Genomic DNA, 128,331 nt, shown 5'->3' on the forward strand with positions numbered 1-128,331 from the left:
GTGTTTTCTACCCCTACCATCTTTTTTAAGATTCTTTTTTAACTATGGAGGCATGCAAGTTAAAACAAAGTGTTCTTCACATATTCTGTGTAACATGGGGGGAGTATTTGATATACAAAAAGGTATTTGGAGGATGAAGTATTCATTTAAATCCCCCTATTTAATGTTTTTAAGCAGTAGGTAAACATTAAACAAATGGTTTACAGCACACCATAATGAGTTGGAAAGTTGGAAACAGCCGTTTTACTTGATTGTCATTCATTATCTGTTTACCAGCCTGTATCTGGGTGTCCACAAGAGGAATTGTGGTTGTTGACAAAGACTTTGATAAAAATGTATAACTTTTATCTACTTTGAAGCATTTCATCAGCTATTTATTCCATTTTCATATTCTGCTTATGAATGCTAAACAGGGCTACTTAGCTATTAATATTTAAGTGCATGTCGAATGGATAGTGTAAGGCCCATGTTAGACCCAATTTGCATACTGACTGCACATGTAATGAGTTCAGACAGGTTTACATTTGATGTCAGAGCATATGATGGCACAGTCAACAAAATGAGATTCCACATGAGGGTAAACAACACCAAATCTGCACTCTGTGTGGCAGTAACATATGCCAGGGAGGCTCTAATGCAGAAACATCATTCTCTTTGTTGGATAATGTTGTCTCAGTCCACAACAGCAGTCCATCACTGCATGTCAGCGGTGAAAGCTTTCACACCAAAGCTATTTTCAGTGTGTCTTTCTTTGTTTGCTGCTCGGTGTGCGCTGTGTTCCAAACAGCACAGCCTGAGAGGCGATTACTGAATTACGCAATTATTCTGCTATCATAGCTGCAGCCCTGCATGGTTTAATAGATGGAACATTTCACTCAGTTTGCCACACTTAAGTGTTCATTCACTGCTGAGACCACACATGCATAAAACTGTACCCTCAGCTGTTGGAGCATAAAAGAGCTAGAGTAAGCACTGGTTTTGCACAATGCTATTTTAGCATCATGTTGTCAATATCTGGAGAAGTCATTAAGAGCATGTTTCTGTGTGTTCTCCTTTGGGAAAAGGCTTTCTTATATTCAGTCGGATATCTTCACACTTGAATTGGTCAGAAGAGGACATCACACTGGCCAGTTATCTCAGAACAGTTGGTAGTAAAGCCTTTAGAATCAGAAAGGTCACATTTACAATGGCAAGTAATGTCAACGCTGCCTGCTTTACAGAAAAAAGGTTGATCCATTTTTTCCACCAGTAAATGTCAGCTCTCTTGTTAATCTAAATTTTGACTCTAAAGTTCTGGTTTGTAACTGTCTTTAAAAGATCAAATAGCACAGTTAAATAATTTGATCATCTTGACACTTCACAACTTTATGCAATTCTTGGAAAATTGCTAACAAACATGATTTTGATTAATGACATTTCAGTGGGAAGGATTTCCACATACTGTAGATCTGTGAATGGTGCAGTCAGTGGTGGAAGAAGTATTTCTTTGGTAAAAGTACTAAAACAACAACGTGAAAATACACCATTACAAGTTAAAGTCCTGCATTCAGATTGTAAGGTAAAAATACAAGGTTTACATAGGGTTTTTAGCAAAATGCTAATCCAAATAAAAAATACTGGCTCTGAATGAAACTGTTCCCTGTGACTGATATATTATCATATAGGACATTAAGATAGTTATTACTGATAATAAGTTTACTGCTGTTGCTAGTCAGAACTATTTGTTTATGAATATTCCATTAACCCTTGGAAATCTGAGTAAACTGGCTTTCAAAAACATTGAACGGAGGCAAATAAGAGGTTAAAGAAGAAATTACCCAAAAATTAGCAAGAATATTACCTGAAAATGACTAAAATATAAAATAAATAAGGTAAAACAACAACAAACAAACAATGGAATTAGCTGAGAACAGTGATTTAAGATAATAAAAATTCTGAAAAATATTTCTAAATATGCAATTATTGTTATTATAATATAGTTCCCCCCGTTTTTTATTAAAAGTATATATATATATATATATATATATATATATATATATATATAATTTACATAATTCTCAAAATTTGTGGAGCATCTCTTATCAAGCTGCTCATTACATTTTCCCCCATGGTTTTGAAAGAAATCGCACCACTTTGCTCAGGGTTTAAAGGTTTAAATACTTGTGAAAGGCATCTGAAAGCAGCACAAAAAATGATGTCGTTTCAAGGGTTAAACTTGTCAATTTTCCCATTTTAGTGTAATAATGATGCTTTATGGTCATTATTTTTCTCAACACGTCGCCACATACTGGACTGAATGAGGTCAGAAGAAAAGATAATCAGTTTTGACGTCAAAATCGGTTGCTTTTGCAATCATTATTATTATTACACATACAGCAGTGGGATCTGTAGGGCCTCAAACAATAAGGAAGTAAAGCCAAAGTCAACAAAATAGGAGTTAAATAAAACAGGTCATGATCAGAAGTTTCACATTTTATATATGGAAATAACACATGTAGATTTGCACACACACACACACACACACACACACACACAAACACTGAATGCCAAACTATCCACTGTTTAACGTCCAAATTTGAGAAACGTGTTAACTAGACGCCTCTGAAGCCTTGATGTAAATCACAGTCAAGCAGCAGATGGTGCCTGAGATAAAAACGGACATCTCCTGCATTATGTCTCGGTAATCCAATCCTACTAGATGCAACTTTTTGAGAGACTGCAGGGGGAAAAAGTGGTTTGGCAAAGGCCCTGCGATCTGTTGAATGTAGAGTTTGTTTGAGGGGTGAGAAAATATGTCATTTCGGAGTCGTGGTTTATTCCAACGTAAGAGAGTGCGCACCAATGAGAAGCTGTTACGCTCCACCCTACCTGCCTCCTTTCCGCCCCCCCTTTTCCATCCACATACTCACTACTGAACACGACCTGCCGCCTGCCACATCTGGAGACGCTTCCCAACACGAGAAACTTCAACTTTTTGCGTTTTTACTCTGCGCAGAAACACTCAGGCGTTTGCGAAGTGTCAATCCGTCAGGGTGAATTTGGCTTTCTCGTGATAGTAAGTAGAGATTCTTGAAGCCAAGTTGGCGTTTCTCTCGTTCTCTCAGCTTCTTTTTTTTTACATCAGCATTGGTAAACAGAGCCCGTTTGGGAGTTTCATACATTCAGTTGCCGTGTAACTGCCACGCTAGATTGTGTTGAACTCGGTTTCCATGTTTTGCGTTCATGAGTTACAAAGCAGGAAAAGGAAAGCGCAGCTGTGACTCGCGCATAATCAAGCAAACAAATCTAAAGAAAAAGTTTCTTATTTCACGCTCTGCTCTGTCACAATGTTATTGTGTTAAATGCTGAAAGTCTGCTGCTTCACTGCACGATATACATGACTGCAGTTGATGGTGACATGAGTCAGAGGGAATCATATTGTGAAATTCAACAGCGACTGGTGATGGAGTGACACATTTCGGGGCTTATTTGTGCCCAACGCTGATCTAACATTTGGAAGAGACGACTGGAATAAGCCATAAGGCGCACAGCTCCATACTGAAGTGTTTAAGTTAGTCTGAGGGGAAATTTAAAAGACCTAAAAATACAGCGTTGGTTTCTTCCCTACAAAGAATCATTTGAACTTCCCACCGCAGAGCGAGAGCGACATAAATAGTTCTGACATGTGGATGTAATTTCAGAAGAGGAAAAAAGACAGATGCGGAGAAATAAAGAGAGCGGGCTGAGCCTGAGCATATAGTAGATTATAGGAAATTAAATCGAGGGCTGAGCAAGGCGATTACAGAGTTATGATTTCACAAGCCGCCGTGAGCACCGAGAGGCCAGATGGAGTGAAAAAACACCACTCGGTCCACTTTGAAGAGAGTTAAGTAGATTAAATCATTTCATCGGAGCATCATCAGCGTCTGTTTGAGCCCCACAAGGACTCTTGGAGGTAGAGTTGCCTCAAGTCAGGGATGGGATCCGCTCTGCTGCTCCACAATCTGGACTTTCTTCTCATCTCACTACTCAGCAGTTTATGTCTGGTAAGTCATTTTTTTTTTCATATATGCATGCATGTACAACGAAAATGTGTTTTTTTTCTGCATTTGGGAACAGTAGAGGTCCAGTGGTGTCTCCTCTATGCACAAATCACTGACAGCTTGTTAGAGAGTGGGTAAAACAGCAGCTGCCATTGCAAGTGTTCACATATAAGTGTGTGTGTGTAAAATGTAATGCTGCTTACATTTCTAATCAGTGCGTTTTGATCATATCTGCAAAATTGACCCTCAGCTTCTGGTCTCTACAAATTCTGTTCATTGTATCTCTTGCAAATCATGACTAACTAGAGTTTAAAGGGAAACTAAGACCAATGTCAAAATTCATCCATTCCTATCTTCTAAGACAGTCCAAAAAATGTAAGTAAAACACCTGTTTTCCAAATCCAAAAGCTAGAGTACTAAAACACAAATTTGTGAAGTAACGGGTGTAAAGACTGGAGCTGCTTCACAGACAATGATATGGGAAATATGCTATACGTAGATGACACTGAGAGCACTCATGGGACTGTTCTGAGTAGTACATTTTCACATGACAATAAAATAACGCTATCCTGATGTCAGACAGAATAATCAACTTGTTACACTACGTTTCCGTCTTCAGTCTGACAGTGCATCTACTGCAACTGATTTCCATGGGGGAGAGAGATTCAGTTTCACCTTACCAATCACTAGAGACCAACATATCGACCCGAATCCAACATCATTTTAAGTCTACATTGATGTGTAGCCATACCAACATACCTGTTTTGGTGGGTTTTAAGAGTGGAGTGGAGTTGTTTTGTTTATGTTGACCTTTGGTTAATGTAACATTACATGTTGTCTGCGTGAGTTATAGAAAAAAGTTACGAGAGATGACCTGTTTCGCACTAATTTTGTTTCAGGGGCACATTGGTGAGGAGTTGGTTTCAATTTTGATTTTTGGTTAATTTTGGATGGTGGTTAGAAATAGCAGGATCCATTTATATGTTGTGGAATTGCTGAAATTATGTGCATTATTTTTTTCTATCTTTTTGTTGTCTCTGTGTCAGTAAAAAAATAGAAAAAAAAGAGTCGAGCAAAGCAAATTAAAACAAACTGTTATGTTGGGTGATATTGAGAAGACATATCGATTTAGAACAGCTTCAAAAGCATTGTCTAGCTTATCTACACTGCTCGCCATTGTTCTATATTGTTTTGTGTATATTGTCTCTTCTCAGTTACGCATTCCATATTTTTCTGGGAATGATCCCACATAGATGTAAAGGATGTAACGGAGTGGAGAGATTGTGTCTCCACTTAGAGAACCAAGGTAACAAAGTAACCACATGTAATTACTCCTTATTGGTTCTGGGACACCGCTTGACAACGTTTGACAACAGCTTGACTATGGCATGAGCCTGCCTGTGGCACTGATTGACTAATAGAGTCCCCCCGGCAATGCTTATGGATTTTTTTTTTTATTTTAATCGACAAACCGTTTGTTTCATGACATGCTGTCAGACAAATCAGACAACTCGGTACAGTGGGTGGATTGAAAAGGTCCAGACCCAGGCAAGAATTAAGCTCATTTCAGTATAAAAAAGAAAACAATCATTCTGTGGGTCCTCAAAATCAGTCTCCCAGTCTCATTATTTTAAAGATCCATGCTTCCGATAATGGTTTGGTTTTTTTTTTAACATATGGTTTCTTTGCCACTGGTTGAAGTTTGTTTCTGTACCATCCTCTTTTCTTTCAAGCATAAAGCAAGCAATAGGCTACAGCGAGTAACACTGGCATTGTCAGTAGGCTTGGGCTGTATCTAATATTTAATACATTTAATACATACATTACACAAATTTCACCTGGGTATATAATATACAATGATACAAGTGTGTGGCACTGTCAAGCCCCCAAAATGGCTACTTACTCTCAGCTTTTTACACAAAAAAGTACACAATAGAAACCTTTTAAATTCAACTTTCTCATTAACTCATCATAAAACACTTAATTCAAAATTGTCAGAAACAAAATAAAACTCACCCAAAGTATCTGTATTACTCTTGCTAGTAATCTTGTTAGTAAGTCCACGGTTCCAAAATTTACCAACTCTGGTTTGGTCGAAATGAATCCTTAATTCACCAAGTCAGATGTAAAAAACGTGCCGTTATTCCTCACAGTCTCTTTCTGCCCACTGGCTGCCAGCTGTTTACAGTCCTTTAACTTATCCCTTCACCAGTAGGTTTTGCAGCTACCTGTTCCACTGGTAGAGATTGGAGACTGAGCTCTGGTGGTGCATGCTGTGCACTAAATTTACAATGAGATTAATTAATAGAAAGAGAAGCACCTGTAGTCAAGAAATTATTGAAAAACATGCCTGTGGGATTTCTAAACACACAGCTGTACTGTGATACCATGATACTGCCCAAGCCTAATTGACAGCTACTGTCGGTAATGCCAGAATTGACAGATCTGGAGGCTAATTTTGGTCCGTTTGAGGTGTCACAATATAGTGGTCTGCCAGGGAATGGACTGTGCAGTGATGTTGTTTACCAAGCTCTTTTGCCTATGTAGCAGCCACAGACTTAAAAGTAGATGACATCTCAAATTTGATAGATTGTAGCTCATGTTTACAAATATTGATTGAACTGGAAATAACATTGTAATTTCGGTTGTATCCTCTCACCTCCGCACTGTTAATTGTCTCTGCACTACATGTCACACTTCTCCTGGAATTGTTGCCAGTGAACAGAGGCTAAATTGTATGTGGGCTGAAATTGCTACAGACACCCTTGTGTATTGACAAACATATCATCATATTGACTGGGCTGAAGGGGTTGACAGGGCTCCTAACAACAAGCTGCTGTGATTAGTGATTACATCCTTGTTCCATTAAATGCATCGTCTCACAGTTACAATACAACAACACAGTGTCTGTGTTAAAGCAGCGCCTGGTAACCTAGTTCCTGTAATAGGCAGGGCATTGTGCTTACTACAGAGTGTGTCATTGCTTTGCAGAGCTCTCACCTGCCTGAACCGAAGCGATTGTTGCAGTTAGAATGGGAGTAAATATTTCATTCATAATTTTAGCGGCACCTGAACATTTTCACCCCTCTGATTCACAGCTGTAATGATTTACTTCTCTCTGACATTGTGATTTATAATTGCGCTCTCAAAGATTGCCATAGCTGTATCCAGAGGGCCTGCTGCACACACTCACACTCACACACACTGTGCAGGCAGAGCAGCGTACCAAGTTGGTTCTGTGTGTTTTGGCTGAGGCTGTTGTGCATTCAACAGGCAGTTCGCCCAGGCTCTGAGGTACAGTGCATTTTCCCAGTGATGTGGTCCATCACTGTACCGCAGTGGACCTCTAGGCTCATTGGTTTAGATGGCAGAGGAAAACAATTATAACTTTGCTGTGTATTTATAGCTGATTCAACATTCGGTCGTTAAAAGGCTCTGTCTGTGTATGATGTTTACCCATTTTTGAGTTTGGTGTTTGCTTAGTCTTCCTCGCCACAAAAAAGTATATTTTTTCCAAACTGTGACCAAACGGTACGATTTCCCTGAAAGCCAAAGCTGAGAGTGGAAAGTGTGTGTCTCTGTTTAAAAAAAGAATGCATTTTAAGTTGAGACATACAGTTGTCAAACTACAAGACTGTGCCACTTTCCAGATGCTTAGCATTTAAATGATGACATCCTTCACCGCGCACCAGGTCAACACTATGAATTTATAATCCACCATTTTTATCTGGTGAATTGGCTGATACAAGAACAGATAAGGAATCTCTCCATTGTGCTTTACACCTCAGCAGGCACGCTGCTGTGACAGCTCACAGACAAACCTCACAGAGCCTTTGTTCAGTGTGACTGGCTGCCTCACTTACTCAGTTATTACATTTATTAAGCGGAAGCACTGCTTTCAGGAACCTTAGTGAGCATTTAATTTCTCCCTCATGACTGTGTTTTCCTCCGTGATGACTTGCATGTGTCTGGATCCTCACTGGAAGGACTAGAGCTGTATCTGTATCTGCCTGCCATAGCCAAGCATTATGTCAGCACTGTGAATCCTGTCATGTTTTGTAGCGCACAAGGCAGTATTGACTAGTTTGACTAGATGTGGAAAATATCTGTTGTTGTGTTGGACCTGAATACTTAAAACCACAGGATCGCGGGATTATAGTCTACCATTTTGTCAACAAGTAACAGGAGAGAAAGGTGCCATAAAATGTAAAAAGATAGCTTTTTGTAGTAAATCATTTTGCCTGTAGGTTAGCGTTTAAAAGCCTTTAGAGCTGATGGTCCCAAAAGGCACAAACTGCCCCTTGGAATAACGTTTTAGAGTAGTTCATCCATCTCAAATTTCCCTCAGTGGAAGTTCATACCACTGATTAGAGTGCATGATAATCTCAACTCAATCTGTCTGTGGTAATTAGGTGCAGCAGATTACTTCTCACTAATTCATATGAACTGCCTGTGCATTTGTGAAACAGGCTTTGATATTGAAATTTTCTTTGTTCACCTCTTAAAATGATATTTAGTTTAAGGTATGTTTTTTCTCTCAAATTCTTTCTGAGTTTGTATGTGTCTTGAAATGAAGAATCTCTTTAAATGCATTTATTTATTATCTTTAGTAGTCTTTTTTGTCTCTCTATGGAAATATATTGCGGCAAAAGTTGTTATAATATACAGTATGGGTAGGGCTGACCCAAATGCTTGTTGCCATAATAAACAACTCCAAAATCTGATTTGGTTTTTGAACTACAGTTCAGTATATCAGTTATTATATAATAAAAATAAATACATCTTGAATGGCCCATAAATTAAGGAATAGAAATCCATCATTATTCAGTATGACCTAACATTACTAATTATTTTTTATTCTTAGATAAAGAAATTTAACATCAGTCACCACAAAATCCAGCACTACTGAAAGTTGGATTGTAATAGGCTAGCAAGGTGTCAAAAAGGTCAGCCGTCTGTAATAGTTTAAAACTTTGCAAAGACAACCCGAAAAAAGTCACGTCCAGTATGTTTAGGGAAATTATCACATCACAAATCTAAAACCAGCTTGGCAGATCACCTTCTAGCTAGTATGTCTAATGTTGCTGCATGGTAACAAATCAGTAAATGTCACATTGTTTTAGGCACTTTAACTGAAACTGATTTTTCAAAATAAGATCTGTCTTCCTGAAGCTATTATTAATTATGGACATTTCACATTAAAGCTTCTATGCCCTCTAAGCCTTCCATGAAATCTGAGTGTCATTTATCAGTGTCATTCAGTAATTTATGTTGTGCTGCATGTGTAGTTGTATGTAGACAGTAGTAGTTTTTTATTGCATATTCATAAAGGTGCACTTGCTTATGATAAATAATATGAGACATTAGGACATGAATTTTTCAAATTGGGAAATTTTACCCAGGGGTTGGTGGGAGGCGAGGGGTTGGCTCCCTTCAGTGTCAACACAGCAAAATGCAATTTGAGTCTGCAAAATTATACATGTAATAGACTCAAATACACAGGGGATTGTGTAGTTTTTTTAAAAATATAGCGTTTTGTAAAAATCATTTGACTCAGTTAGACACGTGATGTGAATTATTCATTTTTTTGTGTTTATTTTTAATACCAGAAATTATAGAATTAGTGTTAGACAGTGTTGAAATAATTATCTTATGATACATTTTGTCCACATTGTCAACCCACAATAATACTGTCTCATTATCTTTCAAGCAGATGAACAAAGGAGGAGTTGTTTCACAACCTAATGTGCAACACTGATTCATGATCATTTGAAAAACAATTGGTACCACTTCACGTAATTACAGGTGATATAAAAGTAAAACTCTTCTTGCAGTTGCCTGTTTAGTTGCAGGATATGTCACCTCTGACCAATTAAACAGGGTGATATGTATGATTAGGCTTTCTCTTCATCAAATATGGCTTGTTTTTTTCCTCACACGGTTCCTCACTACTTTTTTGTATGTTTTTTCTTGTAAAACCATGCCAGACACCAATTATTTGACCATACACTTTTGATGTTATCATTCATTACCATCCACAGAAACCAGTATTTCATGCTGCATTAACACAGGGAGTTCAAACAGTTCAGACGTGGCCAGGATTTTGATTCCCTTTCTAAACAGAGAGAGATAACAAAGCCCTGCTGGGACCAATTTGCTCATCTCAGTGTACAATTCTGTCAACTGGTTGTGATTTCTTATTTCTTTAAACAAAGAAAAAAACCCCAGCCAGATGTACTTATACAATAGGTAACATCAATTTGGTGCTTCTGCATTCTGAGAGTGTGCGTGTGTGGGATGCATGGCCAGACTTTATATGGTGACCTTTACTGCTCCCAAGTGGGAGAGGAGAAACAGTAGGAGGTGTGTCAGCAATGATTAGGTAGCAAAGTACAATTTTGGTGTCACGAATTACCAGGCTTGCTTTTAGACCTCTCCAAAAGCATGTAATACAAATATCAATCTTTCTATGTCTTTCTCTTTTTATCCCACACGATGAATAGATTTTACCAGAAGCAAAGGCTTCTTTGAAAACAAAAAGTCCATTAGTGGGGTGCTTTTATGCTTGGCTTAACCAATTTCCCCTGTGATCTTTGAGCATCAAGAAGGCTTTTACCATATTGACACTGGTCACCTCTGAAGCAAGTTGCCTGTTAAATTACCAGTCAGAGCCCACTGCCTAGCTACTAACACAAACAATGAAACAATTGTCAGGAAGCTCCTAACCTTAAAACGCATATTTTCTTGCTTTAACCAGTCAGTTTGACTTGTCTGAAATTGTTGTTTAGTTTGAGCAAATTGAGCCTCTTGCATGGCGGGACACTATCAGGCCAAGGAAGGAAGGGCCATCCAGCCATGTGAATCCACCATAATCTACACCAGAAAAAGCAAACAAACAGACAAAATTAATAGCATGTGGGCTCACAATAATAATGACATATTTTGGAAAGGTTGTATCAACATCCGAAAAAGAAAAAAAAAAAGCTTCTCACTGGTTTTAACATACAACATCACATCACTCCAATCCAGGCTTTTCTCCACTGGCCCCCTGTTGGTTTTAGAATTGATTCTGAGATTTTATTGATCACTTTTAAAGCTCGTCTGGCCCCAAGCTACATAGCAGAAAGGATGACCCCATAGAGCCAGTTTGCAGCCTTAGATCCTCAGGTGGGCCCCTTCTGGCCATTCAAAAAGTCAAGGCTTAAATCTAAAGGTGACCATGTCTTTGATATCAGGGCTTCTCTTGGCTTTGGAAGAGCTGCCTGAGGAGATAAGGCTGGCAGTGTCAGTGACTTTCTTTAAATCACTTCTTAAAACCCATTTTTAGAAGACTTGCTCTCATGTAATGTCGTCTATTTTATTTATTTTAATTATTTTATATATGTTTCATTATATCCTTTTATTTTGTGGTGTCATTGCTTTGATTGTTGTTGTGCTTGATATTTTTATTTGTATTATATTATATTGACAGGTTGTGTCCTCCATCTTGCATTTTTTGTTCTCTTGTTTTAATTTAATTTAAACTGTACCCTAGTATTAGCCAGTGTTTCAATTCCTGCCTAACATGAACTTATTTTAGCTGTCACTCTGCTTAGCATCATGGACAAAACAGGCAGTGAGCTTGAAATCAGCCCCAAGGTAGTTGTGACATATTTGTATGTTGGCTAATTTGACTTTGATGCTGATCTTTAGCTTTAATTAGGCGTAGTGTTTATGATTTCCATCCAGCAGGGAACTCCACCGTGCTTCCAAAGTGAAGGGGAACTGATACTAAGGATGATTGTATATGATTGTTTAGAGAATTTGAATAATGTTTATAGTGTGTGCTGACTTCAAACTGTCTCATAATTGTTAGTCTGGCTAAATAAAGGTGAAATAAAAGAAAAGTTAAGGGTCAGGGTTGGTCTCCATTAAACTATGTGTCAGGTAAAGGGTGCTGGATTTTAGAAAAAGTCAGCCCCTTTCCATATAGCTTCTTCATTTTATAGTGATTTTGTATGTTTTTGTCAGGTATGTATTATGCCCATATCATATCAATATCAATATCTACAGCTTATTGTTGCTTTTTTAAAAAACATATTTCTTGAAACATTTCCCGTTTTTGTTACTGCACTACGTGCCTTTGCAAATATTGAATTTGTCATTGTTGGATCCACTTCATATATTCTCTTCAATCACAAATAACAGGACTTCTGTTTTTCAGAAGACGATTGCATTTGAAGGAAAGATTAAGAGGCATTGCCATCACTTTTGCAGCCCCTACTTATTTTTTTGTATTTTTCAAGATTCACCCTGTTTTTTAACTGTGCAACAAGTGTGTTGCATGCCCCCAGCCATGAAATCATCAAACATGAGTCACCCTGTGTGCCCACACCTCCCTGATTGCTGGAAACAGAGCCTCAAGTGCAATAAACAACCAGTTTGCTATGCTTGCATTGCTACTTCTACTTCAGTTTCACACATTTCACACTGTTTTTTTTGACAGTACAACTATGAAATGACTACTTTTAGCCTGTAGCTGTACAATGATATAATATAATATAGCTAGTAGTGCTTGGCAATAATTTCATGTTACTGTTTATTGATGTTTAGCTGAATCATACAGTGTTTTGATGATATCATCTTTTTATGTTATAATTTTGCAAATTTCTGTTAACTGTAACTGAGGGTTTTCAAAGTTGGTACAGCAATGAGACTTTAAAAAACAAACAAACAAACAAAAAAAAGTGATGTAATGTGTGCCATTAAACCAAAACAACGAGCTGGAAGATGCAAAAACACCCACCAATGGCTAAAAATTAAAAAGTGAGTAAGTTAGTCATCATAAATCTGTGTTGCCACTCAGAACAGTATCATTTGATGCCAGTTCTCATTTCACTCTCAATCTACAGCAGAGAGCATGCCAGTTTTTTGTGCTAAATCCAGTTTGGATAGTGGGTTATTGCATTGCTGAACTAGATGAGACAAATGTATGATGACACTCCTTGGCATTTTTTATGACCTGTTCTCATTATGTTGAATGTAGAAAAAGACTACAACACATTGTTGTATCAGTCAGTGGCAATGCGCCATTTACTCAGCTGTCCTATTGCTAAGCCCCACCCTCGAATGCCAAGAGCCAATCCCATTTTCGTGCAGCTACACAATGAACTCTGACATCCTGTTTGTAGTCCTCTATAGAAAAGCATCAGAAATTTAGATTTTTCTATGGTTTTATTTGAATTTATGCAGTTATAACTTTAAAAAAATTGTCAAACAATGTGTATGAGGTACATGCAACTGATACAAGGTATCCTGAGAGGCTAGAAAATGGAGTGTATTTTACACCTTACATAAACAGAGCAAAGTGTCTCCTTTTGATTAAGAGTTTAGAAGAAGATAAACAAGGATGTCTACATTTGTTCTAAGGTAAGGCAACACAGTGTTAGCAAAATTTGCTGCAAAGTGACAAGTATAATATTCCTATATTATATAACCTCATCATACATTATGTTAGCAACATCATGTAAAACGTCAGTACACATGTATAACGAAGAAGTTTTGTTAGGTTTCACTTTAACTTATTGTATTAGGTGCCAATACTATGTGGGTAGGTTTAGAAAAAGAAATATCATGGTGTGACATAAAATAAGTACCCTTGGTAATAATGTAACATAATGCGAAATATGTCATGTGATATAGTATGTTACATAATTAAAATAAATCATGTTGACTTCACAGTGGAAAAAACCCTGGTATCCTGGGTAAAAGTATTGACTGTATATAAAGATGGACGATGTGTCTCCACTTACCAACGTTATAAAAAAATTAAGCTAATTTTTCTTTATTTAGAGCCAAAATCTGTGCAATAAATACCTCTGCTGTGTCAAGTTCCCGCCCATTCACCAGTCCGACCAATTGCAAGTATAATGCCATTTATCGTGAGCATGATGACTGGCACACACAGCTGTCAATCATGACTTCAAGCCCACTTTTTTAGCATCAAATAACTAATTAAAACCAAACTTATTAAAAAATTAAACTCTTGAACACCAGGACGATGTTAATTATCTAAATTGACGGAAAACAGCCTTTGGAAAAGGTATGTATACTCCATCGTTATATACAATCTCTAGGTGAAAGTCCTGTATTTGTTTGACCCAACTACCACCTCGACTTCTTTTCTTTCCTCATTTTCTTTTTTTATATTAATGTTAGGTCACCTGACTTCCTAGTTTGCTCCTGTCGTAATTACTTCAACCACTGGAGGCTGCCGCCTAACAGTAAGCACAACCATTTAATGGGCCGATTATGGGGTTATGAACCTACTAGTACAGTAGATGTAGCTGGCCCCCTTCAAATTCATATTTATCTTTTACAAGGAAAACACTCAAATGGTCAATTTAATGATTGTAGGGTGTTATGAGTGGTTCACACCATGTTGCTAGAATGAGGATTAGGTATTGGAAATAGTATCATGTCAACCAAACTAAATCACAGCCCTCTTGGAAATGCTGACAGTCATCACATAACTTCTTATAAGCCACTGTGCGTGTTTGACCTCTTTAAAAGCACTACTTGTGATGAAATGATTTATCCCGCTGCTCTTGAGTTTGTGGTCTTGATATATTAATAGCTTTTTTTCCTGTATTGTTATACCCAGAGTGGAAAATTACCCAAACACAATACTCATCAACTCCACAGGCTAGATGTGAATTAAGAACTATGAGGGATGACAACAGGTCTGGGATGCTTTTAAAGTTGTGTTTGAGATGTAGGTGTGGATAGTGCTTAAAGCCACAGGAAGCTTGCAGCTCTGTGTAGATGGTCCACTGATATTTGCAGTCCTTTTTCGAGTGAAATGTCATATCACTGAGTCAATGAATGCATCAAAAATAACATACAGAAATGGAAATCAGGAGTGTGTAAAGCTAAAGGATTTTAGAGGGTATATTTTCATGCATAGATGGAATTTATACCCACCGAGGTTAAAGTGTAATTTCTCCATCCAAATGAGATTATGTGGTTGGCAGATTTGAGACATCCTGTTTTGCAATTTAGTTTTACAGCTCGTGATGTGGACTTAAGCAGCATGGGGGTGTAAACTCTGTATCAGCTGCTGTACATGGCTTGTCGCTGTAGATTGTGACTCACTCGCTGTCGTCACCCGGTCAGTTAACATGTTTGCCTGAATTTTCCTGGGATCAGCATGGGATTCAGCTCACAGAGGCAACTTGTAGTGGGAAAATACCACTCACACACATGTCATTATGCTCTGTATTTCACTGCAGAGCTTTACAGTGACTGAGAGGAATTCCCAAATAACTGCAGAATAATCTGATGTCTTGAACTTTCTTTTAGATACCTCTTGTGCCACAGTTATCTTTTTTCTCTGTATTGACTGACACATTGCTCAGTTTTTAGAGGGCCTGTGAGTCAAGCTCATAACGTGCGTGTTAATAGGAGAGTCTTCAGTTTCACCAGCATGGTAAGGTTATACCATGGCTGTGTTTGACTCAGGAAAGGGCTTGTTTTCTTGACTTACCATGACCTTTGCTTTTTTTTCTCTTTAGCTTTTCCACTTGAAAAATGGTAGAGTATGTGTAACTCAATGCCACTTTTACACCTCACTGAAAAAGTAACACTTCTAACAGATATTTTAATGATGTGCCTCTTCCCTATGAACCTCCACATTCATAAAGATCGGCTGTTTGGCTGTGCACTCCATGGGTTTGAGTCGGTGGCCCTTTTCCTTTTTTTTGCCTGTATTTTTTTTTAACCTTGACGACTTAATGATGCATATAAATAAGCTTCTTAGCACTCGGTGATCCTGTGAAATATGCATCTCCAAAAGCTAATGAGTCGCAGTTTGAGAAAGATCAGTGAAGGCAGAGAAGGTAATGTTTAATGAGGCCAAAGATGCTTTAGTAAACTTCATTTGACATTTTTCCTTGCAAACTCACAATTCTTTCTGTTCCCCTTTCTTACTGTGGACAAGCCATGAATGAAATGACTTTTTTTCTGCAGATAGGCAGTTTCCAAGTTTTAGCTGAATAGGTGGTGATGCTTATCTGTGAGAAGTTAAAGTCATATTCATGTGTCAGACATTTGACACATTTCTGCCTTTCCTATCTTTGATAAGGTGGTCTGGCTTTTATCAGTGTTGAACATGTCCAATATCAAAATTCAGTACATGTATTGCACTAAGAAACTGTTGGAATAGCAGTGTATTGATTGATTGCCAGAGCTAGGATGATATTGCATCCCATGTGGTCCTTTTTCATCAGTTACCTGCTGTATCAATATTGTGGTGCAGACTTCCTTGCGGGCAATATGCTTGGAATCCCAGAGTACCTCAGTTGAGTTGACATGAGAAAATTCTCAGTTATGTAGATGCCTCTGCCGTTTGACCGACAGTTCTGCTCAGCCCTACCCCCACTGTTGCTGAAGGGATTGAGTTTCAGATCTCCAGAAGCTCCCAGACTCATTCTTCTCTCCTAAATGCAACAAAAATTGAGTTTGTAGACAATTCCTAGTCAATTCCCCAAATTATCAAGGGCAGGAAGAGTCGGATTTCACACATCTGATCCAGTTGTTTACGTGATTTGGTAGCAGCTCAGATCTTGGGCAGGAATACTCCCCGGGCACATGGCATATGGCTGAGAGGAGGCAGGATTTCTTAAAAGGACCTTTATTAGTTTCATTGCAAAACTCTGGGGCTTATGGGTTTGTAAGTATGCAGTTCATGGCTCCGAATTTTCCAGCAATAAGTAAGAAATCCTCACACTGCAGTGCAGGGGAAATCTCAGCCAATCTAATTTCAGATAATAGTGTGAAGTTTGGCTAGACTGTCCTGTGTTCGTTCCATGGCACTTAACACATGAACCAATGAGAGCACAAACCCTGAATGTGGTTGCATTTTTAGAGATCAGATTCTTTGTCGATCTGAAATTAAAGTGCTCCATAGTAATAAACTTGTTTAGACCTGGAGGAATTCAATTAATCCTTTAGACTGACATTTATGATGTTAATTGTGTATTGAAGGTCAGATAGATGATTAATTCCAAGTGTTATCACAAATGGTTTTGCATGAGTTCTTCCTCCAACATAAGAAGATAATGCTCATTGGTCGAAGTTCACTGGAAGACTGGTGACGTGTGTATTTGGACAGACTCCAGCCAAGCCTTTGGCACTATATGCTCAGTAGATAGTAAGAATTAGATTAATGAGTGGGTGGGTGAACAAGTTAATTAAAAAATTTTAAAATTTTTTTTTGTTATATTTAAGCTATGCACATTTTGTAGAAGTTCTTGTTGTTTGCTATCAATTCATATCAGTGTTTTAAAGGCAAACAACAGAAATATTCTAAATATACAAGTTTATTACACCAATCATACATTGCATGGTGTAAGTCACTCAATTATAGTTTGACTCACACTATGTTTGCATTCATGTGCACTTCATAGATGTGTTGCTTGAAATGTACTATAGCCCATGAATTTGCTGCTGTATGTACTATGTGGTAACCTTGCAGTGTTTTGGTGTTGAGTTTCATAATTTATCAAATTTACCATGTGACGCTCAAGCTGGAACATTTGTTAAAGCTTGTGGCCTCTTTCTGCTGTCATTTTTATTTGTGATGCAATGTGGCATGATAGTTTTTAGAGGAACCAGACCTTGGAATAAATTTTTTTCATGTGTTATTATTGAGATTTTTTTTCAAGGATAATCTGCTTCATAAGGGCTCCAGTAAAGAACTTTAAAAACCAATCATAACCTACATTTAGCATGTACTGTAATAAATATCTGAGGCTACGACATTGGTTTGGAAGATTTCTACTCTTTTTGTTCCCATAGATTCATAATTCAACAAAAAAAAATGTACATGCTGTACATGATTATTTCTTGTGTGCATGAACTCCTTAAAAACCTAAAGCCCCTCTCCAAGCAAAACTTGGTTTTCCCACACAGAAAGTACATTTTAAAAAACTCTTAAAAGGGGCCAAAGCATCTACTCATTATCCCTCATAGAGAAAATCTTGATTGGGCCTCAGCCCGACCACTGATGTCACAGCCAGAGAAGAAGTGTGGAGAAAGGTTGTGTGATGGCAAACTAGCACTAGGTGCAGTGAAAGAGCAGTGTGCATCAAGATAGCTAGCATTAAGATTAGAGGAAACATTTGAGAGATTCAGACAAACATATTTGAGACTCAGTCAGACTAAAATGAGGAGTCTGTTTTTAATCAAAATTGGCAACTAGCCGACTTATTAGAGTGGTAAGTGTAGTTAGCATCTTTTATTTGTTTATGTTTGCTAGCTTTTAGGCTAACTGGCAGTGGCTGACATAGTGTTAGTGGTTGCGAAACAGATAATAATATCTGCTACAGCGTTACTGTGTGTTCACATTGGTTTGTTTTACATCCCAAAAACATACATACTACCATGTGTGCTTTCAAAGCTTTTGCTGCTAATGCAGACTCGAAGCGGGGGGTTGCAGGTTTCTTTAGGTTTTGTGCTAGAGTCTGTTCCCTGTTGTGTTTTCCTTATGTGTTGTGTTTCCTGTATTGGACAGTGATTGGCCCTCATATTAACAAACCTAATCTAGCTTGTCCGCCGAATGTTTGAATCTCAGATTTTAGGGAGGTGCACAGACATCCCCATCTTCAGTAGAGGAATGTGAAAACACCTCTATAGTGACAGACTGCACAGTTACAAGTCAGTCAAGGTCAGACATTTTAGGGGACATAGACATAGGTAAACCACATTGTGCGTGACAGAGGACTTAAAAGGGACACTCTACCAATTTCACACCAAATTCTTCTTATAAGTTTTGCTGGGATTAATTTGGGAAAAAAAGTTGTATAAAGCCCTTTGTGCATCCATGAAATCTAAAAACTTGCCTCAAATGATGTCACCTAAGGGTGCCTCAAGTGATGTCAGCATCGGCTGGCGCTGATGACTTAAAGTTTGAAAAAGAAATAAAATCTGTATGTTCAGTTGGAAAGATCAGACCTCTCTAGCCTGGTTCTCATCTCTTTTTGAGGCCAGCAGCTGTTAACATAAAAAACCTGAATCTGAACCAAACTTTGACCAGTTGTGTTGCATTGTGGCCAATGCAGGTGCCAGTTCTTGACAAGGAAGAAGAATGTAGGGAATAAAAAAGGAGGATATCTCTTGTTTTGCTGCAATGATTTTTTTAATGAATTTTAATATATCTAATATATTAATATCTTGGTCTGCAGGGTACAGTAGTTCAGTTTCAGTCAGGCAGATGTGTTCTCTGGGATAAATTTGAAAGGGATTGTTAGCAATTATGCAAATAAGGAAAATATTAGAAAGCGTGGTACTTCATTATCGTCTCATGTGCCAAGGATTACTTCCACTTTAGTTCACCAGCGCTTTCACCATGAATTAACAGTATTTTATCTAGATTTAAACACAGGAACTTCTTATTATTAGGCATGAGGCAACAGTGCAAGCCAGCAGCTTCATACAGGCTAAAAACACACATATTTTATAAATGTAATTCCACAAAGTCATTGACAGTGACCTTTTTATTGGCTAATGTGCAAAGCAAAGTTACTTCAACCATATTACTGTTGTGTTTACAGTGAGCTAAATGCGTGCTATCGACCTGCACTGTTCTCATCACTGTTTGCCTTTTGCTACAGACTCTGCCTTTTACCCAGTTCAAGCCATTTTCAGTCAAATAAAAACACGGTTCAAAGACCTCAGCACCAGTGACCCTGTAGTAAGTGGAAAGTGGAAAGCTCATGCTGACAGGCCAGTTACAGGCCTCTCAGTTGGAGCACACCGTGAACAGTGTAGCCCATGTGTGCTTATATTTTCTTCACTCACCAGACAGTCTGAGCATCCTTATCCTCAGAAGTGCACATTAACGTTAGTGTCTCGGGCATGTATTAAATCTTGTAAATGCAGCCATAATGTAGTGTACATGTGTCACTCTGTAGTCGATCCATTAATGGCTCAACACATCATTTAATGGCTTTGTAGAGGCTTTTTATCTCTTTCTATGATTTTAACATTAATTGTAGAGTGCACAACGATGTCTACAATCATTTTTTTTCTATAGCTTGTGTTTGAATGGAATTCCTTTATGTCGTGTGAATGCTTTTTCCTGGAAGTCAGACTGGAAATTATGGTGCGTGTTATTTATGTTAACCCTTAAAGCACTGCTTTAGGGAAGGACGCAACATATGTAAATTTTAAATATCATTTTGAAGGTCATAATGTTACCATCATGTTTTATTAATTTCTATGCTTCAAGAAAGTTGTTTGCTCTGTAAAAATATTCATCTTGTGATTAATCTTGTACTAAAAATAAATTGGAATAGATTTAATTTATTGGATTAATAATTCATTTGATAATAATGATTGTCAGTTCATTAACTGGAGTGTGATTCCTATTCTGTGCTTTTTTTATATTTAATTGTCTTTTGGCAAGAATGGCTATTCTGAAAAGCACTTCAATCAGCAGCCACTTCAATAAGCAAATCCGAGGGTTGGAATATTAGTAGGCAATGGGGGGCACCTTGGGGTGATTAAACAATGCCGAATTTGTCTACAATTTAGAGGCTTTGTGGGAAAGGCAGTCACAATTAGCGGTTTTCTACAAACAGCATTCTTAGCAGATAGCGGGGTGCTTGCTGCCCTGGTGGATGATGGTCTGATTCCTTTGAGTGTTGCCCTCTACATGTGTCACCTTTTTGTTCTCCCGCACTCATGTTCAATCACGTCCACAGCACTGATGGCAATGTTGTGCTCTGCTCTCACTGGTAATGACACAACGTACTTGACGCAGAAATTATTTTCATCAGGTCCCAAAGCTCAAATGGACTGGCGTTGTCACATTTGGTTGGTTTCTGGCTTCAAGGTGTGTTTCATTGTGCTCAGCTCTACTGGTCAATTTCTTTGCACATGATGAGCTCCCGTTGTGTAACTGATTTTCTTGGTATGTTTTGTTGACTCTTGGATGGGCATTTCCACATAGTTTTCTGGTTCATTGATTTTAGTTTTTTGTGTGGTCAAAATCACTAGTTGAGCTTCCCACTTAAAAGCAGAAGATCTATCAGAATGACTGAGTGATTATTTCATTATTATTGTTTTTCATTATTGTTATTTATTATCATCATTATTGATGAATTTGCAGATTAATTTTTCAACTAAAAAGTTAATCATTTATTGTAATAAATGTAAAAATAGTGAAAAATGTTTTTTCCAAATCCCAAGGGAAATATCTTAAAATGTCTTGTTCAGTCATATTTGCTGTAACACAACTTTAAATATAAAATTATTGTAGTTATAAATATAATTTCTGGGACAATTTTCCATGTGTAAAAATAATAATTTTCTAATATCTCCCCTTATTAAGCCTTTAAGCCTTATTATGTAGGTAATTTCCTTGTCATTTTGTGTCACTAATTTCTTGCAATTTGTAGGACATTTCTTGCCCAGCCAGTCATTGCCTTTTTCCCATGAAAGAAATCAAACCAAAAGGTTTCAAACAGATGAACAGTTTGTAAAAGGCATCTCAATATAGCACAAGGAAATGAATATCGATCCAGATTTCAAGGGGTTAAAACAAACAGTGTATTTCCATTTCAAGCAGACCTAAACTGTTTGTGAACTGCTGTGTGTAAACCATCAGTTAATAAAATAAAGTGCCCAAGAACAGTGAAACTTACAGTAATAAGTTCACTATGTTCAATTGGTAATTTTGCTCCTCTGTGTAAACTTTCACATGGGTGTAAAATATTCCCATTGTTGACAGTATGTCTGTAGTTCACATGCTGTGAATACTGATGGTGGCTTGATGGTAGTAAACACTTGTGAAAGTATTTATCTGCATTGACAATTCCACTTTGTGATGTGAAAAAAAGTGGAATATGAATTGAAAAACTCTCTGCAGGCAAATAATTACAACACTGACAGTGAATTTAAGGGCCCCAATACTGGAATAGGGTTCTGCAAATTATGTGAATTAGAGGCAGAGAAACATTTGTGGCAGCTGCAAAGACGCCAGTGTGAATAGACAGACATAAACCTTTGCACAGTAGATATGCCACCTGAACCACAAAGCCCATCATTGATTTATGAAGCTTTTGTGTAAATAGAAATTACCTGTGGAAAGCTTTCAGACATTTCAAGGCTTTTCTGTTTTTTTTTCTTTTTCTTGCAGCAGTATGAATTTTTGTAAGTCACAATTAAATATGGATGAGTCCATTAGAAAGTAGCTGCTGTCAATCCTAATAAATATTGTAGAGGCCTACTTTCTGCGGCCTCACCTGTTTCATTTTCAGGACAGTAGGTCACAGCAGTGTGTTGGTATCTAATTAGATTAACCCACAAACTTGACACTTCATTTATTATTGCAGGTAATACTAAGAAATGTGTCTATTTCTCCACATATAATGGGTGATGTCAAGTTTTTCTCACTAATGAAAATGAACAAATGATGCATTTTGAATGCTAATATGAGTACTGATATCATCTCATGTTTTAACCTCAGCTGTGATTGAGAGGATTACTGTGGCGGTTACAGGCTGTGACTGAGAGGGTATCATATGCTATTAATGCAGTGTGTGTAGTAAAAGTACACAATCTGTTACATTTAGAGAAAAAAGCTCTTAGGATTAAAAATCCACTTTAGAATCTATATTTTTAACTCCAAATCCTAATAATCTATATATAAAAATGACGTGTATTGTAACCCATTTTCCTGCTGCCACAAGTATTATTAGTTGACACTTTTGTGACATCCATTAAGATATTATGAAATGTCCAGTGCATGCCATTGCCGCATAGGCATTAGTAGTTTTTAAGCTTTTGATGAAAATGAAAATGCTTCATTTGCATTGCTTTATTGGAGGAGGGGCTCATACTTGTGCATTAAATCACATTTAACACAAAAATAGCCCTTTTTAATTTGGGACAACAACACCATCACAGCGTGAGATGTATGCTGCCTCTCTGAGCTCACACAATGTTTCCATCAAGGACAAAAGTGCTGTTCTTCAAGCTTACGACCAGAGCAGGGTATAATTAGGAACTAAATGCTGCTTTAAGTCAGAATGTGGTCTGCAAGCATTTCCAAAGGACAACCAGTCTTGTGGTTTGTGGTTTTTATCATCAAATGCAAATTGCACAGTTGAAGAGGAGTGGCACTGACTCATAGAGTTTATAATATCCAGGAACCTCATCCGCTAAAACATTCATGCGGTGCAATATGTCAAAAGTAACATATTCATGTTTTTTCCAGATAGCGGACAGGCCATTAAAAACAAGATTCAGCAGAGTTATAATTTTCTAGACCCCCCTATTTTGCCGAAAAAAAAACGCACAGGAAAGTCCAAAAGCCCCTGGGATCAAATTTTGAATATATGCCAACAACAAGGAAGTGAATGTTAGCCTACGGTGTAAAGAATGGCAAATGACCAAAACAAGTACATAAAACAAACATTCGACTGTATTCCCATAATAGAGGCGCTTTACAGTGACCAGAGTAAATATTATCTGTATATTATTTATCATTCATGTGACGAAGTGTGATCTGGAAAGGAAAGTCTCACTTTATGCAGCCATTTACCTAAAAATCTCATCCTCACTGACGGATCAGCTAACAGAGAGAGGCATTATTGGGAGACTCTGAAATGAGGGAGAAAGTTAATATGGTTTGTGTTTCCAGATAAAATAGTAACAGAGTTGTGATCAGAGATGTTGTGTTGACATTAAAAACACTGAGGTATAACAGTGTGAGTGTGTGTAGATACAGCTCACATGTATAAACAATTTAAAAGCTGGTTGAATAATCATCTAGTATTTTCAAAATCATGTGAACTTTACCCAGAAATGAAAACCAGTTACCTCTGAAAACACATTCCCAGATATTGTAAATCACACTTAACATATGACATATAACATATGTCTGTAAGGGGCTGTTCTTTATTTATGAGAGTGGAGGTGGTGCAAATCAAGGGAGGCATTTCAAATATTCTTTATGCACCAGGGAGGGACTACTCTTTTTTTATTTTAGTGGAGAGGCGGGACATACAACTTTAAATTTTGAATTTATTTTAAATAGCATTTGAGCCCCAAAAATGTGCAAGTGAAAAAAATTTCTTTAAAAATCACCAAAATCAAACATATATCATACTCACATGGCAAATGCTTCCATCAGAAAATATAACCAAATCTGAGTTTAAAATACTTGTTGTGGCCATCTGTCATTAAGATAAAAATTAAACTTAGAAAAGCAAACAAAGTACAAAAACAAAAATAAAATAACAATAGAAATAACACCTGATTAAAAATAAAACAAAACCCTGACCCACTGACTCTCTGATAAAAAAAAAAAAATAAGAATGAATGAATGAATTAATTAATTAATTAAAAAAAAAACATTTTAACTTACCCAGGTGCATTCTGGTCTAATACATGCCTAGCTATCTAAATGGTGTACCACAAATTACCCATATCACAAACAAAACAAAAAAACAAAACAAAATACTAACTATGAGAAAAAAACAATATGCAAAACAAAATATTTAAAACAATCTAAAAAAAACTGAAGAAACCACACTCAAAATCTAATATGAATAAAGCAAACATCTAGAATGATCAAAACACTATAACTTATGATTAGCAAACAACGACTAAATACTAACAACAAATAGCTCCTACTATAGTGATATTTAATCCTTAACACTTTTTTCCATGTCTCATTTAAAATTTTAACAACAATAAAGTGTTTGCACTAACCACATCATGTAAAAAAAAAAAAAAAAAACATTAAAAGTTGCACCTCTGCATGTATGACAATTGTGAAAAAAACATCTTCAGGGTTTGTTATTAACTTTTAACTCACACATTTCAGATCCAATTATGTTTGTCATGCAAAGTTACTGATATTTTTCTGGCCAGCTGCTGTTGCCACTGTTGTGTTCAATTCATTTGAGAAAATGTTGTTGTGCACATGTTGCTAATGCCGACTGCATGCGAGCTGTGATGCATGCAGCATGCATGCGTGCATGTGTTTGATGGGTAAGCTTATTGAATTTGTTAGTTTTGTGTGGTAGGACGGGTGGCTGTTATGCATCCGTATTCTGCTGAAGTTCACACACAGCTTGTGTGATGATGGGATTTGGATTTTGCTTAAGAAATTAGCTGTTTGTTTTGGTGATAACTCACACTCCAGTGCTGTTTGCTTATTGCATTGTCTCTAATAGCTACATTTTGTGTGAATATTAGAAAAAAAGGTTGCTTGTGGTTAAGGGAGGGTCATACCTTTCCCTGTAGTCAGGGAGGCTCAGAGGAAAATATTTGTAACATAGGTCAACATCCTGAAAAAACAAAACTAAAAAACAATGCCCCTCTGATTACAAAGGAACAGTTCCTAAAAGGCACCTATCAATACTGAAATTATGTAAAATAAATATGATTACATTATATTGCAATAGAATACACAAACCTGTATATGTGAAATGATCAGACTATTGTTATGCAAACTGAAGATGATGATTGGTAAAGAGGGCAGTAATTGTATACTGGAACATTAAAACCTGTCTTTAGTACTGAGATAAATTAAATCTCATTTTATCTTCATTACTGTTCAGTGACATTTTTTCAGCTGCAATGCACCTCAGATTTTCTGCTGTCGGTTGCAAAATGTTTTTTTTTTTTTCATGCTGGAGATGAAGATGGAGAGGCTGTCTAAATCCCAACTGTTGTTTTGGCTCTCAGCCAGTGACTGACTGAGCTGAGCCAGCTTTTGGACTTGTAGTGGTCCTCAAGTGCCACCATCAAGCTCGCCTTTCAGTTGTTCCCATGTTCCTAACATAAAGAAACCTTTTTAATCAGTTTTGAAAATCCTACAACCTTTCCCACAGTGCCACACTTTGGCTACTCTGCTGAATCAAACACTTCAACCAATCAACACAAAGTTTCTGTTGTTTGCTAATTGGTCGAATCTTGCCTGTCAAGTAGGTCACAGTTGGATTCTTTTGCAAATTGCAAAATGTCTTTATTTGAGAGTCTTGAGGATTTCCTATGAATGACCACAGTTTAGCTTATTCGTGCATATTTGTTGTTACTTTATAGTAGAACTGGGCAATATATCAATATTTAATTGATATTTAATTGATATTGATAGTTTTTGGATTTCATTGCATTGTTGTCTTTTCCTGGTTTTAAAGGCTCGTTACAGTAAAGTGATGCAGTTTTCTGAATTCCAGACTGCTCTGTCTATGCTGTTATTTGCCTCTACAACCAAGTAATTATACATTACAGATGATTAATTATCAAAATCTCATTACATTAATATTTGGTTGAAGCATCTGTAGTCAGCCCTACAATATTGTTGCATATAGATGTCGAGGTACTTGATCAAAAAAAAAAAAAATTCTTTTACCCAGCCCTTCTTTTTGTTTTTGTTTTTGTTTGTTTGTTATGTCAAAAAATAAACAAAAAATCCCACTCATAATCATCCAAAAATATTGGTGAAAGTAATCAGTCTCAGGGATTTTGCGGGCTGTTTTGGGAAATGTTGCGGCCTGAGATGCCTGTTTTTTGTTATGGTAATGATTGTTGCAGTGTTCATTGGCAGTTTTTTGTATTGAAATCATGGGGGCAAGTGCAAATTGCAAACATAGTTGTGATTATGCTGGATTTGGAGCTTATTTTTCTGAACATTCAATATTTACCACATAGCATGTGATAAATACGCTGTGTGCGGTGTTAAAATTAAACAAGATTTTACACATTTTAAGAAGTCAAATTTGCAGGTAATTGTGATGATCTCACAAAATTGCAATCTGGCTTAATTCATAGGGAAATCCTTGAAGGACTGGTTAGTATAGTCATTGCATTGTTAAGACTCAGTCAGTCAGTTGCATAAAAATGAAAAAAGTGCGCTTTCATATTGCTGTCATGTAATACTAAAAGTAAAAACAATCCTTAAAATCGCCAGCTCTTTTTTTCTTTTTTGTTTGAATTTTATCTTTATCTTTTCAATTATTCAGCGATAGTAAATATATCTGAAAGCAGTTTTCTATACCAGCAGGTATTTTATGTGTTTCCCTTGTGTGGAAATATGCTGTTTGTGATTTTGAGAATCTGCACCACGATAACATTTTAATCTTGACGGAGAAATTTTCTTTGAAATTGTCTTTTGTGGAGGTCAATGCAAAGGTCACAACCATTTGAAGCAGCAGTCTTGCCCAGAAATACACAAGTTATGGTTGTCAGAACATTCAGTTAAATATGAGTTTTGTTCTTTGAACTTGGAGTTTTGTTAAGTGGTGTAGTTTTTTTGCATTAAGGCTTCTCTTTCACGCACTAAAATACAACCAAGAGATCATAGGGCTGTACTTTGACTCCATTGTTGATGCACAATAGATAATTACACTACATTGAACTCAGTGGTACTTTTGCGGATCATTGGAACATTTTGGACACTCAGCTTTTTTTTTACTTTGTGCTTTCTAATGAAAGTCTACCTCACAAGCCCCAGCATTGCGCTCTCTTATTCACTGCAGGGCATTTCAGGAAATGACTTTGGTCAACCACAACTTTCTTGAAAAAAGAGAAAGAAAAAGCGCAAGCTGTCCACAATCAAGACTGTTGGTAATGTACCGGAAACCCAGTGTCTCCGCTCAATGTATGCATGGCGTCTGTCCACATGACTCCATTTTTGATGCAAGATATTTTTTTAACACTCTTTTTTTTTAGCCTTTGCGACAAAATATTTAAAAATCAACAAATGAACACTGAAGACATCTGTGGCACCAGACGAGCTAAACTTAAACATAACTTAGCATTAGGTTACTAAAATAATATGGAAACCAAATGCTGGAATTAGAACTAAAACTGTAAATGTACCTTTACTCTCTACCGTCAGTATTTAGGCGTAGTGGTTCAACACAGTCTTGACACACCAGCCTAAATACAGTTCTCTCAATATTGGTCTTATATCCTAGCAGAGAGCTGCAGTTGAAGTCATCAAGCCGCAGTTTGCGAAGACAAATAGAAACTTGTGGTTTATTCAAGTGGAGTTTGTATTCTAGCGTCCAGTGATGAAAACACACATATTTATATGGTGTGTATTTTTCTAATTTTCATTTTGGCACACGCGCAAAAAGCCTTTGACAAAAAGATTACTGTGTTTTGAATGAAATGCAGTAAATAAGAATGTCCATGTTTCTCCCTGTGAGAGTTGTGTTTACTTTGGAGGTTTGGACTCTGGCCAGTGGAGGAGGAATAGTTTTCAGAAATAATCAGGGGGCACACTTATTACCCAGGATTCTCTTCTTAAAATGGTAAATGATACTCTTCTATGTCTCTGCGAAGCTGGCGTCTGCAGATGAAGGAGGAAATTTCCCCAGTTTTTGAGAAAGAAAATAGACCCCGAAACTCTGTGCCTCATATTAGTTTAATGTTTCACGCCGGCTCAAACTGAGCTGTAAAGGTTAAGATATCTGTTTTTAATGTGTCAGAACGCCACCTCCATGCACCAGAATTGTAGAAAGAAGCCAAAAAACCGATGTATAAAAGCAAATTGTCACTGGCATTTCACTGACTGAAGTTAAAGTGACCCTTATGACAAAAAATGTAATGTAAAAATTGAGCATAATAAGAGCTTGGTATTTCTATTCAAGCTGTGAATATTGCAATCACAACATTGCAGAATGCAGTGATGATAATGACACTTGTCCTTTAAGAGCAGTCACCATCCAGACTCACTGTTTCTGGTTTCCCGTTTGTTCAGCGTTCACCTAAAGTAAAACCAGCCGGTTATTCAGATGAAAATAGTGTCAACGTCTCAGGAGCGTTCAGTGGAATATTCTACATTGGCATAGTTAGCACAGCAAACAGGTAGTATCTATCCTTGTTCGCCTGCGGTCGAATGTTGTTCCATCTGTGGTTGTTTACTGTGCAAAGCCATAAACGTCTTCATTCTGTAACCTTATTCAGCTCCCAGACTGGACATCCTTATTTCAGGGCTGAAAGTAGTGAAAATATTGATGGATTGAGGTATTATGGTTTTGTGTGCTGCAAATCCACGACGGCTCGGTATTTGCAGTTTCATTTTGAGCTCACGAAATTACGCACTTGCACCAGAGACAATGTATACAAGTCTTTGTTCCCAAATTACTCCTTGTCTCAGCATGCAGATTTAGAAGTTCCATAGCTGCTTATTTTAGATTATAAACAAGAACCAGAGAGGGCTTAAAGGGAGCAAAACTTTGCTTTGCTGCTGTAAATGGTTCTTATTTCATTTGTAGCAGCCAGCTGCAAAACTCCATACTACTTGGTGTGCAATACTATAGTAACTGTACACAGTGGTGGAATGTAACTAATTACATTTACTCTATTGCTGTACTTGGGTACACATTTGAAATACTTTACTTAAGTTTTTTCTTCTCATGCCACTTTATACTTTAACTCGTAAATAGTACGAGTAAATAGCATCGGGAAATATTGCACTTTTTACCTTAGTGCATTTATCTGATAGCTTAACCCTTTGAAACCTGGAGCGATGTAACTTTTCTTGTGCTGCTTTCAGACGCCTTGAACAGGTATTTAAAACTTGGAACCGTGAGCAAATTTGAGCGATTTCTTTCAAAAACATGGGAAAAGAGGCAATGAGCAACTTGTTGAGAAATGTTCCACAATTTGCAAGAAATTAGTAGATTTAGATTTAAAAATAAAATAAATAAAAAAATAACGGAAAAGTCCAGGGAGTCCAGTTAGTTGATTAATTAAATAGCTGATTGACTAAAAAATTAATTGGCAACTATTCTGATAAAAATGTGAGTCATTTTCAGTTTTCTTTTTTTTTTTTAGCAGTTTTGAGTATTTGTGGTGTTTATTTAATGAATTTTCTGTGTATTTTGACTTAGTAAAGGAACTTAAAACTTCCTCCATCACTGACTTTAGAAGTATTCCACTGAACAAACGTAAACATTTACTCAAGCTCTTTAGTTGTAAGTGCACATTTAAGGTACTTTCATTTTTCTACTTTATTCTTCTACTCTGCTGCATTTTAGAGGCATACATTGCACTTTTTACTCAACCAAACTGATCTTAAAACACCTCAACCAGCTAAATCACTAAAATGCTGTGTGCAACAGTAATAATCCAATAATATGATAATATCACTTCAACAGGAGCTATTATGAACACTTTTGAACACTATGAATACTTTTACTTTGGACTCTTTAAGTACATTTTGCTGATACTTTTGCACTCTTAAGTAAGAGTTTGAATGCTGGACTTATACTGTACACTAATATTTTTTACGTTATTGTGTGAATATTCAACAAAATTTAAGATTAGAATACTTCATGTACAATTGGATTTTGTAAAGTAACAAACAGAAAGCAACTTACAGTTAATGACTGTTCTAATAGTTTTTCACTGTTGGATTTAACAGATTTAACCTAGATTTCTAGATGCCCAAAAACAAAAATTAATATGCAATCATCCACTTTTTAAAAGATTTTCTTAGTTTATTGTCCCTCAAAAATGCTAGTTTATCGCTATTTAAAAAGTGCATGTTTAACAAATAAATAATACATAGGATAGACGGCACCAGATTTTCAGTTACAGAAAAGACAGAATGAAATAGTTATATCCTCAGGACATTTTCACACTGCTTTTGTTTCATACATTAAATGGATGCAGTACATTTTTTCTAAGTATAATTATGCATATCTGTGTGTGCATTTAACCTTTGCACTCTTTCTGTCTCTTTGTGTCATGTTCGGTCTAAACTGCCTTTTGACAAATATTTTTCCCATTACTTGTTAACCTGAGAGCAGAATTTGATTTCTTTACATCCAGACATGTAAATTTATGTCTGAAACTGACAAATACAACTAAAGCCGGGGAGTCAGCTGCTCTGGGTGGACGTCTGTCTTTAATTTGTACTGTTTGCTCTGCATCACTGAACCAAAAAAATAAGGCCGGGAGTTTTTTTAGCTGTACCTCCGGGCACACTGCACTGCACACACGTTAGTTTGTGTTTCATTGTGCAGATACATATTGCATTTTGCCGCAGCGTTGGGTCAACACAGCATGAAAACTCATATCTGACAGCGTAGAAAATCCTGATGATTTGTGCGCTGATCTACGTTTCAGTTTTAGCACTGTGCTTGGATTTCTCTGTTTTCATTTCCACTTTTCTCGTCACGCTCTGTTAAAAATAAATATGGTCATTTTCAATACAGTCACATTTGTCATTGCCCAAAAGTGATCCCAGGGCAAACAGCGAGCCAGTCAATGTGACCTATTAGAATGGAAAATGTTTCCATGACTGGAAAACCACACCTGAAGTACCACGCCACTCTCAAACACAATGTTCAAAAGCTGACAACATATAAGGTGTAAGTAAATGCTGGGAATAAAATGTCGTTTTTGTCTGTGTTCTAACTTTGTCATGTCCGATTAGTGACCACACAGTGGATATAACCACAGGAATACAAGCTGGGACTATAAACAACAAGTGAAACTGATACTGTTTATTCAAGGAAAAACACTCTTTAACAACCTGTTTTTGCTTCATGACAGAAATAAATAAAGCCCTACCGCTTTTGTCATGAACACTTTGAGGGGTGGATTGTTGCGGTCAATGTACAATCTAATCTGACCTTCCAGATACAGATGGGGCTGTTCAACATCCAGGCCACCCTGTTGCTTTTCCCCATATTCCTTTTGAGAAAATGTCAGCAGTGTACATTTTCAGGAACATTTCACAGAAGGAAACCGGATTAAGAGGGTGCTGCCTGCAGCGCTATGTCCAGGGATGCAGAAAGCAGTGGTTAAAGGGGTTGTGAAGCAGCTGTGAAGAGGAAATCATGTCTGGAGATAGCAAAATTTGTTAATCCAACACTGAGTTGAGGTCAGAAAGGTTGAAAAATCTGATTAGAATCAGTGTTTCTTCAGCAGTTAAATGCCATTAAATTGTTATTTGGGTCAAGTTTTTAACACAAAAAAATAATTTTAATCAAAAAATGTAAAAGTTTATGGGAACAATCATTTCAGGGGATTGTAAGACAGACTTGTTTTGAATAAAGCAGCTCTTCTCTGTGATGCATGCGATTTGTTTGGTTTTGTATAGAGTGACCAGATGTCCCCATTTTCCGGGGACTGTCCTGTTTTTGGGGCCTTTCCCCAGCTGGAGCTGTCCCCAGAAATGTCATTGTTTTTAACTGCCGGGCTGCCAACTCCCAGTTGAAAGTGAGACTCACGCAATTGTCATTTTTTAGCGCACTCACGTCATACATTCATATGCGAATTATGAAACAGTGGGTCCCTGGGTAAATGCACTTGTAAAAGGTCCCACCACTTCTCCCTAGTAGTGTTGCCTTTAAAAAAAAAAAAAAAAAAACCCAAACATTTATATATGTTTTATATATATGTTTTGTATGTGATTATTGTTATTATTTATTTTATTTTTTTGGTCATTTGTGGTTGTTTTGCCTGTTTTTGTATCTCTTTATAGTCACTTTGAGTATCTTCCTGGAATGCGACATACACATATTAGAAATTAAATTAGACTGGAATATAAACAGAGAAATAGAAGAAAAAATCTAGATGAAAGTTTTATTATAGGCTGAAATAAATATAAAATAAAGTATACATATATTACCCAATTTATTAGTTGGCCCACACTATAGTTTTTACAGTACAACAGTTACTTTGTCAAATAAAACCTGATTTGTCCTTTTTTTTTGTGCATAGATATTAATATAGACATGTTATTGATATTGACAGTCAAACTGGAAATGTCCCTGTTTGTCATTTCCAAAATCTGGAGACCTTAGTTTTAGATGGCAAAGAAATGATTTCTATGTAGTGAGGAAACATTTTTTAGAGGGAAATGACAAAGGAGACGTCATGGATGAAAAAATAACATTTATTCAACAGTAAACATGAGTGGTTTCAATTTTGATTTGTGTCGGCAATATGGATTCAGTGTTTCTGCCTGACAATACCTCACTGTTGATTCAATCACGTTTTGCAGTCTGGGAGTTAACTGATGCATTTACGGCTCATTTTGTTTTACTCTAACATAAAGGTCAGAACCTTTGCTTTAAATCCAGATGAGACCACAAATCAGTTGAGAAAACATCTTGTCTTATAGAAAATGTCTCTGCCATATTCCTTAATAATGTGCGTTATTGCTGGGGCTTGACATTTACAACAAACACTGCCACTTACACTTCAACATTTCTCTTTATTAACAATATATATCATGTTCTGTTTTTTCAGGCGTACGCTGATGATGTGCTTACGAAAGATGAACAGATAGGCCTGTTGTTCAGAGCCAAACGGAAGTGCGAGGGAACAATCAAGTCAAAGCACAAGATTCCTGGTGAGTAGAGAAACAAGATGCTAATGTCAGTGTCAAAATGGTAACATGTTCACAGCTACAATGATATAAATGATATGATGATTTTTGAAATGATTTTCAGTGGCCCCATGGTTGCCACATGGGGCCACTGAAAATCCTGCGGTGGCACATCAAAACTGAAAGCCATAACTGAATTCTAGGAAGTATACAAGCACGTTGAAAAACATGTGAATTTGAGAATCGGATATACTTTTTTTTTTTAATTTTACAGTTAATGTTATACTTTACAGTTAATGTGACTAAATATCTGTAACTTATTATCTAATGCTAACACAGTTATTTTGAGTTCCAAAGCAACATACTGTTTTAATGTGTTATGTATCTGTATGTACATGTGTAAGGCCAGTCATTGTTCTTCAAATAGTTGTCCTTTTTCTTAAAATGACTACTATACAGCTTTAATTTGAAGGAGTACATTGATTATAAGGAATATAACATTTACTGGGGACAAGCCCACTCAAGTTTAAAAATACATAAGATGCATATATAATATGTGAGGAGGAGTCAGGGGTGGGGTCAGCAATTGTATTAGCGTAGCTTTTGGTTCTGTAATCTGTAAACCTGTCACACATGGTTTGTAAATATCGACCAAAATTACTCACTTTGCAACCCTGAAGGCAACTAAGAAGGTCATGTGGGATGGGAGAAGATCCTCCTTTATTAGCCTTGATTGGGTCTCCAATAGTTTGATTTTCCTTCTACCTGCAACAGGTTTTTCAGAGTCAGAGAATGCCAAAGGAGCCATTTATAACTCAAAATGGTTTTATTAGTCAGAATATGCTCTGTTACAGTGAATTCCAGCTGGAGCGGGAGGTTCAATGGGGAGTGCATTAAATCCCACAGGGGCTAAACAGAGCAGAACCCCACAGAGACAGATGTGATATCATACACAAGCCAGGGAATGCCAATAAGACATAGGAGAAAAAAGCTGGAGTGATGGAGGAAGGAATCAATCAGCACAAAAGGTAAAGTTAGCAGGAACTGTGGAAGTAAACAGCATAATGATCACATGATGATCATTGAGTGGCAGTGAGCGAGACTGTAAGAACCGCCTCGATGTCTTGATTGAACGTGATTGGTGATGTGTTTCCATGTGATTGCTGATATTGAGAGCTTATACTAATCAGCTGATGATGCGCACTCTTCAGTGCTCTACAAGAAACACCTTGATGAAGATAAAGTTCCAGATAGATAAGGGTTTCAGAGACTGTTTTTCCTACTTTTTGCAGAAATGTTCAACTTTTTTTTTTTTTTTCGGGAGCAGTTTGAATGTGTACTTTAAGTTGATGGTTACATTTCAAAATGCTGTTCTGTTTCCTTTGTCCTCCCTGGGGCTTTCCGGAGGCTGGGATTGAAGGCGAAGTTGATCCTGGGGTGTATTTACGGGCACGATTTTCCAACAGACCCCAGCATCTACTGTATCTCATTGTGGTTACTGTCATTTTCCCAGTTGATTGTTCAGAGGAGGATTTTGGATTCCACAGCCAAACCAATCGTATTATTTTCTCTTTAACCCCAGTGCAATGTGGTCGCACCGAATTCTTCGACCCTTAAAACGGTACCCCTTTGTAAATGAAACACATAATTAAAAAATGTTTTCTTCCAGGCTGAGAACACAAAAGCTTTTGTTGACCGTTCCCACTAGTTACAGTACATTGCCTTGCGTGGTATTTCCCAACTTTTCATGGTTTTGATAAATGTCCACAAATCCCAAATTGGATTTTAAAAAATATGAAAGAATAGCTACTATTGAGAACTACAGGCGCCAAGGAGTAGTTCATGTTAGACGTCAAAGGCTTATATAACAACAATGCTGTTTTTTCCTCGAAACGTACGTGACAGGATGGTCATCGATGTTAATGCAGAGCAGAGCAGTCAGTTGAACATTAGGCCTCTCACAGATGAGAGTGTGTGCTGCTCATCTGACCACCATCATGCTTAATCCATCCTGACACGCTGAAGTGACTGGCAAGCCCGGTGTCACACTTCACCATAAACCTCCAAGCACCATTTGCAGCTGTCGCTTCATTTGCATAATGTTTATAGATTGAATTTGAATCAATTCATAGAAAATTCACGCAATCTTTAATAGATGCAGATATGACGGTAACATGTCAAATGTCCTTATTATTTCAAGACCCAGTAAAATGAAAATATGTTTTCACAGTTCTAATTATGTCTCTATGTTAAATGATCATTTATAATTGTTTTAGCAAGGAAAAGGATAAACTTTCTTTTTCCAGCTTCTCAAAGTGTGTTCCATTTCTCTTTTTAACGTTTTGATTTGTTATTGTTAGAAAATATCAGCATTGTACATTTCTGCAAACCACAAATGTTACTGTAAAATTAAACTATTTCTTATAACTAAAAAGGTCTGAGCTGCCTTTAAGTCTTAAGTTGACTGAATTTGAGAAGACACTTTCAGTCATTACCTTAACTTGTTTTCTTCAGTCCAGTCAACTTTAAGGCAGCCAGAACACAAACTGTTTTGAGCTAAAACAAATAATTTCTTTTTACAGTGTAAAGTAACTCAGTTTATAAGCTGACTTGTCATGCTGAGGTGGAGGGGATGGTGAATGATGCGTCATATAAGCAAGACGCCTGCCAATCTGCAGACCACCTTTTGAGACCAACAAACAAAAAAATGGTTGTAATATATTAACCAGGCAATGCTGCCTTTCCAGTGGCTTTTAAGGCAGCAAATGTGGGTTTTCAGCAACTTGTGACTGTGTTCTCACTGAGAATAGTACAAGAAAAATGTTTGTTTTTGACTGAGCCATGGCTGCGTTTCCTTCCATGATAGTGTCACAAAAAGCATTTGTTTTTTACTGAGACATCGCTGTGTTTCTAGCCACAATAATAATAATAATAATAATAATAATGATTTTTATTGTTGTTATTATAGGCAAGATCAAGGCAGAATAAAAAGATGAATTAAAAGACAACATTACATAAAGGCAAGTCCATAAAAATGGGATTTTAGAGTGATTTTAAAGAAGTCACGGATTCTGGCAGCCATATCTCCTCAGGCAGGGGCCCTGATGGCAAAAGCATGATAGCTTCATGAAAAACAGAAAGCGGCTGTTTTGTAACTGAGCCATCACTGTGTTTCCTGCCACGATTGTGCCACAAATAGCGTTTTTTATCTAATGTTTGTAAAAAAAAAATACCCAGTTTATTCTAGCTATTGGATTAAGAAAATTGAAAGATTAGATACAACTTTGTCTGCGCCATTGCACTTCATACTCTTTTATGTGCATGTTTTTCTCTTTGAACATCAGCCAGGATGTTTACACTGAATCTAGACTCTAACAAGTACATCAGGAATGTCTGACTGGGATGCTTTGAAATGCTTGAGGTGTTGTTTTGGAGGGACATGAAGAGTTGACCCGCATACCTGATGCTGCTGGCACACAGGATGTGACTCATCCTGTATGTGGTAGCTGTTTTCTGACCTCTTTTGGAAGGTTGCACATGTGTGTTCAATCACAGTTGAAGGAATTAAGATGAACATATTACCTTAATAAATAGAAAAAAAACGAGTCCCCGATGTAGTCATTGTATGCCTGGATACACACATGTGCTCATTTAACATGCTTGATTTGAGCCTTTTTTTTTTTTTTTTTTTTAACGGCACATGAATTTCTTTGACTTCACTTAATTTGACCCTGATTTGAACTAATGTGTCTCATCTGGTTGTTGGTAATTATGTAACGTGGAAATCATTTAAAATTTGGGAAGCTTTCGTCTGTGATGCTTAGTAAAATTTAGGAGGTTGTCAAGATTTGAGATAAAGTTCATGGAAAGCATTAACTTGTGCCTTCTGGTGACCCATGTAAGCGTTTTCCTTGAAGTGGTCATTAGGACTTGGACAGAATTCCCTCTTGTAATTCTTTAAAACATTCAGGTTTTTTCTTCTTGTATTGTGGTGGGACCTTGAATCTGTGGGTTGAGAATCACAGCTAGCGTGCATTTTTTAGGACGTTTTGGCTTTACATCTGTGTTTGTCTTGCCTGTGTCCCGCCTGGCCACCCCCAGAGTTTTTCTTTTTTTTCTGGCACTATAAACTCGTGGTTTTCTGAACTATTATAGGAGATGTGGAGTGATGACTATTTTAAAACACTAGTGTGAAATGTAGGATTTGCTCTGAGTAATGAATTGATCGTGCCATTCCTGCTTCATAGAGAGAGAATTAGATCCCATGTGAGGCTAAAACCTCAGCTTTGGTTGTATTTCAACATTTGATCTGTTTGTTTTTATTTCTCATTTGTGCTTTAAATACACAAAAGTCTCCATTACGTGGCTGAGACAAGGTTTTCATTGAGGGAAGCACTGAGGTTTGCCTGGAGAGGACAGTGGAGGGATGTGGGTTCAATGCCCCAGACCTTGCAGTGTGAAAATAGCTCAGCCTTCAAGCTTGTGGTCTGGGTGTAGAATAACATCAGCAATCATTATAAAAGGTTGCATGTATCAGGAGAAAATGCAATATGTGTTTTGACATCTGCAGGTCAGAATCAAATGAGTGAGGGGGAAAGAAAACCGTGTTAAAAACCATAGTGACATCACTTATACCAAAGTCCCTCCGTAGTCACGTTTATATTTAAATCGTGGTCGAGAAATTTACGGGAAATTATATATGTGTGTGTGTTCTGTGTTTAATTTAAGCTTGTTAGTAGGTGGTCCTATGGTAATAAAGCCTATGGCAAAAGTGAACAGCAATTCTACTTTTACTCTCCAGGATGTGTGGTCAGTGTGATTCTCAAAACTAAACGCTGTTTTTCTCCCACCAGAGATCTGTAGGAATCAGTCAGCTCCACTCAGTCTGCTCTTTAATTTTGCGCTCCAAGTGACAGGCAAATAAAAAGCATGTCGTCATTGCTTCAGATGTTTCTCTGCAAGTTTGATTACAGGAATGAGAAAATAATGGATCTACTGCAAAGAGAGGATAGTTTTAGTTTTATCCTCAGCTACTTATTAGTGGTCAAAGTGGGGCAGATGTTTTCAATAATACAACATAAATGCCAAGCCATGAGGGAGGCTCTTGCCAGGAATCTGTGGGGAAAGGGACTCTGCTCCCACTATCGGAGGGCTAAAGTCTACGGTTTAGCTGACAATTAAGGCGCTCTACGCTTGGAAATGGCTCCCCCCTTTGAACCTGCTGCTCTTTGTCTGAACTACATGTACTATTACAGAGTCTGATGTCGTGCATTCTTTGTCAAAATGGATGACCGAGTTTCTGGAGTCTTCAGGAAAAGTTCAGTCATGTAGTAAAGTACATGTTGCAGTAGTTCCTCACCATGATCTCGACGATTTCCAACTTTAATTGAAAGAAGTTTCTTTTGATACAGCAATCAACCAATTGAAAACTTGCAAAGTGTAATTACAGGATGCTGTAATAGTTTGTTTTCTTCTTTAATTGGTTTGCCTGATATTTAGAGCTACAGCGATTAATCAGTTAGTTGTAAACTATTAAATTAAATAAACAAATTGATAACTGATTAATCAGTTTGAGTAATTTAAAAAGGAAAAGTTTTGTCAGACCAACAGTTTGAAATCCTAATTTAGTCAATGTTATCACATTTGTTGATAATGCAGAACAGAGAAATGGCACACGTACTCACTTTCACAACAGAATATTTGGCATTGTCTTTGAGGAAAAAATAAAATAAAATGTCTCTCATGCAACTCCTGAAATGTGAATATTCTCTGGTTTCTTTAGTCCTCTATGAAACTGAATAGTTTTGGGTTGTGGTCAAAACAAGACATTTGATGATGTCAACTTTAGCATTATTTTATAGACCAATCAGGAACATATTTTAGTAAGTAGTAATAGACAATGACAGTAATCCTTAGGTAGAGAGTTGACTGTTGACGGTTAAATTATCCGTACACATTCAGGTTGAAAGAATCTGTTCATGAATCAGTTAGTTGATCAATAGAATATTAATAAGCAACATTTTTTAAAATTGATCCAAGCAAATAATTAGTTTCCATCTTCACAAATGTGAAGATTTGAGCAAATTTGAGGATGTTATCTTGGGCTTTGGGAAACAATTTACAATTCACTGACATTTAATAGACCAAACAAATAATCAATTAATCAAGAAAATTACAGACAATGAAAATAACTAATGCTTTTTCAGAACTAAATGCAAAGATGGCAAGAGATGATATATCCTACAGGATATGATTAGTGTTAGTTGATCAATAGAATATTAATAAGCAACATTTTTTAAAATTGATTATTATTATTATTATTATTATTATTATTATTATTATTATTATTATTATTATTATTATTATTATTATTGGCATTTTATGCCTTTTCAGACAGTCACAGCAGTGTAAGGGGTAAAAAAAAATACCTCTCAACAACCAGGGTTCCCAGATAATAAAGTTTCATGCTAAAAAAGATTTGTTCATGAATTAATTGGTTGACCTGTACCTGTAAGATATTATTTGGCAAACATTTTTTATAATTGAGTCAAGCAAATATGGCAAATATTGTTTTTTCCCATCTTCTCAAATGTACAGATTTATATTATGTGTTAATAATGTGACTCTTGGACAGACAAAACAAGACCTTTTAAGAGCATGAGATGTCAGGTGTCAGTTTCTGACACACACAAATCAATAATGAAATCAATAACTTATCCTTGGATTCCAAATAAATGCAGTTAAAGAACACACTATATACAGAGAATAAAATGAGCTATTGAACATAGCACTTTTATTTGGCCATAATAAGTAACTAAGGATACCAGAACGCAGCCAGTGTTGTAGGGAATATTTCTAAAGAGATCCATATTGAAACCATACGACATTATGATGCTATGTAGCCGTCATTGAAATCTGCTGCAGCTGACAAACAAACCTTAATGAATACACCGGATTCAATGGACAACTTGTTATCAGCTTGTGGGGAATTCCATGATGGCAAGTCTTAATTGTATGACAATAGATGGAGAGATTTCTCTCTGGGTGAGCACAGTTTTCCTTAAAAAAGGCCATATACAGTCAGACTTACCACAATTTACAGTGCTGATTTATGTATTTCATAAAGGTTCAGATACCTGGCCTCTTCTTTAAAGGACTGCAGAATCCATTAAAGCATTACTGCTCTTTAAATGCTTATAGCCATGGTATGCTGTAACTATGTTGCTCTGCTTTTAAACGTCAACATTGCTTTTGTCTCCACAGATGGTTTCTGCTCACCAGAATGGGACGGCATTGTTTGTTGGCCCGAAGGACCCCCGGGAAAACTTGTATCCACCGCCTGCCCAGAGTATATCCATGACTTCAACCATAAAGGTAAGACTGGCCCTGGATTTTAGTCAGCAACAGAAACTCTGAAACTCCTTTTGAAGTCTCTTTTGCAATTTTCCACAATTATGCAGGTCCAATTAAGAAGCAGAGGATGCATGCGTTGGAAAATAACTGGCAAAATTTGTAATTAAAACTAGACTTGTCTGTTTGATGTCCAGGACTAGCATACCGTCGGTGTGACAACAACGGAACGTGGGAGCTGGCCACCGCCAACAAGACATGGGCCAATTATAACGAGTGTGCAAAATTCCTCTACCATTACAACCACAGCCATGAAAAGGTGAGATCTGACTCATTGCCTTATACATGCTCATTGTCACAGTTACAGTGCCGTCCTCCACTAGCCTTTGAGTGTGTACATTGAGTAAATTGTCACTCTGTAGATATTGCAGCCTTTTAGGCAAATGTTGCACCATTTTACCCTGCAATTACAATCCCCTTTGAAATCTGTCACGTTGTCGACATGCCTTCTCAGTAATGTGCAGTCCCAAATGAAAATGAATCATATTTAATGAAATGTCAAGATGATGACAGAGCGATAAGATAATGACGGGATGGTAATGTGGTTGCTTTGTGTTAATACGAGGCAGCAATTAGCTAAATGTCTAATTGTTCAAAGTGAAAGCAGCGTCACATTGTCACATTAGTTTTATATTGCGAATTGCAAAACTTCCCGGAAAGCAACCCATTCAGATAAATCTAAAACCTCGCCAATCATGACTCAACCTCACAGGCGCCTTCAAAGCTACAAGACAGTGATAAAAAGAAATTTAGACCCAAGGACTGAATTGATTTCATGATGCTTTCCTGGTAATGATTTAAATGAATACTTCACCCCCGAAATGATCATTTGCATATCAATATTTCAGCCCGTTACCTTGAATTTGCGAAGAAAATTTGTCTCCACGGTGAATGAGGAATCCAAAAAAAAAAAACGAGAATTCTTGATGAATTTGAGTAAAAGGGGTCTGCATATAACAACAGCAAAAGCATATCAGTACATTAATTTACAAATTCTCATACAACTCTTGCACTGTAATACAAGTCCTGTTTATCCAGTCGTATTCTAAGTACTTCCCAACACAAACATTTCACTAAAGCCTTACTATTTAAACAGTTTTTAGGAGGGTAAAAAAATGAAAGTAATCCTGTAAACAGATTATTTGTCAGTGAAAGTCATTCTTAGTCACAGCCAAATGGCAATGCTTTTTTCATAGAAATGAATGCAAAGATGGCAAGATATGACATATTATACAAGAAGTATATTTTATGTTTATCATATAGTTGACGGAGAGTTGACAGAAAATTAAATTATAAATTAGTAATAATAAATAGATTTGTTTATCAGTAAAATATTATTTTGGATGTTTGTAAAAAATTGATTAATCAAGTTTATGCATTTAACTTTAATAATCAAGAATTTTCTCAATTTTTGGATTCTTTGTTCACTATGGATGCATGTGAGAAAAACAAAGTTTCCTCACAAATTCAAGGTAACATTGAGTGAGATATGCAAGTTATCATTTTTGGGGTGAGGTACTCTTTTTAATTTAAGGACAAGAAGTAGTGTCTGACTGCCATTTTAGGCTACCAATATGCTGTGTAGCACATTTTTGATTTTCTTTTTCTTTAATGGATTCAAATCTAATAAATATGTTACATTTTTGTGTACCACATTGTGCAAAGTATACGACACCTGGTTATTACACCCATATGTGACCAGTTTTGAGCCTGGCCAAATGGGAGCAAGTCCCTGCAGCCAGGTTTCAAAAACAGGGTATGACTGAGGTCGGGCACAGATCATCAGCAGTGAGACCTGGCTCACAGTTGGCAGTCCAACACGTCCCTGGTGTCCTTTCGGTGTTTGATTGGGTTAAGGTCAGCATTCTGTGCAGGCCAATTTATCTCCTTCACACCAAACTCACAGCCCTTATGTGCGACAGCCCTTTCTAGTGCACCTCAGTTTGACCACATTGAAATAGACTGTCGCCAAAAAATGGAACTAATAAGGCGTCAAAGGGATGGGTGTAAATTAGGGATGCACCAATTGTAAAATTGTTTGCAGACACGATATTGTTGTTTAAAATAACCATTTGGCTGATAATAGATACCAATGGTTTTTTGTTGTTTTTTATGAAACATGCAACCTCCATTAGCTGTTTGTTCCAGCCAGCGGCTGCTAACGGCCAACTTATGGTTGATGTTTTGTCCATAAAAACCTATATGGCAGATATCAAGATGCTGGCCAGTTCCAATATTTCAATTTAAAGCCAATATGTGTCAATACTGATGATCTTCAGATATGCATTCCTGCTATCTAAAGAATATATTTCAGCTTAGCTATCTGTAACATACAATCTGAACATAATCAGCCTGGGAGAGTCAAACCTGGGCCATAAATACCATAAGCCCTGACATCACCACCGCACCACAGCACATGTTGAGAGAGCTGTGTTTTGTAAACCAAGCACGGCAACCTTTTACTACCGTCATCCCCATGTGACTGACAAAGGTAGATGTAACCCTGATTGCAGTTGCTCCCAGTGTTTCTCGCTCTATCATTGCATGAGGGTTGGATGTCAGAACATAACACTGGCAGTGAATGGGACTACTGGGTATTGTAAGAAGCTGTGGAAAACAGCTAGAGCGTGGCTATAAATGGGAAAATAGCACTTTCTCAGCCGTTATTGTGTGATATGGACAAGTTTTTCTTGTTTAAGTAAAATTACATTATGTGCAGTAATTATGCTGACGTGGCTTTTTGAGGAATTTTTATGGTATATTTATTTTTTAATTATGGTCTGGAAGCATTTTAATAATCTCACATATAAAACAGTAAACAGTCTTTCGATGGATGAGGTGCATAATTATATTAGAGGCGGTTATTGGTGTTAACCCTTTGAAACCTGGATCAACATCAGTTTTTCTTGTGCTGTGTTTAGATGCCTTTCCCACAAATTAAGTAGTAGTAGAGTAAAAAGCGATGAGAAAAAGATGTAAAAATTAGCTACAAGTTGTGTGTGTGTGTGTGTGTGTGTGTGTGTGTGTGTGTGAGTGAGAGAGAGAGAAAGAGAGAGAGAGAGAATGATAGAGAATTATCAATTAACAAGGGAAAATATAAAGAAAACTTTAAAATTACTATAATTATATATTTAAATTTAGACTCCAAAGATATATTTATTATTTTATTTTATTTTTCCAGGTCACTTCCTGTTTTTGTTATTTTACCTCCTTCAGTTGTTGTTGTTTTGCTAATTTCAGTTAAATCTTTAACTTTGTACTGATTTCTTGCAAATTTGGGGGTCATTTCTTGTTAAATTGTTCATTGCCTTCTTTTTTTCTATGGTATTGAGAGAAATCAAGCCAATTTGCTCAGGTTTCATAGGGTTATGTGGCTCTGCAGTTTTTTTGGTGTGTTTACAAAATGTTGCCAATAGGGGACATAGAAAAATAGACCAGTCAGTCACTAATTGATAAAAAACATTAATTTGATTTTTTCTTTTTTTTGCCATGAAACATTACAAACAGCAGCTGCAGTCCCACATACATTTTCCTCTCCCCTGCTTGAATGCGGTGTGGAGGATGTGGGTATAACCTCATCATGGCGCCCTTCAGTTTCTTTCTGACTTCAGATGTTTATGTTGATGGGCTCCCGAGGGAGCGGTTTGCAGCAGTTAATGACAAATACATATGCACGAATGAAAGCCCCACACAGCACAACTGCCATACCGCAGACCACCACCACAACTTAAGACACCCGTTTTTTTTGGCTCAGGATCCTGATGCTAAATGATAACAGCAGTGGAGTATCTGGTTACATCACACGGGGCTCTTGGCCCTTTCAGCATGTTGACGCACAGAAGGTCTGGTTAGTGGCTCTCCTTACAGTGTCCTCTGACTGCCAGCACGCTGCTGGAAGATCAAACTGCCCCACCCAGCCTTTCTCAGCTCCGCCACCCATGTCAAATGTTGTTTCCATCAGTAACTTCTGGGTGCTTGAGACATTTCTGTCACCAGATGGCAATGCATTTTTAAACTCGCTGAAGTTAAGACATTCTGAAGTTACGCTTTTTTGAGGGGTGGAAATTCAAATATAGTGAGAGTATTATGAAAACATGCTCTTTGTAATAAAATCACTTGCCCTAAGTAATGTTGTCACCAAAATTTGAACTTGTAATGTTACGAGCACAAAGAATAACCCTGCAGCTTAGTGTATTTAACCCTTTAACACTTGAATCAGTTCTCTTCAATAGAGAAGAGAGAATTGGTTTGATGTCTTTCAAAAACACTGTGGAAAAAAAAGGCCAGATATTTTTTAGCCTGTTATTGAGGTCATTTACTTCCCCCTTTGTTTCTGATGTTTTGTTGTTGTTTTTTTTAACATTTCTTCTCCTTTTTTATGTTTATTTTTACTTGTTTTTTAAGTAACTCTCTGAACTTTTTGCAAATTTCTTGCTAATTTTTTTGGGCCGTTTCTTGTAAGCTGCTCATTGCCATCAAGCCAATTTCCACCCGTCGGCCCATCGTGCTCTCTGATGCTAGTGCTGCTGCAGTTTATTATTTTTCGAGACATGAATTAATATTTGTTGGCAGAGTTTTCATGAAATTTGCTAAAAAGAGAAGATAATTACAGATCTTTTCACACAAAACTTCAGTAATTTAATTAAAATGTGCAGTATTAACACTGCAGAACAGAGGGGATATGCTTTAGTCTTTTTGTAAATTTTTGCCTCACTGTTGACATTCTAACAAATTTCCTCTCTATCAACAGGATGTCTTTCACCGTCTGTATCTCATCTACACAGTCGGGTACTCCATCTCTCTGGGATCACTCATGGTGGCTGTCGTCATCTTGGGATATTTCCGGTGAGTCAGTGCTGTTACTGGAAATTTCCAATCAATCGTCTTAATCACAGATGCTCCCAAAAGGGGGATTTAGATACAGGGTCAGAAATTAAGGTCAGAGCCGCTGCAGCACGGATCAAAACAGAGTGCAATAGATTTAATGATAGCACATTGAAAGCTCCACTCTTACCACGTCATTAGACGCAAACATACAGTGAAGCAGAAAGCATTTAATTTAACAATGGCTTAATGGCTTTATCATGATATCGTGCAGTTTGCTGTAGCTATGTATGCATGCAGTGCTAGTATTTTGTGTCACGGCAACAACATGAAGCATGCAAACTGTATCAAACATTACCTTTGGTTTTCAGCAAACTGTGATACATCCACCTTTGAAGAGGAGTTTGCCTCCAGGCTTGCTCCATTGTCTGACATTTAGGTTCTTTTTTATTTTTTATGCTGATTTCAGGTTTGGATGGCAAATAAACAAAGCTCGCATAATGATTTTGTTAATCTACCAAGTTTACAAAGATAACAGTCCTTAAGCTGCAAGGTGTTCTTTCCTTTTTTTTCCCCACTGAAACACAAAACTTTGAATACATTAATTTGGCACTGAAGTACAAAATTCATTAACCAGCCTACATTCAACCAGCCTCACAACCCAACATGTTCTCCTCCAAGGTTGTCACATATTGCTGCTATGTCAGTGGACTTCCACGACTAAACATTGCACTCTAGGTATCCCCCTGTGTCTGCTGTTGAAGTTCCTTGAACCCGCAACCCTGCTGGGATGGCAGCAAAGGCACATGGTTAGGTTTAGGTAACAAAAGCACGTGGCAACTAATGACACCATCATGGTTTGGCTCTACATTCATTTGTGAAGTGAAAAGCTTGCTGGACTCATCCACCATGCCATCATTCCACTGTATATGGACCTTCCAGCTCCTTACATTACGTCATTACTGCCAGCGTTTCAACCTGATGCCATCCGGCAGCGTATCATGCAACGCGACAGGTTCTGCCTGGCGGTGTTGTAAATTTACAGCTGAGGGCGTATCATATCACGGTGAAGGTGGCTTTTGGTGTTGATATCTTATGCCGAAGTCACTGACAAAGTGGCAGTATTTGACCACTTCAGAATGACAAAGATCTATACAACCGCAAAGGTTGGTTATGATGGTGAACTGATGTCGGGGCGAGGACAACAAGTATGCAAATGAGCATCCCTGAGATGGTTTTCTGGCAATTTGTGCAGAAATTCTTAGGTTCTTCAAATCATTATTATTAGCTATCATTAGCTTATTATCAGCTGTCCACGATGCTGCTCTCAGACGATCTTTCAGGCAAAGACAGTGAATGTGGAGGTCCTGGGCTGATGTGGTTACATGTGCTCTGTGGTTGTATGGCCAGTTGGATGTGCTGCCAAATTAACAGAAATAACTCTGAGAAGGCTTATGGATGTGAACTGAACATAAAGACAAAATAAGTTCTTAAAAGATATGAAGAATTGTAAAATAGTTATTGCCTCACTTTGTCAATATGGACCTCAAAACAGTTTTTAATGCAAAATAAGGAATTGAATACATGGGATTAAAAAACGAATGGGATTATTCAAAATTAACTTTAGTAATTCTGTGATTAATTGTGATTTCAAAAAATTAATTGCTTGATAGTCCAAATCACATATGATGTACATCAGTCAGTCTTATCTTACCTCTTTTGCCTTAGCGGCAACTCTCCTTAATTGAAGTAAAAAAACCTAAAACAAGGCTGAATTCATTTTTTTTGTGCAGCAACACAACATTTTTTTTCACAACTGATTAATGCAGGGCACATTTGTCATTATTTGCTTATTTTGTTGAGCATGGGGAGTATCAGGAATCGATGTGAAAGGCGCTGTTTACCAATGTTCCCACCAGCGTGACTTACCATACAGGCAGGCAGTCAGACGGCTTTAGGAACGCTCCCAACTGGCACCAGGAAATCTATGGGCCAAATGAGTTTAATAAGTTATCCCAGGGGCCCATCTGACATTCTGGCTCTGTGCTGTGGAGCACTCCAGCCATGCCTCCCCTTCAAATGTCAGCTTTTTAGACAGGAGAGCTCATAAATGTTTTCCAGGGAGAGAAAAGGGATATTTCACATTAGCAGTTGTGCTCAGATTTTTTTCTCCATGGAAATGTACCCTAGATTAGTTTTCGTCTTAAATCAATAGCTCTCTGACAGTACAGTAACTTGTCAAATAATTAGCTCATTAATGAGGCTTTTACAAGAAAATCAGTCAATAATAGATGGCAGTAAGATAATTTGAGTATTTAGACTTTTTTGTAAAATAGACTTAAGAATAGTCTAATTCAAGTTGGCTTTTGGAGTTTATTAAACCATGACTAAATTGTCTGTCATATTATCATTGATATTTGTTTTTTGACTTTGCAACAATGTTAGAATTTATTGTATGGATCCGGCAAGCTGGTTCCAGTGCTGTAACATCACGTCAAAGCTCTCTCCATAATAACCTCTCAGACAGGATGTTTTGGAAGAACTTTTGACGGATAAACTCGTGCTTGTCTGGAAGGGAAATTCGCATGCTTTTTTTCTCAACACATGCTTGCAATTTTGTTTTTACAGCTCACTTTGAGCCGAGCAATTCAATATTTGTGCGTTTCAAGCCCCTAAATCTCAAGAATGTGTAATAGTCAGCGTGGAATTCAGCTGGCTCTAATTAGGATGAGTATTGTTCATGTGTGTGTGTGAAAATACTTACTGACATGAAGGTGTGCCAGCCCGCACATAGACATACACACACAAACACATATTTTCGACGGATCTATCTTTTGACCTTGCCACTCTTTGTTTGTTTTCTCCCCAGACGATTGCACTGCACCAGGAACTACATCCACATGCACCTATTTGTGTCCTACATGCTAAGAGCTATAAGTATATTTGTGAAAGATGTTGTGCTCTACTCTGGATCGGCCTTAGAGAACATGGAAAGAGTCACAGTGGAAGACCTCAAGTCCATCACTGAGGCCCCACCAGCCAACAAAACACAGTTCGTAAGTACACAAACACAGTACACTGTGTCCTTGAAGTAAAATATGAAGAGAAGGAGAAACACATACTGAACTTTTTTTCATAGAGGAGTTTCAATTTATATACAGTCATAAGCAACAAGACACATAAAGTGATTTTATGCACATACAGTATTTATGGGAGGATTGAGGGTTGATATGCAATATAAAGGATTTTCAGTTTTTTTCCAAACAGTCATTACAGCAATCATTCTTGTTTGATTGCATTACAAGCGCAGATAATTTGACTTGCAGTGTCGATGGGCATTTTGCTTCCAAGGAGGAAGTGGTATTTTGCAGAGTCTCACCTGCTTTTCCAGTGCTGGAGCAAATAAACTGCACTGTTTGTCACCGTGCCAAGCTTTTACTAGGCCAGTACTTGGCTTTCCCTTTCAGAGTCAAGTTTAAAAAATGGGTAAGGACTGGGTACTTTTTCATGCATGCTTTAATATGCAAACAAACAATTTGCGCAATATATTTAGTGCACACATATCCTGTGGCTCTCCAAATTGAGTTATGGACTGCATTAAATGTGCTTCATTAGAGTACATGCTGAAGCAACATAGATGTTTGTGCTTTTGCATACTGTCATGCATGTACCACATAAGACCACTGCTTCAGTCATTATGTGTTATTCTTGGTAAAATTCCTAACTATTTATCTTCACTTTTAATATGAAGTACAGAAATTACAATCTGCATTTTCAAGAATTTTTATGTTTTGGTATGCCCAAAGTCAGATCAGCACTGATAAAAAAAGCTTTTAGGTTCTTGAACGATCTGCAGAATCATGAGCCGAAGCTGTGAGACATAGTGACGCTGAATGAGTTCAAAACTACGGTTAAATATAAAGAGTCCAGGCTGTCTGTCTGCAAATGCTTTATATGATCATTTTAATGTTATCAAATCTTTTTCTCTGCATCTTTATATTAGTTTTATGTTAATCGTTGAAACCTGGTCGCTGCTATTCTTGGCCATGTCTCTGCTTGTAAAACAGATATTTGACCTCAAAGGATAAAGTAATAAGTTGAGTAAATCACTAATAAATATAAAGATAAAACAGTTAAGAATAATTACAATTATTATTATTATTATTATTATTATTATTAAAAGTATAGTTTTCTATATTTTTTCAAATATTATTTTTAACTGCTAATGATTTCTCAATGTCTGTCTTTTAAAATTAATTTTCAGTTCATTTTCTTGTCACCCTTCCCTAATTCCTTGCAATTTGTGTAGCATTTCTCACACTTGCTCACTGCCTTTTTAGCCATGTTTTCATAAGAAATCAAACCAATTTGCTCAGGTTTAAAAGGTTTAAATGTATGCGAAAGATATCTCAATACAGCACAGGAAAAATGATGTAGATTTAAGCAAAAAAAAAAAAAAAAATCCTGTTTGTTTGGATAAAGCCCAATCCACTTTTTGGGCTTTATCTGAAAAACTACTGTAGATATATCAAAAATATGTACAGTAACTGTCTCTGTAAATCTAAGATAATCTGTTGACTGTTGCACCAAGACATTTGTCATTATTATATTTTATTTTTTATATATATATATATATATATATATATATATATATGTATGTATGTATGTGTGTGTGTGTGTGTGTGTGTGTGTGTGTGTGTGTGTGTGTGTGTATACATATATATTTGTATTTATAATATTTAGTACTGCTAAATTAATTCTGCCCATATATTTAAAAAACATGAATCAGTTTTCTTTGTGAAGTTGATTTGGATTTACTAAATATTTTAGGCTACATAACTTTTGGCATGCTGTTTCTAAATCCAACAGATTTGGAAAATTACCATATAAATTACAGTATAAAAAACCTCTTAATTCATGAATTATTATGTAGACAATATGAGGTGCTAAAATTAGATTTTAATCATCTACCTTTCTTTCACATATTTGATTTCTTTTGCTGACTTTGACTTCATACTCATTATAATTTGATCAACCTGTCTGATTATACATCTGTCTTTTGTGTTGCTGTTTAATACAGCTACAGGGTTTAAGAATTTAATAATCTGCAGCTTTAAATATCAGTTTTATTCCATAATTAAGAAATAATGTTCATAGAAAAAAAATGTCGAAATCAAAGACCTGTGTCTCTCCACGGCAAGAACCCAACAGTGCATATTTGAATACAAACTGATGAGAAAAGGAAGAGATGACAATTACAAGACGGGTAATGAATGTGGATGAAAGGAGCACTGAGAGGAATTAGCTTCTAATAATCATGGCATGGCAATACAGCAACAACAGCCAAAGTCATTGTGGAGGATGGCTTTAAGTGGAGCTGAATCAATGCCTGACTGAATCAATATGTGCTCCTGGGATTTGTGGGGGTGGGAAGGTGGGGATTCCTTAAAAGACTCCACTTAACCTCTGTTCAAACAGAAATATTTTGTAACAAGGTCAATTGAAAATGCCATTTGTAATGTTGTAGTGAAAGGCACAGTTCTAGGATTGCCTACTCATTTCAAACCTAGGATATTTCTTGTTATTTTTGTATTATTATTATTATTTATTATTATTATTATTTATTATTATTATTATTATTATTATTATTATTATTATTATTATTATTATTATTATTTGGATTATTATTGTTATTGTTATTGTTATTATTGTATGCATTTACTTGTTTATTTGACACGCTCAACATAAAACATTGCTTCATATGTAAAATACAGAGTAGATGCAATGCATACAGTCCCTGTTTAGGCTTTTAGAATGAAAACAGGAAGTATGGGATTACAGTGCAAAAAGTGAAAAAAGTTTAACAATGACTTTGTTACTCAAGTATGAAGCATACGTGCATGTGTGTGTATTTGTGCATGCCTACACATGTACATCCATGCATTGTGCTTAATGAATGTGCGCATGGGTTTGTATGTTTGATCAAAGATTGTAGCCTGCGTAGTCAAGTTTTCACAGGTTTGCTCCATTTTCAGGCAATGCTTTGCATGCATGATAAAAACCCTGGGCTCTGTCTGTAATTGAATTTCAGATGGTAATGCACTCCACACTTGTGTACCTCTCACTGAAATTGAGGATGGATGAGTGACCAAATGATTGACCAACTTGTTCGACGGCATCTCCAGTTTTCACTGCTCACTAATAAGAGTCAGCAGAGCCCAGGGGAAATTCACATGGTCAAAAAAAACATGTAACTTTTACAAAAGAGCTGCAGGTCACTGCTGTGGCACCTCAGGTTTTCTGGTAATCTTTATCCTAATTCTTGAGTTCACTTTACATTGTGGTGGTTATATATTTTACACTAATGCCATTTAAAATGGGTGAACCAGCTGTAGGCTGATTGTCGCTCATGATCTAGCAAGAAATACTCACCCGCTGCATTGCGACTACAAATTTGCCAATAGGATTAAAATACATTCCAACTTTGCGACTCAAAGTTGGCCTAGTTGGGAAGGCTCTGAATCGGCACGCAAGCAGCCCCCTCCCTTCAGCTCCAGCCGCTTTGTAATGCTAATATAGTGAATCTCTTGATTACTTGAATAAATTAGTTTGAAATACCTAATTAGCTTCCTCAAATCTTTCAGAAATAATGCGGTCTTATTATGAAAACTTGGAATTTAACAGACATGCTTCATGACTGCATTATAAACAAGGCATGAATCTTTCTTTTTTTTTTTTATCGACAAAATATCTCATTTAATTATCCACAAAGAAATCTACACATCATGTTGTACGTACATGTTGTGCAGTAAAAGTCCTCACACAGGCTCAGCAAGAAAATCTTTCTTTTTTCAATCTGATTATGGAGAGCTTCATATATGAGGTCTTACATCGAACACAAACTCTAACTCATTTGCAATAATGTTATCAAAGTGATGTTTCTCTCATTCTGTCATGACTTTGTTGTGACAGTAACCAAGCACAGGGTCGTATGTGGCAGAACTAGAGGGGAGGTTAAAGCCATCAAAGATAGAGGTGTTCAGTGCGGAAGTAGCGAAGTGATAGACATGAATTTACATATCAATACTACCAGCAGCACTTCAAAGATTTGTGATCTCATGTCAGCCTCCCAGGAAGTTCCTGTAGATCCTCTTCAGTCATCACCTTTCCTCTTTCCTCCTCTTCCTCTCAATAGAATTTTAAAATCAATTCTGAGACATGCAGGAAACTGGTGCAAAGATCTGAAAACTCGAGGGGTATCATCCACCTTCTTGATTTTCCTGGGAAGCCTCTGGCAGCAACATTCAGAGTCTGCTGTAGTTTTCTGATTTGATGGACTGTATTGTATTTCAGCTTACATCCATGAGTGCGTATTTAGTAATCTGCAGTGGTGTTTTAAAGGGTGAGATGAGATGAGATGAGATGAGATGAGATGAGATGACATGACATGAACCTTTATTACAGTGGTTGCTATGGAGTCAAGAATTATTCTCAGTGACTAGTTGAAGGTCCAGACATAGAGAAATTACCACACCTTCAATTTTATTTCACACATGGGCTTAGAACCCAGCAAAATAAAACATATTGCAAGACTTGGTAAATAAATAGCACTGCGACCAAAAAGTGTGTATTATTGTGTCAAGATCAGTGACAAAAAATGCTGCAAAGCAAGGGAAGAAAGAAAAACCCAACTTTATTCATATAGCACATTTCGTTCCAGATGGAAGCACAATGTACTGCAAAAATTGCAAGGTACAAGTTGCAGGATAAAACAATGCTGTCAACTGACCATAGAAGCGAATCAGATCCATTAAAAATTTAAACAAAAACTCATAAAATAATAATTAAGATAAGGAATGACTCAATAAAAGAGACCAAGAGATGTGAGTCAGTAAATGATAAAAAAAATTGTAAAATAAAATAAAATAAAGTACTAATTCTAAAAGTAGATAATTAAAAGAGGACAAACCATATGAATTAAGATAAATAAAAAAGAAAAATAAAATAAGTAATATATACCAATAAAAGTTAGACACAAGTATAACAAAAATTCAATTAAATTTAATTAAATAGACTGCAAATTCAAGTGTTTTTTACAAACTTGGGGGTGGGGGGAGTTTTGCTCGGCTCCATTGAACAACTGCACTCCCTGCAAAACAAAATCAGAATTAATAAAACACAATCAAAACAGTGGAAATTGGAAAATTATAAAGAAGTATCCTTTTTTGTTCAAACATCGCTGATAACTGATCGATGTGCTTGGACGGCTATATAGGTTTCACACTGGCTATGTTGTAGAGCTACAATAGCACTGTGTGAGTAATGTGAGTAATGAAAGAAAACAGATATGGTTCAAAAAAAGTGTTCAAAAAAATGTGACTTTTTGTCAGCGTGATTAAATCTGTTCTCCTTGTCTGTTGTTTGTAGATCGGCTGCAAGGTGGTTGTGACTTTGTTCTTGTACTTTCTGGCCACCAATTACTACTGGATCCTTGTGGAGGGTCTGTACCTCCACAGCCTCATCTTTATGACCTTCTTCTCAGACAGAAAGTATCTGTGGGGATTTACTCTGATTGGATGGGGTGAGTTTTGCATCATTTGCATTCTACTTGTATGCACGTGATTACAATATTATTAGTGGACTCAGCATGAATTCAGTCATTCAGTAAACTATTTAGTTCTTGATAATCTAATTAGTTATTTGCAAAAAGAAACATGGAAGGTGCTGTCAAATCCCCTAAGTGTATTAATAAGTAGGTAAGGACAATTAAAAATGACTGCATTTTTTGCATGAATATGGGCTTTACAGTTCCTGCATTGTACACACTGTGCGTATAAGTTACATTAGCACAGCGCATACAATGTGGATGCTGTGCTACCCAGCTTCTACCTATATGACCAAATTATGGACTTCCTCTGGAATCATTTAGAGAATTTTATCTGTTTCAATTTTTTGTAATTTTTTTTTCTGTTTTTCAGGAGTACCAGCTATGGTTGTGACAGTTTGGGCAACTATGAGAGCCACATTTGCAGACACAGAGTAAGTAAACTGCATATTACTAGACATTTTTTGTTAAACCTAAAGTGACACTTTGCTGATTTTCAACCTTATCTGTGTCAGCTCAGCGTGGGGAGTGTGTGCGGATACCGCCGCTTTGTCAGTGAACATTCACATCTAAATATGATGAGATGAACTTCCCTCTTGCATCTGTTTTGGATGTTTTTGGATGGCGTGTCAATTTCCAAATTTTATAGTCTTTTTCAAAATATGAGTACAACATAGGTTATACACTTATTTTTTTTACATTAATCTCCTAAGGTTTTGGCAACAAAAGCACATTGCTAGATTAAAAAAAAACCATCATGGTATGGCTAAACATTCACACAGGAAGCAAACAACAGGCTCCAAGGTGGAAGTCCAGGGTTTGTTGGACTGATTTACCACCCCTTGCGCACACCCTATAGGGACTTTGTAGCTCTTTATATTATGGGAGATGCCAGCAATGTTGCAAACTGCTATCGCCCGGTGCATATCATAACACCACACAGTAAGCATAACTTTCAGTTAAAATGCAGCACAAGAACCGTCAAGTTCATATACATGTACAGTTTTCTAAAACAATATCAGTGACAATTTGAATAGCAATCACATTGACCGAGAGTATTATTTTCCTGATCCTTTAAAACTGACTCAAATTCCCCAATAGTAATCAGCTTCGACATTTTCAGGTCCATCTGTAAGTTATTCTAAGAAAAGGGAGAGGCATATTTATTAGCTTGTTTGCCAAGTTCTATGAAAACCTTGGGGACCAACATCAAGAAAATATTTTTTTGATTTAATTGTGAACTAATGAGCAACTGCATGAGTATGATACATGTGTGTTTAATATTGTAAATGGCCCCTTTACAAATAAAATTAGTAAATAAATAAAATAAACACATGCATATCCACAAAAGGGTGTAACAAAAGCAGCATTTCACACAGATCTTAGTTGCAATATAATAAAAATGTCAGTATTTCCCACAAACTTCTGTAGTAAAGCTTGAGGAAAGGTTTGAAAGCTAAGAAGAACTCAAGTCGATTCACTTTCCTTCTCTGAATGGTCACAGAGAAAACTGCCTCGAACCAATTTGGCGGGCTCTCAGCCCCCTCTTACTGGCACTATCTGTAGTCTCCACATGGGCTCTCTACCACAGTTGAACATTGAGGAGTCTGAAGCTGAGAGCTTACGGCTGCTGGTATCCAACAGCTGTCCAGTGGAACTAAACCACATATTTCTCTTCTAAGTCAGCAGGAGAGCAGCTCCATTTTACGCCTTTTTGGGCAGAGAAACAAGCCAAGTATGATAGTAACCACAGCTTGGCCATGTAATAGTTGGCATTTGGCTAAAAATCAAATCTGTCTACAGTAGATATCACACTGGTTAATACTAGCTGCCTGTTATCAATGCTTTTTTAGTCCACAGATCTATGAATTTTGCTACTAAAGGGCATAAAAAAAAAAACTTGGCGATGACCTCAGTGTCTTATCATCAGTTAAAGCCAGAGTTAGAAGCATTTTCAGGGTGTTTTTGCCTTTGTCACTTTTTACTCACTGTGGCCTCATTTTTCAGTGCACTATGTTAGTCCTGCACATCTATAGAAACAACACATTCATGTCGAAAAGTAGAGAAAACTCAAAATGTCTTTTGTGCTGTAAACAATAATGTCAACAATTATAATAACAATCAATCATAAAAAAGGAAAAAACACAAGCTGAATTTCTTCGAAAATGTATTCGACCAAAAATGATACATATATGCAACAAGTGCCCACAAGTGTTGCCAATAGGTTGAAAAGGGGGCTCAACATGCTCTATATTATAATTGAACTGCTTACATTTTTGCAACTTCTACTAAAACCACATACACACTATTATTGTAAGTTCTATATCGTAGGCAGCTGGACTTGCTTGAGTTTCTTGAAGACCCTTCATATCTCATCTGAGAGACCTCTTCAGCTGTGAACTGAAGTCCAGTTGCCTCTGATATAACGATGTAGAATTACCATGACCTGGACGACCGGGAATCTTCACCAACTTTCATACTAATATGTTCACGAATGTTTTTTTTTCTTTTAAAAAGGCCCCTTTCAAGCAAAAAAAATTACACACTCAGCGTTTTAGCACAGCACAGCTTCAGATCTAACCACCCTCCATATTAAAACACCCTAAAACACATATCCCATGACATTCACCAGGCATGTGCGTGCCGATTTTAAACTGGAAGCAGATTATCTACTCTGTGGTTGGTTGCTTGGTTACAGACAATACAGTAATGATGCTGAAAAGGAAGACCAGTCATTTCTTTGATTGGGCTGATGACAAAGTGGAACTGTAATTTACACGAGTATAAGGCAGTTAAGGCAGCAGAAAACAGGTTGGGAGTCATTCAAAAGCAAGTACGTCGACATCTTAGAGTGGTAATGGGCGCATTATTTATCACCAGAGGAAGTCATAGCAATGGGTGAACATAGAAATCGCATTGCATTTTAAAAACAAAGGTGTATTAGTGTGGATGTTGGCAAAGTTTAACTTTCATTCTTGTCCCGTGACTGTTGGTCTCAGTGGAGTCGTTGCATCCCGGTTGTGCTGAGGAGCGCAGAATTTAGGTGTTTTTTTTACAGTTATAGTTAGTAATGGTTTATTTTCAGCAAAATTTTAAATTACACATGTAGAATAAACTGATTTTGATAAATTATCACTATTTTAAGCTTCACTTCATTTTTTCGCATAGCATTTGTTACACATGACATGTCCCAGGATCATTTGAAATACTGACAATAAGTTCTGCTTCTACAGTTTCTGGCTATGATAAACACTGACATTTAGACTTTTTTTTTCTTTTTTTTTATAAGAAAATGCCTTACAAACCCACCCACAGGCTGTGGGGTTCATAAAAATTTAATTGCGTGTGACAGTTTAAGCTGAGTAAACTGTTTTGATACCAACTAAAAACAGGCACAGATTTTGTTATTTCAATGCCTTGGCGCAAACTTAAAAAGCCTTTTCAGAACTGCGAAATCCCTCAAACATGAAGGGGGCTTTATGTGAAGCCCAGGGGTAATGCATCAATTCAGTAGGTTGGAAATAACTTGTAAATATTTATTTTGACAACTTGATCTTGTTTCTCAGTGGTTTTATATGTTACTTGTGTCAAGACCCTGAGGTCGGGGGAGACAGAGTAAGCATTTGTCGAAATCTTTCTCTAAATCCCATCATGCTGAGAAACAATAGCAGAGGTCGTTCGAGACACCAGTGTGGAACTGAGGGATCCTGGATCATTAAACCAGACACCCTGATCCTCACTTATGTCTTGCGTATTCCTGTTTTTCTTGTTTATCTACTGCAGGTGTTGGGACTTAAGTGCAGGCAATTTGAAATGGATATACCAAGTGCCTATCCTGGCCGCTATAGTGGTAAGTACATGCTCACAGCTTGCACCTTGCTGAGAAGGAAATAATAGAGCTTTACTGCACCTGTGCCATTACAGTCATGGGATAACATCTTATTATGTTTTTCAATTACACTAACCAATATCATTATGTTTCTATTTTGTCTTCAGGTTAATTTTATGTTATTTCTGAACATCATCAGAGTGTTGGCAACTAAACTACGAGAAACAAATGCTGGAAGGTGCGACACAAGACAACAGTACAGGTACTGAGTTACTATTAGTGTGCAAAATTCTGTTTTTATTTCTAAAACTTACAAGACAACCTGTTCCCTTTTGATTTTTTTCATCACATGATGTAGTTGATGTAAAACTAGCAATGTATTTTCTCTGATTGCATTTGTGTCAGGCAGGCTAAAATTACAGGGTGCGTCTACTGATTATTATTAGATAGATCTGTTGCTGCTTTCTTATTCTTTTATGCTGATGTTTTGCTGTTTCAAGTTGCTTTGCATGGCTTGTGTTCTGTCTTGAGAATTTCTGTTTGCCATCACTATTGTTGTCTTTATGGTGTCCAGCTGTTTTTGGTCTGTGAATTTTAGCATTTTATAGGTTTCAAAACATCTGGCTAAAGGACTACAGTTAAAAATTAGCTGGCTTGCTAACACTAGCACCTTTACAGACATGTAGATCAATGTGTGCTGTTGTTATAATTACAATTAATTATTTTTTATTTATTTAAGAGATTGTTTTGTCTATAAAATCTTGCAAGATGGTGAAAAATGGCCATCAAAAATTCCAAGGTTACAACTAAAATTGCTTGTTTTGTCCAACTTACAGACCAAAACTCTAACATGTTCATTTCAGAATGATTTAAAAAAGAGAAGAGCAGCAAATCTTTACAGTAAAGAAACTGGAAACAGAGAATGTTTTGCTTTCTTTACTTAAACTTTCTCCTCAACAACTTAAAATTATTATTTACAGGTTTAGCTGTTACTACTACAAGTATTTTTTAAGATAATGAAGTGTTACTTTTTTGTTGCTGTTACAGAAAACTGTTGAAGTCCACGTTGGTGCTGATGCCACTCTTTGGTGTCCACTACATCATATTCCACGCCATGCCGTATACAGAGGTGTCTGGAGTTCCCTGGCTGATACAGATGCATTATGAGATGCTTTTCAACTCCTTCCAGGTAAAGCTGTAGAAATGTTATACATGTAAATATTACTGTATCCCTTCATATTGAACAAATCTGGTGATCTGATCAGGATTTTACAAGCCCTTGGGGTTAATGTGTCTTCATCACCCAAAACTTTGCCAACATCTCAGGAAAACACTGGAAGAAATCAGTTTCCTAATTTTACCTAAAAAAAAAAAAACTTTTTCATGCTCTTAATAGATAACATCTTTCTCAAATTTTGGTCACAATTTGTTAAATTTAGTGTTAGTGAGTAAGCACTTCTCCTTTTCCAGGATAGTCCCTCCACCTGACAGGTGCAACATATCAACATGCTGATTAAACAGCGTCGTTGCTCCACAGGTGTGCCTGAGGGAGTTTACAATAAAAGGCCACTCTGAAATGTGCAGTCTGATCACACAGTGCTACAGATGTTGCAAGATTTGAGGGAGTGTGTCTTTGGCATGCTGAAATCCAGAATTGTCCACCATCTTGATAATGCCACACTTGTTAGGTGGATGGATTATCTTTTGAAAGGAGAAGTGCTCACCAACACAGAAGTTAAATCTGTGACTGAAATTCGAGAGAAATAGATCTATTGAGAGCACAGAAAAAGTCTTTAACTTAAACCTGTAAAAATGGGAGTAAAAACAAAAGGTTTTTTAGTTTTTTTTCTCAGTATACTTGCTTAATGTTGAGATATTTGGTTGTGGATAGATCTTAAAGGAATACTTCAACCCCCAAAATGACTATTTTATACCAGTTACTCACAGAAAACATTCTTTTCACATGCCTCCCATGAACAAAATAGAGGATTTTGAAGTTTAAAAAACAGCTTAACTAAATCCAAACATCTGTTTAAAACTCCACACAACCTGTGCAGAGTAATCAAACTCTCATGTATCCAGTTGTATACTCAGTAACACCAAAATCATGCTATAAATTAAAGTCACTACGGATCAAGGCACTGTTAGAACAGCAGCTTCTGTGTTCAGCAAGGTAAAATTAAGTGTTTTGTCAATGGAGTCTGGCAACAAGTAAGACTTATTTATGAATTCAGCTGAACACCCTGTGAGAAATTGATATACAAATTCAAATTTGGGGGTTGAAGTATTCCTTTAATCAGGTTCAAGAGGAAAAGAGGGGGTGCTGATGATTTAAAATATTAATATAATACCATATTAATAAAATATCAAATTACACAGCTAACATGTCATCAGCTGACCTTGAAATTCATGAAAATCATTCTCTTCTCTTTCTACAGGGATTCTTAGTTGCAATTATATACTGCTTTTGCAATGGGGAGGTAAGAACTTAGTTTTGCATTTTATAGCAAAAACTCTTGCATAATGTTTAAGCTTTTTACATGGCTAAGCAACCTATTCTGCTCCCAGGTGCAAGCTGAGATCAAAAAGTCCTGGAGCAGGAGGACTCTGGCCCTGGACTTCAAAAGAAAAGCTCGGAGCGGCAGCAACACATACAGCTATGGACCTATGGTTTCACACACCAGTGTTACCAACGTCACTGCCAGAGGACCGCTGGCCCTGCACCTCACCACGAGGCTGGGCCCGGTGCCTGTGAACGGGCACAGGAACCTCCCTGGGTACGTGAAGAACGGCTCTGTCTCCGAGAACTCGATACCTTCATCAGGACAGGAGCTTCACATTCCTGATGAGGAGCACTCTGCTCATACACGGCCCTGCGAAAACGAGAAACCCTCACCTGTGGTGGAAGAGGAGAGGGAGACAGTCATGTGACCTCCAGTGTATAGGGATGAAAACTGGAAAAAATAAATCAAGGAACAGTCTCAGGATGGTCTGAAGGGGACGGCTGCACGCGTCAACACTGCCAGTTTTTTCACCTGTGAATCAAGCCGGGACAGTACCGACAGATACTCAAGGCAAAAAGGGTGTATCACTTTTGTGAGCTGGGCCGCCTTTTATTTGAGTGCTGGTGACCCACATCGTTGTGGCAAAAACACTCTCAACTCTTTCATCATCCACCTGCCACAGAGAATGTGTAAAAGGATGAAAACAGACTGCCGTTTCTTATTTCTTTTCCACTGCCATAACTGTTGTTATCTTACTTTCTGTTTGCTTCTTTGGCAAGTGTCTTGTGCTCAGCTTCTGTGCATGAATTAAACTGGGGTTAGTTACAGTATAGTTGCCAGGAACAGCCTTAATCACCTATGTGTGGATTTTGAGTGCACTTAGTGATGCATGTGTGGGCAGTTTTATCAGCAAGATGTTGGAGTAAGTCAGCATGAGAAGACTAAAGGGGCAGTATCCACCAAAGCATTTTTTTCTGAGGCCAGCATATTTCTTTTAATGATTTGCAGTGGGAGCACCGCATATTTACACCCAACTACGAACACGGGCAGCATGAAGTGGTGCTGAGCGGAAAGTCTGCGCTGAGTGCTGCTGGTTAGGCTTTTCTTTTTTTCCCCTTTTTTAGGAGCACTGAGAGTTGAAAATTGTTCAACTTAAGGTTAAAATGCACATCACTGTCAACTGAGAGATCCAGTCCAACATGTTCTCATCCCAACTCGTCACATGTTGCAGTTTTGTCAGTTGACTTCCGTGTCTACTTATTATGAGTTAGGTATCCCTCTGCATCTGCTGTTTACACTCCAGGATGCCTTTACCATGATGTCAACAAAAGAACATGGTGGGATGATGTGGCACGTCGTTGTGTTTAGGCAAAGTGATCACATGGCAACCACACATTTGAATGTCAACAAACACACATGATGGCACAGATTATGTCTAGGCGATAAAGTCACGGATGGTTAGGATTAGGGGAAGGAAGCACATGGAAAGGTTTCCAGCTCCCCTCCCAGCTACCATATGAGCACCCTCGTGCTCCCTCATGTCTTTACCGGCAGGGTTGCAACCTGATGCTGTCCTGCTGCGATTCATGCGTACACAACAGGTTCCATCCCGCCGCATTCTCAAGTGATGCCTCCAGTGCATCATCATGTGGATGCGGCAGGTGTCATCCGTCTGTCCGGGGGTGTATATAATAACAATGCGACCAGTTCTGTCAGGCCGCGTTCTCACCCGACGCCATCCAGCGGCATTTCATGCACACACGAAAGGTGCCTTTTGGCATCACACACTTATGCCAAAAGCACTGACTAAGCAGTACTTTTATGAGTTCAGAGTGAGAGCAAGCTGTCCAGTCACAGTGGAGGAGGGACAAACAGCCTACAGCAAAGACAAACTGACACATCTGACATGAGCAAGTGCTGAACAAAAAAAAAAATATGGAGGAGAAATCTGTGTACATACTGTAAAAATATTATGTATTCCTCCCATGAACCCACACAGACCGGAGGGTGAATCCTCTCTCCATACATGCTTCTGCCCCCCCCAATCCAGTGCACTTACTCTACCTTGTGCCGACATGTTTACTTCAGCGGATATTCCGTATCATAGCAACCAGACGCAACCAAAGCGTCTCAGCTGAAAAAACACTGCTCCTCCAAAGCTCTCTCAAACGGCGTTTCCTGACTAGCAAGTGGTGTTTTCAGCTGGGAAAAAAAAACACCTTGGTGGACACGGCCCCTAAGTGTAGGCTCAGCTTAAAATTCTTTAATGCTACTACTTTGAGGCATCCATTCATGCTTTTTGGCATGGTATCTCATTTGTCCTGCATTGACTTTAATCCACTTCAGTGTAAAAGGGAAGGTACTCAGGTAATTGAAGTCCTCTGTTGTTGCACACCTATTTTTTATACTTTAAAGTGGTGTTTTGGCATGGTCAGCATTTCTCTAAGGGTATTGGTTTGTTATATAAGACTGTGTCATATTTTTTTTTCGAAATGTTGTACAGTTTCTGCTGTTCAGAAGAACCCAGTATTCATATCTAATTACAACAAATTTCGAAGAGTTCAAATGAATGTTTCATATTCAAATTTTCTCCAAAAATACCCTCACACACACACACAACCACACACACACACACACACTCACACACACACTCACACACACACACAACATGATGCCAAAGCAGGACTATTTCTTTGAAGACTGTCTCGCTCTGTGGGTTCAGTGTTAGCTGAGGTAAAGACAAACGTTATGGAATTCTGACAACAGCAGTATCGTATGTTCCCACACAGTTTTCAAAGGAGGAGACCCCGTTTTAAAAACACCGGGTGCAGGAAACGGTCATATATTCCAGTGGAATGTTAATTAAATGAGGATTCCAAGAAAATCTCAAATTCAGCTGGAATTCCAAGAGTGACATTTGTGGTGGATATGAAGGAAAACCCAGAAAATGAATAACACACAGTGATTTTTTACAAATGGTTCAGTGTTATGCTGCTTTTTGATGTGTATATACAAGTCACAATGTTTACAAAGATCAGAAATACATTATAATTGTGAGCTAATAGTGTTTATGTGTATGGTTATAAAGCTATGTTGTTTTTTTTTTTTTTATGTGTTTGTTTACGGATTGTTTGCAATATTTGGTTTTGTATATAGTCCAAAACAAAACTGGTGAATATATTTACAGGTGACGGAGGGCATTCAAACTAGCATTTAATGAAGCATTCCAATAGATATGTTAATCTCTGTAACTTGTAATTTACCACACTTAACCTGCATGTTTTGCAGGTTAGGTGACATTATCTGTAATACCAAAGAGAAAAGGCTGCCACAGTGAGAAGGTTATTTTGCAGCATTTTCTTGTGTTATCATCCACCATCTTGTTTACAGTGTGACCAAAAAGTCTTAAAGTTGCAGTAAAATCACTGTCTCAAAAAAAGTATTTGCTACTGGTAGTTAGTGTAAGAAAATGTAGAGATAAAAGTGTCAAAAAATAGAGCACCCTTACAGATTCTTGATACATATTAGGTTTCATGTAAACAGTAATAAGGCAAATGGGAAAAACATTCACAACACTCTGTAGCTTAGCAACAATGGACAAAGACCATTAATATTAAAGGCACTTTTGTTGCTCCACTTGGATTAACTTGGTCCCAAGAGCTAAATTAGTAACAATTTGGTTTGGACTAATGTGTCTGATTGAGTCATGATTTAGACTACATTCAGCTTATTAGAGTTTTACCTCACATTAATTTCAATATGTGACAAAAGCTCATTTTTGCTAAGTGTTATTCCACATTGCTTTACATCATCCAGTAGAGACCCACTTTGAAGCTTTCTTTTCCCTCCTGCTATTGCGTTTTTTTTGGTACTCACACTGACTGAATTAGGCTCCCTATTACCCAACCTCTATAAACAGAAATCTGCATATGTATGGGGAATTTTAGGCACCAGTACAGGATTTTGGTATCAGCTGTGTTCTGGCTTCCATCTGTAGTCTGAGGAGTGTTGACCGGTAGCATTTGACCAGCTTTGCTTGCCTACAGTCAACCAGTCTGTCTGTTTGTAGAGATTTGCTGAAATGTTGACTGGATCTGTAAATAATGGGTGGTACACAGAAGTGGCCCGCATATCCGCTTGCTACACTAGATCCCCCCCAAATCTTTGCCATTGTCCCCAGAGGCTTTGTCATCAACAGATGATAGCCGATGGGTTCTGAGTTTGCCAATTTCCTGATACCGACTTTTTCTCCAGCTGATGCTAGATCCATTAAGGTGTGTGCTTTGACTCAGTTTTGAAAGGTTGAAGTCTGGTTTGTTTTAGTTTGTACTGCCCCCAATTCCATCCAGCTAATTTACACTGCATCTTAAAGAGAACACTAAAGTTCACTAATATTTTGATTAGTAAATTTAAACTTTACAAACCAGGTCCACTGTTTTCCCATGCAGCAGATGTGTAAAGAATTAATAAGTCTATGTTGTTTTTATTCCCATGAAAATACCAAAACCAACAGTGATGTGACTTTTACAGAAAGTATCATCTGACATAGCTTATTCCTCTGAGCCATATACCTCTAATGTTGCCCAAAAACTATTAAAAACACAAAATGTAGGCACACTGTTGTTCTGGGTGACATTTCCTTTCATTACGATAAACATGGGCACCATAGTTTTCTCACGAACACCTCCTACACAATAAAATCTGACAAGTTCATCTTACTTAGAATAACCTTGGAAACCTTGAATATAACTATTAATCTTAATTTATGTTTATATATGTATTTGTATCTGATTGTAAAGTTTACTCAACATTTAGCTGCATTTTCTTGATTTTGTGAAGTTGTTGGATCTTAAGTGTTAGCAACTTCATTAAACCAAGTTAGTCTGACTTAACTTAATCATAACAATGATGATGAGTGAGGAGACCTGTTTTGTTAAAATGTTTAAGAAAATACAACTATGATTGACTAGTTTGTAACCATCAGAATACAGATATATAGCACAGGATACTTGGTTCACTAAGGTTTCTAAAACTTAGTAATATTGGCTTAATTCAACTTTTTATTATTGAAGCTGCAACAACTTCACAAAATTAAGTAAAGATAACTACATTTTAAATAAACTTGATTATTGAAAATAAAGTAAGCATAAATTAAGACTGATAGTTGTTAGTTTGCTTATATTTTTCAATGCAATCGGTTTCCTATAATTTTTTTAAGTAAAAGCAACTTGTCAGATTTTACCATGTAGGTGTGTAAATATTCACCAGCACACTAATTATGTATTACTCCTCAGCTGAAAATAGTCCCATTTACCATTGCACCATTTACTCATAATTAACGAACTTTTGCTACTTACAGTGTCCTGTGATTAATTGACATTAAAACATATAAAACTAAATATTTGTAACTCGTTTTCAAATGTTAGAGAACAAGTCAATTTAAAAATAAGAGACAGGGACATTGGAAAGCACAGACAAGTGGACTAATACATTAAGTGTTTGAGTCTTTTCATGGCGTTTCTTGGTAATAAGAAAAATGTAGAATAACAAAACAATTACCAGTTACCAGAGGAATTCTAAAAAGTGCATTTTAGCCTTTCAGTGAATCCAATTGGACTCAGCTTGAACATTTCCATTAGGATTGGTCATTAGTGGGACTTGAGGTTGGGTGTATTGACTACAACACTAATTACAGGTGGCGACAAGCCACAGAGCTGGAAACTGAGGCGGAGGTAAACCTTTGTCACTTGATAATTAAGTATCTTAATGTCTGTAAAGACTTTTCATATTTAAATGGCTTCTTTTATCTAGTATTTATTTTTCTTTACATTTCTCACAAATTTATTGTGTATTTGTAGCCCATTCAGGAGTAGTGTTGTACTACTATATTTAAAAATAAAATTGACTGAAATGTTTGTTCAAATTCAATCTGGCATTCCAATAACAGCCACTGTGCAAGTAGACATTATGTTGTGTGAGATAGTTAAAAAAAAAAAAAAAAAGTGTCCGGTATTAAGACATGAAACGTGGAAAATTATATTTGAGCACTTTAATACCCTATAATACAGTATTTTTTTCTGATTGTATCATGTTAAATGATTGTGTTTTGGAATCAAGTGTACAATAAGGCCAATAATCATAGAGCTAATGTTGTAATGCATTGTTTTCAAATACCTCTCATGGAAGTATAAAGTGTGTCGTTGTCTTTTATTTATCTCGTGCTGAAATGTACTCAGTGAAGTCGGCATTGGTCTTAATGCTTTAGATGCAGTATGTGGGCAGTGTTTGCTCAGACACATCTCGCCTTCTCATCACTCGATACTGTTTTAGGCCCATTGTAGATATTAGTTTAAAATAGGAATATGTTTTCTGGTCTCTATGTTCATCGGTGAATTGTGAATAAGACAATAAATCTGTAATATTACTGTAATCTGATATGCTTGTAACTTTAATGATTCTGAAGGCAAATGCATTTTTGGAAAAGGTTTTGTTTATTTAAAATACATGCTGAACAAAAATTTCAGTGCAACACTTTTGGTTTTGCTCCCATTTTTCACAGATGTAAGTTAAAGATCTAAGACTTTGTATGCACTGAATAGATGCATTTGTATAGATATTTATCTCAAAATTTGGTTGCAAAATTTGTTGAAATCCATGTTAGTGAGCAGTGAGCACTTCTCCTTTTCCAAGATAATCCATCCACCTGACAGGTGTGGCATATCAACATACTGATTAAACAGCATCATTTCCATACAGGTGTGCCTTGGGCTTGTCACAATAAAATGTGCAGTTTGATCACACAACAAAATGCCAAGGATGTTGCAGGTTTTGAAGGTGCATGTTGTTGACAAGCTGACTATTCACCAGAGCTGTCACCCATGAACTGAATGTTCTCTTCATTACGTTTCTGTGAATTTGGCAGTACATCCAACCAGCCTCACAACCGCTGACCACATGTAACTACACCAGCTTAGGACCTCCACATCCAGCATCTTAACCCACAAGGTGGTCTGAGACCAGCCACCAGAACAGCTGATGTAATGACTGGTTTGCACAAACCATCAGAAACTGTCTCAGCGAAGTTCATCAGCATGCTCGCCAGAGTCAGCAGTTCGCCACTGTAACGGCTTGTGTGGTTGTGAAGCCCGTTCGATGTACGGCCAGATTCAGGGGGAAAAAAACTGAGATGTTCTACGGTGGTGAACATTAATTTTAGAGAGGCTTTTAATCATTTGAAACTTGGATTGACATCACTTGTATTGTGCTGAAAGCTAATTGGTTTGATTTATTTTGAAATATGGGGCAGATCCTTCAAATCTGAAGAAAATCTCTGCACACCTGAGTGTGTGACAGGTGTGTTGGAGAAAGGAACAATCTAAGGGCAAAGAAAAAACTCCCGTGCACCGTCCTGCTTACTCCTGGCTTATTTATTGAGTGAAAAACGACATTTTCGAAAATACGGGGGCAAAAAGGCAATGATCAACTTGCCAAGACATGTCTAAATTAGCAATTTTTTTTTAAATCCGGGAAAAATGTCTAAAACTAAACCGTATTTATAATTACAATAATTAGATATTTATTTTTTTAGGGACTTTTTCCCCATTTTCCCTTTATTTTTTTATTTATTTATTGGCTTATTTTAAGGTAAACTCATTTTTTGAACATTTTACTAATTTCTTCCTAATTTCTTTTTAAGCTGCTCTTTGCCTTTTTCCTGTTTTTCAAAGAGATCAACCCAATTTGACCATGTCTCTAAGGTTTGATGTTTAATCAGCATCTTAATATGCCACAGCTGTCAGGTTGATGGATTATTTTGGACAAGAAGAAGTGCTCACTAAAACAAGTTTTAACAAATTTGCGACCGCAATTTGAGACTCAGTATCAGGTGGTTGCTTAAAAAAAGTCTTTACTTAAACCTTTGTAAAATGGGACCAACAACAAAAGAGTTACATTTAAATTTTTGAGATAATACAAATGTCATTTTAGAAAAATAGTGTGCAAAATGCTCTCAGTGAAAAATATGAAATGGTATTTTTCAGTGTTCATCCACTGAGGGTTGAGTTCACTTTTGAGCTTTCTTGGCTCCCCCCTTCGCCCCTCCTTTGCCTCCTTTTTCTCCTTTGCCTCCTTTTTCTCCTTTTTCCCCTTTGTCTCCCTTTTCTCCAGATTTCTTCCCTTTCCCTTCACCCGCTTCCTTCTTAGATGCTCCCTTTTCACCTTTTTCACCCTTCTTGGATGATGCATCCTTTTCATCTCCTTTTCCTTCTTTGGCACCCTTTCCCTCTTTCTTGCCCTCCTTTGTCTTCTTCTCTCCTTTATCAGCATCCACTTTTCCGGAGACTGTTGACACCTCCTCTTTTTCGTCTGCTTTTGCAGCTGCAGGAAAACAAGAAAACAATCACTGAAGATTTCAGCATCAGGTATTATCTAAGTCCTGCCTGTAGAGCTAATTGGAAGGGAGAATATTATACAAAAGAATGTCGGGCTAAGTAGGTTGGATATAATGAAGGCACATCTGTTTCTATCTGTACTAATAAGCATGGTCTATTTATTCATTGAATGGGATTGTTTCACATACTGTCTGGGTGGGAAATGGAGAACAGAAGTTTACTGTCAGCTTTGTGTGAGTTTACAGAGAAAATAACAGACAAACTCCTCTACAATTTTGCATTTCGTAAAATAGTTTCCCACTACATTAATATTCTGAATGTAGCATATATGACTTTTAATAAACAAGATATGAGACTGACATAGATTTGCACAGCTAACACTTGAAATAAAAGCAATTAAATGCATTTCCCAAAAACAAAAAAATATATATCTTATGATATATAACTCCATAACTGACGCTACACTTCTTTCTGTAACACTGTAGCACCAGAATCTGTCAGATAAGGCTCGAAGTTGTGCATGCAAAGATAATGTCAAACATGTTGTCTGCATACTGGAGATAGCTGAGTTGAAGATTTTGGAGATAAAATCAAAGCTTTCCAATGCTATCTTTAGTTAGCAGAAAAACAAAAACTCAAAAGGCATTTTCAATTAATTTCTTTGGAAGATGTGAGCACACAGCTATTTTTTCTCTCAGGCATCAAATTCCACAGATCTCTTTTCCACATGAAAGATGCAACTCTAATATAAAGCTGACACAAAGCTAACCGCGTCCAACAAAACATGTAAAGGCCTTAAGCAAGAGTTAACAAAAGGATATACATAAACAAGACACATTGGTATGATTTTACACTTCATCAACTATTGTTTAAAAACTGTGAAAATTGCTCAAAGGAAAGACTTCAGTTGAGGCCAAACGCAGCTTCTTTTTTTCCAGTAGCAAAGCAGACATTTTCCCGGTGTTCTACAAATGCAGAGACACTGGATATTCAAACGAAGGCCAAGAAAACAAATGACAAACACACACTAAATGTCAAAAGTTGCCGGAGGGGGTCAGAGTAAACTTGGACTTATTTTGGTCCTGTGTTTCACTGTTTTGGGTGAATCCAGCTGACTTAAAATAACCAACCAACCATCAGAATGTTTGTGAATAGATTTCTTTGTATTTTGAGTGAAGTCTGAGACTGTCTTCCGCTTTTATCCTCATACATTTCTCCTCCATTCATCCATTCTTTATTCAGTCTTTTTCTTTTTCTTATTTCTTTATGTAACAGTCTGAGTTAGACAAAAATTGGAGAGTTGATGCATCTGTGCCATTATGAAAGCCTGGGTTGGTGATGGCTAAATGAAGAGCCGTAATTAAATATCAGAATTTGAAACCCAGACATGTTCCACATTGCTCCAATTTTGGTCAGACTTGGAGTGCTGGTGCCACGAACCCTGTTGTTTACATACTGTGTATGGTAGTGGACTAATTAAAGGTTACCATTGCCTTCTACAAAAGGGCATTGTGGCATTTCAAAGAAATCACAGTTCAATCTGACTGACAAATTGTAAATGTTATCTCAGAAGTTATGTTTCTGCTTGCAACAAATTGTTCCACTGAAATAATGCCAGTTTTATTAAAATTAGTTGGTAGCCCTTTATAATAACCATCATTATAAATGGTAAATTCATTGAACCTCAGTTCATAGTTATTTTACCATTAACATATAACAAAATTATATTTAATAATGTGCACCAACTATTCATAATGCAATAACTTATGTTATTTAACAGTTTATTGCTGCACACTATATTAAATTCAGGGTGTTCTCATGGACTGTTCATATGTAAAGCTACAAAAAGTATTGCGTGAATAATTTTTAAATAACCCAAGTAATCATGAGCAAGTAATTTGTGAATAATCCATTTAATCTGGAAAGCTGCAATCATGTGACCAATGTGCTAATGTAAGTAAAGAAGGAAGTTGGATGAAGTTTATTTATGCTCACTGTTAGATATGGAGATGGTGATAGTCTGTTTTCGCATTCATTTTGTCCTTGTTTGTGCACATTTTCTGAAACCCAATGGATTCGGACAAAACTTAGCAGTACCAGCGGAAATCGTGGAGGTAACTGTAAGGTAGTTCAAGAGATGACCATAAGAGAATAATGGTGGAACAGAACGAATCAGTGGGCCTGTATTAAAATATATAGTACAACTGGTGAAAAGAATTCTCTGTCCACATATAGGGATGTATATAACGGCTGCACAGATCCCCACCATCTACAGCACGGCTTCTGTTTAAATGTACTGTGTATGTATTATTACAACCTCCTCCAATGTTTCCTCTTTTGTTGTTGTCAGAAATGTTTATCTCCACCCTTTAGTGCCATATATTAACTGTTTTTGTGCCATCTGAAAGGGCACACAGATGTATGAGGGCAGTAAGATTTACAATGTTTGAAACAGATATATCCATTTTTGTACATAGAGAGAGCATAAATAAGCCACAAGTTGGGGTGGTTGATGGGTCAAGCAACACAGGACTCCCTCCGGGATATATAGGGTGAGAGTTCAGGGGACAACTTTAATAATTGGCCATGGCAGTTTTCCGTTACCAAAATTTAGGCTAACTTTGGAGCATTATTTAGCCCTCTTCCCAACAAGCTATGATGACATGGTTGATACCAATGGATGCCTTAGGTTGTCTCATTTCACAAAATACCACTACCTTTGTGCTTGCACAAAGCCAGAGATGACATGATCTGCCCTGATCTCCTTCTTGGGGTCATGTTTTTCCTTTGTTTGTTCTATTTTTCACTCAGGTTTACTGTTTTAAAAGGTACAAGGTTCAAGGTAGATTTAATAGTTCGCCCTGAAATCCTGCTGCATCTTTTGGAGTCAAAGGAGGCGTTTATGTGTCTCACAGCCTGGGGAAAGAAGCTGGTCTGTAGTCTTTTGGTACAGCAGCAGATACCTCTGTATCTTTTCCCAGATGGCAGCAGGGTGAACAGACAGAAGGTGGGTGCTGTCTTTCAGTAACCTTTGGGTTCTGTTTCTGGTTTTATTTTGTTACTCACATCTCTCTTTTCAGATCACTTCACTCCTGCTCTTGTTTTTCCCCTGCATTTGACTGCGTGCCCTGCTCTGATTAGTGTCACCTGTCCCTCACTAGCCCTGCAGTCTACTCACCTGTTCTCACTTCCCTAATCAGTTTCTCCCTACATATACCTGCCCAGTTCCTTTGTTCTTTGTCACTTTGTCTTGATTTCTGGTTTGGAGTTCAGTTGCCTCCTTTCCTGTGCCTGCCTGATTTGGACTGTAGCTCATTTTTAACTAAGTCTTTAAATGTGTCCAGCTGCTTCTTTTGTTGTCTGCATTTGGGTCCAAGTCTGCTACCTGCTTTTCAAGACCTTGACAAAAAACTGTAGCAATAGAGACCAAAATGTTTTTTTTTTTTTTTTTTCCCAGGCTGGAAACAAGTTTATTTCTGCTATTAAGCTGGGCACTTTAACAAGGGTGTCTATGGGGATTGATTCTCATCTGTAGCCAGCCTGCAAGTTCAAAGAACTGCAGTTTTTGGTACTTCCATGTTTTGCCTTCCTTTTACAGCTCTGGAGGTTACGCAGCGCAGCCTATTAAAGACAGTAATATCAGCCTCCAATTATTTTGGCCTGGACGGGCAGCAATTGTGCCCGCCTGGGGACACCACTTAGCAGACATTAATTTACATGGGAAAGTCCTGCACTGGAGCTTTTAATATTGGTCTGTAAACACTATAAGGATAGCTATTATGAAATTACAACTGTGTATATCTATATCTATCTCACTCTGTGGGGCATCTCGCTCTATCTATAAATATTTGGTTGGCCAACACAACGTGGCATTGTTTATATATGTCTCTGTTAAGCATCTTTGAGTACTGTGAAAAGTGCTCTATAAATAAAATGTATTATTATTATACGCACTGTACAGCATTCATTTATTTTTTTAATGTTTTAATGATTTAAGAAGATAATAATAATAATCATCATTTTTATACATCATCATTCATGCATAAAATGCAACACCAAGTGCTGAACATGAAAGAGAACAAAAACATTTGTGATAGAAAAGAATATGATTTTTTTTTAACGTAATAGAATAAAATAACTTGTTATAATCATCTGTTGCAACTTTATAATGTTTCTTGGCTTACAAAACAATCATCAACCATTTACACATACATAATTTAGGGTGCAAAATTTTAATGTGTAGAAAAACAAAGTAACATAAATAATAGCAATACTAATTAGTAAATTTACTATAATTTCATTGTTTAACATTTAGTTTGTTAACTTTTAACTAAAGTTGAACTAACTGTCAATTTACCATTAGCCTAATGATGGTTATTAAAAAGTGTTGCTTACAAAGATTTCCTCCTGAGGAACAAAGCAGGACTTGTAACCAGTCCAAATTCCTTTTTGCAAGTCCGTCACTCATCAGTCGGCATGCTGTGAACCTCAGATGACCTTTTTCTCACTGCCTTTTCAGAGCTGTAGTGATGTGTGAGAAATGTGTTTGAGCTGTTAACAATAACAACAGCCGCAACTGTTTGGGGACATTAAAAACTTCCCCCATTTACGGCTGCTTAAAATTTTGGGCTTTGTACTGAAGAAGCAGGAGATTTGGGGAGAGTTAAAGTCAGATAAGTGTAGGTGGGAAATGGGAGGGACTGATTCACAGTTCCGTCCTTTTGTCTTTCTATTTTATCTAATATTATATATTTTGGCATGAGTGCTTGTGAAGGGGTGCTTGAGAAGGATGATAGTGTCTAAGCCTGTGTTCATGGCTTCTCTTTCTTTTAAGTGTGTTGCAACAGATATTGACTGTGAAAGGCTTTCGTTTTTTTCAGATTTTGTCCCAGATGCTTTTAACAGCGTGGCAAGAATGTGTAAATGGAGGCGCAGAAGCTTTCTTAATGGAAAATGTTAGACACATGTCATAAAAATAACGATATTTTTCCCCAAAGAGGTAAACAGATTTCCCCAGCTACTGCACAAAAAATGTATTCATGTACGCATCTCAAAGATAAGAGTGAGCATTTCTTGATCCTCATTTGTAACATTTAATTAACAAATATAACTAAGTTATATTTTGTGTTGTTCTTACTGACTGCTCTGGATTTCCTAAGTGTAGCTTTGCATAATCAAACCCTCATTTAAAAATTGCAGTTGGGAAAAGAAGCTTTTGCATATTTGCTGTACATTCATATTGCCCTGCTCCTTAGTTCATCCAAAAGCAAACACAGCATGGTAAGTTTGGAGTTCATGGTTGAGAGCAGCAAATAAACATGTTCATCCTTATTCTGTATAATAGGAGTCGCAGTCAGCCCCCTTTAGCTGCTCTCCCAGAGCCACATAGATGATTAGTTATACAGTCATGAAAGAGGATTAACTCCAATGCTTATGAGATCTCTAGACTATAATAGAGATTGAAGATATATAGATGTTCTCCTAGAGTAAGTTTATCATGTGACCCCACTCTAATGCAGATCTTATTTGACACAGGTCATGCAAGAAAAACTTATTGACAGCTCAGTGCTTTCTCTTACACAAGAACCAATGATTGTGCACATGAATGCATAGTATATCATCACGAGAAACAAGACAAGACAGATTGTCAGTCCCTATTTGTCACATTTCTTAACCTAAGAGGGCCACAGCTAAGCGGCTGAGATGGCTTACACACGAGGCAACACACCAAATTTCTCTGTAAGAGAGGGGAAGTAAATATTTAATTGCAGATAAGACCAGTGTTGTTGACATCAATGATCATATTCAATTTACACTAACAGGAAATTGTGTGAATGACTCACTTTATTTAAAGCTAACCATAGGAAATGGAACAGGCAGGTATAGGGAAACAAACACTGAGCACAACGAACATGCTGCACGCATTAGCATTTTCAGTAAGAACAATATGCTGTCTCATAATTTCCTGAAAGTTATTAATTTAGACCGAATCACTGTGACATTGTGCTAACAAAATGGAAAGACAACTGGCAGTTAATTTCAATTGATATGAATGAAATGAAATCAGTCTTGTTTATTTCAGTCATTGTTTTCAGCAGTAGCTGTAGCATATAAAGACATGTCATTATAAACAGCAGTCTTACCTGTCTGATATTTTGGCTGTGCTTATTTTATGTAATGTGTTGCTTTGTGTCTTTGAAAAAAAAAAAAAAAAAAAAAAAAGCAAATCTACCAGCACTAAACCTAAGCAAGTAGTACTGCTTTGGGAGGCCGCTGCATATTTTAGCCACATAAAGAGACCAACCTAAGAAAAAATCAATCAATCAGTTTCACCATAGAGTATATTTGGAATATTTTCACTGCTTTGCCTAATGGATTAAATGATCGAAGCAGCAGTTGACAACTCCCATATTCTGTAAAGTATAATTACTGTTTTTGTCAATTGAGTCTTGAGATAACTCCTTTAGTTTTGTATCGGAAAGGGTTGTCTAACAGTAAAGTAAAACGGTGAAAATACTCTAATCAGACACTTAAAATGATTTTGTCTTTAGGTTGTGATGATCAAAACATTCCACTAGGGGCGCCTGCATATTTGTACTGCAGTGTTTGATGTTGTGTTGCAGGTGCTGAATGGAGGGTCGCAGTGCTCTGGCCATAGAAACCTCCCTCCTTTTGCAATTGATCCTTCTTCCTCGCAGGCTGCTGTTAATGTGGCCATTTCCACACACCAGTACATGCATATATGACTGATTACTGACTTACATGTTCAATCTCTCATTTTGTTTTGATTGTTTTGCAAATAAATATGTTTTTACCCTTTCTAAACTCCCATCTGGTGTCTTATCTTTGTTGCAGCCTGTGAGAGGGATTTTAACAAAGTGAGCATATTTTTAGATGACTAAAATCTAACCAAATGAAGCAGCATTTGCTCCATGCCATTTCACTTTATGTAGATGACACTGAGGTTTGCTACCCAGTAGTCACGGTGATTCAGTGCCACACTCTTGAAATTTCCATGCAAATATGTGCAAAGAAAAACATTTGCATTATATTAAAAACATCTTAAGAAAGAGGAGAACCTCAAAAATACAAAATACAAACTAGAAAAGCCCTAAAGTAATCAAATTTGCAAAAGCATCACAATCTGTATTTAGTAGCCACAGTAAAAGTCTTATTTGCTACTGTGCATAGTCAGTGCTACACTACAACTCCACCACAAAGCAACATCTAGACAGTTCAAAATGTGCTCTATTTTCTGGATATAGATTTCAAAAATGATGTGGTAAGCAGTTAAAATAGAGTTGCATTTTTATTTAATTTCTCTTGCAGCAATAGTATTAAGGTAGAACAGATAGAGGATGTTGCTTGAAGAGGACTTTCAGAGTGGCTACCAGTGCATTCACTGTGCACTATAAAGTCACTTAATCAAAAGGAGAGTCTGACAGAAGATAAGAGAGGAGGAAAAGGAGGAAAAAAATCAGCCGGTCTCTGGCAAGGTGAGGGAGCTGGGTTGCTCCTCTGTGACCCTAACTACTGAGAGTTGGCTGCTGTTAGCACTTTGAGTTTGGACCTGCTCAGAGACTGTCTGAACTGCAGAGGCATCTGGGGCAGCTGGAGGAAAAGCAGTGAGGAAGAGAGGAAGAGAAGAGGAAATTTAGTAACAGAGCAGAAAGAATGAAACAACTGGAGCTGTTTTGTGAGATGAAAAGAGACAGTAAGAATTTAAGAAATTAAAACTGTCCTAGAAAAGATGTTATGTAAAAAGACAGCTGTCCTCTTAGCCTTAATCACAATTTGGGACTACAACAGCAAAGAGTCTTTGACTGTTAAATCCTGTAGATCTGAAAGAATAAATTCTAGTATTAAAACACTTTTGTGCCCACAGAGCGAGACTTAAATCCAAACTGAAGCTCTCCACCCACAGAGAACTCCATTCATCAAAGTTATTTCTCCTGTTTTTCAGATCTCTTTGTCATGTGCTTTTGTGTAACTCAATCACAGATTAGTCTGTGTAGTTCATTGATGTCACAGGACTTCGATGTACGACACAGTTTTCTAACCTATGTCTATCACTTCAAGCCACCAGCATTCCTGTGCAACTTCAAACATCATTCAAACAAATGGTGCTGCAAGAGAAACAAAGCCGAACCATTCGAGGGACTAGCCACAGTCAAACTTAATATGACTACTTAATCCACTATAATCATATTAATATTGTAAAGATATTAGATAGATGTACTTACATCCTGGGATCTCAGTGAGCTCATTCAGAGGTGGCACTGTCTCTAATGTGTTGGCGTATTTCTTGGCGGCCTGTCTTTGTGCGTGCCGTGCCTCGATTTCCTTTTTGGTTCTCGGAATTCGACATTTAAAAATACAACACAGAGTGATAACTGAAAGAGGGGGAAAAAGGGACATGATTAGTGTATATAAATAGTTGCATATATGTTAATAATTGCACATTGTATAACCTTCACATTCAGGATCAGGACCCAAAGTCAGGCCCAGTTTATTTAGAGTCTTCTGTGGATGATGTTTTTCTACAGGCAGACGCAGAACGTAGTATTGCTTTAGTTCCCTCGACAAAAAGCCCATGGGATTTTCCATCTGATTTTGAATTATTGCAGAAAATTATCTGTTTGACAAACATTTACAAGACTTACATGTTTTGTTCAGTAAGATAATATTCACAAATGAACACCACTTTTATGATTTTTTTTAAGCTTAAACGCAACTGTCAGAACCAAAAAGCAAACAAAAGGCACTGAGTGACCTACACTACAGTGGCATGACTGACTGACTGTTGCCACCACAACAAGGCTGTAAAGCCATGTACTGTGTGATGATAGGCTACTCCACTCTCAATTATCCCCTTGTTAGCAACTGCCACCTTTAAGACACACAGAAGGTTCAGAATTTTGGAGTGAGTATTTACTGACTGTAGAACAAAAAAAGTTAAAGCTTGTGTTAACCTCAGAACTCATTTCAGGCATCTAAACAAAAACCCATTCAAAAAACACATCAACTTTGAGACAAGGAAACAGGAAATGCTAAAATGCTTAATCATTTCTAAGTTTTAAGACTCCTTCCTCGAACAATCTATACTATAAGTAAATGTTAGCTTGCTGACATGCTAATTGTATCACAAAGATAGTTAAAATGGTAAATATTGTGAACATCAAGGGTATTGTTGTTGAGAGCATGTTAGCATGCTGATGTTAGCATTTAGCTCAAAGCAACACTGTGCCTTGACACACACAGCTGCTAGCATGGCTGTAGTCTCTGATGCCTGGTTCACACTGAATGGAAGTACCATAGAGTCTGCAGATAATTTGTGAAGCGCTGCCAACTGCTGTTTTCTTCTAGTGTTAACCTCGTTACATGGGATACCCCATGGCCCCAAGCTCTGTTGATGGCTTGTGATCAATAGTTTCAGTGTCTGGTCTATTTTTCTGTGAGCAGCGATCAAATCTGGCAAGAAAACACACCGATAATCTATTAAGTATGATATAAAGGATATGATATAAATGATAAGACTTAGAAATGATAGAATATGCATCTTTAATTATTCCACAGTTGGGTCTAAACAGAGAGTGAGAGACAAGTACTCACAAACAAGTAGGCAGTGACAGAGCTGTACATGTGATTAGAAATGGGCATAGGAGCAGAATCATTGCTGACTGGCACGGAGAAATGCACAGGCGACTGCTTGTGCCACAACTGACACACTGGGGCACTTCCACATCCAGTGTGAACATGGCATTAGTCTTGTTAAAAATTCAGTTTTAATTCCTTTGATCTAAAAAAAACAAAATTGTCAGCATTTCTAGATATTACTAGAAACCACTGAGAAGATATGTGCTTCCCTCGTTTAGAGAAACTGATCATTTAAAAAAAAAAAGACTATAGGACAAAAATCCAACTCAACTCTTACTCAATTTTGTAACAAATCAGAAAGTGTCTGGTATGCATTTTGTACCAAGTGAGAGATTCTCTTAGCTTGTTCTGCAGTTGCTGCTATTACTTGTGTGACTCACTGCTTGAACCAAAATAGTGATCCCTGCCTTCCCTGACATAATATTAATCAATATTATGTTATTATATATTTATTGATGGTCATACTATGGATACATAATTGCATGCATTGACATCTCTGGCCTGTAGGCTTATCTCAAAATTGCAGTCTGTTACAAGAATAGTTTGTGGAGGTGTCAGCAAAGTGATTGAGCTGTACTGACCAACTGCTAAAACAAACACAGAAAAGATGGCGATGACCTGCCATAACCGCAGCCCCCAGAAAACAACAGTCTCTGAGTTGACAGGGTCCGGCTTCTTCGGGGGATCTGTGGGCAAAAGCTTTGGAAACAAAGACAAAAGTTTTATTTATTTATATTTTTTTTAAGTATCTGCATGCCACCAATAAACCTACACAGACATGTTTTTACAGCAGAGAGGAAACCTCAGGCTTCACATGCTCTCTTTATCATCTTCAGAAAATGTGGTGTGGCAATGATTAATTGATTTGTCTGTGAACTCTGTTTATATCTAATATACATGGTAGAGTTATACATTAAAAAATGTCAGGATAAAAGAAGAGTTTGAAGTCATGTAAAGGTCACTGATTGTCACTGTTACCAGTTATCACTAGTTACGGCCAGTAATTTCGGTCTGTGCACAATCTGTGCGCAAGCATGCATCCAACTACCTCACTTTGAATCCTGTATTCTGTGAAGGTCAGTCCCATGATTCTCTATCTAATTATTTAAATTAGTGACATTTAACTGAACTGACTTCTGAACAGAAATAGAAAACCAAAGAAATGACTCGAAGGGAAAGTATCTTTTTCAAGGCGTTTGGCAAAATGTTGAAAAACAAAATGGGCTAAAGAAAAAACACCCACATCACCTGTGGCTCTGTCACCACCTGATCTCCATTGACACAAACAAGCACTGAGGTCTACAGACAAGACCAACATGAAACCATGCAGACAAAGAATTCTGGTTTCCACACTTTTCCTTCATTATCTCTGAACAATCCCAGTGGTCTTAGATGCCCAAATTCTCTGCTGCACAAAACTATATATTATTTTGTCATTGCAAAACACATTTCTTCAGAGCTGAGGATTGGGGATCAATAAGAATAAAACTGTGTAAGTTTTAGAGTAGATCGATGGCTTGGATCACTGCTTTGCCAGACCCAGCGAGGCATTCGAAGCATCAGTTCCCTGAGAGAATCATTGTGAGGAATTCTCCCGGTGGACTGTATATCGATCACTTGATTAGATGATACAAGGTTGTTTTGGAAACTCTATACTTTAGTCCATAAACCAACATGATGGATCAGATAATGGACACTTATTACATTTGCTGCTTTTGCTGATAAGACCATTTTATGGTGAAATTGAAAAAATGTTCTAAAAATAAACTGAGGCGGTGATAAACACAACAGGACTGAGGCTCTGCAGAGGATATTTTTCTTTTACTTCCAGTCAAAGCCACGGGTGGCCGGGGAATGGCGTGCTCCCGTGGTACAATTGCTGACATTATTGGAGGTAAATATTGATGTCTTTAAGATACTGTTGCATCCATATATTGAGCTAGCGCAAATGTAGTAGTGGTGGTATCCTATGAAATTAGACGGCCTAAGGCATCCATTGATGCTAAAGATACTGGCATAACTTGTCTGGATAGGAGCTCAATAATGACCCAAAGATAAGCTAAACTAGGGAATAACAAGTATGACCATTTTTAACGGGATCCCTTGATGTCTACACTTAAGATGCTGGAATAAAAATGGGATCTATGGGTACCTGCAAGTTCCTCTAGAACTTGAGTAGGCTTGTTCCCAGTAAATGTTTTCTTCCTTCAAATTAATGCTGTATATCTGTCTTTTTAACCCTTTGAAACCTGAGGAAATTAGCTTGATTGCTTTCAAAAACATGGGAAGAAGGGAACAGGTAATTAAAGATGAACTGACCCAAAAAAATGCAAGAAATTAAAGAAAAGTACAAGAAAAGAGTGAGACTCTCCTCAGCACCAGGACAGAATAACCTGTTGTTTTTGCTGTGTGTCAGATCTGATAGGCTTTATCAGCGAGCCAACATGCGATATGTGACGGTACAAGCTGTCTTCAGGGCCTCTACAATGTGTATGTGTGTGTGTGCGTGTGTGTGCGTGCGTGTGCGTGCGTGCGTGTGTGTGTGTGTGTGTGTGTGTGTGTATGTGTGTGCGTGTGTGTGTGTATGTACTGAGGACTCGAGAAGGGCTGTGAACTTGAACAAAGAAAAAAGATCTGAAAAAGTCTACAATCTTGTTTTTGCAACTCCCACAGAAGGATTAGCCTTGATGGGGATATTTAGCAGGCTGCTCTAAAATAATAACGATTTTTGCTCAAGAGTGATTATATAAGGCTAAGTCCTTTCCTCTGGGGCATTCATGGGGCAGGATTAGTGGCTGTAAGCCTCAAGTTTTCTTTTGGTGGAACAAACAACACAACAACATTGTCCTCAAGTTACCTCATCGTTATATACCCACATTTATTACATATTTTTGTTTGTTGGATCGTTGATTGGATAGTTTGATCATTACATATTCAGTGGCATATTTGGATATTCTTCCTCGAGTAAGTTTTTTTTTTTTTTTAAGAGTACTTAGGTATTGATCAGGGTAGATTAGGAGAATGGAATGAAGGATTACCGTCTAAATGTAGGAATATGAGCGTTGGGAAACAGGTTTACTTTTTTCACAGGTATTGGCAAAGGGCCAGTTACAATTACAAACTTGCAAAAGGATATCCTGCAAAAAATGCAATTGTTTTCCATGCCTCCAGTATTAAGATTCTGATTTCCTACGTTTAAGTTTTAAAAGTGCGCCACAAAAGAGTGACATTAATGTCACTCAAGCCTTCACTGTTTGTTACCTGCAAATGCTTTCCTTCAGTGTAAACCATCAACTGTATATAAAGATGGACAACAACTTCAAAAAAGAAGCCAAAACGTCTCCAACCACACTATAGTGGTTGGCTGCAGTATAGGTCATAAACCCTGCCCTCTCCATATTAGCAGATGGAGCATGCATAGACCAAATTATGAGATCAAAGTACATGTCAAATAAAGGGGTGGATAATTGATCTGTTGATCCATTCAGAGCTGATCAGATCAGGTTGATGGATGACAGGAAAAGCTGCAGTGAGTGAATGCAAACTTTAAGACCCGAAAGAATGAAAGATTCAGTTTCACTTTCAATGCATCTGACGTTCTGCTTCCCCCATCTGTGCCCAGAGTATTCACTGTCAGTCACACTCCATCAGTGTGGTGCAATCAATAGTTATAGAATACATATATTTCAACAGCACGCCTGAATGTTCCAGCTCCAAAAATAAAATATCTATTTGTGGTGGTAGATCTTTTAATCATGCTGGCCCACCACGAATGAATGAATGACTGATTTATATATACTTCATTTATTATATATACTAAATAAAATATTTTTAGGTAGTTCTTATCACCATGATGTATGTTTAAATGTTTGTTTTTCTGATAGGTCCAGTTTTAATTTGTTATTTGATATTCAAAATGGGGTTTTACTTCATGACCAACAGTGTGCGAATTAAACCCACAATCAAGGGCGCTACTAGGTATTGGTCAGATGGGTGTATGGGTGGAAACTCGTTAACTCAGAGATCACTACTGCACAGACTCGGGCTCCAAATTACGTCAACAGCTAAGGACGACTGTGGCCATAACCAAGATATTTTGGCTTCATTTTTGTATGGTGTGAGTAAGTGGAGACACATGCCTCTTTATATACAGTTTATAGCAGGGATACTCAACTTGCTTTGCCCAGGGGCCCTTTTTGCAAAATGGCACAAAGCCAGGGGTCATTATGTAAACAAACATTAAAAATTAATATATAAATAATTAGCCTGGGTCTCTGTTGGGGGAACCTCCACAGCCACTTAGTTTTTTTAAACAATCTCTATACAAAAAAGGGCCAGATCTGGCCAATGAGCTGCAAGTTGAGTATCACTGGTGTATGGTAGAAACAAACATATCTATTTAATTAGCATCTTCAGCTACAAACTCAAGCTTCCATTTACACTTCCTGAAAGCTGTGAATGCCTCATATGGACAGCCAGAGGGAGGCTGTTTTGAGAAGTTTTGTGTGCTTTCACTGACCTTTTATAGTAAGTTATATGTTATATTTGTATTAACATTAATAAATATAAACACTATAATCTTTTTGCCTTCTTAAAATTGTATACATTGATGTAATCTATTGGATTATTCAAATTCATAATCCATGTTCAAAGTTGAATTTATTGACATGTCACAGCTAGTTTGTTTCTAAGATGTTTATAATATAAAAATAAAACTGATCATTCATTTTAATAAAAAATAATGTACTTTGTTTGTTTGTGGTATTAAATATATAATTAAATATTTTGACATTTTAATCATGCTACTACACATTGTACTACACAGAAGTAAATTGCCTGTTTTCAAGCAGGAATATTTTATTACAGAACGTAATGGATTTTAGCTGACCATTGCAGTAATCATATTGTCTGTAATGTAACCCTCTTCTCTTTAGCCCCAAAACACAAAAATAACTTGTCACACTAGGACTCATCATATTCATCCTCCTGTTTGTACCAGCATAAAAAACATGTGGCTTAACTATTCATGTAAGACCACAAATTGTATCAGGTTTCCACAAAACATTCCCCGAATCTTTATCCAGTAACGTAAACAACAACTCTGACGACCAAACAAGAATCACACAAAGCTACCTTTTAAATGGCAGAACACCTGCACCCGTTACAGAGAAAAGCTCTGAGAGGAACCTGTGGAGGACATGGTGTGTGTGTATCAGGCTCTTACCTCAGGATCCGGGATCTGGGAGGACACGGAGGACAAACACTGAGACAGCAGCACAGCTCCCCAGCCCCGCAGCAGGAGCTGAGGTGGACATACAGGCTGATCCCCAACCATTCTCTCCCCCTCTTTCACCCTGCAGCCACCCTGCCCCCTCTTCCTCTGCCTCTTCCTCTCTTCTTCTCTCTCTCTGTCTGCCTGCTTGCCTGCACTGGCGCCGTATAGAGGACAGGACCACAATGGCCCTGGGTGATTTATGGTGACTACTGGTGCTGACGGCCTCCTCTCATCCACAGTTTTCTGCTGCTCTGCTCCTCTATCTCTTGCCTTTCTCCCACCACACCGCAGAAACACCACAGACACACGGGCAGTCACCACTGCAGCCAGCTCCAAACTGCTCGACTACAATGGAGGGAGCCAAGCTTGCAGTTAGGGTACATTAATTAATTAATAGACCTGGTGTGGTTTACAGCCAGCTCATCCTGCTGGGGACAGGCAGTTAGCTCAGTGTGGGGGGAGGGGCAGTACAGTTAACCATGAGACTGGCCTGTGCAGGACAGTGAAGCAAATGGCTGTGAGCGTCATCATGTTTACTGCTCCTGAATCTGGAGTGTAAACATGCTCGCAGCCTCGTTGCTTCAGTGTGGCAGAATGTGAAGAACTAAGATGCTGCAGATTCCAGTGTTTTCAACGCACCCGCCTGAAGAAAGAGCAACATAGTTGGAGTCCAATGGCTTTGGCTGCAGTCATTTGTGCTCGCCTCAGTTATAAAATTTATGTATTTTCAAGTCATATACAACAATAAGAAAAGAGCATTTGATATTCTTAAGTACATCTTTAAAAAAGGGCCACTTTAGTCTGCTGAATAGTAAAACTGTATTTTAATTAGGGCTTAGACAATGCAGCCCCTCTAACAAATTCCTACAGTTTGTAGTTGCACATGCTTTCATGGCCCAGACACACAAAAATGACATCAAAGAACTGGTGCTGAAGAAAGACTGTGTCACCATGTCTCACCTTGCCTGTGACCTGGACAAAAAATTACACATGAACTCACCTCAAAGACTATTACCAATGGCCAACAAGCCCGTATGTTCTACACCAGCATGAGAGGAAACAATTGCCCATGCAGGTATAACTGCTAAGTGGCGTGAAGCCAAAATGGTTTCACTGCTGAGTATAAAATTATACGACTACGATCTGGGGATGATCAGCGTTGCTTTCACACTGTATGGCCCATAGAGCCGGCACACCAGAGACTTCTGACAGCCAAGCCGACCACGTCCATATTAGCGCTCTGTGAACTTGAATGGGGATCAAATGATTCAACCATGCAGCTCTTCAGATTAAATGTTGTCACACTAGATGGATTCAAACCTGGTAGTGAAATAAGTCGCTTTGCAAAGGTAATGATCAAAAAATGTATCCACTTATTTACAGATGACTCTTTCACCATTGGGCCACGGGGCATCACATGATGGTGTAATTACATCGATTGGCCATTATGAAAAAGGGGTTTAAAGCCTGATGCACTTCCTGGGCCAATGAACAAACATGATAGCACTATAAATCTCAGGGAGAAAGTGAATAAGCCTATTTACCAAAATAGCAATTCATTGGATATAAAAAAGATTGCTTGCAGCAGTACTCAGTACTCATGTACTTGGGTATGCGTTGTTACTTAACCTCACTCGATGTTTCCAAGGTCCGTTTTCTTGCTGTGCTGTATTATTACTGCATGCCCTTTAGGGTCAACCTCATCTTTTACTCTTGCTATTATGATTGTTGACAACAAAACAATTCTCACACCTACTGCTATAATAACCAGATATTACACTGACTTTACAGATTCCATGAAGGTTTCTGTTAAATAATTGCAAACTGACTGACTGAGGCACCTTTTCACATGGATTCAAGCATCCTCATGTCTCAGAGTCAGTCTAAATACTACAATAAAAGCCGATTCTTTTTCATTATAGTTTTGACCTTTCCCTGGCCCTGGGAAAATATTTCATTATCGGTGAAATATTGTCTTGTTTGAAATTTTTTCTCTCCATAACAACACACTTACCTTGGCTATGTATTGCCATAGAAACTGGAGCATGATTGGGGAGCATACACTTCAATACAGTATGTAGCACACTTGAATCTGACTTCCCTGATGATGATGATGAAGATGAATATAAAATGTGTTAGCAGTGTGTAGTCCCATCCAAAGGGTTTTTGATGATAATGAAAACCTTTGTCCTCTACCTAAGTCAGTAATAGCTCAAGAGATTGGCATAGGTGTTGGAAGCAATCATTAAACCACTGCTACATGACTGAAATATTGCATGTTTATTTTTAACAAGGCCAAAGTATTCAACTGGAATAATGACAAGAATTTCAGATGTATAGCACACCGAAAAAAAACAATCAATATTTAGAAGACAAAAATGAGGGAGACATTTTCAACCTTGAAAAATATTTGGGATAAAATACACACAGCAAATACAGTGTGTATTTAAAAAGAAAAAAGGAATTAAGAAAAAGAAATACAAACGGTGTGACAACTCGATAGCATAAGGAAATATGCTGCAGACATGATTTCAGGGGCTATGCTGGGGAAACGTCCGACTTTAATGTTTTGAAAAGGTGCATTTTCACCATAAATTTATGCAGAAAAGGCACACATCGGTGCATAAAAATTCACCAGAATACAGAAAATGTTGGTTGATGCTCAGAATTTTCAAGTGAAGGACCCCAAAGCCTTTGTTTTATATGTGTCCCATTCTTAGGCTGTAAAAATAGTGGACGTAGCTACCGTCACGATTTGGTTTGGGGACTACCATTTTGAAGCTTTGAGTTCAGCATTTTGGTTGTCGCCATCTTGGGTTTTTGGACCTAGAAGTTACCACATTTCGATGTGAGTTTGAAGCTGTGTAGGAGCGAGGGGTGGATCTGACTAAGTAGCAGAGGACACTATTTGCGAACAGCTTGTCTCTCAATGCAGCCACCTGTAATTATCCTCAACATTAAGCCTTAATAAAAATTAAAAGCGACGGGTTATACAAATGTTCATGAATAGGGAATTTAGTTAAATCAACACATCTCATCCCAAGTAAATGGGGTGGCAGGACAAGCAGCAGTTAAATACTGCCACTTTGCAGTGGGCTTCAATGTCTACATATTACACTCAAAGTATCCTTCTGCATCTGCTGTTGACGCTCCAGGATGGCGCCGTCGTGATGGTGCTACCGTGATGTCAACAACTGGACATGGTGGGATGACGCTGCACATAGTTATGTTTACACAACGCAAGCATATGGAGATCGATGTCGGGACAACAACAACAGTACATGCTGGCACGAATGGTTAGGGTTAGGCAACAAGGATTACGTGTAGAACCCCCCCCAAAAAACATCACATTCAGATGGGAAGCAAACACCGGACTCCCAAATGAAAGTCTGAGGTTTGCTGGATCCAACCACCACCCCTCCCACCTGCGCTATGGGCACCCTCATGCTTCTTTTATTATGTTGTTACCGGCAGCGTTTCAACCTGACACCATCCAGCGGTTTATCATGCAGATCCGACCGGCTGCATTCTAACTAACGCTGACTGTCTGCATATCATGCTACCACAGCAGGTGCCGTCCGGCCATCCGCCATTGTATAATAATAATAACGCGTCTAGCTGTCTCCGGCCACATTCTCATCTGGCGCTATCGAGCAGCATATCATGCAGACGTGAAAGGTGCCTTTTGGCATTGGTATTTTATGTTGAAAGCACTGCAAAAGTGGCGGTATTTGACGACTTTAGAATGAGAATGGGCTGGCTATACAGACAAAAATCACATTTTTACCAGGCTATTTACTTCTTCTATAAATCTGGGCATTTTAATATGGATATCTAAGGGGATTGACTGACTTCCAGAGCCAGGCTCAAGTGGCCATTAAAGCAACTACAATTTTTGACACTTCCTTGTTGGCTTCATTTTTCATCCCCAGAGGTTGCTACTTGCTCTTCCAGATATCAAATCACACCTATGCCATTGGCTACAGATATGAGAAGACAAGAATAAACAAATAAACATATCACTATTTAATGTTTTTAATTTTTATTTTACTTATAGTCTTATCACGTTTATATTGAGGCATGAAAAGGATCTAGGAAATAGACAAAATTATACGATCTCTCTTGGTTTTCTTACGGTTATGATGTGTTGGTCAAGAATGGGTTAAGAAGGAGATGATGCATCTTCAAGCATCAAACACTGAAGGTCAAATCACTTTACTGATTGTAACACAGGGAGTCAAGGCCTCCTCTAGTGGGACAAACTGAGTGTTTGACATTTTCGTCCTATGACTGCCTGATGAGCTAGATTTTATGTGATAGACCAAACATGCTTGGGGACATCAACATCTGGTATCAGTGGGAAGAGGACAATTAAGGTGATGGTGCTTATAGGGCCTGTAAATGTGTGCTGTATTTAACAAATATGCCTTCTTTACAGAATTACACTGTCCTTAGTGTCAGAAATCAGTTACATAAGAGGTAGAGGTGGAAATAGCTTATGGCGTATTCAGGATGCAGCAGCTGGCAGAAACCAACAAAACATATGTTCATTTTTAAATTGTGTGGAACTCTCTCATAATAATGTAACTCATTAGTGTTGTCTGGAAAGCTTCAAAACACCCTGAAATATCTGAGCATCTTGTTTTTTTTTAATTGGGTCTGATAATATCTAATTGCATACCACCTTTACATAGCACACTACATGAAGAGAGTGTATAACCCTGTGCCGACATAACGAGGACCATTAAGTATTAATCATTGGATGTGAATGTTCTGTCAAAACAAAGCTTCATGCATTTATATTCATTAAGCGTGCACAGACGGTATTTCTCTGTCAGCCTCCTGGGGCGCCGAGGTGGCTCAGCTGGCATGCCATTCCCTTTTGTCTCTTGCAATTATCTCTGTGTCTTTTTGCTGCAACTATCAGATAAAGGTAAAACTACGAAAATCAGAAGGCTGTGATCAGCGGTGCTCATGCACACATCCGCAGGAAGCAGCAGATACCACTGGCAGTGTTCATGTTTGGGAGCAAAATGTCAAAGCCACTGTGTCAACATGTATGAAGGGACTTGTGAAACAGTAGTGTTCATCAAGGGACTTGACCTCACGTTGGCAGAAACATTAAGGATATCCACCCCAGTGATGATGCATACACATGACACAGCCAGTGATTCAAACATCCAGCTCTGGTACAGTTCGGCTATTAATAGAAAAAAAAATGTTGAACTATACACACTGTATGTCATTCTTCTTCAACAGAGGTAGTCTTACAGGTAAATATAAATGCTACAGTGTCAGTTGTCAGGAGATCGAATTACAACAAAGCAGCTTGTTTTGCCTGTCATCAGATATGAGGTTAAGTGTTTCCTGAAGAAAATGGTTATTTCCGAGTCTGACAGAAAAGTAAAGCAATTTAATTGAAGAGTCAAGAGTGACGGTTACAGGGATTGGGGACATGCAGGGCTCAGACTGTGAGGAGCTACAGCCAAAAGATAGCTGTTTTCTAAGCCATGCTGTCACCATCTCAGAGTCAGTTTATTTTACTTTGCTCTTTGTGCTGCTGTCATACAAAGTATCTTTGTAGCCAACACACAGCTGGAATATTCTACAATAATGTCACATACTGTAAAACCCGATGAGTCCAACTCAAACTGTTTGAGAAAATGCCTTAAAACATTTGATTTTATGTACTCAATTTAACCTTGAAAGTGGATTTAAGTCCAAGTAACTCAAGTGTTTCATGTTGAGCTAAATAAAGTTCATATCACAAATCCCATTTGCTTAATTTGTCTTAAATTTATGAAGTGTTGTGCATTTAAATGTACATCCAATAACTTGACATGAGACTGCTGTCAAATCAAGTCAATTTTATCTATAAAGACCATTATCACAAATCACAATTTGCTTCAGAGGGCTTTAGGGCATACAACATCCCTCTGTCCTTAGACCCTCATATTGACAAAGGGAAAGACTCCCCCCAAAAAAAACGTATCATGGGGATAAGACTGTGAGAAAAGTTATTTTGGAATTCATGTGCCCAAGACATACATAGTTTTTCTACTTTTTACTTCACTACTCAGGAGCAGATCACTCACCACACAGTGTCGCAGAGGTCCGTTGAAACCACAGAAGGCTGCAGATGTACAGCTGCTGCGATAAGCTGCCCCAGTCACCTGCCAATGAAGACTGATGCCAGACACTTTCTGATAGGGACAGCTTGCCTACATGCTGTGACAGTGTTTTCATAAGGCAGCAACAGAGATACAGGAATGAAGACCTGGAATTTTTCCTCTCTAAAACCCTTCCCATTGAGTGACATTACTGATTAAATGTGAGGCATTTCAGGGCAGAGATCCATTCACACTGATGTCAGACTTGGGTCACTTTAAGCATCAACATCATTACTGTCATTTACCATAGTTATTTACTCTTCTGTTAGCAACATTGCTTCTAGAACCAATATTGCTTTTCTTTACAGTCTGTTGATAAAATCAAAACTCACTCATTATAATGGCAATTAAAATGTTCTGCATTGAATACAGAAGAGCATTTCTGTGTGCAACAGAGCAGGCATACAACATTTTTAATTGGCATTTTTGTCTTCAGACCACATTATTGCCGGATAATGTCAGAAAAACATGCCAGAAGTGGATGATATGCAGCACATGACTGACCACACTTCCACCTAGTGATACCATCTTACTGAATAACAAAATCACTAAAGAAGAACATACAGCATTGACATCATTGCACCAGACTATGTTTAATTGTCAAACTGCAAGTAAAGCCAAAGTTTGAAAGTGCGCAAACATATCTTCAAAAGTCTGAAATAAGAAAGCAAGAGGTACAGATCAAAATGAAGATCAAACAATCAGCTGACAGAAACTGTCTCGTCAACACATTTCTATGAAATGTGGATGACTGCAGTGAACGCCTCCACGCTGCATTTTAGATAGCATCGTCAGCAACAATTTTACTCATGCTGTGTGTAGACTTTGATCAACATTTGAAAAAAAAAAAAGATGTTTATCACTGCTTCCCCACTGTCTTAGTAAAGATAACAGCTCATTACTTTATTTCTACTTACTGTAAATGAGCACATTAGGACTCCGCTGTTTATTTTCTTTCCATTACATGTAAATGAGAGGCACCGGGAGATGAATGGACTCATAGAGGCACAAACCGTTTTCTGGCCTGAGTAAAGTTCACAGATCCCTCATATACTGATGGCTAACTTTAACCTCTGCGTTCACAGCTCCACTATTTACTTTAGTTTCTGGATGCAGTCAATGGTCTGCAGGAAGCATTGGTCCAGAACGAGGGAATACCTCTGAGGAGAAGGATGGAGAAAGGAGTCATTCAAACCTGGAATGACAAATAGGTGAGGCTGTTTACGTATGCTGTGTTTACATAAGTTTGTGTTTGGTTTGGTGGGTTATTGGGCATTTTGGAATAAATCTACACCTTTCTGCGTAATACAGCTACATAAAACAATATTAAAATTGTTTCGTGAAGAGTAATTTATTTGGAAGTGATGACACTCTTAAATGACTGAAGTCAACAAGAGTAGTCACATTAATCTATGACAACACTGGTTTTTAGCTGAAATTATACAGTAAAATAAGTATTAAACAAGCTTGATTTGAAATCCAATAGCTGGTAATATTGGCCTTATTCCTATCAACTACTACAAAATAAAAGCTTCAGATTACACGTTTGGGAAAGTATTCCACATGCTCACAAACACATTTTTATATGAAGTTGTGTTATGGCAAATTTAAAAAACAACCAAACAAAAATTTATTAAGCTAAACATTTTGCCTGGAATCAGATGCAGTTAGGGACCATGACAAGTATTTGCTCCATCAACACCCTTTCTGACGCACATTGCTACATTTGATACAAATCTGGCAGTCCTGCAGGGCATGTAGTCGTAAAGCTCATGGTATCTCATCCAGTGACACATCCCGCTCGACTACATTAAAGGGCGCCTCACCTTCTATCCAGGAGGTATTCAACACAAGCTGTTTTTTGTTACTCTGAGCATAAAGGCTTTCTTCATCACGTCCAAACTCTGATATTTTTGTCTTGTGGCACTTTCTCGCTCAGTCCAATGGGGACCTGCCAATCTCCCACAGGGTCCTGGAAGAAATAGTGCGGTATTTGAAGCAGCACACTAACTCAGCCATGGTTTTAAATTAAGCGTGATGTGGAGGGAGAGGAGAAGGAGGAGGAGAAGGAGGGGGTTTCTGCTGAAATCCTTTTGGCCGCATCGGAAGAAAATAACTCGGATGTTAGTATGAATGTTAGTATGAAAGGGCACTCCCACCAGGCTACGCACATCCACACAAATTTTGGATTAAGAAGCTAGGATCACATACGTGTGACATGCTCTGGGGAGTGTGCTGAGGACTACAGTGGGAGTTTGTGCAGCTTGAGCCCAGATTCATTTACAACCGCTATTCCCACACAGCTGGTTTTAAGTCATGAATGATTAGTGGTAATATTTAAAAGGGATATTGACGTTTTGGGGAACTTTAACTGGGGTTTTTACTATTTGGCTTGGCCTGTCACACATTTACGTACAACCCTCTAAAGCCAAAAAAATGTCTATGAAGGTCATAGCTATGCATGTAAACAATATATTCAAACATTTGGTAAATTTTCGGTTCCCCTTTCATTGATTGAATTGGATGTCTCATTTGCTTACAAAAATACTTTAAAGGTCCCGTATTGTAAAAAATCATATTTCTATTTCTTTTTTCATATAAAGCAGGTAAAGGAGCTATATAAAAACTGTGAAAGTTTTCAAATGATTAATCCACAAAGAAATCTACACAGTCTGAAATAAGAAACTGTGTCTTTAAACTAGCCGTCAGGACTTTTGTGAAGTTATGATGTCACAAATATCCTATAGAAGGAATCACAATGTTTTTCAACAATAACTTCAGAGCAGAAAACTGTTGCTTAGTTTATAAAATCATATACAGTATGAAAGCAGTCATTTTACGCTACAAAAAGGCAGTTGCTTCTCTACAGTGCCTTGATAACTATTGTGTAAGGTAAAACAGAGGAAATATTCAATTTTTTTTTAGGTTGCTAAATTATGTTTTGCTGCGACTCCATCCACAGCAGTACAATGCTCAGCTTCTGAGCCAGTAGATTTGGTTGATAAATGATGGTAGTAAAGCAACACAATTTATAAAATAAGCACAAGAGAAACATCAGGTCAGACTGCTGTGTTTAACTCTATATGTTTATATCTTACAGTTATGACTGAAAATGACAACAGAAATAAACAAGTTTGCCAAATTAACATATCTCTGCAAGTCAAAACAGTAGCCAGTTTTCTTCCAGGAGGTGACTTTTACTGTTAGCGTGACATCACGGTGATTCAGTCTATGAACTTTTTGAAACTTGTAGCATAAACATTATAAATGGGCCTTTTTTTCCTGTTGGAATGTTTTGCAGTGTATGTAAATGACATCAGCTGACAGGAAGTAAACATGGACTCAAGCTGTTGTTTAGCAATGCAAATCCAGTGAAAAGATAGATCTCCTTATAAGGATAGAAAATGCCATTATAGTGCCATTACAGTAATTTCCCCGACTGCAATAATGGTGCAGAGACACAGAGTGCCCAGATGTGAAAGACCCAGAAATGCTGACCAGGGCTGGCTTTCTCAGGAAGGGTGGTTACAAAGAGACAGGCGCTAAAACGGAGAGTTTCAGACAGAGGATGAATACAGGTATATTGAGTGAGACAGAGTGAGAAAAATAATGGGATTTTTTGAACGTTTAAGCATAGAAATATGTTCTGGTGGAAACCAAAAATAAAAGTATTAACCTGAAAATGAGTATAATATTGGACCTTTAAAAGCAGATGCTCTCTATACCTGAAGTGCACTTAACATTAACAGTGGAAGATAAATTTAATAAAATATGACAGTGGCATTTATAAAATAGCAAGCAGACAAAATCAGCATCAAACATTTCAGTAAGCAGTAGGAACATGTGTCTGATGCCATCAGGGTAAAACCTCTGCTACTCAAGTGCTTCAACGGAGGCCACCGAACGCACAAAGGAACCAACACAAACTGTCCTCTGATGATTAAAATGGAGATCCTTGTGATGTTTGTGTGGCTGAAGAGGAGAGCCTGTTTCCTGAAGGCTGCTGTTTGTCACATGTGACAGGAGAAGGTAGGGCTCAGCTGGACGTGAGGTTGAGCAGGGACCAGCCAGTTCCCCTGGTTAGTGTCTAGTCTGGGCTGTCACAGAGCCTGCAGGAAAACATGCTTGGCTTGTCTCATCACGTCACTGCAGAGCTGCAGGTCATGGTGGAGAGTGCACTTTAGCGATGCCCTCAGCGCCTCTGTTTCCTCCAGCTAAATGAACAACCAGTAGACAACATACACAAGCGACATAAGCGTCTCTGTATAGCCCAAACATGAGAGTTCGAATGAGCACTGTCCACAGGCAGTGTGTCCACTGCCACGCATCATTATTTCTGTTATCTGGTGTACATCTTATCATTGGAAAAATACAAATCTGCATCTGTCCAAGACAGTGTCTTCAAATTTAAAGTGATTTGGTGGATAGTTTATCTATGAATTTCCTGTTGCTCAGTGACTCCTGCCACCCTGCTGCTCAGGGACACAGCTTCTGAGGGACAGAGTCATGATAACCAGAAGCGAGACAGACATGGGAGATATAAATTCAGCGCATTGAAAAAAAAAGAAAAATAAATAAATAAATCTGCTTGACTTGTTTGCCACATCATGCTGTTACTGACCTTGGCATACCAGTTCTATCCTTGCTGCTTGCAGAGTCCTTACTTGGAGTCCAACTTTGTCTTCTCCAGCTGCTGCTCCAGGATCACCGTCCTGCAGTGCTCCTCCTGGTACTTCTGTTTCACCTCCAAAAACCTCTGGGTCATCTCTTTTTCTCTGAAAGATCAAGGTGTCTGATATTTAGAAATACAATTTAAAAAATATTGCTACTGCTCTGGATGCTGACAGTAGAGATGGAATGATGCAACAAGGATGGACAAATAAATGAACAGATAGATTTACTTACTTATTTAAAGTTGATTAAGTAACACTATAGCTTTTCTAATCCTTAAATCATGACAGGATTTTCAGATTTAGCAATGTATTGTGATTCTAGTGAAGGATGAAAATTACTTTGTCCTCTACTAGAATTTTAGAAAAACTGGACAATATTCATATGCTGATGGAGCCTGAAGGCTGTCAAAGAAACAGGTCAATTTGTTGTGTCATTAAAAAGCTCAGTCAAGGTTTTAATTGAATACATAAATAAAGCTGATTCCAAGACCAAGCAATAAGAGGTGGTCATGAAATAGGCACATACAATGGACTACAAATATATCGAATATTTTAGTTGTAAAACATTGTGGCATTTTAGTCACACTTTATTATAAAAGTTCATTTGATATCTGTGATGCACAAAAACATCAAAATTGCTAAATTAAAATACATGAAATGAAAAAAAAATTCTCAAAGGTTCAGAGTTCCTCATGTGAATCATTAAAGGGACCTTCAAATAAACACCACAATTAAACTCTGCATATGGACACTGCCACCTCTGGAACTCGTATGCATGTTATGTTTTTGTTGTGGCCGTCTCTCACAAGCAACTAACAATACTGACATTTTAGTTCTTAAAGGGGAACGCCACCTAAATTAAAAATTTCAGTATGTTATCGCCATATAGTAAATTTCAATTGATATTTGGGAACATGAGCAACTTTCTCTCAAATCCAATATCCAGAGGAGTAATTCTCAAACTTGTGATGTCACAGGGTATAAATTTGGAGCTGCTCCATAGACAATTAATTGGGGCATGATTTGTGGACCCACAAAACGTTTATTTTCTTTTTTTACACCCAAATGAGTTTTATCTACTGTAGTGTTCTCAGTTCAGAAACAAGAAACATTTCCATATACTCAGAACATTCCCACAGGTGCTCTCAGTGTCATCTAGGACATCTTTCACCATTCATTATCAAAAGCACAGCTCCAGACTTTATACATCACAAATTTGACCACTTTAACTGTGGAGAGGATTGCTTGTTAATATTTTTGGAATGTCTTAGAAAAAGGTATGATGTGAATTTTGAAAATGGGCATATAGTTCCCATTCAAGATAGACAATAGCATCAAATGTTTTTCACAGAAAATATTTGTTAATGAGACAATAGCCAGCTGTAGTGCTGTTTGCTCATATACTAATCTCAGATTTCATCATCTGTAAGCAAGGTAACAAAGAGTTCTTGCTTTTGAAGACCATATATGGTGAGTATTATGGTGAGAATATTAACTTGTTTTGTCAAGATATTTTGCTTGAATCAATAGAAACTGTTTCAAAGCAACACATGAATCAATGTATGAAATCATGATGTGAATTTCAACAAAATCCATGTACCACTGACATTCAAAAATTAAACGCAATATATTGGAGAAAAAAATGTGTTAATTACTTTGTCTGTAAGGCGTTAACCAGCTCAAGGAGTCGGTTCTTCTCCACACAAATGTTTTTATATTCGTCACACTGGGTCATCAGTGCGCTCACATCAGCTGAACATTGTGGACATCTTGAAGAACTTGGACCCCTGAGAAAAAAATTACACATCAATTTTGCTGCACTGTAAAAAGAAACTTGTTGTTTTCGCTTTAAAAGTTGGTGTCTGGGCTTCCTTAAATTTTTAAGTTGACTGAATTTGAGATGACAACTTGAATCATTACAAAATTACCTCAACTTGACTTCTTAAATTCAGTCAACTTAAAATTTTCAGACAGCCTGGACACTAACTTTCTTTCAGTTAAAGTAAAAAGTTTATTTTTAGTGAGTTAATTCATTTCATAGTGGTACATGAATAGATGTGTAACAATGTTTAAGGAAAGGCATAAATAGAGTAGCTTTATGTCCACTTACTTGAATTCTATACTACTTCCTACAGCGGGCAACACCAGTTTATGTCCAAATTTGGAAACTAATCTGGAAAAAAGGTGACACACAGTTGTATTAAAAGAAATCCCTCTGTGGCAAAGCTGTTAGGCATCAAACAAAATCAATAATCTGAGTACAGAAAGTCCTTCATTAGCCAGAGTGAATTATTAACCCTTGTTTTGCCAGACAAGATGTCCGAAAACCCAGTGTAAGAGACAGAAGAGGAGAATACTTAAACATATGAACTGATAGCCATAATGACCCTCTGTGACTAATTTCATTAAAGTGATATTATGTATTCATACTCCAGTGATAATTTTAGCATGATTATCATTTAGAAAACATACCCTGAGATAGTTATTCTGTTGTTAATGTCTCCCTCTTCAGGGGGACATACTGAACTGCAAATTGTTGTCTTGAGGCTGGACTGTCTTTCCACATCCTCTTCCTGTAAGTCAAATACAACATTATTTTTGCTAAGGTGAGTTTGTATGTCATTTTTTTGATTTTCTGTGACTTTTATATACCTTGACAGAGAGCTGCTGGATGTCCTCCTCCAGTTTTTTGATCCTGGCGTCTCTCTCAGCAAGTCTCTGGATAAGAGCATTGTGCTCTGAGGGCTCACTGCTCAGCTGTTGTCTCGGGCTCCTCCTGGTCTCCTGCACATTCTGCTGTTGGCTGAGCCTTCTCAGCACCTCCTGCATCTGAGACTGCTGCTTCTGCCAGAGATACAAGGGCCATTTAATGCTGAGGACTATGTATGGGCTTATCTGAGGGTGTAGCACCACATTCTGGGCCTTATGTATAAGCAGTGTCTGTAGGCCCCTTGCCATTTCTATCTTCCATGTCTCTCTCATACACCTTTAGATTTGTTTTTACAAAGTCAGTTTGCTTTCTTTCACTTTCCTTTCTTTCCTGTTCTCCCTGTCACGGAGAAAGACTTGACAGTTTACGTTAGTGCTCCAGCAGCAAAAGCAGTCACTCATTCAACTAAACTATTTTGTGCCTTTAAGGGGTTAGAGGGCCTCAAAGAGCTACCACTATTTCTTACACAAAGTTGAGTCCATCAAAAGATTTATTCAACCAATTTAGTTATGGCACTTATTTATCAAAAAAACCAACAACAACAAGCTTTTTATTCCAGGCTTTTTAACACCCCCCTCCCATTGGGGCCTTGGGTAATCAGTCCTGCTTTTACCTTTTAACCCCACTACGACGAACTGAACTTATCAGAGAAGATCCTTGTTTCTAAATTGTGTGGCTTATTTTAACTCCTTTAAAACCCAAAGAAATCGGCTTGATTTGTTTCAAAAACATGGGAAGAAGTCAATAAATAAATGCTAATTAAAAGGAAAGTAAAAACAAACATAAATTTGTAACATAAATGTACATATGTAATTATGATAATTAAAAATACAGTTGTTGTTTTTTTAAATTGCTAAATCTACAGATTTTTTGCAATTGGTGGATCATTTCTTACCTAGTTGCTCATTGCCTTTCTGCCTTGTTTTTAAAAGAAATTGCACCAATTTGCTAATGCTTCAAAGATTCAAATACTTGTGAAAAGCATCTGAAAGCAGCACAAGAAAAGTAATGTAGTTCCAGGTTTCAAAAGGTTAACTTGTAAATATGATGTGAAATACCTGATTAATTATTGTTGTCTGGTCTGTGTAACAAGAACTGAATTGTGTAGTTAATAAACCTTAACATTTGAAAAACATTTCATGCCTGTCATGGAGCATTTGCTCCCAAACCACAAATTACCAGATTAAATCATATTACGCGCTCAACATTGTTAAACTCACAAACAGAGCAACAGGAAATACATTCCTGTTACATAAAAGCCTTATCTAATGCCTTACCAGCAGAGCATCCACAAGCTCATCGTCATGTTTACCCTTCTCGAGGAGAGTGGAGATGTGGGTCTTCAGAGACTTAATTTCAGCAGACAGGGATTTGTTCCTGGCTTTAGAGGCTTCCAACTTCTTCTTTACGTCCTCGTGGTCTTTCAGGAGGGCCTCATAGTCCACTGAGATCCTCTGGGCAGTTGTGAAAGGAAAGCAAGACCTCATCAACAAATTCAGATTTTAAATAATTAACAGTTATTATATACACACCTCGAACGCCTCCCTCTTCTCCTTCTCGATGGTGCGGATGTAGCTGAAGTTCCTCTCTTGAGGAGGGGTTTTCTGAAGGACCCCCACGCCCAGAAACTCTTCCTCTGCACTAAGGACACTTGGCTGTCTTCGCTGAGTTGACTGGTTCAGCTGCTGTTCAAGGTCACGCACCTATTGTACAGTACCCAGATTTGTTAACGTTGAATTCAGGTTTCTTTTATATGTTTATTATCTTATACACTTTGCAAAACACTTCATTAAATCTGTAAAGAACTTGATAACTTTAATTCAAGAAGGACATTAAAATGATCATGTTTTAGCTTACCCTTGTCTGAAGAGCCAATATCTGCTGAGAGCGACCTCTAAAGCTCCCGGGACAGCTTAGTAATTGCTGGAAGTTGACCTCCTCTCCAACCTCACTGATCAAAACCTACAGCTCATATTTTGTAATACAGAAGGCACTGATCATTAATCATATAAATGTTTGATATTCAGCCTAAGCAGTGAGACTTAAAGGGATACTTAACCCCCAATAAGACCATTTCTATATCAATTACTCACCCTTACTTCTTACTTACTTCTGGAAGAACATTTTTGTTTTTCTTGCATGCCTCCAGTAAATGAAGAATCCAAAAACTGAGAGTAGTTTTGATGAACTGAAGTGAATGGGGTCCAAACATTTGTTTACAAACTCTCACACAACTTATGCAGTATAATACAAATCTCATTTATTCAGTCGTATGCTCAGCACTTCCCAAAACACAAAGTATTTTTGATCATACAAATATTAGCTATAAACAGTGCAGACATGCTACTTGTTTGTGCCTGAGACTGTTTATGTGGATTCAAAATGTGAATGTGTTTGGGAAGTACACATCAAACTAGTCGTGTATATATATTGCATGAGTTGTGTGAGCGTTTGAAAAGTTCTGTTGTGGTTGTTAAACACAACCCCCCTGCCTTTAATTCATCAAGAATTTTCTCTTTGTTTTTTTTTTGCTTACGTGGAGACATGAATTGAATTGAAATTTATTTTGAACATGTAAAAATGTTAAGAACGAACATGTAAATATACACAAACATACAGGCATGTCAAAAAAGAAGTGGGAAAAACTTATTAAATCCCACCCCTTCTCCATCAGCCTTTGAGAAATAATTGATTTGCTTCCATTTTTAAATAATTAAATTTTTTTAACTATATATAACTTCATATAAAGTATAAACTATACAGACCATATATAACTACATGTATGCAAGAAATGCATGGAAAAATATATGCAAGAAAACAAAAGTTGCTTCTGGATTTCATCATAAAGCAGAGTGAGTTAGTGTCAGACAAATGGTCACTTAAGGACCAGGAAAAAAAGATACTACCTTCTGAGCTACTTTCAACTCCTGTTTGACAGACTGAACCTGGTTGCGATACTCCGTCACTTTCAGCTGTGCCGCAGCTAATTTTTCCTGCAGAGATTTCACCACTGGATTTTCCTGCTTTTGTGAACACATGATACACGATTCAGACTGAGTAGTTATCACAAAAGTGAGGAAGACATTAAAAATATCCTCTTTCACATCAATAGTTACCTCACAGTCTTCGGATGACCTCTTATCCTGTGACTTTGTATCAACCTTTTGCCCAGGTGGAGAGTGCACCAAAGCTGCTTGCAGCTATAGAAAGGAGAATACACTTATTTATTAATTCATTTATTTCCTCAAAATAAATCAGAATCCAAACTCTGTTACCTCTTTCTCAAGCTCTTTGTTTCTGTTGCTGTTTTGCTTGGATTTAATCTTTTCTCGCTCAATTTCAGCAGTTAGCTCTCTGTTCCTCTTAGATAGCTCTACAATCTTGGTGGCTGCGACATCCCCTGCCAAACCTGATGTACCTAAGTGGATGAGTGGATAAGTCACATGGAAGCTGTGTTGCCTTTATGAAATTACTGCGGTGCAAAGTTACGGTATTATACCTGCTAAAACCAGTCGTTCTTCTTCTCTTCTCTTCTTCAGGTGTTTAATTTCAAAATCCTTCTCACTGAGAAGTTTGAAAAGCCGACCATTTTCGTCCTTAAGCTCCCTCAGCTGGTCCAGCATATTTTGATTTTCATTCTGTAACAGTCTACAGCGGGTATAAAACATGATTTTTCACATTCAGGTGATGACTGTTCCCAATGTAGAATCTATAATGTGTGCTTATTAATGGTATCAAAATAATTTAAGCTTGAGGGAAAACATTTATTTAAGCCTTTGAAGGACTCACCTGGGTTCGACATCGTCTTCCTGACTACCTTGCTTAAACAGATCCAAATCATCTTGGGTAACACTGACATTGACGTATTTCTCCTTTTTTCTATCAAGTTTTCTTTTCTCCTGCTGTTTTTGTAGCGCTTGGAACTGAAGCCGCAAGTCATTCAGTTCGTCATTCTCCATGATCTATGATTTATAGCATAAGGAGAGAAGAATCAATTTATAAGAATGGAAAATGACAAAGGGAATCAATATTTTGACTATGGGATTTTGGATATACTAATATCATAGACACTTAGACAAGGACATTTCTCTGGATTTGAAGGCTACAGTACAGTTAAGCTGTACAGTTTTTATCACTTATTTGTTTTAGCTGAAGGGACGGTTCATTATTTATTAGGGGCGAGAGGTGGTGCAGAGGCATGTAAAATATTTTTTACCCACTGATTAGCAACATATTTTTTTTTCAGCTTAGGGAAGACACATATAACTTTAAATGGTTGTATTTTAAATATCATCTAAACCCCAAAACTGCCCGTTGGTTTTGAAGATGGTTTGAGAAAAAGAAAAAACAAACAAAATAAAAAAATAACTCATAAATAACTCAGTTACACCCTTTTTCAGATAAATAGAGAACAGTCCCTAATCATTACCTTCACCCAAATGTCAGTGTTAGCTCCATAGTTATTTAATTTTCTCCGAACAGACCAAATAGACCTAAATGCTCCAAATTTTGGATATTCCTAATAGGTCCTTCCCTTTAAAGCTCATGGAGATGGCATTGCGTTAAGTACCAACTTCTCGTTGTGAGTCCAATACCGTCAGGCATAAGGTTAGTCTATAAATAATGACTCCACTGACCTAAATTTGGCATCATGGACCTAAACTGACTGATATTTGCATGATAACGTGAGGAGCCTTTAGCGAAAGGTAACGTTGATGTTTATGATACTTTACTTTTAACAGCTTTGCTATCACTAACTGTAATTCTAGTCGTCCAACTTCTCACTGAATAGTAGACCAAGCAAGTAAACGTAGCTCACCTGTCGTTTATCCAAGTACCGCACTTGTAAACAAATTACAGGCTGTCGGGGTCATTTTGTACTGGAGGTGAATAAACTGTTAGCTTCCTCACTGACTGCGACGCTGCTGTATCCATAGCAACGTCACTTCAGAGACTTGCAACAAGATCTCGCGAGAGCAAGAATGTAGTCATGGAGCCAAGAGTACCTGCAATGTACCTGCAACCGTCAGTTCACAGGTATGCAACTCTAACGTTTTTTGTCCGTTTTTCAAGAGCCAGTCAACAACATACAGCACACAACAAGAGTAAGACCGGGGGATTTGCTGTCTATCGTTTGCTAATTTGAAAAATAGTGTTAGAAAATTAAATGAGGCGGGAAACGAGGAGAAAAGTTAGCTAACAGTTAACAGCATCAGGTGCAACAGCTCTTTACTGACTGAAGAAGTTTTCCAAGCTAACGTTAAACTGAGTGTTTTCAAGCTTTTCGTATGTGCAGGTAGATTTGGTTTTACTGTAATGTTAGTACTTTTGAATATCTTTACGGTGAGCAACAGTTCAAAAGGTAAAAAAAAACAAACGTTTTTTGTCGCATGAATTTCAGCGAAGGAGATATTTGTTTAAACGTCACCTCATGTCAAAAAAGTGTATGTGGTTCCCAACCTTTTCTTTAAGAGACCTCCTTTCTAACATTTAAGTTTTTTTGCCATAATTAAAACCATCAGGTAAATTATAACAGCGTGTGTAAAGCAATCTGATTGCTACAACTATGTATGAAGAGTATAAATAACATCATCAATATAAAAAAAAAACCCACACAGACACAGACACACACACACACACACACATATTTTTTTAAGAATACATGGATACATTCATATAGATGAAGTGGATTCAGTCAGAGGATTTGGAGAAAAACTTGATTTCACAAAAGCTTGACAGTTTTTTTTTTTTTTAATAAACTGAGTGATTTTAGAAAGAGACTTCAATTCCTGGAAGAATGATGAAAAATGTAGAAGCTGACTCATGTAATTTCTGTCTGTGAATAAAAAAACATCATATAGAATATATATATATACAAGTGCTATCCCTTAGGTTAAAAGCATATACTGAAGATATGGTTTCAAAGAACTGAGATTACAGGTCTGTCTAAAATATTTTCTATCGTTAAAGAAACTGACAACTGCTGACTAAGTGATGGATTTTATGGATGTTTCATATAATATTCTATACATCACAAAAAACTACAGAACAACAGACAAACTGCACAATTAACTCAAATAGTGAACTGTAGTAATTCTCTGTAAAATAAGCAATTTGGAACAATTTTGAACAGATTATTTCCTGTTAATATTAATGTACAAGAGATGAGTTTTCCTGTTTTTTGCACCTTTTAAAAAAAAAAAAGTGTATAAATAAATAAGTGTTCTGTCCAAGTTTGTATCTTTGTAAATAATAATCCAAACTTTAAAAATATTAGTTTCTTTTCATTTTCTTCACAGGAATGAATAAAATGCTGAAATAAAGGACAACTGTATATATATATATATTATATATTATTTATATATTATATATATATATATATCTTTTTTAAAGTTGTCTTTCACCCTTTAAAATCTAGATGGCCTCCTCACCCCCTGAGAAGCTTTGGCAACTCCTCGTGGGAACCTGGAGCCCCAGGTTGGAAACCAGTGTCCGACGTGACCACGAGAGGGCAATGTACTCCATGAAGCAGCCTTTGTCAAACTGCCAAAGGTAAATAGACTCGGAGGGGGGTTTTCAGTCTCAACCATGTCATGCCAAACACACAATAGCACATTTATTTTTTATAGTTAGGCTGACAGATATTGGCTGTAGCTATATCCTATTTAAAATATCCACCCATATATATTCTTAGATACTGAAAAGTCAAATATTTTTTCTCATTTGATAGTGAATCCTGTGAAAGATTTTCAACTATCATCCATCGACCCAGATCTGGAGGTAAGGAAAAACGCTGAGGATGCTGAATAGATTATGTTACAATGAATGAGGAGTGATAAAAAGCCCCATGATTGGCATAGTCATGCTTACACACACCATCCTCAGGTGTTATTGTGAAACACTACACAGGTGACATCTGTGCTCTCCGCTTGCATTTTGATATAGGTAGGCTACACAGTGAAACCTGATAAAAAAGTAAATGGCGTCACGGCACTCACAGTCCAAAGTCATGGTGACACAGCATTTTAGAGCATCTGGCCTTGTTAAATGGATGTCATCCATTTCCTGTTGAAATAGGATCTTTGGGTGGGACACTACAGTATTTCAAAACATTGCTGAGATATCAGTGAGGGGAAGCAAATCAGTTTTATATGATGGGAGAGACAGGTTAATGTTCAAAAATGTGTACTGGTTTTATTGTTTTAATTTTTAGGACATCAACTGATGCACAGTAAAGTGAGCACTTGGAACATACAACAGTTTTCAATTTGCATCTAGTAAGAAAGTTTGACCAACCATATAAGACAAAGTTGAGAATGACCTTTGATAAACCTCACTAAAACAAATGCGGTCTTCAGTAAATCGTACCATCGTGAATGTTTTAATGTTCATCTTTTGATGCAGTGGTGTTTGAAACTGTTGGGGCTGTTTTGGAGGTTGTAGGTTGTGGTGCTTTTGAACTGTATTGTGTTATAACACAGACTCACTGCTTACTATTGTATTGAATGTATTTATTTTAGTTAGATATGTAGGATAAGCTACAACAGTAAAAGAAAAAAATCAGTTCAATTTGGAGAGTTTTCAAAACATACACAACAGAATTTCAGAATTATGAGACTCTTCATTTTTATTTCCAGAACAAAATCAAAGAAAACTTTAAATTTAACATGCACTGTATTTGAGCACAAGATTCAAAACTGAATTTTGTAAATAACTAAACAAGGCATCTATTTTAGCACATCACAAGGCAGGATAAATGATGATGTTAACTGCACAGTCTGTGGGTGAACCTTAGTAAGTTATGCGTCTCATGAAGACTTGTGAAGATTTTGTAATGAAACATTGGACCCCTGTGTACCGCAACATAATGATAAAAATATGAAGGAAACACTTGCCTTTTACAGTCTATGTGTATATGGGCTATTGACATTTTATTTCGATAAGAGACCTTTATGGTTTTGTTTCATGGCTTTAGTTCTTTTCCAATTTCCACTTGATTACTTTATATATTTGTTTTTGGTGATAATCTGATCAGTGGTGAGTCACAAACCATTCGTATCCTTGTTGTTTAAACAATGTGAAAGCACTGGCCTTATCTTGTAGATCACATGTTGTCAAAGCCTGCCCTAACATATCCCTAATGCATTGGGATACCCTTTTTTTAAAAAGGTGGGCTAAGGTGCAATTTTTTTTTATTTGGCAAAAATCCTTACATCAGTACATAAAATAATATAGCAGGAGTGAGACAATAAAATAAACACAACAAAAAAACATCTGACTACCTGCCAGTGGTGGTTATTTTAAAATCTTAGCCTAGTCAAATTTTTTATATTCACTCACACATACCCTTAAAATAAAGGCGACCAAACTCAATTTGTCATGTCACCTGTTCACACAGATTTCAAACCAGCTACTGAACACAGAGAGTAACTAACCAGTGTTAAAACAGCTGAGATCAGTATACCTCCTTCTCAATACAGAAGTGATAGCTAGAGCCTCTGGTATGCTACTTAAAGGATACAAAGTATTAACCAATAACTTAAACCTATTTACAGTGTAGGTGAGTTACTGAAGGGAAGTGTGCATACAAAAATTATGACACATTTGTAAAAATAAACTTTCTACACACCTTAATATGAGGTAATATTAAGGGACATAAAACGTCAGTGAGAGTCCATGTTCACTTGTGTTGCACTGCTTTCTGTTCTTCTCTGGGTTTTACAATGTACTCTCTGTACATGGAATACAGGACCCCTAAAAACAAGGAAACAGAAAGACATTTTACACATGACCCTTACATCTATGTAAAATAATTTATTATTGACAAGTAATAATCACCATGATGTAAAAAGCCAAAATCCAGACCTTTATATGGACAACTGTTTTAGTCCAAACTACTCATGTTTTCTGTGATTACTGTAGCCCTTTTTTAACAGAGATTGTGCTATAGGGGCCACAACAAAGTCCCTTTTTTTTAAGCTGCCTTTGCATTTTTACACAGAAACAAACCACAGCGGCATCATGCCACTCTCATATGTCATTTTAGAAAGCATGCCAACAAGATAGGCGTGGCAGACGTGACATTTTACACAACAGCGTCAGTCTCTGGTGTGACTTGTAACATACATGTCGGCAGCACATTCTGAACAATAACCACGATAACAACCAGTTACTGTCCCTGTTATATGGTGGCCTCTGCTCCGTACCCTCTCCTGGACCTCACTGTTTTCCCAATTTGCAGACCTTGACGGCCTCTGTGCTTCTTCTTTGAGTTAGCTGCTAATTGCTATAAACTGCTTTTTAAATCTCCCACGGTGGGTCACATGCATGACACACCATCAAAACACCTGACCTGTCCTGTCTAAAATCCCGTCCTGCCAACTGTCCCTTTTAAATAGACCCCGATCAGGGCTGTTACTAGCTCCCCTGCTGGTTCAAAGACAAAAAGACTCTGCCCCGCCATTCTGCAATTGTACCCTTTTTACAAAACAGTGAGGCAGCATAATGGCACGATAATGCCGCCTTGAACAGGCAGAGGGTCTATTATCAGTACTGTTGTTGTCTGTTTTTTTCTTTAATTTGTAACATAAATGTTCTTTAAAAAATGATTTAAAAGAGTTTAAGTCAAAACCAATTGTAACAACCAGGATTCAATAAACATCCCCCATAAAAAAAGAACTATGGTTATGAGAAAACTAAAACACTGAGACAACGATCTTGTCAGAAACACATATATGATCCAAGCTAAGTACCTAGAGTCATGGCTCCAACCACAAAGCCTTGGGCAGCTACACGCATGTGGATCAGGTGAACTGACATTTTGGTGTCTCCCCGACTTTTCATCTTCATAAGTCTGTACCCGACGATGGCAAAGAACCCAGCCATTCCTGTAAGGAGCCAAAACACAGATCAAATTTACACAGAAGACTCACTAAAACCAAGTCAGAGTCTGACAACTTTAAGAACAAAAAAGTATTAAAAGTGGAGAACACTAAGCAGCATACTTTAGTGTTAGCTAAATTTAACTGTACATTATATAACAATTTGGGCACCAGATGTACTCACCCACTGGGACAAATGGATTCTCCTTTGCTTTTCGCATGAACTTGGACTCATTCTCTTCATAAGCAGACATCTTGACTAAAATGAAAAGAAAAACAAGAAAAGTATTAATGCAACTCGGATGTTATTCGTATCATATAGCATGCTAGCTCAGTATAAGGGGTCCATTCATTGTTAGATCCACGTGAAATCCTCACTTTAAACCCAAATTACAGTCGTAAATAAGCTTGTTTTAACCCACATAATAAAAACCCCCAGATTAAATTCGTACCCAAAGCTGGTTGATAACTCGCTGTTGAGATCTGATGTTAATACCACATGAACTGCTCAGAGGTTACACATGAAGGGCACATCCTTTTATAGGCCTAAATAGCTCGACCCATTCCGCATATTGTAAGACACTTAAACTATTGTGCAATACTAAGTTATATTCTTTCGAAGTAGATTACATTTTAATCAAAGGCCACATAACCGAAACACCCCAGATAATAAAATAAAACAATCAAGCGAGGACTACAGTGTTGACATTAGATAAAACCATCATTACGCCACTGTGGGCTGGACTGACTCTTACCTGTTTAAGGTGTGTGTTGCAATTTGGATCGCCAATAAAGAAATAACCCAAAGAGGTTTTAGGAGTTCTCAGAGCCTCAGATCACACGCAGTATGAAGGAAGTAGTGAGCCGGCTACGTGATGTAACAATGATCGCACGCACGTCTGACGTCAGTAGTGTCATGAGTATGTTGTGGTCAAGTCCCAGAAGAAAATGGTAAAATACAGTTGCCCTTTGGAAATGCTTTGAAATCTTAACCCCAGGCCAAGTTCTGTATGTATTGCGATTCTGTTTTTAAAGAGTATCCTATGCAATGTATCCTATATTCAAAAAAATGAGCTTGTCAGTATTGGATCTTAAGTAACATTTTCTCTTGCTTCTGAGTCCTAAGCTGCTGAATTGTGTGACCTTTCCAGGATGGAGTGATTTAAGACTTGTCTTATTTGATCTGATCTGAAAATAAAAAAAGAAATATCTACATTTGAACAGGCTTATGCTTATAAAAGCCGCGCAGCTTGGGTGCTTTGAGGTGGGTCTGTTTGTTGAATGTCATTTTAGCACGAAGCTGAATAGCTCAGTTATGAATTGTTGGTGGCAACGGACGGCTGTGCATTATGCAGGGCAAACATAACATAATGCTACCCTAGCCAGCATATACTGTTAAGATTACATTGCAACAGTTGGATGGTTGTAGTAAGTCCGATGTGTCGTGAACGCAGCATCAGTTGTACAATCCCTTTGCGAAGTCAAAGAGTGAAACGACAGCTGTAAGAGATAGTACGACCGGCCCGATGGGCGTGTAGTCTGTTTCGCAATGAAACAAAGAAACAGGTCATTCATAACGTCAGCTGACCATATGACATTTTTGCTGTTATTGTCATATTTCATTTAATCTCGGAGTAACTTGAGACACCACGTCGGTGGTTAGAAACCACGCTGAGCTACGCTTTTGTATGAGCTCTCCTCACACTGTTCTGTGCCATAACAGTATTTAACGAACGGTGTTAGGTGGAAGTGAATGCTCTTGCCTCACGTGTTGATCTCTGGGATGATGTAACACTGGGCTCATGCCATGGGGGCTCGTGTTTGCACGTTTCTGCAACGTGCTGCATCCGGTTTTGAATATTGTAACTTAAAAGATTGCAATATTTCTAATAATAGTTTGAGTGTTTGGTCCACATTTTTAGGTTTTGACCCAGTTTTAAATTGCTTTGACTAATACATTTTATATTATTTTTATTGTAATAATAGCATGTAACTGTAATAATAATAATAATAATAATAATAATAAAAATAATAATAATTTACAATCAAGGTCATATCCATTGACAGAAATAATTTTAGCACCAGTCAGTTTATGGTAACATAATTGTCTACACACACTTAATAACAGTATATGATAAAATTTCTGTATAGAAATAGTCACATAAACCACCTTAGTGACATACTACAGTACTTAATGTGTTGATGTTTTTTCATTGGGTGTTGTTATTGGTGTTATTATAATTGTCTATTTACTTATCTGATAATTGCTGTGTCACAGGCAATGCATTTCGAAAGGACTAACTAATAAATATCTGTCTATCTAAAGATTTGTTTAAACTTAGAAATACTTGCTAGTTTAATTACTGTCATAATACATTATGCATGATTTTTAGTTGTACCTGCAAATTGTTGTAAGCCTGAGGTGACTATGAAAACCTATGTGGTCATCTGACAACTAATGTTAAGATTTTGTAAAGCTAAAGCAGTAGATTAAATTTTTGGTATCTTAACAGAAACCTGCCATGTTTTTGAGAAAGGTTCTGTGTCCACCAGCTTTGAAGCACTAATGACATGGCATTTTCTTTATGCAATTATGAAGCACTATCAGTTGCCACTGATCATGCACCAGGCCATGATGTGAACCAGACTAAAGCAGAGATGAAGGGAGGAGTCCTTCAAACAAATTATCTTCCAGAAATACTCCTAAGAACATAATTTGATATAAATTTTACACTTATATTAATTTTGTTTTTTTAGTGTTATGTAGTGTCATACCTTTCACTTGAGCTGTCTTCTACAGATCCAACCCATACATTTCATATGTCTTTTCTGAGCTGGAAAAGTAATGTTGAACATCAGCTTATATTTGAATTCTAACTTAGCATTTGCAGCTTTTTACTTTGCCTTGTGCACAGACAAGAAAATGACCCTGCAATTTAACAACTTTTCCAAAGGAAACTGTCTCAGTCAGAAAGCTCAGAGCCTTGCAGTGATGTTGTAAATCTAAACAACATCTCCACCCTGTGGTGACTTTGTTAATCAGTAGTGAGGTGAGACAGTAACTGTTCAGTTGACAAACTTACAGTAAAGATATTGAAGTAGACAGAAAAATTAAAGGGGATATCAAAACTAACCACTCAATCTTTACAGTACAATTAGTTAAGTAACACATATTCATATTTTCATATTAATGTATATGCGTGCTGCAGTTTATGTTCACAAGGTCTGACCGTTATTAGAAACCAGTGTGGCATGATGTTTCATTATATGAAAAAAGAGGTCTCCTGTCATCAAGCAACCTACAACTACCACCAATGAAGTTACAAAGCTTAAAACATATAAACTGAATAAAAAGTTTGTCATAGTTTCAGATAAGCATATGTTGTTCAATCAAATTCAAACTTTAGTCAAGCTTTTCATTCATAGACTTTCATCCAAGCATTTGGTTGTGTGTGTGTGTGTGTGTGTGTGTGTGTGTGTGTGTGTGTGTGTGTGTGTTTCTGTCTGTCCCCAGTTAATCTCAGACACCACTGAACAATCAGAATGGTATTTTGTGTGCACATTTCTGAGTGTGTGCTCGAGGGTGTCTCGTGGTTGCAGTGGTTCACAGTTGCTGGAAAACCCATTACTGTTTATCATTAGTCACTTCTCTTAAACAGCAGATAGGGGCTGCAAGTTTCTCAGAAACTGGCTTAGCTAAAAACAAAAAGCCTTACCTAGTCTGTTGGAGGCCACATTTTGGCCTTGTTACACCTGACAGTCACTGATTTAATATATCTTGCATAAACAAGGTTCAAAAATAGGTTGTATGCTTCGCATATATGGTTGTACAGTGAACATCTTGGCTCTGCTGCTTATTATTTTTCCAATAAGACATGCATTCCAGCAGGTGGTGCTACATGTTCATTTACATAGTCCAGGAGAAACACAGACCATATTTTTGAAATCACATGACCCTTGACATTTCAAAAGATTAAGTTAAGATATAATTTTTTTTCTTTTTCTACTCTTCAGAGGATCAGTATAAAAAAAGACCAAGTATTGAATTCAGTGCTGTAAATATTGCTCTAAAAGTGCTTTATTTCATATTATTAAATCCAAATATTTAATATTATTTATTTACTCTCAGTTGTAAAATTCTGCACAGCTCTCAAAGATGCAGTTATCTCGTTAATACTTAACCTGTATTTCTGTAACATGGTCATCATCATGGTGGAAAATGCAAATCCCTTTGTGTAACTACTTTATCAGACAGGGCAGTTGTTATCTTTGGTAGCTTCTGTTTCACAATTGTGCATTCATTTATAATCAAGTTTCACTAGAAGGTCAAGGTTTTTATTATGTAACTTTTCCCCAACAAAACGCAGGGTTTTTTTAAAAGGGGACAAAAACCTGTTGAAATAGTGAACTGTCTCCCATTGCCAGTAGACAACACCTCTCATCCCAACTCTTCACATGGTGCCACTCTGTCAGTGACCTTCTGACTACTTATGACGTTTTAGATATCCTTCTGTGTCAGCTGTTTAAGCTCCAGGATTTTGTTACCATGCGGTTCCATGCCAGTCAGGATTAGGCAACAAAGTCATGGATGGTTAGGTTTAAGGCAAAAAAAGCATATGAAGAAGGTGTAGAAAAAAAAAACACTAATCTCTGGACTACCACATGAAAGTCAGTTGTTTGTGGGACCTATCCACCTCCCCACTCATCCGTCCTATGAGCGCATTCATTGTTACCGCCAGCGTTATTACCAGACGCTGCTCCTCTGCGTTTCATGCGCACGCGCCAGATTCCATCCAGCCACGTTCTCAAGTAACGCCAATACAGTGTGCTCCTTATGGATGCACCCGGTGCCGTCCGGCTGTCCGCAAATGCTTAATAACAGCACCACTGGTTCTGTCCTAGCATGCTGTCATCTGACACCGTCCAGCCACGTTCCTGTTGGATGCAGAGGATGGCTTTTGGTGTCGTGCTCGTATGCTGTAAGCACTGACAAAGCAGACGCATTTGACGAGTTTGGAGTGAGAACGAGCTGGTAGACCAGAGCAGTGTACACAGCTGTGATGAGTACGCCTTTTTTATCTTGTGTGTCACATTAGAAAACAAAAATATACAGGGAGGCTACTGAAAATCTTACTGTGGTTACTTATTTTTTATATCTCTTACTCATTCAGTCTCTCGCTCAACCTCGGTGCAGACTAAATTTAAAAACATTTGAATATTTGAGCGCTGCTCGGACAGGGACGGACGGTATTTTGTTGTGGCTTGTCATTGCAATGCAGTGACAAAGGGGCTAAAATTAGCACATCTACCCAGTTGTCATATTTTCATCACATCCATAACCACTGCATCATATGTCCTGGAAGTGAATACCAATTGTAACTTTTCCCAATGAATACAAAAGACAGGTGTTAACGGGTAGGTTTCTTTGTCCAGTGGGAAAGGGCTATGGAATAATTTGCACCTTGAAACCCTGTAACTACTGCTAAAAAATGTGAGTATGAGATATTATGTGGATAACAATAAAGTAGGGCCGGGGCGACACGTCGACGTAATCAACGTAATCGATTACGTAAATACGTTGAGTCACGTAACGTGCGTCGACATATCACACCGTTTCATCGCACCGGCACACCGCTCGCCCGAGCAGCGCTTGTCAGGCGTGTCTGAGCTGCGTGTCAGCTGCAGCACATCTATGGTGCTGCACGCTGTTTTTTCATGCGTGACGCTCACGTTTGTTGACTCTATACCACTTTATACTGCAGTTTAAAGTTGCTCTCTGTCACAGAGATGAGGAAATACAAAGATGTTTGTTTTACGTCGTCTTCTTTGCTTTCCTTTCAAAACAAAAGCTATCTGACTGCGTCTCTGTGGACAGAATGCTGTCAGTTGCTGATACAATGCATTTTATTTTGAAACATTTCCAGCATGGGGTTGTCAGCTGAAAATACAGCCCTCATATCAGCAGGCAGCGAAATGCCTTAAGGCCCAGTTAAAGCTGGACTATGTTGATGCAGAAAGAATGGACTAGTTGTAATTATTTCTGTTAGAGAAAAGTTATAGTCTTATTAAAATTGCACTGATTTTACTGTAAGACGTTTTGGCTGCTTTTTTTGAGGTTTGTTACTGTAACAAAGAGTTACTATTTGTGAACTGACTTGAATTTTATATTGTTTTATTTATTTTGCTGTTGGATTGCTAAATGTAGATTGCACTACATTCCTTTTACTTGAGTGGAACAAGCTCTTGCATTCATTTTATTTGGAGAGACTTTATATCAGACTGTAAAACGCAGATTACCAGTTAAGACTGGGCTATTTTTTGTTGGGGAATAATGCCCTGCAGCGTTTTAAAAAGTTATTTTCGGTAAATGTATTGTTATATTAATCAAGTAATAAAAAAATAATAGTTAGAGCAATTAAAAAAATAATCGATAGATTAATCGATTAAGTGAAAAATAATCAATAGATTAATCAATAAAAAAAATCATTAGGTGCAGCCCTAAAAAACAGACATATCAGGCTTTGAACCTTCCTGTGTAAGGATAATTCAGCTATAAAAAATAAACAGTTGCCACATTTAATCAACTCCACAGTTAGTGAGTTATACTCCCAAAAAAATAGATATGGCCCATTTGATATCAAATACATTTTAGAGAAATAAAGAACTCTATTTTTAACCTTAAATATGGTTGGATGACTTTCTAATAATTTGTGACATTATTTCACCATTTAAGAAACAATACACAAGAAAAGAAAGCCTCATATTTAGATGAGATTATGAGATTTCTTTTTACTAAAGTTTTCTCTCTGCTGCTATTGGCCCTCTTTCAGATTGTTGGCAGTGTTCTCAACATTACTGACTGAACTTACTCTGATTGTTACATGCAGTAGGTGCTTATGACAAATTATGTATAGAACTTTTTTTTCCTTTAGGTGTGGAAATTATTTTAACTTATAACTGCCAACATTAGAATATTGTTTTTTTAAGTATAAACAACTGAACATGATTTTGACCTGCTTTTGCCAATTCTAAGAAAAGTGCAGAAAAGAAGGACCTTTTTTTGTCAAACTGCATGTCACATGGGGCTTGTTTTCTTAATCAGAAAGTGTCACATGGTGTCACCTCCGGGCACAAATTCCATTTCACTCAGCTTTATTTGTGTGAGTGTGTGTGAGTAATTTGTGTGAGTAATTTACAATATTGCTTATTCACTCTGTCTGGTGTATCACAGCTTCACTTTTATTTACTGTGTCTACAGCTACTGCTACAAATTATGTAAAAAAAAAAAAAAGTTATAATGAGGACTGTTTGCAGACATAGCTGAAAATATACTTATGATTTAATGATGTGTCGTTAAGAAAACCATCTGCTCGGTCTTTTGATGTTACACAGTGGGGGTTTTACACCATTTTACTGTGTCCTGCCTTACTGGAAAAGTATTTGGCTGTCATTTCCTGGAATGCTAAAACTCAAGCAAAGGGAGGAGCAAGCGCCCACATAGCATGTAGGATGTGGGGATAAGCTCTAACCTCTGTTTGACTGTCAGAGGATTCAGTCATGGAACTGCTGCTGCCAATCCTTCTGGGCTTTCTTGCCGCTGTGCTTGGAGGGCTTTATCTTCTTGGGGTGTTTAGACAGCGGCAACCTGGAGAACCCCCTTTGGATAAGGGGCTCATACCCTGGCTGGGTCATGTCTTAGAGTTTCGCAGGGACACGGCCAAGTTTCTAGAGAGGATGAAGAAAAAGCACGGCGATGTGTTTACGGTACAGCTGGGAGGGTTTTATATAACGTTTCTTCAGGATCCGCTGTCGTTTGGGGCATTTGTTAAGGAGAGTCGAGAAAAACTGAACTTCAACAAGTTTGCTCAGCAATTGGTACGAAGAGTGTTTGGTTACTCATCTATAGTGGATGACCATGAGATTCTCCAGATGTCCAGCAACAAGCATCTGAAGGGGGATGGCCTGGAATTAATGACACAAGCCATGATGAGTAATTTGCAGAACCTGATGTTGCACAACATCGGCACAGCTGCAGACCAAAGAACCTGGATGGAGGACGGACTGTTTATGTACAGCTACAATATTGTTTTTAGGGCCGGCTATTTATCTCTGTATGGAAATGAGCCACACAAGTCAGCGGGAAGTGAGGAAAAGCCAAAGGGAACGACAGAGCTGAATCAGAAGCCTTATTTCATGAGTTTCGTAAATATGACCAGCTCTTTCCAACCTGGCGTATGGGGTCCTGCTGCCAAGGGAAAGGCTGGAATCAGAGAGGCTGCTGAGATACTTCTGGAACAGTCTGTCAGTGCAGAAAATGAGGACCAAGGACAACATCAGTCGCTGGGTGTGGGACATCCAGCAAGCCAAAGCGGAGAGGGGCATGGAGGAGTTTATGATAAGCAGGTACATGTTTGTGCTTCTTTGGGCCTCACAGGGCAACACAGGAGCCTCTTCATTCTGGCTGCTCCTCTTCCTCATGAAACACCCAGAAGCCATGAGAGCAGTGAAGGAAGAGGTGGATAAGGTTCTGAAGGAATTTGGACAAGAAGTCAAACGTGATAGCCCTTTAATTAACCTGACCCGTGAAATGCTGATGAAAACCCCAATCCTGGACAGTGCTGTAGAAGAGAGACCCTCCGCCTCACTGCTGCACCCCTCCTCACCAGGGCAGTGCTTCAGGATATAACCCTGAAGATGGCTGATGGGCGTGAGTACTTCATTCGCAAGGGTGACAGAATGGCAATGTTTCCATACATTGCCGTTCACATTGACCCAGAGATCCACCCTGACCCACATTCATTCAAATATGACCGTTTTCTCAATCCAGACGGGAGCAAGAAAACTGACTTTTACAAAGCAGGGAAGAGGGTGAAGTATTACAGCATGCCCTGGGGGGCTGGGGTCTCCATGTGTCCTGGGCGTTTCTTTGCCACCAGTGAGCTGAAGCAGTTTGTTTTCCTCATGCTGGTTTATTTTGACTTTGAGCTGAAGAATCCCGATGAGAAGATACCTGACGTTGACTTCAGGCGATGGGGCTTTGGATCGATGCAGCCACAGAGAGACGTCCAGTTCAGATACAGACTCAGATATTAAACCAGTCAATCCTAAACTGCCTTCAGATGCTGATCATCTGTGAAAGCATTCATTTGACTATTATGCATGAAAAATGAGATTAATATTATTTTTATTTTTATATCAGTGATGTGATGTGCACATTTTGCATGTGGCTTCAAAGCTATGTGTGTTAATATTGTTGCGTACAATAACAATAAGGCATTTTTGTATAAATAAACACTGTAGTTTTAACAGAATATTGCTTCCGTGTACAGCTGTTTTCCAGTATGATTTACAGTAATTAAATATATATTAATTTAAGTAAGCTTACAAGTCACATACAGGCTGTATGGTTGTACTTTTCTTTTTTTTTATTCCCAATAAGATATGCACTCCTGCAGGTGGAGCTACATGTCCTTTGATCTGGTCTTTGAACAACACAGACCATACTTTGGGAATCACATGGCCTCTGACAATTCAAATATAGTTTGTCAAGATATTAATTGGCTTCTAGTTATACTTTTCAAACGATCAGTATAAAAAAGATAAAGTGGTGACTTTAGTACTGTAATTGCTCTAAAAAGCACTTAATTTCATATTACTTTTTCAATCCAAATATTTAATCTATAAATAGATTAATTAAATAATATTTTTGTATATTCACTTGTGAATTTTCACAAAGCTAAGCACATAAAATGTCAGCTTGTGGAGAAAAGTAGTAAAAAGCAGAGATGCAGTTATTTTGTTCATACTTTAAATGTACTTCGGTGACATGGTTGTCATGATGGAGGAAAATATAAATTCGTTTGTATATCAGCTGTATCAGACATGGCAGCTGTTAACCTTCAGAAGCTTCTGTTTTACAGTTACGCATTCATTTGTAATCTCTTGATCGAGGTTTTACTATAGGGTCAAGGTCAGATTTTGTCATGATATTTTACACTTAGTACCATACAACCCCATAAGTACAGCTTATAAATGTGAGTATGAAATAATGTGTCTGTTTTAAAAGTTCCTTTTAATAAAGCCTTTATTTAACCATATGATTACATGTTATTAAGCCAAGGTCTAAGGACGATGTGCGATGTGATTAAAAGCAAGTATGCTGTCCTTGACTAGATAAACCAGTTGTACCATGTCTTGAACCTTCCCATGTGAGGTTCATCCAGCAGCTATCACATTTAATCAACATTACAAACAATTGCCTGGGTTGTGGTCATTTAGGTGTGGTGTGATCCACCTGATATCAATTAATCCAAATATATGTTAGAAAACTAAACTCTGTTGGCGACCTTAATTATATAGTTGAATGTCTTTTCAATGATTTGTGAAATTATTTCACTATTTATGATACAATACAGGAGAAAAGAAAGTGTCATATTCCCGCACCACATTATTATTATTTTTATTTAATTTTTTTTTACAAAACTTCTTTCTGCTGCCACTGGCTCCATTGCAGATTTTAGGCACTACCTCCAATATTGCTCTGTCAAACCAGGCAGCGTTGATCAATATGAGTTAAGATTCTGTCGCTGCACTGCCTATTTCTCAACTCAAATGTTTTAAGAAACATATATGAGCATACTGTTCAGCTGTACAATCAGAAAGGTCCGGCTGATGGGCGGTGCTTGGTACCATTTAACTTTATTCAGCATGGTGGGCAGGTCACAAAATTTCCCATTTTACAGCTAAACAGACCACTCAAATATGTTTCTGAAAACACTGAGGCGAGAAATGCAGTAACAGAATTTTGATTCATATTTGATCAGTGCTGCCTAGTTTGAAAGTGTGACCGCAGTTCATGAGCAGTAATTAATATGATTCACAGCTGCGCTAGAGACCCCTTGGCTGTGATTGTTTTTTGGGGTTTTTTTTGTTTGTTATTTTGTTGTGGCTTGTCATTGCAATGCAGTGACAAAGGGGCTAAAATTAGAGCATCTACCCAGTTGTCATATTTTCATCACATCCATAACTACTGCATCATATGTCCTGGAAGTGAATACTAATTGTAACTTTTCTTTTGACTAAATAAACCTCGTGTTGTGGTCTCTGAACTTTGTTTTTCAGTGCAGTTGCTCAACAATTCATGTTTGGCAGCTTTCAAAAACAAACAGTTACTGATACTCTTTATCACTTCACTCAGACGACTATGCAGTTTTACGTGGGACTAGGTTTTGAAATCCTTTTACAAAATTTAACATTTTTTTATTTTGGTATGTGTGAAAGGTACTGGAGAGCTTAGATGAATGGAGCACACACATACTGGCAGGTGAACAGGCTTTATTTCAACATGACTTATTTTCTCAGCATTTGCCTCCATCAGCCTCTGTGCCAGTTCTGTCCCTTGACTCAGCTTCACTGGTTATTAAAAGTTATTTATAGCCCGTGTGAAAGTCCACAACCTCATTGGTGTGTCAGCCTTCATGCAAAACAACAGGTTTTTGTTTCTGGTTTGTTTCCCAAGATCAAGTTTTGTTCTATTCAGGTATTTTCGTTGGCAGAACTACCTGTTCCCATCCTAACTCACATTTTGAGAAACCTTTGTTTGGTCACCAATAAATGACTTTAATTTGCACTTCTACTCTGGTTCGTCTTTGGTTGACGTGCTATCGTGCTATATTTTATTCCCAATAAGATATGCACTGCTGCAGGTGGTCCTACATGTCCTTTGAGGTGGTCTTTGAACAACACAGACCATAGTTTGGGAATCACATGACCTCTGACAATACAAATGCATTTTGTCAATCAATTTTGACCTGCTTTTGCCAATTCTAAGGAAAGTGCAGAAAAGAAGGCCCTTTTGTTTGCCAAATGCAACTGCATGTCACCTGGGGTTTGTTTTTTGAATCATTTCCTGGAATGTTAAAACTCACGCAAAGGGAGGAGCAAGCGCCTGTATATTATGCAGGATTTGGGAATTATCTCCAATCTCTGTGTTTTACTGTCGGAGGATTCAGTCATGGAACTGCTGCTGCCAACCCTTCTGAGCCTTCTTGCAGCTGTGCTTGGAGAGACTTTACATTTTTCACACACTTAGGAAATCTCTGTTTAGACACACTAGGTTAAGTGGTTGTTGCTACCCCTGTTTTTTGTCTGTGAAAGCTGTTCTTTAGAAGGGAGTTAGGTTTTTGTTTCTACTTTGTTTTCAGAGATAATGGTTTAGTTAGGGCCAGTTTTGTTCTGTTCAGGTATTTTCTTTGGCACAACCACGTGGTCCCATCTTCTCTCACATTTTGAGAAACTTTTGTTTGGTCACCAATAAATTACTTTAATTTCCACTTCTTCTCTGGTTCGTCTTTCTTGGTTGTTGTGTTATTGTCCCTTTACTTTGAAGGGAACGTAACAACATGCATGAATGTAATGTCACTGGACTGGTTTATAATTAGATGATCAAGGTTAGGTTTTATTTGCGAAGTCCTTGTTCCATAAATTGCACCTGTAATCGTAATTGTGGCCTTTTATCATGATCATACAATAATGCCTTACTGTTTTTGATTTTTTGCAACCTGTAGTTAAGTAACTATAGTAAAAAAGATTACAATGTATTATGCCAGGACCTTAAAGAGACTGAACTAGAAACAAAGTACATTTTCCTTGACTAAATAAACTTAGTGATGTGGTCTCTGAACTTTGTTTTTTCAGTGCAATTGCTCAACAATTCATGTTTGACAGTTCATTTTAGTAATTTAAAGTTTATTGCCAGCTTTCAAAAACGAACTGTTACTGATACTCTATCACTTCACTCAGACGACTATGCAGTTTTATGTGGGACTAGGTGCTGAAATCCTTTTACAAAATTTAACATTTTTTATGATAATTTGTGTGAAAAGTACTGGAGAGCTTAGATGAATGGAGCACACACAAACTGGCAAGTGAACAAGCTTTATTTCAACACGACACACGATGTTGATCAAGAACACATTCTACTTTTAGGACGTGCTACTGCTTAGGACTGCATGAATGTAATGTGACTGGACTGGTTTGACTAGATGGTCATTCTACTTTTTAGGACGTGCATGAATGTAATGTGACTGGACTGGTTTGACTAGATGGTCAAGGTTAGGTTTTATTTGCGAAGTCCTTGTTCCATAAATTGCACCTGTAATCGTAATTATGGCCTTTTATCATGACCATACAATAATGCCTAAATGTTTTTGATTTTTTGCAACCTGCAGTAAAGTAACTATATAAAAAAGATCACAATTTATTATGTCAAGACCTTAGAGACACTGAAGTAAATACAAAGTACATTTTCCTTGACTAAATAAACCTAGTGATGTAGTCTCTGAACTTTGTTTTTCATGTTTTACAGTCCATTTTAGTCATTTAAAGTTTATTGCCAGCTTTCAAAAACGAACAGTTACTGATACTCTTTATCACTTCATTCAGACGACTATGCAGTTTTATGTGGGACTAGGTGTTGGAATCCTTTTACAAAATTTAACATTTTTTATGATAATATGTGTGAAAAGTACTGGAGAGCTTAGATGAATGGAGCACACACAAACTGGCAGGTGAACAGGCTTTATTTCAGCACGACTTCTTTTCTCAGCATTTGCCTCCATGCTCGTATCCTGTAAGCACTGACATTTGACGAGTTTGGAGTGAGAACAAGCTGGTTGACCAGAGCAGTGTACACAGCTCTGATGAGTACGCCTTTTTTATCTTGTGTGTCACATTAGAAAACAAAAATATACAGGGAAGCTGCTAAAAATCTTACTGGGGTTACTTATTTTTTATACCTCTTACTCATTCAGTCGTTCGCTCAACCTCGGTGCAGACTAAATTGAAAAACAATATTTGAGCACAGCTTGGACAGGGACGGATGGTATTTTGTCGCAGCTTGTCATTGCGATGACAAAGGGGCTAAAATTAGCACATCTACCCAGTTGTCATATTTTCTTTTGTAACAAAAGAAAATTTTTCTTGTTACGAAACTTCTTTCTGCTGCCACTGGCTCCATTGCAGATTTTAGGCACTACCTCCAGTATTGCTCTGTCAAACAGGCAGCGTTGATCAATATGAGTTAAGATTCTGTCGCTGCACTGCCTATTTCTCGACTCAAATGTTTTAAGAAACATATATGAGCATACTGTTCAGCTGTACAATCAGAAAGGTCCGGCTGATGGGCGGTGCTTGGTACCATTTAACTTTATTCAGCATGGTGGGCAGGTCACAAAATTTCCCATTTTACAGCTAAACAGACCACTCAAATATGTTTCTGAAAACACTGAGGCGAGAAATGCAGTAACAGAATTTTGATTCATATTTGATCAGTGCTGCCTAGTTTGAAAGTGTGACTGCAGTTCATGAGCAGTAATTAATATGATTCACAGCTGCGCTAGAGACCCCTTGGCTGTGATTGTTTTATTTATTTTATTTATTTTTTTGCCCTTCACATGCAGAAAAGCTGTTAGAAATTCTACAAGGCAGTAGACTATGCAGAGGAGTATGATCTTTTTCACTGATTATCTGTCTCATTTGATGCTCTGAGGATACTGTGACAGTTTCAGGAAAAAATAAACAAAGTTTTCTTTTTAATAAAAGTTATTAACCACAGCTTAAATACAATTTTCAGCAGTTGAGAGTTAAAGAGGAATCTTGGAAAAGCATGAAGCAATTCAATTGATCTCTCTAGATGTGAAGGAGATCCTACTCTTGGTCTAATGCCTACTTATTAATGTGGTTTATTTCTTAATTAGTAATCTAGTATCAATCATCTGGCATCATCTCATTAATCCACAAATATGAGTTGTTTTACCTTATCCTCGGAGTGAAAAGCTGTTTTTCAGTAATTTATGGAGCCATGCAAATTACAATGAAAAGTCTTCTGGCAGAGAGTTTTTATTTATTAACACACACAGAAAATGTTTAGTTAAAAATAAATAGATTTTTTACATGTCTGTGGTAGATTTATGTATTGAAACTATTGTGAAAGGTGGTATGATGTCTCAGCCTATGTTCCGTGCAGACCACACTTGTCACGTGGAAAAAAAAAAAGTTGCGACTTTGAATCTCTACATGCTCCGCAGCTAAGCGGCAACTGAGCAGCAACTGAGCTGCTTGTGAGCAGCACTGCACATGCAGGCAGTGTGGCTGCTCTAAAATGGGCACCAAAGAAATAAAAATACAAGGTATTCCATGCCATGCACATGCTGCTCACACAGGCATCAGTCATTGAACTGCGGCTGTCAATGATTTTTGGCTTTCTGGATAATATGTTTGGTGTGTTATTGGTAAGTATGTCTGAATAATCCCATGATGGATGGGTCAGGTCAATGACCAGACAAAAAAGTTAAATATTAATTAATTCAATCATTTCCCCAAGCAAAAGGCGGAGCAAAGGTCCATTGATCAGGATGTGGGTATTTACTCCCAATCTCTGTTTGACTGTCAGAGGATTCGGTCATGGAACTGCTGCTGCCGATCCTTCTGGGCTTTCTTGCCGCTGTGCTTGGAGGGCTTTATCTTCTTGGGGGTGTTTAGACAGCGGCAACCTGGAGAACCCCCTTTGGATAAGGGGCTCATACCCTGGCTGGGTCATGTCTTAGAGTTTCGCAGGGACACGGCTAAGTTTCTAGAGAGGATGAAGCAAAAGCACGGCGATGTGTTTACGGTACAGCTGGGAGGGTTTTATATAACGTTTCTTCAGGATCCGCTGTCGTTTGGGGCATTTGTTAAGGAGAGTCGAGAAAAACTGAACTTCAACAAGTTTGCTCAGCAATTGGTACGAAGAGTGTTTGGTTACTCATCTATAGTGGATGACCATGAGATTCTCCAGATGTCCAGCAACAAGCATCTGAAGGGGGATGGCCTGGAATTAATGACACAAGCCATGATGAGTAATTTGCAGAACCTGATGTTGCACAACATCGGCTCAGCTGCAGACCAAAGAACCTGGACGGAGGACGGACTGTTTATGTACAGCTACAATACTGTTTTTAGGGCCGGCTATTTATCTCTGTATGGAAATGAGCCACACAAGTCAGCGGGAAGTGAGGAGAAAGCCAAAGGGAACGACAGAGCTGAATCAGAAGCCTTATTTCATGAGTTTCGTAAATATGATCAGCTCTTTCCCAACCTGGCGTATGGGGTCCTGCCGCCAAGGGAAAGGCTGGAATCAGAGAGGCTGCTGAGATACTTCTGGAACAGTCTGTCAGTGCAGAAAATGAGGACCAAGGACAACATCAGTCGCTGGGTGTGGGACATCCAGCAAGCCAAAGCGGAGAGGGGCATGGAGGAGTTTATGATAAGCAGGTACATGTTTGTGCTTCTTTGGGCCTCACAGGGCAACACAGGAGCCTCTTCATTCTGGCTGCTCCTCTTCCTCATGAAACACCCAGAAGCCATGAGAGCAGTGAAGGAAGAGGTGGATAAGGTTCTGAAGGAATTTGGACAAGAAGTCAAACGTGATAGCCCTTTAATTAACCTGACCCGTGAAATGCTGATGAAAACCCCAATCCTGGACAGTGCTGTAGAAGAGACCCTCCGCCTCACTGCTGCACCCTCCTCACCAGGGCAGTGCTTCAGGATATAACCCTGAAGATGGCTGATGGGCGTGAGTACTTCATTCGCAAGGGTGACAGAAATGGCAATGTTTCCATACATTGCCGTTCACATTGACCCAGAGATCCACCCTGACCCACATTCATTCAAATATGACCGTTTTCTCAATCCAGACGGGAGCAAGAAAACTGACTTTTGCAAAGCAGGGAAGAGGGTGAAGTATTACAGCATGCCCTGGGGGGCTGGGGTCTCCATGTGTCCTGGGCGTTTCTTTGCCACCAATGAGCTGAAGCAGTTTGTTTTCCTCATGCTGGTTTATTTTGACTTTGAGCTGAAGAATCCCGATGAGAAGATACCTGACGTTGACTTCAGGCGATGGGGCTTTGGATCGTGCAGCCACAGAGAGACGTCCAGTTCAGATACAGACTCAGATATTAAACCAGTCAATCCCTTTTATTTTACTGATTAAGTATTTCCTGATTGTGATCATCTCTGAAAGCATTCATTTGAAAATTACTCATATTTATGGATTAATGAGATGAAACTGCTGAGTGCTACTCCATTTGATATCCACTGTGTGTGGATTTTCATAAGATATCAAAGAAACCATTGTATGAGAATTTGTTTCGCTCTTTGAAAGATCTCTAGCACGTGATTGTGAGTGCATGGTGCAAGACCACCTTTACTTAGTCATATATGTTTTGGGTGTAACATAAAATTAATCAAGTAATCTTCCATATACATAGTATAAGCCAGAGGCACCTGCATCTTGCAAAATAATAAACATTTTATGAGTCAAAGACAAACAGCTTAAAATGCTAAAGTTTTGAGTGCTGGAGACTAGTTGACATTAGTTGCTACATCTCATGACATGGATATAGACAGGCAAGTACTAAAAACAAAAGTAGAAAAGGCAAAAATGTCAGTGCTTTGTCAATATTTTACTTTATTGTGTATCTGTTAATCATGATGGTTATATTCCTCATTTAATAACTTTTTGAGCAAAAATCTATTTGTGTAACCATAATATCAGCAAGGGCAGGTTTTATAATGCTTTCGTCTCATGTCTGTGTGATAATCTGTTGATCAAGACCGCATTCTGCTTTTAGGACGTGCATGAATGTAATGTCACTGGACTGGTTTATAATTAGATGGTCATGGTTAGGTTTTATTTGCGAAGTCCTTGTTCCATAAATTGCACCTGTAATCTTAATTGTGTTTATCATGATCATTACTGTTTTTGATTTTTTGCAACCTGTAGTTAAGTAACTATAGTAAAAAAGATTACAATGTATTATGCCAGGACCTTAAAGAGACTGAACTAGAAAACAAAGTACATTTTCCTTGACTAAATAAACCTAGTGATGTGGTCTCTGAACTTTGTTTTTCAGTGCAATTGCTCAACAATTCATGTTTGACAGTTCATTTTAGTAATTTAAAGTTTATTGCCAGCTTTCAAAAACGAACTGTTACTGATACTCTATCACTTCACTCAGACGACTATGCAGTTTTATGTGGGACTAGGTGCTGAAATCCTTTTACAAAATTTAACATTTTTTATGATAATTTGTGTGAAAAGTACTGGAGAGCTTAGATGAATGGAGCACACACAAACTGGCAGGTGAACAAGCTTTATATCAACACGACTTCTTTTCTCAGCATTTGCCTCCACCAGCCTCTGTGCCAGTTCTGTCCCTTGACTCAGCTTCACTGGTTATTAAATGTTTTTTGTAGCCTGCGTGCAAGTCCACATACTCATAGGTGTGTTAACCTTCGTCTCAACAAACAGGTTTTGGAGGTGGTTGAGTTGGAGTTAGAAAATAGTTCATACATTTTGATACTTGTGTTTGTTGAATCTAAGGCTATGATCAAGCATTATCAGTGTAGGTCACTGATAATGAAGTTAAGGGATTTTCTGAGGGCTCTTTTCCACAAGGCGACAACTGTAAAAGTTGTGACAGGGTGTCACAGGCACAAGAGAAATGGTACAATGTTGATATATTCAATATTTAGAATTGTATCTTAAAAGAAACTCATGAAGTTGTTAGTAATGAGGGCTTCTCTGTAAGCCTGGCAGCAGTCCTGAAAAGAAATCTGGGGTTCATTAGTGCAGAGATATGTGCTTCACAGCTCACTTAAACTTGAAAACTCCATACATTTTGAAGAAAAAAAAAGATTTTCAGTCCACAGACACAAAATGTTTGATAAAACAGCTATTTTGATGTGGGTTACAACATTCACTGCTGTTTATTGCTGTGGGTGACACGCCCACACACACTCAGAAACAAACACATCTGTCACCAATCGTGACATCTGATACCAATACATGCCATATGCTGAACTTTTACGTAATTTCCCACATCTGATAAAATGTGGAGGAACCAGAAAAACAACCTAATGGGTTGCTTTTTTCACCCTATCCTATTTAGCAGCTGTTCAAATTTAGACTTTGTGCAAATCATAAGAAGGCAAAAAGGGACTAAATTGCACTGCACTAGTTGAAGAGGGTCACAGGATTGCATGTTAATGGAGTTGTAACCTTTCATGATTTAATGTGATAAATGATTGATTAAAGGCTCTAAGGTATTTTTATTTATTAGTATTTTAAAACATATAGTAAAGATATAGTAAGTGCTGGAAAACAAAAAAAAATATTTTCTTCCGCTATCCTTTTGTTTAAGGAGTATTATAATATTCTGAGTATTTATTTATTTATTTATTTTTTGATAGCGTGGTATGCTATGACTTCAAGACATTTAAAAATAACGAAATGGAATGAATCGGTAATGTAGTGAAAAATAATTCCCCCTGCACATGTCGAGATGTATTTAATGGCATCCCAGACCACCGCTGTCTGCAACTCTGCCTCTGTTAAAAGATAAATCATTACAACCTCCTCCACCCCACAACCACATTGTTCGTTGTTATAAATGTTTGACTCTGTCTTATAATGCCATCTATTGGCTGTAACTGTGCCAACATAAAGGACAAATGGAAGTATGAGAGCAACTCATGACTTCTCATTCTGAAATCATCAAATACCACAGATTAATCAGTGATTTCTGCGTCAGACATTGTCAAAACTAGTTCTTCCTCCATGGCGGTATGATACACTGCTGGGCAGCATCAGCTGAAATGCCACAGGACAACAGTGTAACTTGGGGAGAATTAAGATGAGAACTAATGGTATCGCAAAAGTCATTTGACTCAGCCTGTGGACACCATGGAAGTCTGTTTAAAAACTCGTGGTAATCCATTTAATAGTTGATGAGGTATTTCTGTCTGAATCAAAGTGATAGACTGACCAACACACCAATAGTGCTACGCTATAAGCATAAAAATTGATTTATATCCATGGCATTTGTTATTTCAAAATGAAGGGACAAAAAAGAGTTGTAATCTTTGCCTGTATTGTTCTTGCCTTTTTAAATTGTTTACATCAGGTATGTAAACAATTAAATTAATGTGTGAATCACTCTCTCAATTTATGATTATTGTTATGACAGGTACATTTACTGGACTTTATGTAAATGTTGAAGTTAACAGACATTACACATAAACACCAGCATGTTCTGGCTGACCCTAACACAAAGCTGCCCATGAGCAATAATCGACCGTAAAGTCCCAGCCTGTCCTGTGATGGAAGTAGCCGCTAAATGAACAATGTGTAAAAGATTTTTCAAAAAGCATATGCAGTCCTTTTTGCCTGAACACATATTTTAAATGTGGACCATTATAAATGAATACTTGTCTATGATTTTCCTATAGTCACGGTGGTCTTATCAGGACATCGGTGAAACCTGTAACCTAAAACCTGTTAATTTAAAAACCTGCCACAATTCCATACTTGTTTTACATTATCTTTGCCGTAGCATGTATATATTTGAAGTTTATTATGTAAGTTGAACTTCATTTACATACAGTGCTACATTTCTGATACAAAAGATGACAAGAGATTAAACATAATCCCAAAAGAATATCATACCTTTGTAATCATTAAAGTTTTGGCATGCCATTGCCACATTTTCATACCTTGGCAAATGAACAACACAAACAGCCCTTTGCAAACACATGAGGAAAAGCCTTACACAAGCTTTCATTGGCTTTGAAAATAACTTTAAAATGGCAAAAAAAAAACCCACATTCAAATCTTCAGCACATCACAAGAATAAGGTCTAAAGGAATGCTTCACTTCCACAATGACCATTTATATATTTATTTATGAATATATATATATATTTATATATTTTTCATGAATTGGGACCACGTCTACCAGCAAAACTCATATTGTGAAACCCAAGTCTCATTCAAACAGTCATGTATTTTCCAAAATTGTGCATTTTTTGCTTTATCATTAGTAATCAGATACATCCGTGTCTGTGAACTCTGCTCATGCTTGCATGCATATGCTTGCACGTGCTGTGGCAGGCCCTGGGTAAATGCAAAAATGCATGAGTTTAGTCAGTACTATGCA

At 37.6% G+C, this 128,331-nt stretch overlaps 5 protein-coding genes and 1 pseudogene across 6 annotated transcripts; 3 read left to right on the forward strand and 3 right to left on the reverse strand.

Moving 5' to 3' along the window:
* Positions 1-2,953: 2,953 nt before the first annotated feature.
* On the forward strand, positions 2,954-64,506 carry pth1r (parathyroid hormone 1 receptor). The gene is made up of 13 exons (XM_042498364.1): positions 2,954-4,025; positions 33,291-33,393; positions 40,633-40,743; positions 40,917-41,038; positions 45,530-45,624; positions 48,473-48,659; positions 54,031-54,184; positions 54,582-54,642; positions 57,992-58,058; positions 58,205-58,299; positions 59,085-59,226; positions 60,476-60,517; positions 60,606-64,506. Exons 1-13 carry the CDS (start codon positions 3,957-3,959, stop codon positions 60,966-60,968), a joined length of 1,611 nt encoding a protein of 536 aa, XP_042354298.1. The 5' UTR covers positions 2,954-3,956; the 3' UTR covers positions 60,969-64,506.
* Positions 64,507-68,547: 4,041 nt separating this feature from the next.
* On the reverse strand, positions 68,548-83,923 carry tmie (transmembrane inner ear). The gene is made up of 4 exons (XM_042497004.1): positions 83,813-83,923; positions 79,170-79,287; positions 77,175-77,324; positions 68,548-68,917 (listed from the first exon to the last, which is right to left on the reverse strand). The coding sequence occupies exons 1-4, from the start codon at positions 83,921-83,923 to the stop codon at positions 68,604-68,606; spliced, it is 693 nt and encodes a 230-aa protein (XP_042352938.1). The 3' UTR covers positions 68,548-68,603.
* Positions 83,924-91,368: 7,445 nt separating this feature from the next.
* On the reverse strand, positions 91,369-101,375 carry ccdc13 (coiled-coil domain containing 13). Its single transcript, XM_042497937.1, has 14 exons — positions 101,206-101,375; positions 100,916-101,064; positions 100,692-100,834; positions 100,533-100,616; positions 100,323-100,439; positions 99,274-99,378; positions 98,949-99,119; positions 98,694-98,870; positions 97,359-97,550; positions 97,179-97,279; positions 96,817-96,879; positions 96,362-96,493; positions 94,655-94,808; positions 91,369-94,247 (listed from the first exon to the last, which is right to left on the reverse strand). Exons 1-13 carry the CDS (start codon positions 101,373-101,375, stop codon positions 94,694-94,696), a joined length of 1,719 nt encoding a protein of 572 aa, XP_042353871.1. The 3' UTR covers positions 91,369-94,247; positions 94,655-94,693.
* A 4,329-nt stretch (positions 101,376-105,704) lies between these two features.
* Positions 105,705-108,167, reverse strand: higd1a (HIG1 hypoxia inducible domain family, member 1A). Of its 2 annotated transcripts, none has more exons than XM_042498503.1 (4): positions 108,053-108,167; positions 107,482-107,556; positions 107,169-107,303; positions 105,705-106,170 (listed from the first exon to the last, which is right to left on the reverse strand). In XM_042498503.1, exons 2-4 carry the CDS (start codon positions 107,549-107,551, stop codon positions 106,097-106,099), a joined length of 279 nt encoding a protein of 92 aa, XP_042354437.1. In that variant the 5' UTR covers positions 107,552-107,556; positions 108,053-108,167; the 3' UTR covers positions 105,705-106,096. The 2 variants fall into 2 exon arrangements, with proteins under 2 accessions (XP_042354437.1, XP_042354438.1); XM_042498504.1 differs by lacking the exon at positions 108,053-108,167 and adding an exon at positions 107,750-108,004.
* A 6,665-nt stretch (positions 108,168-114,832) lies between these two features.
* On the forward strand, positions 114,833-116,812 carry LOC121952022 (7-alpha-hydroxycholest-4-en-3-one 12-alpha-hydroxylase-like). Its single transcript, XM_042498533.1, is given in 4 exon segments — positions 114,833-115,446; positions 115,449-115,520; positions 115,523-115,923; positions 115,926-116,812. Coding segments are annotated over 4 exon segments (1,530 nt in total). The 5' UTR covers positions 114,833-114,854; the 3' UTR covers positions 116,391-116,812.
* Positions 116,813-122,759: 5,947 nt separating this feature from the next.
* Positions 122,760-125,159, forward strand: LOC121951520 (annotated as a pseudogene).
* The last annotated feature ends 3,172 nt before the right edge of the window (positions 125,160-128,331 follow it).

Source organism: Plectropomus leopardus, chromosome 12 (genome assembly GCF_008729295.1).
Source record: "Plectropomus leopardus isolate mb chromosome 12, YSFRI_Pleo_2.0, whole genome shotgun sequence".
In the NCBI taxonomy this organism is placed as follows: Eukaryota; Metazoa; Chordata; class Actinopteri; order Perciformes; family Serranidae; genus Plectropomus; species Plectropomus leopardus.

Coding starts and splice junctions, on each gene's coding strand:
- pth1r (XM_042498364.1), top strand. CDS start 3,957: ATGGGATCCGCTCTGCTGCTCCACAATCTGGACTTTCTTCTCATCTCA. Junction 4,026..33,290: donor TACTCAGCAGTTTATGTCTG/GTAAGTCATTTT, acceptor CTGTTTTTTCAG/GCGTACGCTGATGATGTGCT. Junction 58,059..58,204: donor CTATCCTGGCCGCTATAGTG/GTAAGTACATGC, acceptor TTTTGTCTTCAG/GTTAATTTTATGTTATTTCT.
- tmie (XM_042497004.1), bottom strand. CDS start 83,923: ATGGTTGGGGATCAGCCTGTATGTCCACCTCAGCTCCTGCTGCGGGGC. Junction 79,288..83,812: donor CCCAGATCCCGGATCCTGAG/GTAAGAGCCTGA, acceptor TTGTTTCCAAAG/CTTTTGCCCACAGATCCCCC. Junction 77,325..79,169: donor TGTGTTTGTTTTAGCAGTTG/GTCAGTACAGCT, acceptor CCCCTCTTTCAG/TTATCACTCTGTGTTGTATT.
- ccdc13 (XM_042497937.1), bottom strand. CDS start 101,375: ATGGAGAATGACGAACTGAATGACTTGCGGCTTCAGTTCCAAGCGCTA. Junction 100,440..100,532: donor GGTCATCCGAAGACTGTGAG/GTAACTATTGAT, acceptor TGTTCACAAAAG/CAGGAAAATCCAGTGGTGAA. Junction 97,551..98,693: donor AGCTTGTGGATGCTCTGCTG/GTAAGGCATTAG, acceptor TATCTCTGGCAG/AAGCAGCAGTCTCAGATGCA.
- higd1a (XM_042498503.1), bottom strand. CDS start 107,551: ATGTCTGCTTATGAAGAGAATGAGTCCAAGTTCATGCGAAAAGCAAAG. Junction 107,304..107,481: donor GAATCCATTTGTCCCAGTGG/GTGAGTACATCT, acceptor GGCTCCTTACAG/GAATGGCTGGGTTCTTTGCC. Junction 106,171..107,168: donor GGTTGGAGCCATGACTCTAG/GTACTTAGCTTG, acceptor CCTTGTTTTTAG/GGGTCCTGTATTCCATGTAC.